A 134842-nucleotide genomic window follows, 5' to 3' on the forward strand; every position below is an offset into this window, starting at 1 on the left:
TTCTGAACTCTTTCCTTCATATCTCCGAAACGACTTGACCGACTTTTGCCAAAAACTAATCAGCACGTCGCCTTTTCAATAGGATCGAATGCTTCTTGAATATTTCAAATCAGTTGATCCAATTGAGTATGGACAAAAAATTGTATCCATACATGCGCGCACATACACACACATGCATACATCCATTTTGTCTAAGGTTTGCCAAAAAGTTCAGAAACCTCTGAAACGTGAAGACATGCAAAAATTTTCTTGTTCGACTTTTGAACGATTACAATACAGGATGTTAATAAATTTTGCAAATAATGAAACTGATTCCTTGCTATCGTTTTCCACTTTTTTTGGGTAATTCCTATGCAAGAAAACATAATATTGTTTTCGAACATAAATAAAAATTCGGTCAATAAACAGACGCCTACTACACTGCTTTTCCGACGCCCACAGTTTTTCCATAAGCTGATATCTTTATATTTATGAAAGCTCTTCTGCAAAAAATGAATTATTGTGAATTGATATACTCTGCTCATGGGCTTATTTTTTATCTTAATGCGTACTAGAACATTTAATATTATGTGTCTATAGATTTCTGCATTTTGAGTGTCAGTCATATATTCCCAAGAGTAATTCTTTGCACGCTCATGTGTTCTATATACATGTAAAAATGTACATAGAAAATCCCTTTTCAAATCCCCTTAAGAAAACGCCTCAGATCTTATTCCATATGTTCTTATGAAAAGTTTCGATAGAAGAAGGATTCGGCGAAAAATTGAATGTCTTCGCTTCGTTGAAGACAGAAATATCAGAGAAAAAGTCACGTCTCGGTGTACATAAGTTATAGATTTTTTTGACAACTGAATATTAGAAGATATGTTGCACGGGGATATTTTTATCAAGTTTAAACATGCAGGTTTTATGAAAGACAAATATTGAAATTTATCAGATAATAACGCATATATGAAACACTTATAAAATCATAAAAAAAACTAGTTGATATTGGTATTTTGCCTTGAGGCAAGTTACATGAACTTCCCGAAGAATATTAAATTATTCCCGAAATGTGTAAATAATCGACTTAAATCATGATAGATAATTAATTTATGAGTAGTTAAAAGTATTCGAAGTGGATTTATTATTGAAAATCGAATACGTCAACCCGGTCGGAGTATTTTTTAAAAGCAAATTTTCAAAAATCAATAATTTTAATAATTGAGCCAGTTTTTTGTAGGACTTTAATTGTTTAGTATGTTCATTAAGACCAAGCATTTATCGTTATACCAGGTAAATCATCTAATTTTTAATTTTAACAAATGTCAAAAGAACTACTCATTTTCTCAAATTTTGATGAATTTTTAAAATTTAACTACTTGTCGTAAGGACGTAATAATTCAGTAAGTTCTATAAGACCATAATATATATCGCCAAAAAAAGTTCCATAAAAATAGGCCTAATTTTTTTTTCAACTGTTAGTTACAAGAAAACGGCTTGATAGATTTTCACCTAAAGCTGATCAGTATCATTCCCATCCAATATCTTTCGAACTTGTTTTTATTTTTTGAAATCGATTCAGGATAATGAGCTTAAATGTGAACGAAAAGTTTTACACTTTTTTCCAAGTTACAAAGAAACGGATCGACCGATGGTCGCACAAAACTAAGAAACGATAGTCCTCATCCAAATACATCGAATGGTTTTTAAATATTCGAAATTGATCGAGCCGTTTTTGAGTCAACGTCTACGAAAGATCATAAATACACAGTCACACATTAAATACACGACGCGCTGATTAGTTTTTGTCAAAGGCAGGTCCAGCCGTTTCGAAGATACGGGGCAAAGAGTGCAGAAAATAATTGCTTTTGAAAAAAAAATTATTTCAAATTTGATTTTCTAGATTTTTTTTGTATATCGAAAATAATTCAGATTTTAATTTTGATTCTGGCTAAACTTCTAAAGCTCACTTATATACTTCAAATAAATAATTTCAACTTTACAATTCAATTTATATAATTCTTATAAATATTAGACAATGTTACAATATTTATAATAATCTATATGAAAACATTTAATTTTCCTCGATTATTTCGTTACAGTACAGGAAGGTACGGGAGGATCCAGTACGGGAAGTTCAGGCAATTAGCTTTAAAGCACGGTGCCATACACCACTAGTTTTCTTTTTAAATTTAATTAATCCTAAATCAAATTTTGAAAACAAAAAAACAATATTTTAAAATTTTCAGAATTGGCAGTTTTCCATTCCATTTCCAACGAAAGGAATTAAAAGTTCATAGGCCATCCAAGAAATCATAGTGGAGAAAAAACGAAGGAAAGCCAACAAATCTATTTTTGCTAATTCATCGAGCATCAACCGAAAAATAAAACAAGTTAAATAAGACTATTAGATCTTTTTCTCAAAAAATGTATTTCAACTGAAAACGTTAAATTTTAAGAGCTCAATTTTATTATTATAGAATAATGGAGACTGTATCAGACGGATTTACAGATAGGCGGCAGGATTTCCTTCGAATCCTCGCCTAAGAAACCTAAAAAATTATATGAGAACATTTTATATGCGTATTTGAAAACGTATAAAAATCTGATTTTACATATGACTAAAATACATGGTTCCCAGAACAGAAAAAATAGAACTGTATAGAGCGTATTGTTCATAAAAAAACGCCGATATGTAATTCCCTTGCGTAACGTAATGCTTTTCCATTTTATGGGAATATTTTTATGTTCGATTTTGCGAGTTTTTTCGAGTTTCATATTTATTGAGCTATTTATTGATAGACGGAGATTTTTTGCGAAATTTAAGCAGATGCATGGACTTGTATATTTTTATACCAGACAAATATACAGATAAAAATATACATAAAAAGACAAATTATCCACAAGATGGGAATTTATTAAATATTATTGAAGTAAAACTTTTTTGGCGCGACTAGGGTGTAAATCCGTACAAATGCAACGGAAATGCGTTACGCTCAAACTCTGTCATTCGCTCTCGATGAAATCATTTCAATACGGGTCGATTGTGATTATTCGTCGTGTATGTGAATAGAGATCTGTCGTAGTATGCGTACCGGCATGAACTTTGTATGCGTACCGATATCAACAAAGAAATCGGCATAGACAAATAAACATTTTAACCTTTTTCACTCGCAAATTGCAGCATTTATATGTATTTTGCCGCCGGAGCGGTAAGTTTATTCATTAGAGATTATTTCTATATTATTCGTAGTTTCTATAAATCTTTGAAGTTATTCAAATGGAAAATATTTTTATAGGCGAGACAGATATTACAGCTGCTCAAAGAATGAGATTGTATCGTCAGCAAAAAAGTAAAAAAAAAAATACAAGCAGTCAATGAATATATGTTAATTTTATTACATGAAGTTCTTCAAACACAATTACATGATGAGTGAAGTTGCGAAAACAATATTTCTTTAGGCGTTGTTTAACATAATCCAATGTGTGAACGAATATTATAGAAGTTATTGTTCAGCAATTACTTCATTTCTCTAATGAAGGTTCATTTCTAAATGCTAATTACAATGACAAACCGATCATGTCATATTTGAAGTATGACTTTAATTACATTATTGTTTTTAAATATTATACTTATGTTTAATGCTATTATAAATATATAATTTATAATTTATCATTATATAAATGTGTATAATGGTTGGCACTAATAAATGTGTGCATCACGAGTGTTATTATATTACTAATAAGCATTATTAAAAATTGTTATGTGATGTATTTATTTTTACTTAAATGCCATCTTGTACAGTAGCTAATAAGTTTTACTTCAATCTAGTGTGAACCTTATGCGCACTCTTTTTTTTTATTATATGTAAGCTTATGTTTAATATTTGGAGAAGACACTTCATTGCAACTTTTGCTGATAACAAATTGATATTTGAGTGATGATTTTTTCGACAGCTTTTGCAAATAACTCATAGAACCATCAAACTTAACCCGCCCTAATGTATTTATATATGCGTATATGCGTATATGCGTAATAATCATAGATACATAAGTTTAAATTGTAATAATAAAAAGGGTGTTCTGTGGTGTAATGGTTAAGCTCATGGACTCGTGTGGATGGGATCGTGAATTCGAATCCTGCTCTAAGCAACTTGGTTTCGTGCAGTAGTAATGTTTGCTTTCACTTGAAACTATAGATCAAAAATATGTTTCTAATAGAAAATAACATATGTTCGGGCTCTTGGGAAATATATAATACTATACTTTCCTGAATCGAGTTGGAGTTTAACTCTGCTTACTGACCTGCCCTAGAGTAGCACTACCCATTTTTTTTTTTTTTTTTTTTTTTTTTTTTTTATTTGACTTCGTTATATAACATTTGGTCATATACAAACATAATGAATATACATTAAGGATAAATACATAACATCTTATTACTAAATTAAATTATATAACTAATTTAGATTTTACAATAAATTCATATAATATTTTATAATTTCTTTCATTTCTTATTATGCAAATCCATGCAATTGGTTTTATTATACTTTTGTCGTCATAATATTTGTCCAGCATTTCTTCTCGTTGTTTTATATACCTGCTACATTTCATAATAATATGTTCTATATTTCCGTCTTCTTCTCCACATTCACAGATAGCTGAAGACCTAATACCAATTTTATATAAGTGACTTGGAAAATTGCCATGGTTTAATCTGATTCTACTTAACGTAGTTACAAATTTTCTATCTTCATTTTTAAGACTTTTAAACCAAGTTTTTTTTCTAATTTTATTCTCTATAGTCTTATATGTTTTTCCCTTTACCGTGTCATCCCAAATTTTTTGCCATTCCTCTTCCACATTTCTTTTACTTATGTTTTCGACATCACTTTTCAGCATAATGTCCATTTTTTCTCCTTGTTTCGTTGCTATTTTTGCTAATTTATCCACCTTTTCATTTCCCTCTATTCCATTATGTCCTCTGATCCACGTAATTTTTATCTCATTTCCTATCAATTTTATATTTTCTAACTCGCTTCGAATTTCTGTATAAATTGCTTCCTCAAAAAGATTTTTTTTGTTTATGCTTATTAATTTTTCTACACAACTTTTACAATCGGTATATACAATTGCTCTTCTTATGTTCAAGTTTTTAATATATTTTACCGCTTCTCCTATAGCTACTAATTCCGCAGTATATACTGAAACAAAATCTGGTAGTTTTATCAATTTTTGAAATTCTTTATTCTCATGGATCATGGCACACCCTACTTCATTATTTACTTTAGAGCCATCTGTGTAGATTTCCTCATATCCTCTACTGTTTATAATATTTGTCTCTTCATTATTAATATTGACAAAAAATTGTTTACCTTCATCAAACCATAATTTTTTAAGATTAACGTTGTTTTCATATATCTTATAGACATTAGTTTTCTTCATGAAATTCAAACTGTCTACCATAATATTTTGCTTATTATCCCAAAATTTATTATTCTCCATTAATTTTTCCAATTCTTCTAATCCACTAATAATATTTGGCTCTCTTCTTAATATCTTCTTATAAATATATTTATGGATTAAATATTTCCATCTTAGTTTTAGAGGTAATTCTCCACTTTCAACTAACATTGCATTTATTGGCGTGGATTTCATTGCGCCAATACATATTCTGATACATCTATATTGTACTTTATCCAACACCTTTACATGTGGACTACTGTGATAAGCAATGCTACCATAATCTAAAATTGGTCTAATCAAAGTTTTATATAGCTCTAAACTCGTTTGTGGATGAGCACCCCACCATGTTTTGTTCACCACTCTTAATAGGTTTATCCTTTTTTCTATTTTCTTTTTAATATCTTGTATACATTCTTTAAATTTCAATTTTTGATCCAACTTGACTCCTAAAAATTTATTACTATTTTTAACCGCTATTGAATGCTCTTCCGTACTAATATGAGTTGGTAAATCATTCAACCTATGTCTTGTGAATACCCCTATCGAGCTTTTCTCATCCGAAAGTTCCAAGCCTTTATCCCTCAACCATCCATGAAGTTTTTTAATATTTTCCTTCATAATATTAAACGCTAGATTTAAATCCCTTTGTTCTACATAAATGAGTATGTCATCGGCATATTGTATAATATTAGTACCTCTTACCCAAATATTATCTATATCTCTTACATATATAGCATACAATAATGGGCTAAGTATACCTCCTTGTGGTAGTCCTTTATTCACTACTCTTTCACCAATTATTTTGTTATCTTTCTTCACTATTATATTCCTTTCATATATATTAAATGTTAAGGCTGACACCAATCGGAATGGTAATCCTATTTTAATTAATTCTTGGAACATTATACTTGGAACGACATTATCATATGCCCCTTTAATATCGCAAAAGAGTGCCACCACATAATTATTTCTTGAAAATGCCAAATTAATATCAACCATTAATTTACATAAATTATCCTTCGTACTCAGCCCTCTTCTGAATCCGTATTGACTTTTAGATAATATTTTATTTTTCTCTACAAACCACTCCAATCTTCTTTTTATCATTAAATCTTTGGTTTTAGCAACACACGATGCTAGTGATATAGGTCTGTAATTATCTGTATTATCTGCATTTCCATTTGTCTTTTTAAAGAGAATTATATTATATTTATTCCAGTCTCTAACTATTTGTGTATCCAACCAGTACTTATTGATTAATCTTAATAGCACTTCCTTACCTATATTTGGTAATTCAGATAACATAACGTAATGAATATTATCTATTCCTGGTGCAGTGTCTTTTCTCCTATTCATTGCGACGTCCATCTCCCATATATTAAACGGTTTCATGACTTCTTTGATATAGTTTTTATCTTTCAAGTATTGCAATCTCATACAACTATCCTTTACTCCCATTGGGGCTATTTTATTCAATAACATATCTATCCAATTGTTGTCGCATCTTTTATTTTCTTTTTCAGTATCTTCTCCAATATTTTTCAATCTTTTAATCATACTATATATTTGCTTGGTTGGTGTGTTTGGGTTCAGAGTTTTAATGTAGTTATCCCAGCTTTCTTTTTTCTTTTGCTTTAACTTTGCTCTTACCTCATTTTTAACAAGATTACATTGTAAATAGTTTTCTAAGTTCATATTTTTCCTATATTTTTTTTCTGCTTCTCTCCTTTTTTTAATTAAGGTGTTACATTCTTCATCCCACCAAATTTGTTTTATTATCCTTTTTTTTCCTATTCCTTCAGTTTTTGGGATACTTTTCATTGCTGCTTCATTAACAATATCCACAAAAGTGTCATAATTTATTTCTTTTTTTGAAATCTTAATTGTTTCAATTTTCTCTTCAATTTCTTTTCTATATTGCTCCCAATTAGCCTTACTACACCTCCATTTTCTATTAGATGTAGTTTCATCAAAGATCTTTTTTTCATTTAATTCCATTATTATTGGATAATGATCTGAGCCTAGATCATCATTATACATATCCCATACTATTTTATGTGCTATGTCTGAAGAGCAGATAGTAATATCAACTATTGATTTACATATTCTATTACTAATTACTTTATTATTATCGTTTAATATAAAAAGTTGGTTCTCCTCTATCGCTTCCAGTAGTCTACGTCCTTTTGTATCTTCATAGTCACAACCCCAAGCTTGACTATGGACATTAAAATCTCCTCCAATTATACAGGGTTTTTTAATTCCATTCAGTAACCTATTCCATTGCCCTTCTGAAATATTAGCCTTTGGTGAAACATATAATGATACACATACTATTTTCTTACTTCCTAATAATATTTCTGCAGCACACATTTGACATAAATCCATATTAATGTATTCCCTATTAATTTTATATTCTTTAAACTTCATATTTTTATTAATCAATATAGCAGTTCCTCCTTTTCCATCTAATCTGTCTTCTCTAATTATAATAAAATTTTTAAACTTGTATTCCTGAGTTATTTTAAACCAAGTCTCAGATATCAAAATAACATCAATGTTTTCTTCATAAATAAAATTTTCTAAACTTTCTCTATTTGACGGTAAAGATCTTGCATTCCATTGCATAATTTTAATATTTTTATTTTTAAATTTTTTCATATTTAAAATATTAGTTTTATTTTTTTCCATAATAACTCTACTTGCCATAATTGTTTTGTTGTTGAATTTATTATATTTTAAACTATTATTCCGTACCTGTATCTTCAATAACATTGCCTATTTTATTAGTTTCCATCACTGCTTTTTCAGTACACAATGATTCTATTTCTTCTTCCAGGGCTGTCCATATATTCTGTGTGTTTATCTCTGTTTTAAAACTTAATCTTAGCCTTATTTTGTTAAAAATTTCTTTGAATTGTTGCTTCATCTTCTTTTTTTTTTCTTTTTCATCTTCATTTTTATTTGGGTTATTTTCTTCACTATTGTATTTCGTTACTTCCTTTCTCCTTTCCTTGTATTCTTCTGCATTTATTCTTTTTTGTCTTCCTTCAATTCTTAATGTCGTGTGCTTAGGTTTTCTAATTTTCAATATATTTTCTTCATTAATTTCTACTTCTTTTTCTTTAATATGATTTAACATTTCAAACTTGTTATTATTAAATCTGTTTAATTGATTATCTGATTGTTTAATTAATGAAGGAAATACATTTTGATAATCTCTGTTATAAAATTTGGTCTGTACTATATCTGCATATGTTCTCTTACGCAATATTTGCTTAGCTTCACTTATAGAAATATTCTGATATGCTTTCAACTCCTTTAATTTTTTATTATATAAATACGTTTGACAATTTCTATCATTCGCTTGATGATTATTTCGGCATAAAGCACATATTTCTATTTGGCTCACACATTCTTTTACATCATGTTCATCCGAACATTTTCTACATCTTTGCCTGCCCTGGCACTGAAGACGAATATGGCCGAACCTCCAGCATTTGTGGCACTGTATAACATTTTCAATAAAAGGTTGAACCTCGCAAGCTACTGAATGAATAAATACATTTTCTGGAAGATAACTGCCCCTGAACCAAATCTTCACTCTTTGTGTTTTATAACTGCTATTATATGCCTTTTTATTTTTAATACACTTCACTTTAATAATTTCAACATCCGTTTTAATGCAACTCATGATTTCATCTTCTTCAATCTCTGGGTCTACATTAAATATAATACCTATTCTCGTAGTTTTATGCTTCGGAATATAAGTTTTAATATTATACTCGTCCAGTAATTTCTGTTTCACCACTGTATTAGCACTCTTCCAATCATTAAAACATATTTTTATTTTATTTATACCTATAGCTGCAACATTACTTATCTTATTACTAACACTTGACACTTTTGTATGTAAAATTCTTCCTAACGCCATTGGATGTAGTCTACCCAAATTTTTATCTTTTGATTCTGCATATATAACAAATGGACCTTCGCTCCTTTCATCATAATAGAAAAACTCCTCTTCATAGGTTTTTTTATTTAAATTACTATCCATTTCTTCATTTACTTCACTTGCCCAATCGATATTTACATCGTTTTCATTAATTCCATCATTATTAGTTTTCTCTAAATGTGTTTTGTTAACTTGTACTTCAATTTCACCTTTTTTCCTTATCACACTTAACTTTTCGCGATTCTTATCAAATATTTTATTACTTAACAATCTTCTTTTCTTTCTAAAATCTATTACTCCCTTTTTAATACTTTTCTTATTACTTTTTTTATATTCACAATTTTTAACTAAATTAATTTCACTAACTTTTGTTTCATTAATATTATTATCCAAATCATTTATTTCATAATCACTAATGTCATCCATTTCGTATTCAAACTCTTCTATTGACGTAATTCTGTTATCAACTGGATTCAATTCACAATCCTCAAAATCATGATGACCACTGTCATCGTCGTCACTTTCCTGGCCGTACTGGCCAGACTCCATTGTTCACTTACTGACTCACTCGCTCTTATCAGATTATGTAAATTTATTTACCGATGTGTATCGCACGAATGCTCGATGCAGACTAACCCATTATTTATTATATAAAATTTATTCTCCTATAAACTCGACAAAACATGTTTTTAATCATTTCCAGCATGTGGTAGGTATTGATAATGGTCGATACGCTTTAATAACAATCTTCATAAAGTTTCGTTCTACCTATCAATCAATTGATCTTGGTTGGCGTGTTATAAAAATAATACAAGATGCGGATCGTGAAAAAAATTCAATGGCAATCAATCACAAACTCGCGTGCATAATATTTTGGAAATTTAATTGTGTATATGGATTCTCTCACATCAACAACATTGTTGTTCACTGATATCTTACATTCATAATTCATCATGGAGCTACAGGAATTGGTAATGACTTAATTTGCTTTTGTATCGAATTACTTTAAGTTGATTCAGTGTACATATTATTTTGTTATTAGACAACTGTATAATGAATGGTGGAAGTCTAAATGCAACGCATGTTTTGTTGATATTAACTCTTTCCACTCGCGAATTCCGGAATTTATATGTATTTGGCCGCCGCCGGCATCCGAATCGAAAGGGTTCTATAATTTTTGTAATTGAGATTGAATTTTTTAAAAATATTTTTAACAATAATCAGAACTTGAAGAGTTCTAGGAGCTGCTTTGGTGACTTACTAAACAACATTGATTTATAGATGGCAAGTTGCCATTGGCAACCCAAATGGTTGGTTGTCCTATCTCTGTTTGATGAATTTATTATTTTCAATATTATTATTTTTAATACTGATGGCTTTTTTAAGTACATGGCACTGTGCCTTAAGGCAAATTGCTAAAACTTTGGAAAATTTTGAAAATTCTAACAAAAATAGTTTTTTAAGAATTTATTGATAATCCTGTAATCTTTTACAAAAATGTAATTTTTTGAGTACTGTGTATTTTTTTAAATTATGCACCAATTGCAGGATGAGCTATTTTCACTCGGAAACACATTGCTATCTATATTTTCAAGCGAAAATCGATGTCACTACTACTTGATATCAGACTGTCCGAGGCGAGTATCGAAACAGGAACTTTTAAATGAACTTTACTAATCCAGGGGGAGTCCCATATGTTTGAATTTGGTATAAATAATTTGCAAATATTAATATTATACCATGAGGTTTTATGTATATATATTACATTGCGCTTATGGGTTTCTTAAATTATTTGATTGGAAGTATTATATAAGATATTTAAATGTTTTATCTTACAATTAGTAACTACAAATGCAGCTACCGTGATCAATTAATCATTAAACTAATGGTGTATGGCATCCTGCCTTAAGGCAAATTGCTGGAACTACTCGTACTGTAATACAATATTCGAAGAATATTAAATATTTTCAAATATATTATTATAAATACTGTAACTTTCACTATTCGTATTTTATAGACCAAATGTACAAGTATATAAATTGGACGATGATGTTCATATAAGTTTACATGAAAAGTAAATGAACAAAATTTAATTAAGAATTTTGTCCAATAACTCTAAGAATCATATAAACTGGATTGCAAAGTTAAAATTATTTATTCCAAGAAGTTAAAATTAAAATCCAAATTATATTCAACATTCAAAAAAAAAAAATTGTTTGTAAATTACATTTTTTTTGAAATTACGAAGTATTTTTTTTTTGTTTTTTCCAAGAACAATCGTTTTGTCAACAAAAACGCTATTTTTTACATATACCTACGGAAAGTTAAAAAAAATAATTTATTATCATGTAATTTTAATAAATCATGTATGTATAAGTCAATGACCATTGAAAACGTGTATTTTGTGAAGAATTAACCATATGTACTTTGTACAAATGAAATATCGATTGTATTGGATTGTATTATGTGTCGTTTTGTTTAATGAAGTAAAGAATTGTTAGAACTCATTAGTTTTTCATTAGTACCTGCAATTCAGCTTTTACACATTTTCATTATATCAGGTTTATGGAGTTAGTGTCAACAAATTTGTTTTAAATTTGAGATCTAGCAAATAAATTTAAATCTGCGTAAAATAATAAATAAGACAATTAAAGGCGTGAATAAAACAGACAATTTACATTTTGTGAAAATAATTATTAAATAATAAAATTTTAAGCCATAACCCAAAAATTTGTCTTCTTGCTAAATTATACATACTTCATTTTCTCAGAAACTATGACAAGGCGAGACAATTTGTCGTCATTTTCTCTATGATGTTAGAAATATATTTTGAACTATAACAATATGAATATAATGTTGGAAAAATATTGCTAATATATATATATATATATATATATATATATATATATATATATTGTAGCTTCAATTTCAAATGCTATCGAGCACTTTGTTACAAATTTTTAGAGCTTGATAAATTCCTTATTCAACCTAATTTTTATTATATCACGATTACCTTGCGATGCAAATTGTTTTCAAAATTGACTTATAGTGGCTGCGTTTATCTCAATTTTTAAATATTGAGCAGTTAGACAAGTTTTCTGTCATATGTAGCATTTTTTTCACTTCATTGGTACTTATAGTTTTTCGTATAATTATTACTAAACAAGTAAATTTGCAATGAGTGCTTTTAAAAATTATATAATGTAATATAAATAACAAATAATATCTCCAAATTTTTCATTGATATTATATCAATTTTTGCTTCAGATTGCGTATATTTTAGATCTATATGAAGTGAAAATTAGGGAAGACTATTAGGAATCCTGCTTCAATATATATCTCATCAGTACGAGATCAAACATTTATATATATTTTCACATCACAACAGCTCATAGAACATATATAATTCAGATAGAGAAGCAAAAAAATATATCATTGGAAGACCTATTTGGTTATAAGTTCAATTTTATGTTAGGTTTATAATTATCTAAAATTTTTGTAAAATGTTTTTGATAACTAATATGGTAGTAATGATACTAACGATAAGTAAAAATATTTTTAAGTTTTTTCAATACAATCGATTTATATGTGTCGTTCAACGTCATGTAATGAAGATAATAATACTAGTAAAACTTTCAAATCAAATTAAGCAAAGATTAATCACTCAATTGCCAAAATTAGTCATGTTTTTGATATAAGTGCATAATATTATCTTATTATATTATGTTATCTTATTTTTTCAACACATGTTATGAATGTATGTAGAATTATTCACGATAAAATCGAGTTATCACATAACATGTGCGAATCATGAAAAATATACTGGATGAAATTTAATATCGGCCCAATAAAGCGACGTCGCATCAAGAATTCTATATATTGAATTGCGCAGAACCAGAACAATGGCTATATTACTTATGTAAACAATAATATATATATATATATATATATATATATATATATATCATAGAGAATATTTATTTGATCTTTGATACATACACGTAGGACGCTTGCTTGCTTCAGTTTCAATTCTTATTTTGTTTCCGAATTATACTTTCTATATAGATGCACTTTTCCGCCTGTAATGCGCATTTAATGCGATGTGTTTTACTAACAAAATTTTATAATCAATTTGTACTAATTGTAACAAAATTCATCACTAAATTATATAACATTTTCAAAATAACAAGATACTATTATTACTACTATTTCATGAAAAAAAAAATCTACTCAGGCGTAGCATTGCTGAATACATGTGTTTTATAACCCATAAAAAAAATAAAAACAGATACTGATACTTTGCTTGGCTTATACTTAAATTTTACTAACGCGTTATAAATTAGTAACCGGTTGTGGATAATTTTAAAAAAACTAAAAAAAATTGAAAATTTTGAAAAAAATATTTTTTTAAAATGTAGAAGCTTTTTTTAATGTTATTGATAATCATGCAATTTTTTGAAATTTTTTGAAATGACTTAAACATTGAACATTGAATTATTACTATAAAACAAATATTAAACATTGGGCATTGCATTGTTAGTTTCGTCTAGATATTTTACAGTTATATATGTTTTCCATGTAAATAATTGAATTTGTAAATAGATTACTCATTGTTGTGTTCGTTGGTCTCATGACTACATTGTTTCAATTCGCCTTTGAACAATGTATTGCAGTTTAAGGCATTTTACTAATTAGTTTTATCGCCGTATTTACTTTTTTAACATTTATTATCTAACAAGTATTTAGTATCTAACAAGTTTAATGGTAAGTTTTCTTTGTTATACTTATGTTTTACGAAACCTACACATATGTATTATACAAATGTTTTATTGTATATATATATATATATATATAAATATAATATAGTCATGTGGATAATCTTGTTACAGTGTTGTTTCACATGAATCATTTAGTCAGTATCAGAAACTTTTATGAAACTCGATAAAGATAAATAGTTACGACGAGATAGGAATAAAATGCACGTGGATATATATATATATATATATATATATATATATATATATAAATATACATATATATATATATAAATATACATATATATATATATATACATATATATATATATATATATATATATATATATATATTAAACGTTAAATATGAACAACACTAAGAATATATTATATTCTAATATTGTCTAGGCTCATAGGTGAATTGAAATTTCTAGTAGATGACAGATCACATTTGTCAAACTGTTTTCAATGTCAAACAATAACATGTCATTTTTTGCAATTTTTTCATTTATTTCTACATTCTTACTATATTTTTATAATCATTTACTTCCTTAAAATTTCCTTAACAAACTTCAGAAAGATTTATCAAAATCAGATTAATCGTTTAAGAGTAAATAAATTAAGTAATGTGTATTATTTCCATACTTTTTATTACACTTTTTTCTCAAAAACAGCTGCACTGATTTCAAAAATTTATAATGTCAAATTGAAAAAGGTCTGGTCTACAATACCGTGATTATAGACCAGATATTGTGTTAAGGTATTGTCATATTATTATATCATAGGTAAAAAAGAATTATAAATTTATAATACTCGCATACAGGGCATAAGTATTCATCCAAAAAAAACAGATTTTGCACATATTTTTCTGTGGTCATTGTTATTTTCTACATATGGTATATAGATAGTATTCTGCAGCAATCTTAAGATAACTATACATACTTACACCAAAATTGGCATTATTTAGATATAACACATATTTCATTTTATTCTATTGTTTATGTATACTTAAGTTTAAGCATAAATACCATACAACACCTGCAAATGCTATCAGAACCATTTATGAGAAAAAAATACATTTTTAAAAACATTGACGCAAAAGATATTTTGGTTTCTCCCAAATTATATTAGATGACGTGGGCGTCACAATGCAAAACGCGCTCATGCAGAAATGAAAATGTCTCAAGAATTATTGAATTTAACCGTGAAAAAATAAAACTGACAAAAGGTGGATGGGTAATAAATATTTTTTCCCATGGCTCCGTAGTAAGAACTTGGTCTTGCAATATCTGATAATTAGATGTTCATATGTCTAATGGTCATTATTGACCGCAAAATGGATTTGTTTCTACATTTTTAATTGTATTCTAAAAAACGCTGGATGTGTCTTTACAAACATTTAATCAAATTTTCACATCAATACAAATCGAATGTTTTTTTTTTTGACTTATTCAAATCGGTTGATCTGTGTTCCCAAAATCGTCGATGAAAATTTGTGTCCGAATGCGCACACACAAGTTTTCTAAGGCATGTAAAAATGTTTAGAAACCTTATGCAAAAATTTTATGTAAAAAATCATTTTTGTTTAAAACACTTAAACTACGAAAAGTTAATGATAGATATACGTATAATATTTTATCCAATATATATCACTATTAGATCAAATCTGATAATAATAGTGTCAGAAAGAAAATGATCAGCCACTGGTTGCTGTTCAAAGAAGTTCAGAATTTTCAGTAAAACTGTTTTATCAAAAACATTGTTTTTTTTATTTAACTGATGGATGGAGTTTTAATTAACTTCTCATAGAGTGAGAAAAAAATCAAAAATTAAATTTGTCTTATATCTTTGAGTTTCAGAGATTTCTGAACATTTTGACATAGGGATCGTTCAAGTATTACGTAAGCAGATTTATTACAATTATTTACCTCCCCCATTCTCCTTGTCAGCAAAAGTAAGCAAAACTTTTACCCCCTACCCCCATGCTTACGTAAACATTTTGCAATTAATGTATTGTTTTTTTAAATATTGTAATTATTAGGTTGCCATTCGGTAAAAAAATAAAAATACTACCTATGACGTAATCATCATCTAGTCTCCCCTGCCCCCATGTCACCTAAAATAAGCAAACCAATAACCCCCCCGCCCTCCTTAGTAAATATGGATGTATGTGTGTTTGGATACAAATTTTTGTCAATGATTTTGGGAACACGGTCTAACCGATTCGAGTGATTCAAAAAACATTCGATTCGTATTGATAAGGAGACGTGTAGATTAGTTTTTGGCAAAGGTCTAGCCGTTTCGAAGATACGGGGCAATAAGCGCCAAAAATGTATCAAAGATTTATAGAATCTTTAATTATAGAAATTATAAGAAAATTATAGAAATAATATAGAAATTATTTCAATAAACTTAAGTTTCGTACACGGCACAAATTTTTCATTTGTTTTATTATTTCCCATTATGATTATTTACGGCGGGAGATAGGGTAAAATATTCTTCTGATTCAGGCATTTTTTTTTATTAAATCAAGATTTGTACTACGATGTAACCTTAAAATCTAATGACATTCCGATTCCCTCGATGACGTACGTATTCAATGAAAGAACTTTATTCACTCGACACGACGACTAATAACAATCGACCCGTAGAAATGATTTCATCGATAACGAATGACGAACAGTTCGGGCGTAACGCAACTTCCGTTGCATTTTCACAGATTTACTTCCTAGACGCGCCTAAAGAAGATTTACTTCAAAAAATATAGTCTTCCTATTATATTATAGTCCCCATAGTTCACTTGGTAAAAAAATGTTACTTGATATTTCGCTCTCATTGTTAGACTATATCTCATTCTATACACCCATGCGACCTTTTTATGCTTATTATTTTTTCTGCTTAAAGATAATGTGACATTTAATTCGAAGCATATGACATTGTGAGCGAACATTACCATATATACATATAAATGAAATGATTTTAAGTACTGCGCCATATCGCCTACATGAAAAATCTCGGCATGAATAATAAAAGGAAATCTGCAGAATTTCGGAGCCGAGCGACATTTGCCTCATTATGGCGATTATTCTTGTCGTATGTCTTTACGACTTAGGAAATTACGTACTTACTTAATATTACATATGCAGAATGACATACAAGTAGGTACGATTACGAGCGTGACATTGTTCTACTCAAAGGAAAATCTGTTTTATAGAATCATTATTCATTACAGCATGTCGTAATTTTCATTTTACGTTTTATGTTCTTTTTCTAAAGAATCCCTATGCATGCTATTTAAAACTGGCAACGTAATTAAATGTTGATTAGATATTTTCATTTTTTAATATTTTACTACTTTTTTAGACGATTTTTACGATTTTTTTTAACGATATATATCATGGTCTTATCGATCATACTAAAATATTACGACTCTACTGCAAGTAATCTAAGGTTAAAAATTTGTCAAAGTTGAAAAAATTACCAGTCAAAATTAGAACTTACATTGATGTTTTATCAAAAAATCCTGAACCGATTTCAAAAATGTAAAAGCTATTTTATGTAAAGTGTAAAAAATTTTTTCCACGATTTAGCTCACCATACTGAATCGAATTTGAACATTCAAAAATCGTTCGTAAGATGTTGCTTGGTTATCGTGCTGATTAGTTTTTGGAAAAGATTGGTCGGGCCATTTTCTTGTAATTAACGGTTTAAATGTTATTTTATGCTTTTTTTATGAAACTTTTTTTGGCGGTAGATATCATGGTCTTAGAGACCATACTAACATATTACGGCCTACGACAAGTCGTTCGATTTAAAACAGTCATCAAATTTTTTTTTTATTTGCATAGTTTTATTGTCAATCAAAATAACATACATTTTTGAAGACAATTTGCTGTAATGTTAATGCATTTAAGAGATTATCTCCTATGAGATCTCTTTTTTGTTTTTTGGCATTTTATTTAAGATCGTAAGGCCATTTTTTCTTCAATCTTCGTGTGGGATATTCCTCGCTTAATTCTTTTAAATGTATGTTTGGGTGACCTGGTAGTTTTTCGTGGTATTTTTTGCTCCTTTCTTTTATCATTTTATTAATAGTTTTTATTTTTAGGTCATTATGTAGGGTGTCGTTTGTAACATACCAGGGTGCGTTCACAATGCATCTTAAAATTTTCGATTGCGCTACTTGTATTTTTTTATATTTGAATTGCTTGCGCACGCCCATAGCTCAATGCCGTAAGTCCAGATTGGGATAATTATTGTTTTATATAGAAGGAGTTTGTTTTCATAGCACATATTTGAACTCCAAACATCTCTTTGAACTTTTTCTCCATCTATTTTCTTTTCATTTTGATGTGAGTTGACCAGCTTAACTTTCTATCGAGATGAATCCCAAGGTATTTTCATCAAAATTAGCAGCGTTTTTTATGTTTGTTAAAATTGGTCTTAATAAACCTACTATTTCATTATAATGATGGGGAAACTAGTCCAATTATAAAAATTTATTGAATTTTGAATATTTGCTTTTGAAAAATATTCCGAGTTGTATTAGTTGTTTAATAATGTGTAATAAATCCACTCGTAATACTTACAAATCACTCATATATTAATTTATTTATTATTGATTAAGTCGATTATTTGCACATTTCGGGAAGTTCATGTAACTTGCCTTAAGGCAAAATACCACTTACAATTAGTTACCTATAGAGTTTAAGTTTTAGTTTTCGATCTAAAACATTGAAAGTAGGTCATTTATCTTGATTGCGACCTACCCCTACCTTTTGACACCGGCGTACTATATAATACACTCGAATCTACTGAAAATTAACAAATTACCGAGTCTAAATGGCATAAGGATGAAGGAGGCCCCGTTAACGACTTTTGACAACTCAATTTGCATATCTGCGTATAAGTTACGCAATTCAGGGACGACATCGGCAAGGACATGGCTCTCTATCATGACAATATGTTAACGCATGAATACCCTAAAGCTTCAGACCTCATCTAGAATTTCATTAACCTAAACCTTGAGGGTTAGATATTTTTTTTAAAGTCTTAAAGATTAAAGCATGTTTTGCAAAATTTCAAAAATGCTAATAACTATTTTGTTCTGAACAATTTAACTTCATTGTTATTGTAAATTTTTCGTACTATTAACTTGCCGAATGAGAAGCTCGTTTTCCACACAGGATCATATTTGCCAATTTTATGTTTTCTCGAAGCTTTAAGGGGGTTGTTCGGTTTTTATTTATTTTTTTGTCGGTTTTGAGATTTTTTGATATTATGAAAGCTAAAAACCTTAGAATTATTTTAAAAATTTTTTTGTGTACGAAGTTATAGATATATATATCTCTATATATATGATCCTCTGAAACCGTTTTTTTTCATCGCTCCGTGAGCTATTGTATGCCAGCTGCTCTCCTTTTTATTATAATACATTATGCACATGACATTTTTAATGTGTCAGCATCTTTGAACACCATGGTATATTTAGTACATTAAATTAAATGGTGTATTTAGTACATTATATTAAAAACTTTAAATACGTTTTTCTCAAATTGACTTTTTTCAATGCGGTGCCACAAATTAAAAAAAAACTACAAGTTGGATCGACTTGCATTTTTTTTAATTTGTTCACCACTGCAATGCCTAGTTCCCCTACCACAAACAACGTGATAACATTACGCAAAAAAAATTTGCGAAGCTTCTCGCCCCAAAAAAGGCCTTTTTTAAATAGCTGCCATTTTTTTCTTTCTTGCTTTTTTTCTTTCATTTTGGGGGACTGGATTCAAACTTCTTCTTCAACATAGTTTCTTTTTTTTTATTTCGGGCGATGCGCAACGGATTTATCTGTGGCACCGCAAAAGAGATCGATTTTGCAAGGCCGACTTTGGCGCCCCCTGGTTAAAAAAAGGCGGCGCAAAAAAAAGAAAAACTAGCTGTAAGTGGAATTCTGTCATGAGGCAATTATGGCATCGTGCCTTAAGGCAAATTGCTGGAACTTCCCGTACCGTAACGAAATGTTCGAGGAATACTGAATGTTTTCAAATATAAATATAATATATAATTTATAAGAATTATATAAACTGAATTGCAAATTTGAAATTATTTGTAAAGTATATTAGAACTATAATCAGAATTAAAAATAAAATCTGAATTATTTTCGATATACAAAAAATTAAAAAAAAAAAAAAAAAGTTGGGACAAAATTTTTTTTCCAAAATCAATTATTTTGTTAAGTCAAGCAGAAATTTCGTTGAATCATTTAAATCGGACGCTTAGTTCTCTCAAAAACTGCCATTTTTTACAAATTTAGCTCCGTATCTTCGAAACGGCAGGGCCTGCCTTTGCCAAAAACTAATAAACACTTCTTCCAATCATTCTATCTTTCTGCACTCTTTGCTTCGTATCTCCGAAACGGCTGGACCTGCCTTTGTTAAAAACTAATCAGCTCTTTTCCCTATCGACAGGAATCGAATGTTTTTTGAACCATTCAAATCGGTTGATCCGTGCGCCCGAAAACGTGACTGGAAATTTGTATCCATGCATACATACACACACACACATCCATTTTTTCTGAGGTATGTAAAAATGTTCAGAAACCTTCAAAACGTCGAGAAATGTAAAAAATTTCAATTCCGAATTTCGGCCCATTACAATAACTTACCCTACGGTAAGTTAAAAATTCGTAATATGTCACTATGATAAATACATTTCGAGAAAAACAAAAACAAATACCTTGCATTTTTTGTAAAAAAAAAACGAACAACCCCATTAACTTGTTCTGAATCGTTTTAAAACAAATTCTGATTACTTTATCAGATGTGTGTGGCAAAATTTGACCTTTAGTCTTCACAGCTACAGCAATTTCAAAAATTGTATCGGCATGTTTCCAGACAAAATGGGCCTAGAGTAGGTATTTGTACGATTTATATGCCATTTCATGTTAGTACAAAATAATGAGTTTGGTTATTAAATTTGTTAGTTTCTGATTTCTCAATTATTGTTGGGATAACAATTTACACAATTTATGCATGTATGTGGATTCATGTTTTAATCCAGAGAAGCGCAGAATATGTATGAGGAGCCAATTTGAATAATGTTTCAATTACTAGATGCATGAACTTCAGAGAGCTTTTACAAGAACCGATCTTTGTACTGCTGCTTTTGTGAATGTTTAATTATTTTCGTGAATGTAATTAGGAAAAGATTTTCTGCGAATTTTATTTTTTCTGATATTTATTATTTAGAAATTATAAATATTAATTTGTTTACTGCTGAATGTGTTTGCTGTTTTTCATCAATGAATATTACTTTAATTTTTTACTTTTTAATGGGCTTTTAGTTCTTCATCCAAATAATAGTCGAAATAAGAAGAATCAAATTTTGAAATTAAGCTTCTTATCGATATTTTTCGTGATTAATTTATCAGTTTCCTTTTGCCATTGAAAATGAACATATTATTTTATTAATAATGGATATTATTTGAGAAAAATGTTGAAATATATAACTATAAAATCTGAATGTTACGTTTCAAATATTTATTGCCTTCCAAAAAATCCTCAAAAAAATCGTTTTTTTGCCATGATATGTAACACTAGTTTTCCTGCGAGTTGCATTAGATAGTACATTATTTTAAACCAGAATAAACTAACAATAAATATTATTGATGAATAAAAGTTGATTACATATAAAAATATCTATAAAATAGTTCTTATATTCCCGAGAACTATATATAATAAAACGTTATCACTTGGCTTCATATTAGGAAATTGCTTTTCCAAGGAAATTGTGGGTAAAACTGTAATGATACAGTCATATATAAAGTTATTTCGAAAACAAAGGCGTAGTTTTCTTGAAAATATCGTCAAGGTAAATTTCCCCATTAGGGAAAATGTGAGGGCGGAGTTCGTGCCGCACGGTTAATTATAATCGTAGCAAAGAGCGAAGGCGTTTCGTAAATTATGAATCATGAATTAAATTATAAAAAACGACGTTATTTGTAACAAACTCTTTTAAAATATAGAAAAACAGAGAAAATAAGGTATTCAGAGGTAATTATAGATTGGAAAGTCAACACTTTCTACTCAAATAATTTTCAAACAAGAATAACCAATTATTTTACATTGATCAATTACATCAATAACAAATATATTACAAGTACAAATATTTCACTTCTGATTTTTGGGGAATAGTTTCTAATTAAAAATCGAGTGGTTAGATATTAATTTTGAAATGTGAACAAACAGCACTCTTTTTTGCACTAATTCATTAAATAATATTAATTTTACAAACGTTTCGAAACTAGGTTTGTCTCATCATCAGTGTATTATAATTTAATATCTAAAATATGAATGTATCACTATGTGTTCACTGCTCCAACTTGTTCCGCTTACTGGGTGAACCTGCCAAACGAATTGTAGGCGACTGAAACATCTGTACAAGGTCAACTTGGTGAGTCATGAAATATCAAATAGGAATGAACAGGAATAGGGATAGGAGATAAAATAATATTTTTTTTGTAGGAAACGGTTTGTTTTAACAAATTGTAAATCGTTGTGAGTGTGTGAAAGTTAGGTTATGAAAATTTGGAAATTTAGGAATTATTATTATTATTAATATTATTAATATTTTGTTTTTTGTCTCTGATAAATTAATATATATATATATATATATATATATATATCTTATATATAAAAATGGAGCTCTCGATCAAATGATTCGGTAAAACTCGAAAACGGCTAAACCGATTTGGCCAGTCTTAGTCTTGAAAAATTCGTGCCAATCCAGAGATGGTCGGAAAGGTGAGATAATATTTCAAAATCTCGTAGAAACTTTATATTTTTTATTTGACATTTTTTTGTAGAAGCGTAAATTAAATAAAACAATGAACGGTTGACTAATCCGTGAAACGTCAAACGTTTTTGACAGATGATGTTCAATTACGTTTAATAGGATGTTTTAGGTGAATATTATTCAATTTTGATCAAATTGTAGTAAGTAGTTTTGTTTGTAGTTATATACAAAAACGTTGTTAAACGGGCCGCAAGTGTTGATAGAAAATCAAAATATCAACTTTTTTGAAATGTTAATATGAAAATGCACTTTTTGGCATATTTTTCTCAAACACGGTGCTCTGAAAGATCTCATCTGTATAATTATATACTCATTGGTATTTATAAAACATTTTCTAGGTTAAATTTTTTTTTTTTATATTATTTTAATTCAGAACCTTTATTTGGTATCGATCAAAGGGACATTTTCTCGAATAACATTTTCCCAGTTATAATTTCCCAGAATTTATCGAAAAGTAGAATGTTATATATGAAGGTCCGGGGGTTAAAAAGGTTCACCACCGATGTGTCAAAAACCAGTGAAGTTAAGCATTGTTTAACAACATTATTTTAAAGTAGAGGGAAAAAGATGTATAATCAGCTATAACCTTGATTCTCATGACTTTGCTATCAGGGAATAAACGGTAACCTTTGAAAATCCATAATAAAAGTATTTTCTTCCGTTGGTAGTTTATTAGCATTAGTTGAAAATGTAATTATTTTGTAAAATACCTTCAAAATTAAAATAAGACATCAAACCTGTTTGCCACCAGGCCTTTCCAAGTTACTCCGCCTATAGGGTAAAAAGCTCTAGATAACAAATTTTTGAAATACATCAAAAAGCACATTTCTACAATGATGAAGTAGCTGGCAGTTTTACTGAATGTCAGATAGTTATTCGTTTGAAATGTGCTATTTGTTGTGATATAATTGGTTTGGTTTTCATAATATAGTTTATATTTAGTCAAAGTCAAATTGAACCTTCGTGCCTCGCCCTGCTCTACAAATATACTTTTTATTAAATTTACTTTAATTCATCGCATGTTACTTGAAACTTTTCAAAAAAGCAGGCAAAGAAGAAATACTTAATTCATTTTCTATCTCTTCTCGCAGAAATTTGAAAATTTTGTATAAGCTCAGTAAGTATTATTTACAATTATACACAAAATCCAGAATCCAAAAAGAATCTGAAAAACATGAAACGCAATCAAAAAGTCAAAAGACCAAAAAAGACTTGGAATGGATTATACCATGTTTTCTATAGAAAGTGTATAAAACTTCCAGTTTGATTGTATTGACAAAATATAGACAAACTAATGGGGTTTATAATACCTTATTGTATATAGCATTCAAACAACACATCCTTATACACTTAAAGTATTAATATTTTTAATTCTCCAGAAATGGTTTAGAATATACCTCACTTAGCAAAACAACGTTTGTCGGCTCAGCTAGTATATATATATATATATATATATATATATATATATATTTTTAATTTCTAATAACGATGGCAACAAATACAAATTCAAATTAGTAAAAGATAACTAGCAATGTCATATCATTTCAATGAAAATATTTGAAAAGCTAGGTTTTCTGTATAACCATGTGTCTACATTTTAAATAAGACATAATATGTTCTATAAATGTTATTACTCATATAAAATATAAGGAGTACAAATGTAATAATACGATTATCTTTCTACTTTTCAGCACTCTGGTCCCTTGGAAACTGTTCCGACAAGAGCTTCACGCTGTCCACCCTATATCGTCCGGATTAGAGGCACTCGCGCTCAAATCCACGATAGATCTCACTTGTAACGACTTTATTTCCAATTTCGAATTCGACGTCTTTACGAGGTAAATTTCATATATACAACCGTAGAAAATAATTTCGAAAAGCTTTCAAATATAATGGAAAAACTTGTGAAATTGCTTATGATCTAAATGCTTATGATGATATGTTGATTGCTTATATGTGTGTGTGTGAGGCTGTACTGTATGTATCAACATTGATTCATCATACTAGAAACGTTATTTATAAATTTATTTTAATTTAGCATTAAATTTTTCTCAATAAAATATTCATGGCAGTTACATCGAATAACTAGTGTTGTCTATGGAATCATGCCTCAAGGCAATTTGCTGGAACTAAATGTTTTCGGATATATTATTATTAATACTGTAAATTTCATTATTCGTATTTCATAGACAAAATATAAGAGCTTATAAATTGGACGACTACGTTTACATATGTATAACACAAACGTAAATAAACAAAAGTTAATCAATAGGATTTAAATTGAAGGACATTGTCAAAAGACAAAGGTAAAATTATTTATTTGAATTATATAAGTGAGCTTTAGAACTTCAGACCAGTGGTCAGGAAACCCGGGTAAATTACCCCAAATGGGATAAAAATGAAATTTTTGCAGGTAAAAAGTATGTATTTTTAATTGTTATTTACCGTAATTGCTACGCAGTTTCCGTATGGCTGTAATCTTTTTTTGTCATGAGGGTAGTTTCAACTTAGACAAAAATATTTTGGGGTAATAATTAAAAAAGTTTCCAGACCTCTGCTTTAGACATTTAAATCTGTTTTTTTTTTTCAAAAGCAATTGTTTTGTCGAAACAATCAGAAAGTTTGTTGCATAATTCAAATCGGATGCTTAGTTCTCTCAGAAACTGCTATTTTTTGCACATTTATCTCGGTACTTCCAAAACGGCTGGACCTGCTTTTGCCAAAAACTAATCACCACTTCTTCCCATCATTACGAATTGAATATTTTTTTAATCATTCAAATCAGATGCTTCGTTCTCTCAAAAACTCCATTTCTATTTTTTGTACTCTTTATTTTGTATCTCCGAAACGGCTAAACCAACTTCTGGCAAAAACTAATCAGCACGTCTTCTTATCAATAGGATTCGAATGGTTTTTGAATAATTCAAATCAATCGACTGGTGCTCCCAAAAATGTAGACGAAAAATTGTATTCATACATACATATATACAACATACACCCATACACTAACACACACACACCAGTTTTCAATTCAAGGTATGCCAAAATGTTCAGAAACCTCTGAAACATGAAGATATGTAAAAATGTTCATTTTCGATTTTTGGCCCACTACTGTAACTTACACTACGGAAAGTTAAAAATGCAAGAATTTACAAAAATCTTCAATACCATGACTTTGTTTTACAATTGAATTTTGCCATCTTCAGTGGAAGTGGTACAAGTCGTATAATTTATTATACGACTTGTACCATAAGATTTTGAATACACGTAGAATGTTCTACCCAACACCACAAAGTCTTAATGTAAGCTTTAAATTATACGAATACCTGACAGTTTTCACATTGTTTCCCGTACAAATTTAATGTTCCTAGATATAATTCCGTATGCATATTAAGCTCAATATTTTACATTTTATGGCCATAAACTTGACGAACCAAAAATATGTTCATAATTACAATTTACTTAACTAAATCTGTATCTATATTTGTTGATATTATTTCTTTTTAACTCCCGTAGGGTAAGTTATTGCAATCGTCCAAAAATCGAAATTGAAATTTTTTACATTTTTTCACGTTTTGAAGGTTTCTGAACGTTTTGGCATGCCTTAGAAAAAATGGATGTGTATGTATGTATGTATGGATACAATTTCTCGTTTACGTTTTAGAACGCACGGATCAACCGATTCGAATGGTTTAAAAAACATTCGATTCTTATTGATATGGAGATGTGCTTATTAGTTTTTGCCAAAGGCAGGTCCAGCCGTTTCGGAGATACGGAGCAAAGAGTGCAGAAAATACAAATCGAGTTTTTGAGAGAACGGAGCATCCGATTTGAATGATCTCAAAAACATTTAATTCGTAATGACGGAGAGAAGTGGTTTATGGCAAAGGCAGGTCCAGCGGTTTTGGAGATACAGAGCTAAACGTGCAAAAAGTTACAGTTTTTGAGAGAACTAAGCGTGTGATTTGAATGATTCAAGAAACTTCTGCTTGTTTTAACAAAATAATTGATCTTGGAAAAAAATCTGTTTTAATTAAAAAAAATTTTTTTCTAATTTTTTTTGTATATCGAAAATAATTCAGATTTTAATTTTAATTTGGACTAAAGTTCTAATAATAAATTCAACTTTTCAATTCAGTTTATATAATTCTTATAAATATTAGACAATGTCCTTCATTTTAAATTCGATTGATTAAGTTTTGTTGTTTATTTAATTTTCTGTAAACCTATTTAAGTTACAATATTTTAAAAAATAAGCTACAGTAGAACTCCAATTATCCGAACTTTGACTATCCGAATCGCCGATTATCCGAATCACTTTCAGAAAAAAAATGTCCAAAAAAAAGTCTAAGTGCGCTATTATTCTTCCACCAGCAAAGCCAGTGTAGGCACATTGTTTGTTTTGATTTGACGGAGATGTTTACAAAACAATGATTTTTATTTCTAAACTTGTACATTTTTTTTTTTAACTCGTTTAAGTACAGTTTATTTATATTTAAAACATGTGAAAATGTCATGTTTCTTTCATTTAATTCAATAAAAAAATAGTGCAATATCAAAACGTTACTTTTTTTCTCTCCAATGGCAATTTTTAAAAAAAACTCCGATTATTCGAATATTTGATTATACGAATGGGTCCCGGTCCCCATTAATTCGGATAATTGGAGTTCTACTGTATTTGAAGACATTTCATATTTCTCGAATATTTAATTACGGTACGGTAAGTTCCAACAATTTGCTTTAACGCACGATGCCATTCACCATTAGTTCATTTTCTTTTAATCGATCTAATCGGTTGAACCGTGCACCCAAAAACGTGGCCGAAAAATTGTATCCACACATGCATATAAATACACACACACATACACACATTCACATATTGAATGTGCACACACATTTTTTATATATCTTTCTATGTTTCAAAGGTTTCTTTCGATGGATGCGTTAGTGTGTGCATGCGTGCGCGCGGGTTTTTGGATACAAATTCTCGTCGACGATTTCGCGTACACGGATCAACTGATTTGAATCATTCAAAAAACATTCGATTCGTATTGATAAGGAGAATTGCTGATTAGTTTTTGGCGAAGGCAGGTCTAGCCGTTCCGAAGATATTGTGAAAAAAGTACCAAAAGCGGTAATTCAGTTTTTACGAGAAACGAGCGTCCGATTTTAATAATTTAAAAAACAGTTTACTTGTATTGACAAGATGAAGAACTGATTGAACTTTTGGAAAGGCAGGTCCAGCAGTTATGGACTCTAAATAAAAAATAAGTTAAAAAATGTTATTTGGCGGTCAAAAATATTTATTATTAGACTTATGCACATCAAATTATCAGATATTTTATAGAGATTTTTATAATGTGTACACATTTTGTGTAATTTTTCTTAGGTTCCGTACCAAGATTTTTAATTACGGTACGGGAAGTTCCAGCAATTGGCCTTAAGCACGATGCCATGCATCCCACTAGTTTATTTAATTTGCTTATGATTGAAATTGGTTTGAAACAATATTTAAGATAAATGGCCTATTAATAATGAATAAATAAACGTTGGTTAACAATTTTGAATCTGTAATATTAAGTGCGAGTGCTAATATATTTATGTGAATATATATATAATGCAACCAAGTTCATATTAATGGACAAATAAATTTGTAATTAATTTATATAAAAGGTATAAAATTATTACACATTAATGTTTCCATAGCTTAAACTTTACCATAATAAGCAACATTATATGATCATAGGGGAATTGGATTAAAAATTTTGTTCGTAAAAACTGATTGCGAATAAGTGTCCTATATCTAAAATCATGTTACATTATTATTAATTCGCGTTTTGTTTTCCCAAATTATTACAAGACACCATCACAAAAAAAAATTATTTTCATTGCTATGTTAATATTAGTCTATAACTTTTCACTAAAAATAATTGCTAACTTGAAACATTATGAATAAAAATGTACCTTTATATCAAGTATTACTTATGTATGACGGATCGTGTAAGAGCTTTTTAATGTATTTCAACGTATTTACTTTTATTGTAATATTTCTAAACGAACGCCAATTATCTCAAGAGCATTTTTTAACATCACGTAATTGAAAGCAAGCAAGATATTGCCTGGTTGCTATTTGAAATAATTGTATTCTGCATTCTGAAACCATACAAGAAACAAGAAAAACAAATAGGAGAAATGTGAACAAAATGATATGAATGGACAAAATGACACAGTGACATTATTTCAAGTTTTATTAACGTTTCCGCGACACGAAGGAAGCTATAATCAGAATCCTGTCAGATGTTGAGCGTCATTGTCGCAGTCTTGTTTAAGTAGTAATTCAAACGTGTATCGCGCCTTCAAAAGTTTACTTTGAAATATACTAGTACTAGTTGTTTTTTCAATGATTGTTTGATTGAATTTTGAAGGACCAAATTTGTTATAGACACTTTAATTTGTAACTTTATGTATTTATTTTATGTTAATTACAAGTTATTGATATTGATTGACTTCATTTTTTTATATAATTTTGGATTGATTATTCCCTGTTTATATCAACATAAGTCGCACCCTTTGATATGGCGCAAACACTAGTATTTGTGATTTTGACGAATTTTATTATAATAATCAGCTATTTGATGAATTTTATTATCTTTCCGTAGGGTGAGTTATTGTATTCGTCCAAAAATCGAAAATGAAAATGTTTGCATATTTTTACGTTTTAGAGGTTTCTGAACAATTTGCATACCTTGGAAAAAAATTGATGTATGTGGGCATGTGTGTATGTCTGTGTATGATAAGGAAGAGACGTGTTGATAAGTTTTCGACAAAGATAGGTCCAGCCGTTTCGAAGATACGGGGCAAAAAGAACTAAAAATGGTAATTCAGTTTCTAAGAGAACGGAGCGTCCGATTAGAATAATTCAAAAAACATTTTATTTGTATTGGCAAAATAAAGTTCCGTTTAAATTTTTGCGATTTCAGAGATCAAGTAAAAAAAGTAAAAAAAAAACTGCTTGGCGGTCAAAAAAGATCATTGGACATATCACATCAAATTATCATATTTTAATAATAAGTATGATATTTGTTCATATTTATATGGGCTTTGTACCAATGTTTATCCGTTAGACTGCGATGCAGCGCCTACGCGCTTCGATATTTCTTCTCTAAAACAGCCACGCAGCACGTTTTCAAAAAAATTAAAGATTTTATAAAAATTTTAGTTTTGGGTGCGGAAAGTTCCAGCAATTTGCTTTAAGGCACGATGTCATGCACCACTAGTTTCAGATTTTATATGTTTTGAGAATGATTTGTATTTTATTTTAATTTTAGTAAAAATTCCAAAGCTCTATTATACACATTTATATAATGATTAATTATAAATTATATATTTATAATTGCATTAAAAACATTACATGATCATACTTCAAATATGACATGATCGGTTTGTCATTGTAATTAGCATTTAGAAATGAACCTTCATTAGAGAAATGAAGTAGTTGCTAATTAATAAATTCTGTAATATTCGTTCAGACTGTGGATTATGTTAAACAACGCCTAAACAATTATTGTTTTCGCAACTTCACTCATTATGTAATTGTGTTTGAAGAACTTCATGTTATTAAAATTAGCATACCTTCATTGACTGCTTGTATTTTTTTACTTTTTTGCTGGCGATATAATCTCATTCTTTGAACAGCTGTAGTATCTATCTTGCCTAAAAATATTTTTCATTTTAATAACTACAACGATTTATAGAAACTACGAATAATATAGAAATAATTTCTAATCACTAAACTTAAGTTTAGTACACGACACAAATGTTTAATTTGTTTTATTATTTTTAAGGAACAGAAAATATTCTTCTGATTCAGACATTTTTCATTAAATCAAGATTTGTACTACGATGTAACTTTAAAATTTTTATTTATGTCGATTGCCTTATTGATATCGGTATGCATACAACGACAGGTTCACATACACGACGACTAATCACAATCGACCCGTTTTGGAATGATTTCATCGAGAGCGAACGACGTATAGTTCGGGCGTAATGCTATTTCCGTTGCATTTGTACGGATTTACACCCTAGTCACGCCGAAAGAAGTTTTACTTCAATAATGAAAGTTATCTCATTTATAATAATCTATGTGAAAACATTTGAAATTCCATCTATATAGGTAGTGCGGAAAAGGAACTTATGGGCTTTTGAACACCGTGTTACAGGAGTACCGTCGCAATCTACGCTCTGCGTTATCGGCGGGTTGTCTATATATTTATAGTTATGTTTTCAATCTAACTACAGTTATGACTATATATTTATAATTATGTTAAACACAATTACGTGATGAGTGTAGTTGCGAATATTTGTTTAGGCGTTGTTTAACATAATCCACTGTGTGAGCGAATTATTATAGAAGTTATTAATCAGCAATTACTTTATTTCTTTAACGAAGGTTCATTTCATAATGCTAATTACAATGACAAACCGATCATATCATATTTGAAGCATATTTTTAATGATATTATAAATATATAATTTATAATTTATCATTATGTGTATAATGGTTAACACTAATAGATATGTATTTCATGAGTGTTACCACATTACTAATAAACATTATTCAAAATTGTTATATGATGTATTTATTTACACTAGATATATACCACGCCAGTCAAAATGACTGGTTGGGCACTTTCAATTCAAAATTCTCATTATATGTAAAATTTGTTTTGTGAAATGAAGTTATGACTTTTTAAGTTATAAGTATAGAAATCATTTCGTGCATTCAAAGTTACTTTATATATATTAGTAACAAAAATAAATTGTGTTACTACTACTTGTACCAGCACCAGTCAAAATGACTGGTGCAAGTTTCTATAGAAAATGTTTGATAAAGGAACCGAAATAACAATAGCCATAGATCGTATGCGTTTATCGCCTACTCTCTTATCGACGACAATATATATTATTTATTCTTCATCCTTTTTTACATTGTATTGCTTGCTGAAGTATTACTACATTTTTACCAACAAAACAATTGTTTCGAGCTTTGTTCAACACGCTAAATAAAATTTTATTCAAAGTGATTTTCAAGTATAATTATTTCTTCTTTTTGTACACTGCTACAAGTAAGTAACATTTGCGTGGACACAAATTTTCAAAAATATATTCTTGAGTAAAAAAAAACTCTATACGAGAAAACTGCCATGGTTTCGACCTATTTTTATAGCGACTGTCAGTCTTCGAAAAAAGAATGGAAACAATGTTTTTATAGCTTATTTGGAAAATACAATCAGCGGATTTCTGAAATGTTTGGACCTAGGATTTGAAATATATGATAGTGGCGGTGAATTTTTAGATAAACAAATCAATCAACAAGGCAGTGCTATTATCGGCTGTAGAAATGGGAAAACTTCTTGATAAAGACAATACAGATGGATCAAGTACGTTAGTAAATGGATAGATATTACAAACAAACGTATGAGACGATGTGAGCCACTTTCCTCCAATTCTGAAGACGAATTTGGAAGTAATGCACCAAATCAGGAAACTAAAATGAGTTTGGACGAAACTATTTGGACAAGAGTTGTAGTAAAGTGAAATAGGTTTTGCAGGTAGATTAGAAGTTCAAAGAGCTTACAAACATATACTCAGGCCAAATTTATAGAAAAAGCCCGGGTTTGGAACAAATTATAGAAAATAGCAAAAATTGCTTCAAAGCGGGAGCTCATATTACTTTGGTTGAATAACATTTTCCAACGAAGGCCAGAAGCATATTTGGCCCGTAAATGCCAAAGAAACTTTATAAATTTGCATAAAATTCTGACTGACATCTGATGTAGAAACAAAATATATGGTAAATGGTTTCCTGTATTTAGGGAAAGACGAAAAATCAACCCCTCTAAGCGAATTTGTAGTAATGAAACTTCTTGAAACATATACCATGAAGGGTATAAATGCAATAACCGATATTATTTTTCAATTATTCATATGACATTGAAATTAAAATCTAAAAACACGTCGTTAGCTGTAATTTTACGCCCAAACAAGTGGGTGCTGCCGGACACTTTTATTGAGTATTGCGCTAAAATACTGTAAAAACTATTAAAAATTAATATATCTTGTTATTTGACAATATCTATAAATTTATTTAACAGCTGTAGTTAGATTTGTTTAACTTAAAAACACAATAAGTATGTTTTCTTAGAGACCAGTCATATGTCATATTTTACAGTAGCAAATAAGTTTTACTTCAATCGCGTGAACCTTACGCGCACTCTTTTATCATCGTCTAACTACAGTTAATATTTATAAAATCTGTTATGCCATATTTCTATTTTCCAGGTTATTTCAACCGTGGGGCACGCTGCTGCGCAACTGGCAGATCCTGGCCGTCACGCACCCGGGCTACGTAGCGTTCCTGACATACGACGAAGTCAAAGCGCGCCTGCAGAAATACATCACCAAAGCGGGAAGCTACGTGTTCAGGTGAGTGAGGTGGAATGTTTTAGGAAATACCGAAACTTTACCGAGCATAACAAGTTTTCTTCTCTAAGAGTTAGAAGAGAGATTTCGTTTGCTTGGGGAAATAGGAAAATTTTGGAGCAAATGTTTTAATATAAAGTTTGTAAATATAAAAGGGTGTAATTTTGTTATATTAGGTAATCTTTTTGATAAAATGTTTGATCTTGATAGGATATTACTAAGATGTGTTTAGTATCATATTTTGTATCCAAATTTCCAGACTTGACTAGTTTTTCGTAACAAAAATTTAGTATGGAGAAATTAAGAGAAACTTTTATATATTCGCTATGTTCGCGTGATTTTTTTTTTTGTAATCAGTGTTTCTAAATTAAGCATTTTTTGATGAACTTACGCAATTCTTAAAATGCCCATAGTGTGTTTGTATTTTGTGTCCGCAGTTTTTTGTCCACGTTTTCGGGCATGCGGATCAACCGATTTGAATGGTTCAAAAACATTCGGTTCCTTTTGATAGGGAGATGTGTTGATTAGTTTTTGGCAAAGGTAGGTCCAGTCGTTACAGAGTAAAGAGTGCAAAAAATAGAAATCGAGTTTCTGAGAGGACGGAGTATCCGATTTAAATTATCCAAAAAACATTAAATTCGTAATGATGGGAAAAAATTTTGATTAGTTTCTGGCAAAGCCAGGTCCACCCATAATAATAAAATATTAATTTTACTGATGATTAGTTAATTTTTCTTGGACTTTTTTTTTGCGATAGTTGTGATATGATGTGCATGTGGGTTTAGATTACTTTAACTAATGTAAGATAATCAAAATATATATTATCTGTCTAAATTAAATCCAGTTTGAACAAATTAACCCTAACATCATTTTATAGCATTTTTTTCACGAAAATGAATCAAATGGTTTAAAATAAATCTTCAAATGACACGCTGTTTCTTTTCTAACTTTATGTTAAGTTTTTCTCCCAATGATAATAACAATATTATTGAAATAATATATGAAAATATTCAAATGCTGCTCTGCGCTTTTCTAACTTTAAATATACTTTACCAAATGTTGAATTGTATATTTCCTGGTAACCAACTTTATCTCTTTGAGTTTTAAATTTTTTTTTTTTTTTTTTTTTTTTTTTTTTTTTTTATTAAATTTACATGTAACAATCAGAATAAATCAAGTAATTCTATGAGCTGCAGTGAGGACATAATCTAAACAAATCAATAATGTAAAGTAAAGGGGGGGGGAAAAATAATAATAATAATAATAATAATAAATAACTAACTATAATAATAATAACAAATAGATAGAAATAATAATCATAAAAATTATAAAAAGAAAAATAATAATAATAATAATAATAAATAAATAATAATAATGATAATAATTATAAATATAATAATAGAATAGTAAACTGTTCCATTGATCAGTTAACTAATTAGTTAATTAAATAAATTAATATAAATCATATGGAAATTTCCTCTTCAGTCTTCTAGAATTAGGGATCTCAAGTAGTGCTGAAACTATGTGGTTTGGGTGTGATTCCAGTTTTAAGTGATGGTGAAGGCTATTGCTGCTAATTACATCCACAATATATAGAATGTTAAGATCATTGTGGATAGTTTGATTGCTGATGAACCAGGGGGCATCAGCGATTTGTCTCAAAATCCTTGATTGGGCACGTTGCATGAGAACTATATTGGACTTACTAGCACAACCCCAAAGTTCAATGCCATAAGTCCAAATAGGCTTGAGTTTTAAATGTAATGACAAGATAAATTCAGGATGTACCTTTCAAATTATATTTGATGTTTGGAAAATACAAGATCTACTATGTAACAAATGAAAAAATCAATCAAATCAATTTTTAGAAATTATAGTGATTATAATTATAGTGAAATTATATAAAATATTATAGTGATAATAAACTTACGATTTTGCAATATTAATCAACTAGCATATTCCTATTTTGTATGAGGTTGATATTTTCATTTATTTATCTATTTGAACATTCTTAATAATAACTTATATCAATTTGGTGGCTATTAAGTCTAGTGAAATTCGAACTGCCAAAAACCCTTTATCGGTTGCAATAGTCATGCCAAGAACAAGAATATGGGCCCGATTCTGCCGCACAACAGACAAATGTTATGACCAGGCCATTTTACGCTCCTACTTCCATTCATTATGCTACTGAATCATACTGAATACTGTCAAAATGTCATGTATCTGCTGTGCATTCAGGCGTTTTACACAGAAACTACAACGTCACTCGTATGTTATGAAGCTGAGTCAGAAAGACCTTTTTATCTATCATCGTTTTTTGACATTTGTATAGTTTCTAGGTTAGGTTTTCTATTTGATAACCTGAGAAAAACGTATGACGTGCAGCAACCACATGGCTTTTGTCAATATGTAGTATGGAAAGTTAACATGGCTTCATAACATGGCCTTACCATAACATTGGTCTGTTATGCGGCATAATCGGTCCCTATGTTTTGTTTATCGATATAGTTGCGATTTCAATTGTATTTGCTTCCTGTTAACATAGAATTTGATATCACGTATTATTAAGATTTTAGTTGTGATATTATGGTATTACAACAAGTTTAATTGCATTTTCGTGGCGCAATATTTCCTTATTATTAATTTCAATGCATCCTCGCCTCGTTTGCTAAGGGTTCTATATAACTCCGCGTACTAACCTCACAAAGATGATCGCTATTCAAACACGTTTGTGTATGGATTCTCGGGTTTAATATAATACTATCAACAATTTAGTTTTGATTCATTGAATCCACTTCACCACATTGTTATTAACATATCTACGTTAACTCGAGCCATATTATACCGCAAATATATACGTGTTCCAGTTTGAAATTAATTAAATTGCGATTCTGCCAAACAATAACAAACACCAACGAATAAAATTATAATGATTCATATGCCCGGAAGGCGAGGAAACAAATATTTTATGCGAAATAATATAAAGTTTCCTACGCACATTCTGCATTTGAGAATAACATGTGGAGAGTTTGAACCTTTTCAGCGAAATTTAATAATATTATATTATATAGCTATCCATTTCGTTCCAGTAACACGATTTTGCACGTGGGTGTCGGAAAACTTTTAATCAGCTCGATCTATGTTTAATTGGATATATGGGGATACGTGCATTATCTTGTAATATCATACCATGGTAACATCAGTATATACGAGCTTATATAAGCATTTTATATTCTCGGTTTTATATAACAAAATTCGTATTTTTGTAAAATCAAATTTAATAGTAACCAACTTTTTAAAAAGATATTTTTATGTTTTTGAATTATTTCATGAAGATCTGTTTTTTTAATATTTGTAATTATATACAGTTGAAGTGATTTTTCGATTATTAATCATTTCTTGATCAAGTCTTTCATATCTTATTTCATTCAATAAAAAAATATTTATTAACTTTTCGTGGGGTAAGTTATAGTTCTTGAGCCGAAAATCGAAAATAAAAATTTTGCATATCTTTACGTTTCAAAGGTTTCTGAACATTTTACATACCTTAAAAAATTGAAGTATGTGTGTGTCCAGCTGTCTTCGTTAAAAGAAGCAAAATTACAAATTTCACATTTTGTAATTCACATATAGTTGCCAAAATGATACATATGCGAGAGCGAGACATGAGAACCAATCGCATTGACTCGTTTCGAATGTCGACATCTTTGGCCAATGACGCATCAGTAAGCTGTAACGCACTTCCGTTGCATTTTCTCTTATTTACACCCTAGTCACGCCTAAAGAAGTTTTGCTTCAAAAAGAATTTAGTTTAATACATACAAAAATACATTTTGTAAAGCCGTGTTGAAGCTTCATCATTAGTATGAATAAAAATTGGTAGCGATATTACCAATCCACAAGATTTTTTTTGAGACAACAAATATCTTTTTAAAGAATTTAGGTTTTATAATCAGTTTATAATATTTTTGCATTTTGAGAATAGAAGCTTTAGTAATAATAACTGGTACCACCACACTTATAAATATAATTCTGAATTGTAGAATGGTTTCAAACTTCTGGATGATAAGCATGTAAGATTAGATCAGTTTTGGTCTCAGAATACAAGTAATGTTAAAATGCTATTCTAACTACTAGTAAAAATATATGATTATGATATTTTAAGCAACTATAAAAAAAAAAAACAAATAAAAAACTATTACAACGTATTCAGTAAAATTCACAGTTAACTCCTAATTAGATTGTTTTTTTACTTTTTGTAAATAGTAAAAAATTTTGCCCCATAGGTGGGGCAGAATAGACAGCCAAGGGAGGCCAACAATACTTAGGTCGTATTGTTGGCCTCCCAACAATACAATTGAAGAACTAATGAGCTCTTACAATTATTTACAACACTTCATTAAACAAAACGACACATAATTAGGAAGCCATTAGAATCGAGATATTATTTGTACTTTCATATAAGTAAACAATAAAATTCAATTGTTCACCAAATACACGTTTTCAGTGGTCACTAGTAACTTCCCCATAATTAACTTCCCCTAGAGTTAGTTATTGTAATCAACTAAAAATCGAAATTGAAGATTTTTACATTTCTCATAAAACTATTCATAATAATATATTTGAAAATATTTAATATTCATCGAATATTTTATTACAGTACGGAAAGTTCCAGCAGTTTGCCTTAAGGCACGATGCCATACACCAGTAACTACATAAAACCAGTAAATAAGTAAAACCTCATGAAATGTTAATATTTGTAAACTATTTATACCAAATAAAACCTCATGGGCTTCCCTCGTGGATTAGTGAAGTTTAATCAGAAGTTCCTAGTTCGGTACTCGCCTCGGACAACCTGATATCAAGTAGTAGTGACATCGATTTTCACTTGAAAATATAAATAGCGATATGTTTCTAAGTGAAAATAGCTCATCTCAGCATTGGTGCATAATTAAAAAAATAAATAACATTAAAGTAATTAATTTCGATTAGTTACGTTCATTTCAATGATCCTTAAAGCGTTTTTTTCGTTTGTTCACCATTTCGTGAAATTTTTAATAATGTACCCATGCGACAATAGGTCATGACAGTACTTACGTACAGTCATGACCTATGCCTAAATTCTAACGTACTGATAAATATTTATTATTTACTAAAGGAGTATCGGATAACTTAACGGACATAACGCTACTAAACAATACATCTAATCTTTGCTGGAACAGGTTCTCCTCTCCTGGCAAAACACACATACCACTATACACAAAGGGGGTCCAGTTTTTAATGATCTTTTCAACCCTCGACTTGGACCTTATATTGCAGGAACCCTAGTAGAAGTAGGTGGGGGAGTCCATTTGCACTGAGGGTTGTGCAACCCTTTGACGACAATACCAATTGTCGTCACAATATCACTTATATTAAGGGGGGCGATACATGTAATCGCCTTAATTTTTACCATTTTTTGAGGACTTTTTAAACTGGGAAGGAATGACTGAATCTTTTTGAACTTTTTTAGGGTTATTTATTATATATTAAAATACACAAAAAAAATTTTTTTTAATTTTTTTTTTTAAATGGCTGCCGTAAAAATAAATCTGCCAAGACCCTCTCGGAAAACGCCATCAATTTGCGGGCGTGTTCTCACTTTTCGTACGGTGATTTGAAATTAAAAAAATTAGTTTGTACGTGTTCATAAAACATATATCTTCTAGTTAAACCAAAAAAAAAATAAAAAAAGTCACAAAATCGTAAATTGGCACACCTCAGAAAAAAAAGTTCGATTTTTCACCTTTTTTTCAATGTTTTTTTTGGTAAAAAGGTTAATTTTTGAAAATTTTTTTGGAATGTTTGAGGTTTAACTAGAAGCTATTACTGTAAAGTAGATGTGTGCAAAATTTCATTGGAATCGGTTGAGAACTTTTTGAGTTATCTCGCCCGCAAATTTCAAAAATGTCGTTTTGAGAAAAACGCGTTTAAAGTTTTGATACAGAAACAGATAAGAGTACAATAGCACTAAAGCGTCGAGTTGAGGCGTGGCACTTAAATGAGTTTTTATTGTATAAATAATGATAATTTTGTTTTGAATATTTACAGGCATATTTTTGAGATGTTATTGTAACGATTTATGAAAAAAAAAATCGATTTTTTTTTTCTTGTTACATGTATCGCCCCCCTTAATTAGCAGCTTTATATACTATATACATTAACATAAAAGAAATAAAACGATTAATTATTAGTTTAATTCATGTATTGCTGAATTAACAATCTGATAATGAGAAATTCTTCCATAAACTCGGCTTTCACAATTCTTACTATCGTTACTCTGTATCATCTTGGTCATCAAATTTGTCATTTTCGTAGGTAAATTCTTCCTCCACATCATATTCTTCGAAGTCATCTACTTCACCATCAGTACTATCCCGATCTTCATACAAAGTTCTATCTTCTTCATTGTCAGTATATTCACTTTCCGTTTCGCTGCTACTTCCAGATGAAAAGTAGCTGTCGACGTACTTTTTCAGCTTTTCCTCCTCCTGAAGAGCTTTGGTAGTTTCGGTTGATGACGAGGAGGTTGAGGTTGATGATTTCGAAGATTTTGATGATTTAGAAGACTTTGATGATGAGGTTGATTGATGTGGTGACGTTAGGGCGCTATTATCTACATTCTGGAGATAAAAGTTTTATGAGAATTTTCGCTAATTTAACTCTTATTTATTTGATATAAAGTATTATGTAGGCGTAGAGAGGTAGTATAAAAGTGAAGTACTTAGAAGTAAGACCTACTTAAAGTACAGTAAAGTTTGATACCTTTTTTTTTAATTACAATATCTTTTACAATTCCTAAATAATATAACATATATTAACATAAATAAAATAAATATAAATAAAAATTAAGGAAAGGATAGTAATAAGTTTGATATCCTCTACCCATCTTTGGTAGAGATCACAGTATGTATACCTGTACATTTATCGAATCGTACAAAATTTACTAGAAGCTTACTTTATGCAAAATATTATTTGTAAGAGTGAACTTTGTTAACTAATGATGTTCTGAAAGAAACAAATTGAAGATGAAAACAGTTGTAGTTTTTACTTGAGGCCGGTGATCGTTAAATAGTTTAAAAACATAGATTTTTTTTGAATTTTGAAAAATATGCATAAATTTTTTTAAAGTTTAGTTAAAAATATTAAACAATCCACATAGTTCTTATTATAAACTATGCAGACAGAAAGGTTTTTGTTTAAAAGAATATTTTCAAAATCGGTTCACGATTTTTTTGCAAAATGCTGACCAAAATTAACAAGAAAACGGTTCGAATGATCATTATGTAAAACTAATCTATTTAGGCCGAATTGATCGAAATTATTTTTTTCAAATTGTCATCTAACTCAGTTTTTTCTGACTTTCCGACGAAAAATACGACTTGCTAATTTTGTTTTTCTCGACGTTTCAAGTTATTCCGAATCGTTAGAGACCAAAATTTGAAAAAAAACGTGCGTGTATGTGATCCCCGGTGTCTGATCTTTTTCGTATCGTAAATATGGATGTATGTGTGTATGTGCGGATACCAATTTTTGTCGATTTTGAGAATACGAATCAACCGATTTGAATAATTTAAAAAACATTCGATTAGTACAGATAAGGAGACGTGCTGATTAGTTTTTCTTTTTAGCATATGCAGGTCTAGCCGTTTCAAAGATACAGGGCAAAAGGTGCCAAAAACGGTAACTCCGTTTTTAAGAGAACGGAGCGTCCGATTTTAACAATAAAAAAAATTTACTTGTATTGACAAGATAAAAAAAAACTGGTAAAATTTTTGGGAAGGCAGGTCTAGCGGTTTCGGAGATCTAGTGAAAAAAGTATAAAAAAGGCATTTGTCGGTTAAAAATCATCTTTAGACATATGCACATCAAATAACCAGATATTTTATGGAGATTTTAATAATATGTATCAAATTTGTTTACATTTCTATGAGTTCCGTAACATCGTTCGTCCGTTTGACGACGACGCGGCGCTTACACGCTTCTATATTTCATCTCTATGCAGATAAAGTAGCGCGATTGCTTTTAAAAAAAGTTCAAAATTCCAAAATATTACAAAATTTCCAAAATATTACAAAATTTCCAAAATATTACAAAATAAAATAAAAATCCAAAAGTTTTTTTTGCAAAAATTTAAAATTCGTCAAAAATCTAATTTTTTCAAAGTTTAACAATCAATTTTTTTAAAGGTTTAAAAGAAAATCTAATCCTTTTAAAAAAATGGTAAGAGAAGTTCCAGCAATTTGCCTTAGTGCAGGATGCCATGTACCACTAGTTGAAAACATTGTTTTGACGATTTCTTTCAAACTCATGTGACGTTACAATTTATGGTCTTATCCTAAAATAGTCTTACAAAAAAATTTACAGAAATAACAGAATTAGCAGAAATTCTTTAAAGTTTATAATAATGGTCAAAATTTTAAACAGTAATCGTTAAGACATTATCATCATTTGAGTAATTTATCAATGGGCACATTACGACAGTGGTTTCCAACCTTTTTGTGGAACCCCTTATTTTAGCTTTCAGTTAGATATCTTTTATTAAGTTATTGCTGTCTCAAAAGATGGATTGAATATTTTCCTACTGCTCAATTGAGCAGCAAGATCTGTAAGATCAATAATTTTCCTATAAATTACCTCCGATTTGCTTTCTAATTTTCTTCTTCTTTCTCGCAATTTCTCCTGTTGTCTCTCGTATCGATATTCATAATCTGCGCTTTCACTATACCCTGGTGAATCGAGTCCTGATTCCATGTACCGGAGTGTGGCTTCACTCTGGTAATGTAAAAATATTAAATTCACTAGAGAAATAAAAATAAAATCAACTATATGGGTATTATTCTATAAATAAGAGAAATATTATAGTTACGTCGAGAGCAAGAATATATCAGGCAGAACATCTGACAAACACATGAAGAATATGCCATATCGATATTTTTAGAAAATGCAGCTCACCTGGAAAATACTCATATGATGCAAACTTGTCACAACCTACGTAATTCTGTCGATAAAGCTTAGAAAATACTAAAATACTTATGAAATAAATGGCTTTTATGTTAAATTTCATGCAAGGTATTTGTTTGAGCTATAGATTTTTAAATTTAAAACATGATTTTATTTTGATGTTATCTAGCTATCACACACGTTTTTCTACTATATTTTATAAGTTAAGTTTATATATTTTCTAAAATTAATAAAGAAAAAATTGTTAATAAAATGTGATGGAATGGGCGTTGATAGTGCCCAAACAACTTTAAGCTATTTATTGTGGCGGTAATAAGGACTTAAGACATTAGACACAAACAACATATCACAAAGTCTTTTAGCTCTCCAAGGAAAGTCAGCAATTGATTTAATGATTTTTTTTTATTTTGTTAAAATTGATCATTATTAAAACATAATAAAATAGTGCCCTGAGTGTAAGTTTATATACCTACTTTCGGAAAATCAAAAACTTGAAATATGTGATTTTTTTAATACAAATTATACATTACTGCAATTAAAATATAAAGTTTTTATACTTATAATACTGCATAAAATGTTATTCAATACGATTCTAAAATTGTGAAGCCTATATTTCCAAAATCGACTGATTGGCATTATTGAAATAAGTCATATTTAAACGTTGAATATTGTCCATTTAGTTCGTTGTATCGCATCATATTAATTTTTAACTTTTGTTTGATTTTATCATATTTCTCACATATTTAACTTTTTGTAGTTTAAGTTATAGTAATGTTTAATCGTTAAACTGCGACACAATTTTCGGTAACTATTTTTCAAAAATTAAAAAAAAAAATATATAACTTCCCGTAGGGCAAGTTATAGTAATCGCAAAAAAATCGAAAATGAAAATTTTTATATATCTACGTTTCAAAGGTTTCTGAATATTTTGGCATCCCACGGCACGCGTGCGTGCGTGCGTGCGTGCGTGCGTGCGTGCGTGCGTGCGTGCGTGCGTGTGTGCGTGTGTGCGTGTGTGTATATGTGTTCGGATACAAATTATCGTCGACGATTTCGGGAACACGGATGGAGCGATTTGAATAACTCAAAAAACATTCGATTCGTTTTGATAAGGAGACGTGCTGATTAGTTTTTGGCGAAGGCAGGTCTAGCCGTTCCGAAGATATGGGGCAAAAAGTGCCAAAAACGGTAACTCAGTTTTTAAGAGAACGGAGCGTTCAATTCAAAAAGCATTTTACTTGTATTAACAAGATGAAGAACTGATCAAATTTTTATGAAGGCAGGTCTAGCGGTTTTGGAGATCTAGTAGAAAAAGTAAAAAAAAATGCCATCTGGCGGTCAAAAATGATCATTAGACATATGCACATCAAATTATCAGATATTTTATAGATTTTAACAACAAGTATAGATTTTGTTTACATTCCTATGGGTTTCCTAGCAATGCTTATCCGTTAGACGGCGGCGCGGCGCTTACCCGCTTCGATATTTCGTCTCTATGCAGTTAAAGCAGTACGATTGCTTTAAAAAAAAGTTCAGAATTTCCAAAATATTTCAAAATACACTTTTCTTCAAAAAGTCTTTTTTTTTCAAAAAAAAGTAAATTTTTATCAAAAACTTGTAGTTTTTCAAAAATTTAATTTTTCAGAGTAATTTTTTTTCAAAAATTTTAATCTTTAAAAAGAAAAAAAATCTTTTTGGTCGGGAAGTTCCAGCAATTTGCCTTAAGGCACGATGCCAAGCGCCCCACTGTTTAAATTTTAAATTACGGTACATGAAGTTTTTGTAATTTGTCTAAACGATGATAAGGCAACACTAGTTTCAAAATTGTTCCATACAAATCATACCCAGATGGTAACAAATATGAAATTGAAAAATTATTCAAATTTGTGCAGTCGTTCGGACCGGTGAGTCGGTGGTATAGATTTTGAATATATGTACATATTATATATATATATATATATATATATATATATATATATATATATATGCTGTTTGTATAAAGCGTAGGACGTACTGTGTAATAGTAATTTTCAGTTGAATATGTATAGCAGCTGCAGTGAAAATTGTACGTAGGCGATACTAATATAGTAGTTCATTTTGAATATGTGTACTTGTTATGTACTACATTCATATTACATGCAATAAATTGCATATTATGTAGGATTAAAGTATTATGTAGTGTCATATGGCATCTACTCCATGAATGAAAACAATTTGATCAAATAATAGTAAGGGATTTTTGATGGAGTAATAGTCCTATTTTATAGTCACACAGTTCTGGATTTAAATTTACGTTTCGGACAACATGACGTCAAGCAGTAGTGATATCCATGTTTACTTTAAAATATCAATACAATCACAATATGAACATAAGATTTTCTAGAAAAATAACTAAGTTGAATCTAACTATAAGCGTTGTAACTACTTTTTTTCTTAGCCAAGAAAAAGGCATATGCTTTTATTAACGTCTTTACTGAATTTAAAATTAAAATTCACAGTTTATCCCACTTCTCCTTTTCTAGTTTCCGAAACATTATCGTTATGGTGCTCAGCAAAGTTCAATTAATTTCTAATCCCCTAAGATAACGTTTCATAAAAGTTTGTTAATTTTGGCGAAATTCACCTTTAACATTTAGCTGTTAAGTTCATCATGTGCTCCACGATGTGAATAATACATAAACAAATTCCGACAAACTCGCGACAAACTTTTTAATTAATGTTGTATCTTCATCGATATCTGTTGACCTTATACATTGAACTGTATTATTAATAATTTTCCCAAAGTTGGCATATTGTTTCAACATTATCTAGAATGTATCAAGGAAACTCAAACTTATGCAGATATAGGTTAAATATTTTGTTTTAGTACTTTATAGATTTAAATTACTTAGTTTCATGTTAAGTTTCTTAAAACCATGTTAATTAAGAACAAAAAAAATGGATACACATGGTGTTTAGAAAAATTGTCGATGTCTAGAGACTATATTCCATATTGTGGTCTTGCAAAACTAGTCATCAAATGTTTTTCAAATTTTTGAAATAGGTAAATTTGTTTTTGAGAAAACGCCGACAAAATGTCAAATTTTGGCTTACACTTCATTTCGTACTTTTTCCACTTTGATGTAAAATTCAGAATAACTTGTAACATCAAGAAGGCAAAAATTAGTAAGTCGAATTTTCTGTCGAAAACACAAACTTCACCTTCAGGAAGTAAATGCAAGAATTAGTTGGTTTGTAGTAAATATGTAATTCCTAAATTATTTTTGCTGCTTTTGATGGTAAATCAAATCTATGAACTATGTTTTCAACTTTTCAAAAAAGTCTTTTTCTTTCAAAAATTTTAAAATTCTCAAAATTCATTTTTTTTTCAGTTTTAAAAAAAGTTGGAATTTTTTTTGAAAAATCTAATTCTTGGTACGTGAAGTTCCAGAAATTTGCCTTAAGGCACGATGGCATACACCACTAGTTAAGTTTTTTTTTTTGCTATCTCAAAGCATTCTTATCTTACATGTATTTGATTCAAAGTATGCGGCGTCTCCACCGTACCATATATTTCGTAGCCGTAGCCGCCTGATAAATTTGATAAGTTTCACAAATGTTATCTTTTTACATTCAATTATTGTTTATCATACATATTTGACACGATGAATAAAATGTTATATTTATTTTTTATTCAGGACAAATTATTGATTATTTATACAATAGAATATAAGTTATAAACTCATTGTCATTATGACTTATATAAGAAACCTTAATCTTGCTTGGGTATTTATATATCTTTAAAATTCATTTTAATACAATTTTTTTAATTCAATTTATTTTGAAACCTGTTAGATAAAACAAAGAAACGAGATTTTTAACAATACAGAAAAGGTTAATATTATAGTTTGACTATGATAGATACTCCCAGCGGAAAAATCTATTAGGAATATAATATAAAACATAAACAAAAAGTTATAATATATAAGTAAAGAAATATGTAAATAAATTGTGATCATTTTAATATTTTTTCTTGACATTAATTAACGTTTAGTTGTTTGTTAACGTATTTTTGAAGGAGTTTATTCCAAAGTTCAAGAATTATAAAGGCTATTTTCAAGTGATTTTATAAGCGCATTTCATGCCGGGTCTTATCTCAGTGGTAATTTTAAGAATTTTACTCTGAATTAAAAAAGAATCAAGGAATATTTAAGTTTACTGTAGACTGTACACATTTTTGAGTATAGGACACCTTTTTAGTTTCACTAGACAATATAAAAATTGCTGCTAAAACTTATTTCTACGGGTAAGTTACAGTAATCGCAAAAAAACGAAAATGAAATTTTTTATATATCTTTACGTTTCAAAACCTTTTGAATATTTTGGCATACTTTAGAAAAAATGGATGTATGTATGTGTGTGTGTTTGCACGTGTGTGTGTGTTTGCACGTGTGTGTGTGTTTGCACGTGTGTGTATGCGGATACAAATTTTTGTCGACGATTTTGGAAACACGGATCAACCGATTTGGATAATTCAAAAAACATTGGATTTGTATTAATAAAGAGATGTGCTAATTACTTTTTGACATATGCAGGTCTAACCGTTTTAGACATATACACATCAAATTATCAGATATTTGATAGAGCGTACACATTTTGTGTCAATTTTTTTGGTTTCCGTATCAAGATTTTTAATTTTAAAATTTATATGGTTCAAAAAAATCTTCTCGACATTCTCGACAGTATGGAATAACCGATTTGTATGATCATTCGCTTCGCATTTGATCACGAGGCGTTTTTGCAAAAGGCTATTTTTGGTTTCGGAAGTATGAAGCGCAAAGGGTGTAAAGGTATCAAAAAACTTAAATTTTCGAGATTTTTCATCATTTTTTTAAAAAACTAATTTTTGAAAAATTAAAAAAAATATCAAATGTTAAAAAAAATCGATTTCTTACTTTCTTATAAACATATACTTAAGTCGTTTGTAAAATACGCTCGTCGCCCAATTAAGAAGGCACTTATAAAATTACGCAATGTATTTATAATAAATAAAATCTATTTGAATATATTCTAAACAATTATTGATTATTTTAGTTTCTCGATTGTTTAATTACGTTAGGGGAAGTTCCACCAAGTACCCTTAAGGAACAATGAAGTGCGCCCCACTAGTTATAATATTTTTTACATAATTAAAATCGTTATTATGTTCTAAAAATTCTATAATGACTTACCTTATCTTCGCCGCTGAAGGCAGTCTTTTGCGAGCAGACTTCACTTGACCCTCCGGAGCATACTTGGAACATAAGGTCTCTAGCCCTCCTCCGACCTTCCCGAATTTGTTCTATTCGCGATAGCTCTATGGAATGTGTGTCACTTCCAGAATTTAATCTTTCCCGGGTTACCGAACGATGTAGCACAGTCGCAGCATCTTCATCTAGGGAACTTATAGAATCGGGAGTTGCCGAACCATGAAAACTTCCTAGAAGTAGAGTATTTCTTTTATAATTATTATACAAAAATTTTTACATCTGTCCTGGAAGACATTGAGATTGAGGTAGATTAATGTGGAAGAAATTTCCTTTCTAACCTCGACGTTTCAAGCCATTCTGAATTCAAGCCAAGCCAAATTTGGAAATAGTATATATGTGTGTGAACAGATTTCAAAAATTTAAAAGCCATTCGATGCACCTCGATGACGACTATTGTTTTTCAGTTTTGTGCGACGATCGGCCAAGACGTTTCTTTATAAATAGCAGAAAACTAAAAAAAATTCTGTCTACGTTTTAGTCCGCAATTCTGAATCGATTTTGAAAATTCAAAAACCATTCGGAAGATATTGGTTGGGAAAGATACTGATTAGTTTCTGATACAGATAGGCCTCCCGTGATGATTTTTTTCGACGATTTTTATTTTTTTTTTTGACGGTAGATACCATAGCCTTATAGATCATACTAAAATATTAAGGCTCTACGACAACTCGTTTAACTTTAGAAATTCGAAAGTTTGCAAAAATTGGTATCGTTTTTTGACATTTGTCAAAATTAGACTTTTCATCGACGTTTACTCAAAAACGCCTGGACCAATTTCAGAAATTTAAAAGCCATTTAATGTATCTCAATAAAGACTATCGTTTGTCAGTTTTGTGCGACGATCTGCCAAGCCTTTTCTTTGTAATTTGAAAAAAAGTATTAAAATTTTCGTCCACATTTAAGCTCATACTTCCGAATCTATTTTGAAAAATCAAAAACTGTTCAAAAGATATTAGTTGTGAATGATACTGATTAGTTTTTGAAGAAAATCTACCGAGCCGTTTTCTTGTAATTAACTGTTAAAAAAAATGTAAGCCGATTTTTATGGAACTGTTTTTGGCGATATATATCATGGTCTTATAGAACTTACTGGAATATTACGGCCTTACGACAAGTAGTTTAATTTTAAAAAATCATCAAAGTTTGAGAAAATGAGTAGCTTTTTTGGCGTTTGTTAAAATTAAAATTAGACGATTTACTTGGCATGACGATAAAGTACTTGGTTGGAACATACTAAACCATTAAAGTCCTACGGAAACTGGGTCAAGTATGAAAATTATTGATTTTTGAAAATTTGCTTTTAACTCCGAGTTCACGTGTTTGTTCGTTTTCAATTGTGTGTTAAAAATCCACTCGGAATATTTTTAATCACTATTAATTAATTTATTTTTTATTGATTAAGTCGATTAATTACACATATCGGGAAGTTTACCAATACCAACTAATTATTTTCCAGTTTGGAAAGCAATAACACTTATTGGTTTCATGTCATGTAATTAAAATTGATTGACTGAATATGATTACCTATAGAATAAGTATTCGAATATTTGGCAGAGTGGATCGACTCAGATGTTTTTTGATGATGATCTCTGGAAATATCATCCGATTGTGACGCAGGATGATTTGCGATTATCTGACGTAAACATTTCATTCTTTTCAAAAGCTCTTCCAATTTTCCATCTGTAAATATATCAATCATTCATTTTTAGTTCTCTATGTAAGAGTACCAGCAGAATTACTTTTTGCAACCCAATAATTTCGGCTGTTCCAATAGAACAATTATTTGAAATAAGAGGTTTCAATAGTAAATCGAATAATTCATGTGAAATAAGCAAAGCATTACATATTTATGTGATAAGTTGACAATCAAAGAAAAACAATAAGTTAAATTTAAAAATGTCAATATATTGATTACAAAATATTAAATAAATCTCATTTTTTTATTTGGCTAATGCCCTATAACCATAGTCTGATCAAGGAGCTTTTAACATTTTCTTCAATATTTTCACTTCAATTTTATTAAATTATTAGTACTAAGTAATTATCTGAATTTTTTAAATAAACGATTATTAATGAATTTAAAGGATTTTGGCGATATTTTATTATAATTTACCTCCATAGCAGTCTTTTGACATCGAACTCTGCGTTTCAGAAGTGCTTCGTTCACTCTGATTAATAATTTCATTGAAATTTGTCAATTTTGATGAAATAGCATCCAACTTTTTTCTCAATACGATGTCCTGTCTCTCGCAACCGTTACTTTTCGTATTTTGGCGCTTTTCATCTGAAGAACAATAGGAATTATTACTTAGCAGTTCATAAAAACATTGTATATTATTATTTTAGCATAGTTTTTAGTTTTATATTACATAGTTATTTCATTAAAAGTAAAAAACCACATATAAGTGGCATTTTGCCAAGGCACGTTGCATGAACTTTCCGATTTGTGTAATATATAATCGGCTTGATTAATAAGAATCCAGTTTTCAGCGACTTTTAAAATTGTGACTATTTATTTTAAAAAAATCCAAAGCGCTATTCTATTCCAGTTCGTGTTCTAAAAGTCGTCATATTTTTACATAAAGTCTTGATTAACAAAAATAAATTGTAACAAAAAAAAAAAAAAAAAAAAAAAAAATTTTTTTACATAAAAAAATCAACACTATTATTTATTGATCCGATTCTATTCATTTAAACACAGTATGAAGCTCTTTGGAGAACAATAATAAATTCAAGTTTAATTTATAAAAATTAGGCGGTAAAACCTTTACCTCAAATCAGTCTGTTAAAAAGCACTTTTCGGTTTTTTGCCAATAACGATAAAAAAATTTATGATTTTGGAATTATGCTAATACCAGAAATATGACAACAGATGTTCGAAAACTGCCAATATATAATTTATTGTAATAAAATGTCTAAAAAACTAAGTTACTTTCCCAACTTTCCAATACTTCGTCAGTCTTACTAATAATTAACTACTCCAATACATTCGAGACAATTCTATAAGTTCGTACATATTTTCATTCGCACATTTTATTTCATATATCACCTACATGAAACTTATTATTTATTAAAGAAAAACTTTCACTTAGAGCGATGATCCGAGTTTATTAAGCGATTGGCATCGGGATATTATTAATTCACTATGTCTACGATCTTGTTACATCATATTCTTTTACCTCAGATTTGAAATGCTGTCCAATTATATCGGAGGCGCATTTTCTATCAGCAAAGTTTTTCGAAAAGTTTTAATACTAGTTCGCACAGTGAAACTTTCGAGACTTTTGGCAATGTACAGACAAGCATTTGTAATTAATTGTAGCGTTGTTTTTCTAATTTAGTTAATCTTGGGTGCATTTTGGATTTTATTAGGCTTTTATTACTTTTAAATATGGGATGTTGGTTACACAGGTCTACAAGAAAAGTTGTAGGTATTTGGTGTGCGACATATGATTTCTAATGTAGTTTTCATCGCTAAAACTACTCTAAAGCCGAAAAAAAATCGGGGGCCAAACTACAAAAAATTGAGAAATTATCTAGAATACTGTTTAACACCATGAAGCTGTACTACAACTCGGTATACTCATAAAGTGATTCAAAAGTCAAATCTTTGATACAGTCATTCGTGTGCGTGGTGATTAATTCAAATCTTACGATTTCTGTTCTTTTCTGGCCCTTTTTAAATTGAATCACTATTATAGACCAAGAGCCCGTGGGCGGATGACAGTATGTATGTTACGACACCTGAGATTTTGTGCATCGATTCCTCTATAACTATCATACATGAGATGGGGACTGACTAAGCCCAAACTGGCGGACACAGCTACTGCGCAGCTGGTAAAGGGACCTTTTTTTCGACCATATCCGAACCATTTTACGACGGTTGCCGTTTCGAAAATTTGAAAATATAATATTATTACTATCGTAAAATAACAATGGCAGACGATTATCGCGCGGATAACATGGTGGCAGACGATTTTGAAAATGCAGAAAAAAAATTTTTTTGAATGTATTTTATGATGTCTGCCATTTACATATTTTATTCCTTATAGTATCAAAACCTTATATTTATCACGGCAGACGTGTACCTGGCGTACCAACATCAGCAGAGTTAAAAAAACTCAGCTACCATCTGGCCTGATAGTATGCATAAATCTCCATGTTTTAAACGGATAAAAGCAATTTTTTCATAATGATAATAGAAATTAATATTTTTTAGTCTATATGTGACATTCAATAATGTTGATGAGCAGAAAAAAACATTTTTTTACGCTAAATTCATAAAGATTAAAGTATACAAACGATAACAACAATTATTGTAATCATTATTCAATTTCTTTATTTATTTTAGTCTAATTTCAAAATGTATAAAAATAAAGTTATACATTATTATATGTATATATATATATACATATATAAATATATATATATATATATATATATATATATATATTCTTTATTTGTCATCATTTCGGAGCCATATCTCTCTTTTGATGATTCCTCATCATCCGCTGAATTAGATTCTATAAAATAATAAGTCATTTGTAAAATAAAAATTATTTGAAAATCCAACTGAAGATGTTTGATAAAGACGAGATTCTCCGACCATACTTTAATGCGCCCTACAATGTTGGTTGCTTGTTATAGACATTATTCCTAATATAGTTATAGTGGCTCTTAATAATTGTTGATAAAGTACGGGATTGAACTTGCACCAAAATTTAGAATTTTTCTGCTAAATTCTTTATTGACGTTGTAAGCTTTATAGTTATTAATGAATAGTTTGTACCTTCCAACAACCACGTCATTAGGTCTTTTTGCATTATATATTTGGCAAATAATTTAGGTGGTTTTCTATTAAATTTTCTTCTTTGCTAAACCGTGTGTAGCAAACCCTTGTTGAAGATCGATATTTTTTATTAAAATTTTGTTAATTTATTTAAATTTTTGAGACTGCCAATTGTACAAGGTTGATAATCAAAAATGTCCAATCGCGTATTATTGAAGATTTTGGTTGTACTTCACATGAAGAACCTGACACAAACGCGCGTAACATCGCTGAGCATATCGTTCCAATATTTTAGGACCTTCGATACTGCAAAATATCAGTATAATATTGGTAATATGATTTGGTAATACGAGATAACTAACAAATATAGTGATTCAAATATTTGGATGCTAAATGGGGTTGAAAATAACCAGAGATATATTAACATTACGAAGTTGTTTGCCAAAAGTTCAATTTGTTGTTATGCTTTTACTGGTTGTGATTTCAATCCAGCCTTCTCTAACAAAGAAAAAAAAGACCTTACAATTCTCTAAAAAAAATCGATCTTCAACAAACGTTTGCTACACTTGGTGAAGAAAATTTAACAAAGAACCCCCATACAAGATCTTTTTAATACTTTTCAGCTTTTATATTAAAATTATTTTTTAATTTTTTTAAGTATGGTCGGAGAATCTCGTCTTTATCAAACAACTTTAGTTGGATTTTGAAATAATTTTTATTTTACAATTGACTTATTATTTTATAGAATCTGATTCAGCGGATGATGAGAAATCATCAAAAGAGAGATATGGCTCCGAGATGATGACAAATAAAGTATATATATATATATATATATATATATATATATATATATATATATAGTAATGTATAACTTTATTTTTATACAACATTTTGAAATTAGACTAAAATAAATAAAGAAATTGAATAATGATTACAATAATTGTTATTATCGTTTGTATACTTTAATCTTTATGAATTTAGCGTAAAAAATTGTTTTTTTCCGCTCATCAACATTATTGAATGTCACATATAGACTAAAAAATATTAATTTCTATTATCATTATGAAAAAATTGCTTTTATCCGTTTAAAACATGGAGATTTATGCATACTATCAGGCCAGATGGTAGCTGAGTTTTTTAACTCTGCTGATGTTGGTACGCCAGGTACACGTCTGCCGTGATAAATATAAGGTTTTGATACTATAAGGAATAAAATATGTAAATGGCAGACATCATAAAATACATTCAAAAAAAATTTTTTTCTGCATTTTCAAAATCGTCTGCCACCATGTTATCCGCGCGATAATCGTCTGCCATTGTTATTTTACGATAGTAATAATATTATATTTTCAAATTTTCGAAACGGCAACCGTCGTAAAATGGTTCGGATATGGTCGAAAAAAAGGTCCCTTTACCAGCTGCGCAGTAGCTGTGTCCGCCAGTTTGGGCTTAGTCAGTCCCCATCTCATGTATGATAGTTATAGAGGAATCGATGCACAAAATCTCAGGTGTCGTAAAATACATACTGTCATCCGCCCACGGGCTCTTGGACTATTAGGTTTCATTTAAATGATCAATTAAGATTTTTTTTATAGAAGTAGTTTGTGAATTACTTATTTATCCTATTGTGTTTTGCACTGTCGTTGAGGTTCACAAATAAATAAAATACATTTTTAGTACACGAACTGGATTGAAATGGGTTTTTGAGTTTACTATAAATAGACACACTAATTCGCTAAAACTTGATTTTCATTAATTATGCCAAATATTTACTACAAATATCATTACAGTACCCTGGCACAATCATACCCTGGCTTCCCTCCGATTTATTTTACATGTATGTTCATGTAGGCAAAATGCTTCTATACGTGATTCTTAATTTTTAATTGAATAAGTATGATATAAAACTGAAAGCTATGATAAAATACTAGTGAACTATGTTTTATTAACTACTAAGAATTAATTCCTATTGTTTAAAAAATTTATTACAAATTTAACTTTTAAAATTTGAAAATACTAGCATTTATTTTCCTAAACTTATATAAAACCTGAAACAAACTTACTCAAGACCTAAAATTATTCACTTTAAAAAAAATCGAGAAATATTATTTTGGCCTTAAATCAAATGATAATAAACATTAAATAAACATTGTTCTCAGAAGCAAGGCACAGCTGACTTTTTACCTTCTTTTTTAATATAATGAATGCTATTTCTACATGAAAACATATTTTTGATATGATTGCTATCTGATATATTTCATAGTGTGGTTTTGTAATTATATACAATCAATTCAGATGAAATTTGAATTAAAAAAACATCACTATTGTGAAATTTGAAACAGTTTACATATAGGGGAGACTGGATACTGTTTGCCACCTTTTTATGATCAGAAATAATTTTGTTAATTTGACAGTAAGCTATGGGAAAAAATCAATGAAATGGTAATTTGAACATTTGAAGTACTGAAATATTGTCCTAAAATTTGATGGATTATTCATAAAATCAGATCATACAAGAAAAGGGCAAGTGGCACAAGCGTTTACAACTCCAGGTCGATTGTGACAGGAATAAAAATGAGTTGAAACATTAGCTATATAGCCAAATGGTTTATAACGACTTTCATCTTAAGTAATGAATATAACAATATAGATCAGAATATAATTTCTTAATAAAGAATCTTTGTAAAATTTTTACATTCTCTTATTGAATTGTCCTTTCTCTTCCTTTTTCGTATTTTGTTTTAGTTAAATTAGATTTTTCTTCATCTGTTTAAATTTTATCCAAAAAGGACAAGAAATACATGTTACAACCGTATCCCAAAATTTGTCACAACCGTACTCAAGCTACACTTTTGAAAACAAATCATCATTACGACTGAGCTAATTTATCTAAGCAAAATCTAACATCATCTGACATCAGGCAACTTTGATGTCAAATTTTCACTTGAGGTCATAGATCTCAAATGTAACCTCAAGTGAATATCGTTCTTCGTGGACATAGTTGCATCATACAATCATATACACACTATTAGACATAAGAGCTAATATATAAAGACCCCACACATAGAAGGATGAACCGATGAGTTGCTTCTCATAGCAATACCTTAGGTCATAAGTCATACACAAAAACAGCTTATAGAACATTAATAAAAAGTAAGAGTTCTGATTGCTGTGGAAACAATTAAAAAAAATGTTAGTGTAGGACGCTAACTCAATGTAATAATGGAAACTTGTTCGAACAAACATACTACCTCTTCCCTGTGAACCTTATCAGATTATCAGTATAGTGACGACTGCCACTACCTGGGCACTAACCATACCTTGTCACAACTGTACCCAGTCTACCTTACTTATAATATTATCTGCAGTATTATGAGAATTACCTTCTCTTACCTTAAGTATGTATTTCTTTGCTTCAACTTATTATCTACATCGCTTCATTTACAATCAAATTTTCTCTCACCTGTAATATTTATATATCGATTCTTGTTGCCGACATCACCAGCATCACCTTGTTTGGACCAATTCTGTAGCTTCATCATAAAATCTTTGGCAGTATCACATAATCTGGTAGCGTCTTTCAACAAACCGCCTGAGGTGTTGAGGGCATGCGACTGCCACCTGAGCTGAGCATTCAATTCTTCTGTTTTTCTAAGCCTTTCTTTTTCGTCCATTCTACAAAAAGATTTGAAAAATGTTTTGTATTCTTAGTCGAATCTTATGTGGGTAAAGGGTTAAGGTGTCTAGTCCTTCGAATAAGAAATATTTTATAGGTAATGTAGTTTCTGTTGTCGTATATAATTCTATATATTCTACCATATTTGAAAGTTTTCCGCGGTGTAATGGTAAAGAACGTGGGCTAGAACAATTTTGCCAGCTCGATGCCGCTACTGCAGTATGCTTGATATTAGGCAATCCCAAAGTGGATATTAGGTGAAAGCTTCTAGTTGGTAGATCAAATCTCTAACTACTACACAAAGGAAAAATCCGTATAATGGTTTATAAAAGCTTATTTTAACAATTTATAAGTTGTGAATATGGCCCAATTTAAAATTGAATAACAAATGTTGCTGAATTAGTTTCGAGTTTCATCCCAACATCGGCCAGCTCGATGTCAAGCAGTATATCAAATTTTTATTTGAGAATATAGAAAATAAATACCATCTCAAATGGAAATTGCCTATATTTATTAGATATACATATTTAATATATAAGTAGACTACATATAACTAAGAAGATTGGTCGAACGCGGGGTTGCACTCTAGAAAAAATACTTATTTAGAATGAACTATAGCATACACAAGTAGAATACAGTAGTTCTGTGTGCTGTTAAAAATGGTAATGATAATACTACGATTTTCAGCAAATTTGAGACCAAGATTGGAAAAAGTATATGTGTGTGAGAGAGCATCTCTACGTTGTTTCGTAGATAGCTACTGATTACAGTTTACTCCCATACTTGATAAAATACTTTTTTTAACTTCCCGTAGGGTAAATTATAGTAATGGGCCGAAAATCGAAAATGAAAATTTTTAATATCTTTACGTTTTGAAGGTTTCTGAACATTTTGGCATGTGTGTGTGTGTGTTTTGTATGTCCGCAATTTTTTATCGATGCAGGGATCAATATTTGGAAGGTTCAAAAAACATTAGATTCCTATTGATAGGGAGATGTGCTGAGTTTTTGGCAAAGGCAGGTCCAGCCGTTTCGGAGATACGGATCAAAGAGTGCAGAAAATAGAAAATTTTGAGAGAATGGAGTTTCCGATTTGAATGATTCAAAAAACATTCAATTTGTAACGATTGGGAGAGATGGTGATTAGTTTTAGGCAAAGGCAGGTTCAGCCAGTTTTTGAGAGAATTAAGCATTCCATTTGAATGATTCAAAAAATTTTCTGTTTGTGACAAAACAATTGCTTTAGGAAAAAAAATTTTTCAATTTCGATATACAAAAAAAAATTGTATATCGAATAAAATTCAAATTTTTATTTTAATTTTGGCTAAAGTTCTAAAGCTCACTTACGTGTTACAGTATTAATAATAATCTATTTGAAAACATTTAATTTTCCTCGAATATTTCGTTACGGTACGGGAAGTTCCAGCAATTTGCCTTAAGGCACGATGCCATGCACCACTAGTTAAACTCGAAATGGTTGAAATGAAATGTGTTGAACAAATTAATTTAACTTATACAATTACAGATATTAAAAGTTTTTAACCAGTTTTAAACAGTTCAACATTTTATTTTAATAGCTATTTATAATTTTTGTTGGTAAAGCCGATTATTGTGGGAGAATCAATCAATGAAGTGAAATATTTATTTTGATACAAGATTATTAATTATTATTTTATTAATTATTATTATACTAATATTTTCAATTACCTAATAGTTTCAATAATATTCAATTCTTCCTCTGTAAGCACTTTTTCCTGTGATTCCCAATCAACAATTGATAATGACGCAGGTATACCTACCAAAAAAAAACAATAGGCTTAAATTCAACTAATTAAAGTAATAATTTTGTTTTCATAATTATGTATTTTGATTTATAAATTTAATTACAAACACAGTTTTTATTTAGATTTTCGTTTTACTCTAGTCATTCACTAGCGTTTATTAAAACTTTTACAGTTTTTTATTCAAATGTGAGAATTGCTAAATTGAAAATTTGCTGATAATTGAGGCAAAAAATATATACTAAAATAAGGAACTTTTAAAGCTAGGGCAGTAAAATTTTCTAGTTTGCTCTTCTTCCAACAACCTCTCTGTCTAACTATTCGATTTATTATATGTATTTATTTTAATTAAATATTTTTGATTATAGTTATTTACTTGATTTAGCAGTACTGCACCGATTAGAAGACGTATTTTCATCGCCTTCGCCCACATGTCCTGATACAGTTTGTTCTAAATTCAATTCTTCTACAGATTCGATTCTGGAATTCTGACTTATTTTAGAAATATTTCTTGATGACCTATTTATAGAGAGACTGTCTACTGATCCATTACATTGATCTTCTGACATCATAACTCTGGAATTGGGAGAGTACGGACCTAATGACCTACGTAAAAGGTCACCTGATGTATTAGGCTTTTTTGAATCAGCTACTGGTTGTGGCTTCTTTTTGCAATGCATCCAAGAAAAACGGTTTTTGGATAATGTAGGCCGATCTGTAAGATAAATTTGACATTAAAATTTATATATTGAATATTAGAATTAGGTACATACAACAGTCTTTTAGGAATTTTGGATAATAATTATAATAATTATTTAACTATTTTCAATTTCTAAGTTTAGAGTCTCTTATATTCGTTGGTTTTTTTATTCCGTAATTTAGTATCATTAAATGTTTTACTAAATACACGTGATATCTTACTATACCCCTTCCTCCCCCACGTGATATTTCGTGAATTTTTGTCAAAAACACTCTTCTCCTAAAAACTTCACGTGATTATTGGACGCCCCCTAATGTTATTTTGACACATGTCCTATTTGGAAATTAGTTTACAGCCGTTGAAAATAACAATAATTTATAGGTTTTACTGGGTATGCCTTGATTGTTTCGTTAATATCAAAAACATGATTTATAAAAATATTATAGGTACATCGAGAATACCAAGTTTTCAACACTTTGAGACATGTTTTCTACTTTCTTCACCTGAGAACATAACATAATTATGTAATCCCAGAATATACCCAACAATCTAAGTCTATTTATAACAGAACATATCTAGAAATTGTACATTTTAGAAATTAAAAAACATATTTAGAAATTGTTCTCAACAATTTTGTTTCTGATTTACACATAAATTTGTTTTTAATAAGTAATAAGAAATTAGACGTAAAATCTAATTTTAACTGACCTAAGTGCTTAACAATTTTCTCCAGCGTATCAACATGTATCTTATTATTTCTTCTCAAATCCACCACTTCCAAAACTCTGTTTTTCTGGATAAGATTTGTAGCTCTTTGTCCAATTTCATCGGTAATACCACAATATTGGGCGTCTAGAGCTTTTACCCATAAATCGTCTCGCAGAGCTTCACAAACTTGAGACAATCCACAGTCGCCCATATTCTTATTCCCATTTAATGTGAGCCTTCTTAGACCTTTAGAAAATAATAGATAGATAAATACTTGAATGAAATGTGTAAGATGACGCAGCAAAAATGAATACATATATGAATATAAAATTTGTCTTTTAAAATCTTCACCAAAATGCTTATAATGTAGGCTGAAAAATTTTTAGCAATGATACAGCTTTATTTAAATTAAATTGAATTTGATCTATAGAAAACTTTATTATTTTTGTTTTATCATAGTTTTATATTATGGTACTAATTTCATATATTTCAAATATTTTCTACATATTTATTGCCATTGACTTTACAAGAGAGCAGAACGTTTAAACACGTTTTCATAAAATTCTTAATATGAATCTTATGTTGGCAACTAAGTAATTGCGGATTTTTCTTAGAAAATCAAAGACATTTTTTCCTGTATCCAAATAACTTTATTTTGTATTGTTCTGTTCATTTTGATCATTGATTTTTTGTCACCTTTCAAGTTTCATCATCATCATACTTTTATAGCACCTTCGGTATATTATATCTATTTTGTCTTTTTTATATAAATTTTGTATCTTGCTATCTATTAGGTTGGCAACTAAGTAATTGCAGATTTTTGTTAGAATTTATTTTTCATGGAACTAAATAACTTTATTTTGTGTATTGTCCATTTTGATCATTTACTTTTTGTCGTCTTCCAAGCTGTATCATCATCTCACTTTCATAACACTTCTGATTTTTATTAGCAAAAAACTGAATTTGGTACATTTGGATAACATTATAATCATTCAATTGTTTACCATTCAAGGACTTCTCTAAAGATCGAAACAAAGGTCAGGACTGTATTGTGGATGTGGGAAAACATCCCAACCAAGCTTCAACAATTTTTGCCAAGTTGCCAAAAAAATGCGATACCAATAAGGGAATAAATTACAATTTCGATTTGTCAATTCAACTCGTTTTTTTATCAACAAAATTGTTTAATTTTATTAGTTGTTTAGTGTAGGCATCAAATTAATCATTTGGTTGGTAAAAATAATTTGAAGTAGACAATTGCTTTTTAACCAACTTCGACTGGACGACCAGAGCGTTTATCATCTTCAAGTGAAAAATTACTAGGAAGATATTTGGCAAACCATTTTTTACACTATCGTTTTTTTAAGGCTTCGTCACCATAAATAGCTCACAACTTTTTGTGAGCTTACATGCTTTTGCAAAAATGACAAAGGAAAATATGACAAAAAATTTCGATTCTATTTTTTGTCTTTAATGAACGCCAAATGAAATCTGGGCAATGGATCAAAAAACTGTTTTTTGAGAATATTTAGAGAATTTTCTTCATAGACTTCTATTGAAATTTGACACACCAATCTTTTGACACTGCCGTTTTTTAAAGGTTTTGACACCATAAACAACTCACAACATTTTGTGAGCTTAAGATTCCTTTTGCAGAAATAAAAAAGCAAAGTATGACAAAAAATTTTAATATTATTTTCTTCCTTCGATGAACGCCAAATGAAATCTGGGTAATGGATCAAAAAACTATTTTTTGAAAGAATTTGTTTCGCAGACTTCTACCTGGCATACTACCACTTTTAAAAAAATTTGCCAAACTCAAAAAGTGGTAAAAATGATCCTTTTTTTCAAATATCCATCATTTTGTCAATTTTATTTTCAGCATCTGAACTGCCTGCTTCCCATTAACATAACTTGAAATACGTACTTTCATAGTTTCCAAACTAATATTAACAAAAATATATGGTATTATAGGGCATTTTAATTTACCGACCTAGATAATGCTCTGGCATAAATATTCACATCAATTCATTCATTAGGACTATTTTACCATTCATGGTTTCTGCTAGTCTGTCATCACCAGGATCTGCTTCACTATCTAGAACTTTTCTCCATTTTTCTGAATAGCGATATACTTTCTGGTATCTAAGTAAGCTTGCAACTGACGATCCACCTTCCGACGTTAAATTGCAATCTTTAAAATTAGAAATTAGTTTTTAATTTCGAAAAAATATACGGAATAGTAAAAGGATAATATCCAATATAGATCAAGAAAATTTAAAACGTTGAGTTTTTAGGGAAATGTGAGCACTTGTACTAGATAAAAATATTTTAGTAAATCTGAATTGACCTTCATGTATGGTCGTAGCTCTTTCATTTTAGCGTCCATTTTTCTGATAATATGAAATTAAAATTTTGAAGTTTCATTATAATCTAATAATAAAGTCATGTCCCCAATCTTAACATTTATATATAATTTTGTTGTTTTAATGTTTTTTTTTTAATAAACATTTTAGATATACATATTTATAATTTCGAAACTTTTCAGAATCTAATAAAGAAAAATATGAAAAAATAGAGTAAAACTTATCAATTAGGCTCTAAACTCTTATCAATAGAAATCGAATGTTTTTTAATCATTCAAATTGGTTGATTCGTGTTCTCGAAATCGTTGATGAAAAATTGAATCAGCACATAAATACACGCACAAGCGTGCACGCACACACACATACATACATCCATTTTCTCTAAGGAATGCCAAAATGTTCAGAAACAAAGAAAAATAAAAATTTTCATTTTCGATTTTTTTTATATCACATAACTTGTAACATTTTTTAATTAAAAGCGAATTCTATATTTCCAAAATTAAAAATTGGAAAATTTATTGTCAAAATGTTAAAAGCTTCTAAATTCTTAATTTGTCGATTAACTACATATTTCGAGAAGTTCATATAATTTACTTCAAGTAAAAATTCTGCTTACACCTTCAGTAGTTCTCTCCAATTTGATGTCACAATTATATTTTATTTATTGCGAATATCCTGCAATTTTTATTAACTGTTTTATAAAGAATCAAAATAATTTTTATTACTTCAAAACCTAACATATTTTGAATCAATCAAAGTATTTTCAGTTATCATTTCAATCAGCTATCGATCAATCAACCAATTGATAAATCATATTTACCGGCAACGCTCAACGTCAAAATATTCCAGGCATGTCTTATGCACTGACAGAGCATTTCGCATCCGTCATCCCCAATATTACAACCCTGAAGACTCAGGTGCCGGATCGAACTATTTCCGGATATCCCGCGGGTTAACCGGAACACCTCTTGCGCCCGGAGGGGTATGCCCTCGATTGCCAAACACGTCAGTCTCGAAGTTCCGCTCAGGCAACGGCTCAGGGATGATGTGAAACTGTCTAAGACAAAGCTGGAAAACGTAATTAGATTTTCAAATTAAGTTTCTGACCTATAAACTGGAAATATAAATAAAAAATTGAGCATTTTTCGAATATTGAAACATAATTTATCTACGACTAATCACATAAGGGGACGTCCATTGATCACATATTCGATTTTTTAAAGAATTTTTGGACCCTCCTCCTCCTTGGTGATACGTGGTGATATTCAAAATTACTCCCCTTCCCCACCAAACATAACGTGTATTTTTAGTTACGAGCAAAAATTGTAACATTTTAATTTTTTTTTGAAATGTTTGGGTTTTTTTTTAAAAAATTCAGGTAAAAAATAAATACACGTGATATCTTACTATACCCCTCCCTCCAATCGGATTCGCCATTTTTATATTTTGTCGACGTTTCAAGTTATTCTGAATCGAATGACACTAATTTCGGAAAAAGTATGTGTGGGTGTTTGTATGTGAGCCGATTTTTGACCTTTCATGAACGTTTTCTCAGAAACGGCTGAGCCAATTTCGGTGATTTAAAAGCCACTCGATGTATCTCGATGAGGACTTACTCCAGTCAATGAAGCGTTTTGGGTCTGAATTTTCTGAATGTATATTTTTGGCGATATTTGCAAAAAAATGCCAAAAAGATATGAATTTTTATGACCCAGTAACTAAAAGTATTTGTTTTTTTTTGGAAAACTTTATAAAACACTTTTTTTTTATAATTAGTTCTTTTATCGATATCCGGCGTAATTTTGAAAAAATAAAAATACACCCTTGAGAAGGGGTATCAACCCTCCGGGGGGAGGTGGCGGAGTGCAAATTGTTTTCACTTTTACCCTTATATAAGGGTAAAATTAACCTATTTCAAAAATTTCATGCAAATTATAGCACAGTAAAAAAAATTCAATCTAAATTCAAATTTAATTAAACTATTTAAATATAAATAAAATTATAAATATATCTCTTTTTAAAATTAATAAATTTAATGGAAATCAATGTAAAAATAATAATTATTATTCTCGAACCCTTCCAGAAGAACATGAATATAACCTTATTCTTCTTATTCCATGTTGACTATAAGCAAATAAATATAATGTATATCTTGCTCTTATGAATTAAATTATTATAAATAATACTATTAATATTATTGATCAACTTATTATAGAATAATTTATTGTTAAAAGATACATTTTCGATGATTTTAGTGATACTTAGTATTGGATAGAATACTTGGTCTTGATAAACATACTGAAACATGATTGTCCTACGTTTTTGACGATAGATATCATGGTCTTATAGAACATAACAAAATATTACGACCCTACAGCAGGTTCTTGTATTACGAGAATTCATTAAAGTTTAAAAAACCGAGTAGCCTTTATTTTTGCTAAAATAATGCCTTTTATCCATAGATAAACAAGTAAATCCTTTTATCATAGAAAATCAAGTATAATGCTTTTCATCAACGTTTTCACAAAAGTGACTGAGCCGATTGCAAAAATTTTAAAGCCAGTCAGTGAAACTTGATGAACACTCGTATTGGTTTGTTTTTTTGATACTATCAAACGTTGTTTTTTAAATTGCAGTAAGGTGCAAAATTATTCAGCTTCGTTTTAGCCGAAAATTCTGACTCGATTTTGAATATTTAAATACTATTTGAAAAATATCATCTGGGAATTGTGGGGATTGGTTTTGGACCAAGTTTGGCCAGACCGTTTTTTCGAAATGGTATTGTATAGAATACTTGGTCTTAATGAACATACTCAAACATTGTCTTACGAAAACTGGTTCAATTAAAAAAAAATACACGTGGTAATTTGCACATAATAATTATAAGTAAAATGATAATTATTGTAACAAGTAAAATGTATATATAGTATGTCACATTTCCAACACAGAACATTTATTTAAATTTTTATTCTTAACACATGAAATAAATTTTGGTGAATATTTATCAGGTTTATCTGTAATATAAATTAAAAATACACGTTTGATGAATGTTCATATATTTCCAAATCTTTTTGTTAAATTGTGTAGAAGAAGTTGACACTACTATTTTATTGCAAATAAGAATGGATATTTTTATTTTACTATTTCTTTTTTTACTAACCTCGTAAGTATAGCTGATTTCCTAGAACTCTTTTTTATTTTTGATTCGTTGTCGATAGTTTCATCCAGAGCGTAAGCTGGATTCTTCATTCGCACTGCTATATAATGCAGAGATTTATCTTTGCCAAGGGCTTTTAGTACGGGACCCCATTCCGAGTAGGACAGCTGGTCTACGAAGCAGTCTAATACCTTGAAATTGGTATAATATAGTTATATACTGACACTAATAATAAATACTGCAAAAAAAATTTTGGACCTACAATGTAAATTTTCCATAAACTCTTGGGATCTTCTCTACCATCATCTATACTTTGTTTTATTTAAAAATAAGTTAGGGCCAATGTAAAAATAAAATCAAATCATAGAATAGGAGAGACAAAATAAGGCAGTTTTGGAGATGAGATGGAATGCTTTACCGGCGTTAAATTCAGTGTAAATAATTTTTATTTTAATTAGAACACGGATTTTTTTAAATTTTTAATACTGAAGATCCTAAATAACGTGACATCCATCCCATATCCCCGATATGTACAAAAAATTATAATTAAAAAAATTTGTTTTGTTCTTAAATGATGTTCTTGAAAATCAAGGGAAATGCTTTATTAACTTCTCGAAGGTGAAGTTTGAGTTTTCATAAAAAAATCCGATTTGCTAATTTTATGTTTTCTCGATGTTTTAAGCCATTCTGAATCGAATGTGTGTGTGTGAACAGATTTTTTACCTTAAATCGACGTTTTCTTAAAAATTCGATTTCAAAAATTTAAAAGCCATTCGATGTATCTCAATGAGGTCTATCGTTTATCGGTTTGCGCTACGATCGGCCGAACCGTTTCTTTGTAAATCGCAGAATAGTGAAAAAATTTTCGTCCACGTTTTAGCTCGCAATTGTGAATCGATTTTGAAAATTCAAAAACCGTTCGAAAGATATTGATTGGGAATCGTGCTGATTGTTATTGATAAAGATCGCCCGGGACGTTTTCTTGTAATAAAGTGTTAAAAAAAATTTTTGTCGTTTTTCATGATTTATTTTTTGACGGTAGATATCATAGTCTTATAGATCATACTAAAATAATACGGCTCTATGGAAACTTGTTTAATTCTAATAATTCGTCAAAGTTTGCAAAAATTAGTATCGTTTTTTTTTGGCATTTGTCAAAATTAGACATTTGATCGACGTTTTCTCAAAAACGCTGAACCGATTTCAGAAATTTAAAAGCCATTTGATGTATCTCAATGAGGACTATCGTTTATCAGTTTTGTGTGACGATCTGCCGAGCCGTTTCTTCGTAATTTGAAGAAGTGTTAAAATTTTCGTCCACATTTAAGCTCATACTACAGAATCGATTTAAAAAAAGCAAATACTGTTCGAAAGATATTAGTTGGGAATGATACTGTTGAAAAAAAAATTAAGCCGTTGTTTATGGAGCTTTTTTGGCGATATATATCATGGTCCTATAGAACTTAACGATATATTACGGCCTTACGACAAATAGTTTAATTTTAAAACTTTATCAAAGTTTGAGAAAATGAGTAGTTTTTTTGATGTTTGTTAAAAATTAAAGTTAGACGATTTACTTGGTATAACGATAGAGTACTTGGTCTTCATGAACATACTAAACCATTAATGTTCTATGGAAACTGGTTCAATTATAAAAATTATTGATTTCTGAAAATTTGCTTTTAGAAAATACTCCCGAGTTAACGTGTTCGTTCGTTTTAAATTATGTGCAATTAATCTACTCGGGATATCACTCATAAATTAATTGATTTTTCATTTAAGCCTCAAGGCAAAATACCAATACCAATACCAACTAGTTATCCTATATTTTATATGAATTTAAGACAAGTCAAGGAAGAATTTTATTCGTAGCAAAATACATTTACTAGCTCCGTTTTTATTGGCTGTGGGCGATGATGGTGCTACGATATGGCAAACGTGAGTCAGTTTGCAGTCAAGTTTTGTACGTGACTATTGACTACAAAATACCCTACCTGCCACCATATCTTGCAATTTTCTGTACCATATATTTTTATAATTTTAAGCTCCAAAACTGAAAACATCGCATTGAAAGAGATGAAATCATTTTGTTTAAATATAACATTCTCTCCCCACAGGTAAAGAAATGTGTATTTATAATTCCCAACGTTTAAAATGCCAAAGACGTATCTCTTCAAAAGAGATTTCGATCGTAATAGAATTTTCTGAAAGGCGAATCTTTATCAAGAAAGTGAGACCGTATGAAAGACGTTCTGTGAAATTAAAATTAAAAGATGCTATAACCATTTTATCTGGAATAAAAGGCATTAATTTACTTCTTCATTATATTCATTTAAGTGGCCTGTTATTTATATTGCATTTTATGGCGGGTAATTAAGTCTCTTAAATGTTAATAAAAATCTATACAGCAAATTGTTTTTCTACAACATTACATACGGGAAGTATGCATCATTTGTTTGATTAACGATGTTTTCAAACTGGATGTTGCGGAAATATAATAAAGTTGTTGCTCGTTTGTTGGTTGTATAGAAGGTTAATGGATGCCATCTTATCTAAGATTTTGCACCTAGATAGTATAATTTTTCTTACTTCATTTTATTCTGATTTAATTTTAGGATTATAATCCTAATCTTGAAAAAAAAATCAAAAGTATATTGCTATGATTATGGAATCCTATCAGTTCGTTTGTTAGTCTCTACTAACATTTTTAACTTTCCGTAGGGCAAATTATAGTAATAGCAAAAAAATCGAAAGTGATTTTTTTATATATATTTACGTTTCAGAGATCCTATCAGTTCGTTTGTTAGTCTCTACTAACATTTTTAACTTTCCGTAGGGCAAATTATAGTAATAGCAAAAAAATCGAAAGTGATTTTTTTATATATATTTACGTTTCAGAGATTTCTGAACATTTGGGCATACCTTAGAAAAAATGGATGTGTGGGTGGATACAATGTTTTGTCGACGATTTCGGGAACACGGATTAACCGATTTGAAAAATTAAAAAAAAAAGATTTTTATAGATAAAAAGACGTGCTGATTAGTTTTTGGAAAAGACAGGTCTAGTCATTTCGAAGATAAGGGCATAAAGTGCAAAAAACGACAACTCAGCTTTTAAGAGAAGGGTCCGATTTTAATAATTCAAAAAACATTTTATTTGTATTGACGAATTGAAAAACTGATGAATTTTTGGAACGACAGGTATAGCGGTTTCGGAGATCCAATAAAAAAAGTGGGGTTCCGTACCAATATTTATACGTTAGACAGCGATGCGGCGCTTAGGCGCTTTGATATTTTTTGTCAAAACATCTACGCAACACGATTGATTTGAGAAAACGTTCAAAATTTTCAGAAAAACTCAAAGTATATTTAAATTTTAAATATAAAAAAATCAAATTTTTCGAATTTTTTTTTTTTCAAAATTCTCAAATATCTCATTTTTTTAAGTTTTCAGATTATTTTAAAGGTTCTTTAAATATTTTGATTTTTGGTACGAAAAGTTCAGCATTTTGCCTTAAGGCACGATATCATACACCAGTAGTTTTTTACAAAATTGAAGAAATATGGCACTCAAAAATAGATTTTGATTTCATAAAAGTGTAAAATTTTTAAGATAAATATCACTTTCCTGATATTATCTATTTTCAGTCATTGCCTGAAATATTATTAAAAACTAACATAAAATGTACAATTGTATATTATTTTGATTGCAAATAAAAAAAGTACAATATTCCTTTAACTTCCTTAAGGAGAAATTTCTGTTTTCACCAGTAAATTGAAGTTACCAATTTTGAAGTCATTCTGAATCGTTTAACAACAAAATTGTCTTTCTTTACGTTTCAAAGGTTTCTAAACATTTGAGAGAACGGAGCGTCCGATTTGAATATTTCAAAATAATTTTACTTGAAGTGACAAGATGAAGAACTGATTAAATTTTTGAGAAGGCAGGTCTGGCGGTTTCGGAGATTTAGTGAAAAAAGTAAAAAAAATGCCATTTTGAGGTCAAAATTGATCATTAGACATATGCATATCAAATTATCAGATATTTTATGGAGATTTTATTAATGTGTATCAATTTTGTTTACGTTTCTATGAGTTTCGTAATATCGTTTGTCCTTTAGATGGCGACGCGGCGCTTACGCGCTTTTATATGCCGTCTCTATGCTGCTAAAGCAGTGCGATTGCTTTGAAAAACAGTTCAATATTTTAAAATGAAGAAAACATTTTTTTTCAAAATATATTTTTTTCCAACAGTCAATTTTATTAAAAAAATGAATTTCTCAAAAAACTAATTTTTTCAATATTTCAAAAAAAAAAACTTAAAAAATATTTGATACGGGAAATTCCAGCAATTTGCTTCAAGGCACGATGCCATACACCACTAATTTTTTTTTAATAAATTAAAAAATATCAATTACCTCTTTATTATAATGTTTGCTCTGCACATTATGAGTCGGGACCACGTTCATAGAATTACACAACACCGAATAATAATTATGAAAATAATTTCTGTACGATAAAAATTCATCTTCGTTTTCATCTTCGATACTTCCTTCACGTTTATTTCTCAATTCCATTTCGAATGTAATTAATCTACATTTTTTAGTGAATTAATTCAAAGTCAATATATCCTACTTTTTTTTAGATGCGAACAAAATTGAAAATGTCAATTTTGACGTTGAAGCGTCGACTTTTCGTTTACTCGATTTATAGATTGTATTAAAAAACATTCGAAGTTATTAAATTACAAATAATCGATGTAGCGATATCGGATGTCATTTTCTTTATGGATTTTGTGATACGCGTTTTAACTCACAAATATTTTCTTGAGACGGAAAAATGAAACCTAGGTTAAATATGAAAGTATATTGCTATTTTTTTTTCAAGTTTTCGCACAAATTTTCATTATACTTTCGTATAATGAATTATAATGAACACACATTCCTAAATGTATAAAAATCCACTACAATAAAATAATTTCAATGCTTACCTTCATCATGAAGGAAAATATTAGGTTGTCAAATATCTCCCTTCCGCCTTTTTGTATTATAAACCAATAGCATTTAATATGGTATACATGGCGTGATGATATGATAAATAATACTAGTGGTGTATGGCATCGTGCCTTAAGGCAAATTGCTGGAACTTCCCGTACCATAATCAAATATTCGAAGAATTAAATTTAGTTAAAAAAAATTGCACTTGGATAGGATAGTGCTGGCGGGGCACCAAGGTCCAATTTGAGTTCAAGTAATTATACTGTCTAAAAACCCAATAAACTACATCACAACACATAACACTTATCAAGCGAATAACTATCGTACTATATTCAGTGGAATTCTCAATTAATTCCTATTATAGAAACGTGTTTTTTTACTATTTTTTTAAATTTGTCATTTGTTTCTATTAACCCCATAGGCGGGGTAAATTAAGACATCTAAGCACCAAACAGATCCAATGTCTTAAAAGTAGTCAATGAAATAATAGGTACAATATTCAACCAAAGCAAAATAGAAATTTTATGGGAACATTTTTTTTTACAAAGATAACACTATATATAACCTCGATCTGTATTCTGTCAGATATATTCATCAGCATAGTTGGAATATTTATTAAATTAATTTATTTCTTGTAAAATCGCTTTTAAACTGAATTTACATTTTATTCACTTTCTTTTATTGTTTACGTTTTTGTCAGGGTAAAGGTTGGGTTGGTCCTTCTTATCCCATCCACATGTAAGCTATTACAGAGGATATATAAAAATATTTGTTGAATCCGACTTAAACTTAATAATACATCTTATAAAACAATAAAATAACGTATACTTAAAAACTATATTAAGCTCTAAACAACAGTGCTCACAATTAAAAAACCTAACAACGAAAATAAATATTTTTGTTATAGATTTTCAAATATGACTGTTTATCTTCTGATAGCGCCGTTTCTTGTATTGAGGCTATAATAGCTGATCTTTTTACCTCTACTTTCAAATATTCTTGTTAAAAAAATTCTTACTTGTTTTTGCGTTATTGGTGGTAGACCTTTTAACCCGCGGCCAATAGTACTTTCGTTGTTTTCGATTTAAAAATAAACACACTAGGAGATATTTCGTAAGGAAGAAACGAGATATTTCCTTATGTTGGGTGATACCCACAAGATACCTTTGGATCATTTATCACAAGAGTTATATTATACATGTCTACCACATATTTTATTTTTTATACTATAAGATGCTATTTTCTCCTTTAAATTTTGTATGCGTTTTTTGGTCCAAAAGCAATATCACTACACAAGAATTTTGTCATTTTTTTTGTCATAATCATCACCTTAAAGATGTTTCATGTTTAAGCACATTGCTTATATTTCGTACAATATTGCCATCTAAATTATGGTCATCGTTCTTTATTTTGTTATTTAGATATCCTAACAATCATCAACTTAAACTATTACAGACTCCGATTCTGTCGCACAACAGACCAATGTTATGGCAAGGCCTTGTTGCGTTTCAACTTACATGCATTATTGTACTGAATCGTACTGAATACTGTCAAATGTCATTTGCTGTGCATTCAGGCGTTTTACGCATAAACTGCAACGTCACTTGTGTGTTACGAAGCTGGATCAAAAAGACCCTTATCTGAGATCGTTTTTTTTTTTGACATTTGTGCGATTTTTAAGTTAGGTTTCCTATCTGACATGATTATATAATAGGAAATAGAAAATCAACTATCTACTTTTCACAATGATCAGTTACAAATTATGATGCTGGCTTTTCACTGAAAGCCACTTTTTACTTTGCATCTCTAAACACCACTGAAAATATTATTTTAATATGAATATTGCCTTATCCTTCATAAAAGATAACTATACATCAAAAATAGTGACCCAAGCAAGGCTTTCATATTCGTTGGAAGCAAGGAGAACAATAATTTATATATTTCAACTAGCAAACCCGACAAACTCCGTTTTGCCACCAGATGGTTTCGTGAGCAAGATGAAGAAATTTTTGGTTTGTTTTATATTTGAAAAGGAAAAATTTGATTTTATTACACAACAGTAATGAATTTATTTCGATTACAAAAATGAAGTGTTTTTTAGTTGAACTTCTCTAAGTAAATGAAAGTGAATCCGCAAATTATCCGTTTCATTGAAGTGCTCTTTGGTAAACCACATTTTTTGTTTTTTGGTCTGACGTTAACACCAAACAAAGCGGATGGTTTCCCAACTCGTGAACAGGCAACATATAACTGTCCATGTGAAAAACAATGATTTTCTAAATAATCTATTTGAAATTTATCCCGCAAACACTAAGCGATTGGCCTTGCGACATGTTAATTGTCATTGCGAACGCAAGGCGAACTGGAAATTGAAATCGTTTGAAGTCAAACGGAAGACCAGTCGGAGTCATTGGTATGTCACCAAATCGCCAGCGGTTTTGCGTGTACATCATTATTCTTTGCGGCAAGAATTGCTCGTTGACTTAACCAAGCACAATTCTGATAATTCTCACTAATGTCATTACTCGAATTTTTATTTAAGGTGCGTAAAGTTCCAGCAATTTGCATTAAGGCACGATGCCATGCACCACTAATTTTCTTAAACCTTAATACTAAGCTATAAAACTTGCGGAGCCCGAGACCTTTCCAACTAATGCAAAATTGTCGAAATCGGTTCGTGCGTTATGGAGTTATATCGTCAGGAAGGAAAACCCGACTTATTTTTATATATATGTATATAATAAAGATATAAAAATATTATTTTATACACGTTTTCTGAAAGCACTTCATTATTATGATTCCGTATATATGCAATAATTTTAATAATTTGATTAATATATTTTCTATTAATTTCAGGTTATCCTGCACGAGGCTAGGACAATGGGCAATTGGCTATGTAACGGCAGAAGGAGATATATTGCAAACGATACCTCAAAACAAATCACTTTGTCAAGCTCTGCTCGATGGATTTCGGGAAGGATTGTAAGTAACTTTACTTATTTGTTTTTGAAATTATATATTGTTTTCCTATAATATTTCTATATTTGATATAAAGGCATTCAGTTGCCTTTGGAATCTGTCTTCTGAACTGAATAACTCTTGTATCTTTGATCTTTATAACATTTTATTGAAATCCATTATTACTGTAATCTGTAAATTTATTTGTGAGCACTGTTGTTTATGGTAAGACTCGTGATACACACATTTATTAGTGTCAACCATTATACAGATTTATATTACGATAAATTATAAATTATATATTTATGATAGGATTAAAAATATGTATAATATTTTAAAAAATAATGTAATTAAAGTCATCCTTCAAATATGACATCATCGGTTTGTCATTGTAATTAGCGTTTAGGACTTGAACGTTCATAAGAGAAATATAGTAATTGCTGATTAATATTCGTTCACACAGTGGACAGCTGTAATATAACAATCTTATGTAATTTCATTAATAGTCCAGTCATTTGGTCATTTTGCCGGTACAGTACTCCGGGAATTCTGAAAATTGGTAATCTTATAGATTTCGAGGTGCTCTTTACGGAAATCAACTTTGCCACCTCAAATTTGAACGGCAAGTTGCCGCCATATTGAAAAAATGACGTCAAAAAACAGCTTTTTTAAAATATCTCCTTTCTGGCTCATTCTACAATAAAAGTATTTATGTACGAATTAAACTAAATAAAATTTCCTACAATTCTTTAGAAAACCGTTTTCTTGTAAAATTGATAGTTTGAGAGTACGGCCGCCTCAAAGTCTTTGCTGCTCTCGCCGTAGTATCAAATCTGTCCATACATGACAGCACTTCGAACTTGACCACATTCCTTCTAATAAATAAATATTTTCAATGTTAAATTAAGCGAATAAGATCTAGAAATAAATTAATTCAAATATTTTTCTGTTTTTTGGTGATTTTTTAACGCTTCAAGCTACTTGAAGCTATAAGGTGCTACTTAAGCTATAAGTATACCTATAGCTACTTTACCATTGAAGTGTTAAAAAATTAGCAAAAAAACGAAAAATATTTAAATTATTTTATTTCTAGATCTTATTTGCTCAATTTAACATTGAAAATATTTATTATTAGAGAGAATGTGGTCAAGTTCGAAGTGCTGTCATATATGGAGAGATTTGATACTACGGCGAGAGCAGCAAAGACTTTGAGGCGGCCGTACTCTCAAACTATCAATTTTACAAAAAAACGGTTTTCTAAGGAATTATAGGAAATTTTCTCTAGTTTAATTCGTACATAGATACTTTTATCGCAGAATCAGCCAGAAAGAAGATATTTTAAAAAAGCTGTTTTTTGACGCCATTTTTCCAATATGGCGGCAACTTGCCGTTCAAATTTGAGGTGGCAAAATTGATTTTCGTAAAGAGCACCTCGAAATCTATGAGATTACCAATTTTCAGAATTCCCGGAGTACTGTACCGGCAACAGCCTTTTTTTGCACCAAATGACTGGACTATAACACTAGCAATAAATAATCTGAATAGATGTCCATTATGAAGCATATCTGTATATAAATGATACACAGCTACACATGCTATTGTTGTTTGATTTCTTGTTTAGAGTAATAAATCTGAATATCAATTTATTCTGCATCATTTATAAAAACATGCAACTTTGTAATACTTCATAGCCATCACAATCGAAAAACATGTAGACTTCCTCTAAACCTCCAAAAGTGCCTGAGATATAATTCTGAAAAATATATTTTAGGCATGATAGAATAAAGCTTTAATATTCTATAAAACTGTAGAGAATTATTATGTTAAACAACGCTTAAATAAATGTTGTTTACACTATTGCATTTATCATGTAATTGTATTTGAAGAACTTCATGTAATTAAAATTAGCATACATTCATTGACTGCTTTTTTTACTTCTTTGCTATCGATACTTTCTATTTTAATAACTTCGATTATTTATAGAAACTACGAATAATATAGAAATTATTCCAATGAACTTACGTTTCTTACACGGCACAAATGTTTCATTTGTTTATTTCCACTACGTATACGCATACAATCAAACCTTTTCACGGGGTACGACGACCAATCACAATCGACCCGTATAGAAATGATATCATCGAGAGCGAATGACGAATCATCGGCACTCGACTCGAGCGTACCGCTTTTTCATTGCATTTTTACAGATTTACACCCTAAAGAAGTTTTACTTCAAAAAAAGTTTGATCTATTTATTTTGATCTCCAAATCAGAATATCAATATCAGAAGAACTGAAGCTTTGAGTTCTTGTTGGCGTTTTCAATTATTTTCCTTGTTTCAAATAATTGATAAAATGTTATTGCTTATTTTTTACAAAGAGAAACGACTGCAAAATATAATTGTGTCAGTGACATTTATTTATTTACCGTTCTGACTATAAAAACAGGTGTATTAATTTCATAAGTTTTGTTGTTTCCAACTTGTTATAAAAGCGTAGAAGGAAACGTTTCCTTTTCATTTTTATTTAGTGTATATCTTGTTATTTTTGTATAAGATATCTTGTTATTTCTTCAGGTATAATATATCGTATGTTGTTTTTATATTTTATTCAATTTGTTTTTGCCTTTGAGTCTATTTGATATAGGTATGCAATAAAACATGATAAACAATTTAATGGAAAATGTTATAAGACTTCGGATATTTCTTCTCTTATTAGGTTCTTCATGATTTGATATTTTTATTAAAATAATAAATACAGAGACGAGAAAAATAATTACTTTAGACAGAAAATGCAGAATAATATCCTTCAGCTAGAATGTTGTTTGTTGTAAAGTGATTGCCAATTATTTGTTATGATAATCATTTTTTAAATATAGGGTAGAGCGGGGCTAAAACACCCATACCAGCGATATCTCAAAAAGTTAATATACATTTGAAATTTAATACATTTTTAATAGTTACAAGTAAAGATTATTTTTAACAATATTTGAAAGTAGAGGGAAAAAATGTATAACAATTTTTTTTAAAAAAAATTACTCTAATACAATAAAAAATAAGTGTTAAAGTTGGGCAACCCTTGATGAAATTAATTTTTTTGTGTAAATTTGAGCTTTTCACAAGCACCGGAAAGTTGGAAACTAAATTTGTTACTTATGCAACGATTTTTGCGAAAAAAAATTGCCTAAGCAATTTTAAGAAATATTTAGTACATAGTTTCAAATGCATAATTTTTTTCATTTTTTTATGATTATTAATATTAGAATACTAAATTGTTTTATTATTTTCTAGTTATTTGTATCCTGATGGAAGAGCAGTAAATCCAGATCTAAGTTGGGCTGTTCAATCTCCTTCAGAAGATCATATAGCTGTTACACAAGAACAATATGAACTTTATTGTGAAATGGGTAATTATTTCATAAATAAATAACTAAACAGTAATTCTGTGCTGAAAATATTTATCCAAAAAACATTCAACTTATGATCATTGTTATTTCCATAACACTTATTGATAGTGATGTTAGTTTAGTTCGAAAGCAAGTTACAAGCACATTCTAAGTGTAACTTTATTCTACATATCGGTTTCTTATAAAGTTACAATCCCACTTGAAGACATTTAGGAACATATTTGTATTACAACATATTTGATACCTATTTTTTTTTTAATTTTTGTTTATGATTTGACTTTGTATACACTCCATAGTTTTTGCCTATCCTTTTCTCAGTTTTTGCACTGCAGAATGACGTGCTCAGCATCCGCCATAGTCACTCCACTAGAACCTATTTAACACTGGACATACCTAAGGGTCCAGTCCAGTCCAGTCCAGTCCATTTTAAACTCTGAATGAAAAGCATGTCATCATTTTATTGTTTTTGTATATTTGACTTCATTTTTTTATTTGATAATTTCGATTAATGCCTTGTCGTATATTCTCTTACTATATTAAGAAGTATACTACTGATGATTCACCCAGAAAGTTTTCTTCTATTTTATAGTGTCATACGGGGTGTTTTTTTATTTGCTTGCATATTTCTGCAAATACTTATGATTTTGCTTGCACATTTCTGCAAGACAATTGCTTAAAATAATCTGTAAATCATTTACAGAATATATGAAAGTTTTAGATAGGACGGTAGCGTTTTAGCGTTTGTGATGATACCAAAATTGAATTTTTTAAAGTGTCTTTTTACCCAGGTGAAAGTCGAAGCAAACAATATAGTATACACACGATATTTTTTTGTTATTGCACGAGATGACAATTAAGTTCATCATATCTAAATAATCATGATCTAAATAAATTCATCATATAAGAATTGAAAATATCGTTTATTGGTAATATGGCAACATTAATAATATATGCATGTATTAATGTCAACCATTGTACTACTATTTTAAAATTACTTACTATCTTTCTTCAAATGTGTTAAGTTGGTTTAAGATAACTGACGCTCAGACAAATTCTGTTAGCAAATTGTCTAAATTGCTTTGAGAAATCTAGACATCAATAGTGGTACCAAATAGATAATCATTCTTCTACAAAATCAATCGATGTTAAAGATTCATTCGAGTGAAACTTGATATTGAAATGTCAGCAAATGGTATCTCATTGAAAATAGTATTTAGAAGACTTTAATCTTTATTAGAGATATCAAGTGGTTGCTAATGAATAAGTTATTTATTACTTCATTTAGTTTTTATAGTCATATAGAGTAACACAGTAATGACTAAATATCAATTCGTTCATTATTTATTCAAATGTTCAATAAGTTGTATTACTTTATTCTGAAGATCAGGCGTTTCAAGACATTGTATGTTTTGATATTTGAATAACAGTAAATATCATCAAAACCTATTTGTTGTTGAAAGTTTTTTGTACTGTTGTTCCTATTCAACTCAATTCAATTTCACGAATGACGAATCCCTTTCGTTGCATTTTCTCTAATTTACTCCCTAAAGATATTTTGCCTCAAAAGTATAAATGCTGTTTGTAAAGTTCCAACAGCATTTTCATTGGTAATTGATTACCATGTTTATGATCAATATGAGACCATGCACAATTAAAGAAGCAAAGAGAGTGTTAGGATCCAATTGGTGATAAGATGCATTTACTACAACTTTATCTATAAACTCTTAATGAAATATAAAAACCATGCAATCAAATTTGGATATAGCAAACATTGAATAAGAATTTGAATAACATTCATTGCTGATAGTTGATCAATTGAAGAACAGCTTGTAAGAAGTTGATAGTAATTAGTATATTATAGCTGTTGTATGGATAAAATGTGTAGATAATAAATTCTAGATAGAAAAGAAATAATGAGAAATATTGATTTTGTATTAATAATTCCATGTTTTCCTCTTTCAGGGAGCACGTTCCAACTGTGCAAAATATGTGCTGAAAATGATAAGGACATCAAAATCGAGCCTTGTGGACACCTTCTTTGTACGCCTTGTCTTACATCCTGGCAAGTTGTAAGTAATCGAAATTATATAAACCTACAACTTTTCTGCATTTCTGGCTAGATGAAGAGGATTATTTCCGAATTGTCAACTATGTGGATAAGCAAGCTTTAGCTTCTTTAAATTTGTCCTTGAAGAGGATGCTTCTAATACTGCCTAATTGATATTCAGAAGACTTTTTTTATTATCAAACCAACCTTCTAAAATCTGGCTAATGTCAATGATTTTGAGATTGATAGAAAAACTAAAAGACAAAATTTACAAACATGCTTTACGCAAAAATGTAGTGGACCAAGTAGTGTAGATTTTTATACTTTATCAATTACATGATAGCCTGAAAACCAAATATATTTAATTATTCTTTATTAATCTTTTCCTTCTCTTCCAGGATTCCGATGGCCAAGGTTGTCCATTCTGCAGGGCCGAAATCAAAGGCACAGAGCAAATAGTTGTGGATGCTTTTGATCCAAGGCGACAGCATCAGAGAAATTCTAATTCTAATTCAACTTCAAATAATTGTTCGAAGACCTTGGTTCAAACGCAATCTAATAATTCCAACAACAGTTGTGAAGATGCATTTGATGATGCGGAGGTAAAGAAACAACCACATGTTGTTTGATGAAAATTTTAGTTTGTTTTGTCCGTTTATTGTATCATCAGAAAGATATCATACTGGGTTCAAATTTTGGTAATAAATCACGTATTCATTTATTTACTTTCAAAGATTAATAAAATGAATGGGAATGACTTTTACTTATTGACATACACCAATTTTTCTATTTTACTATGCTTTTTTGAAATATAAAAATATAAAAAAAGAAATCGAGTTAAAAGGTAACACCAGGAGTTTTTGTCAAATTAAATTTTATTGCTTCATATAAATTTTAGTTTTATTTTAAAGTTTTATTTAAACTTGGAGTTTGCATATATAAAATTGTTTTACATATATGCATCGTGGTACCATCCAAATCAATATCAGCAAAATTATCCCTTTCGAGGGATAAATAAAAAGCAAAATGTGATTCATGTGTGTTACCACATTCTGGTTTTGGGTGTAGGTGGTTGGTACTCCAAACTTTCTAAAATATTTTCTGTGAGCTTTTTTAAACCACCGGGATACAAGTTAATGTAGTCATCTATAGAAGGTTTTTTATGGTAAGTATCATCATTGTCACTAGTGACACGTTTTCCTTAGCAAGACTTTATTGTGCTTTTTTTTGTTTGGTTCCTGTTTTTGTGACTTTACATGCTAGGTCTTTAGGGCTCTTTGGCAAATTTTGTTTCAAGGGAGTAACCTTCTTTTTATTCACTACCTTTTTATTTTGCACCTCAGACAAAGCTATTTTTGGTTTTAGCTTTGGGATCCAGTAGACCCAAGGTGTAAGAAAATGGTTATACATTTTAACTCATTTATGAAAACTGGAGTTGTGGTACTTGATTACGTTTAAAATTTCTTGCTTGATCTAAGTTCATAAATTTGACTCTAAATAATATACCTTTGACGTTAAGTAGACCCTATGTGTACAAAAAACATTTTAGCATTTTAACTCATTTGTCGCAAGTTCTTATTTGAAAACTAGACTTGTGGTACTTCAATTTGTTTAAATTTTTTTGTGTAACTGAAGTTTATGAATTCGACTCTTAATATAGCTGTGAGGTCCAGTAGACCCAAGGTGTACAAAAAGGGTTAAACATTTTAACTCATTTATCTGAAAACTAGACTTGTGGTACTTCATTACTTTTATATTTTCTTGAAGTTCATGAATTTGACTCTAAATATAGCTTTGAGATCCCAGTAGACCCCAGGTGTTCGAAAAGGATTAAAAATTTTAACTCATTTATAGCAAATTCTTAATGATAACTTGAATTTTGTTTAAAATACAACGTGGAAATTTCAAAAATACATTTAGTAAAATTTATAATAAAGCAATATAATTGAATTTGATGAAAACTTCTAGTACCTACTACCTATTAATTACCTATTACCTATAAAGTACCTATTAATTCTACCTATTAACTTAATTTCTTTCTTTAAATTTTTATATTTGCAAAAAGCATAGTAAAAAATTTTATGAAGATAAATATCACGTTCAAAATTTTTTGCAAGATTGGAGTTCACGAATTTAATTATAAAATTGGTAAAAAAAACATATTTAATTCATAGACAAATTTTACTACCTGCATAGGAAATTTTAGTATTATGCCAGACATTTTTACTCAGTTTGATAACATATTATAAGTAGGGAATATGCATGACATTTTAATAAAAATTCGTCTTATATTACATTAAGTTCTTTCATCATCCATTAGAAGTTTTTTGCATTTGATTATTGGCATGATTTTGCATGCTCATCGAGTACACTTTTTGCATCTGCAATTATTGCATCATGTTTTGTGCATGTTTGATGAGCACTTAAATTTTATTTTTTAGCAAACTTAGAAATTAAAATTTTTAATTGTTATAATCATGCATATTCTTTACTGTTTTTGCTTCATTAAGTTTTTATTATTACTAATTATCACATGTTTTCGAATAAACAGAACATTTGAACATACTTGCATCATTAATTGGAATTGTATTTATAATTGTAGTTTTAAGGAAAAACATCGATTGAACTAACAAATGAAAACGTATTTTTTGTTTGTTTTTATCTATAATATTTATTAGTTATTTTGAATATTGTGAAAATGGCAATATAGATGAGAGTAACGAGGTATGGAATATATCATATTGAGTTTAGACATAAATTGAACCGGGGAAAAATTAAACCGGTGCATTTTTTCAATATAAAAAAATCATACTCTAATTTTTCTGAATTGATTCACAAAAATTCATTTCCATTATCTTTTTTTTATTCATTTCCTATCCAAAACCGTTAAAAAATGTACATAAAAATAAATGTATATAATTTATTTGCTTAATATATTTTTTAACTTTTATTGAAGTTCAATTTTGTATTAGAACAGTATTTTATTTTTAAGTTAATTACACGTGCTTCCTCATATTTTAAATAAGCGGACGTAAGTCGTTATTTAATTAGATAATAAATATTATTTATTTTAATTACTTATTATATCCAATTATTAAAAAATTAATTCATTACTACATGCTTACAATATTACCTTATTAATACACATGTATAATTTCAATAAATCAAATTTACTTGTAAAAGATTCCGATGGATAAAAAAGTAAAGGATATTTTATTTATATATTTACGTATAGACTGCGAATAATTAGGTATAATAAATATTTGTGCAGATTTTAAATTATATAAATATAATATCTTTGTAAAATAACGTATTGGCAATCAGCAAAACAAAATTTTTTAACCATGTTCCTCTAATAGTTTATAATAAATTGTTTTCGATATTATTATTCTAGTACAGAAATTTTTCAAAATTTGCTTTGCCAAAATTATAAAACAAATATTTAAATTTTGTAGTTTGAAGAAAAAAACTGAATTTTTTGAAATTAACATGTGATTTATGAAGCATGTACATAGGTATGTCTGCATTTGTTATTAATACAACTTTTTGCTAATAAGAAAGTTTGAATATATTGCATTTGTTACAAAAATTGTGCAATATCCTCAAACTTATATATTATTAGCAATTATAGCATGAAAACTATATATTTTGTTTATTATTAGGACCCTATGGAATGTGCATTTTGCCAATATTGTATATTTATATATATATATATATATATTTATATATATATATATATATATATATATTTATTTATATTTATATTTATATATACAGGGTGTCCCAGAACTCAACGCCAAGCCAAACGAGATGATAGTATGCCCTGAAAAAAATTACCTCACGTTTTTCGGAAATTATGAGCTTTTAAGTGAAACCTTGAGCTTTGGTGAAATTGACTATTTTACGGTGGTTCATTTTTAATAATTTTGTTCGTTTAAACTTTGAAATCGTAACCGTGAATAACATCTCTAAGACTACAGTAAAAAATAATAATGCAATTGCCTCAAGTTTTCAAGAATTAAGACTTTTTGTTCGACTATGAAATTAAATTTTTGATATTAGTCGACTTTAAGAGGCCATCCTTTAGGATAAATGTACTAAAATGCGTTGGCAAGTGTCATCAAAAGTTGGCGCATTTAATCAGGATTGTAAAAAGGTAAAATACTTGATCATTTTATTATTAAAAAATTTCAAGTAAAAAATAAAAATCTAAAAATAACGAATTTCGCTCACATTCAGTTCAAATGTTTCTCTCTTGAACTGATCGTGACTAAAATGCACTAGCAAAAATCATGTTATTTTAAGGTGTTTATATTTTACTCAAAAAATTCCAATAATAAAATTATCAAGTATTTTACCACTTTGCATTCCTAATTAAATACGCCAACTTTTGATGAAACTTGCCAACACACTTTAGTACATTTTTTTTTTAAAAGAAGAGCCTGTCAAACTCGACCGATTTTAAAAATTTTAATTTCTTATTTCAACTAAAAGGGATGATTCTTGAAAACTTAGGGCAATTGTATTATTATTTTTTACTGTGTCCCTAGAAATGATATTCACAGTTAAAGTTCCAAAGTTTATATATAATTTATCTAATTTATTAAAATACAAAACAAAATCATTAAAATTTAATCTGTAGTAATTAATAAAATATTAAAACTCAATATTAAGTTCATTTTGTCAAAATTTTGCAAAAAATATAAATTCATATAATCAATTATTTGGGAATATAAATTATACACAATATATTTATCTTTTTCAGTAAAATTCACTGAAGTAATCTAATTTCATATAATTGTAAACAAATAACATGTAGTTTAATTCATTAATTGCAAAATTAAAATATTTAAATTTTATTGCAAAATATTAAAATATATTAAATTAAAAAAATCTGTTTTAACAGTTTCTGAAGGAGACAATTTTTGTCCTCAAAACGTATAAATAATTATAAATGAAAAATTAAACAATTTTTAGTAAAACAGGCTTTTCGTTCGAAAAAATTTAATTGTTTATTAATAAAAAAGAATTCCTTAACAAAAAAACTTGTCTTTAAATTAAATTTGTTGAAATTTTAATACTATGCATAATTAATGTTAAAATCAAGTTTTTGCAAAATTTTTAATTTTATACGATCATTATTTTTAGAAAGACATTATTCATATTATTAACATTATTTAGTACAAAAAATGACAAAATTGTGAAAAAAATCAAAACTTAATCCAATTTATTATTTGCAAAAGGATTGAATTAAAACAAATAATTTGTTTTAACGGTTTCTGAAGAAGGAAATATTCTACATCTCCGAAACGTAGAAAAAAATACAAAAAAATCTAATAAATATTTCTTTGCACACCAGAGCCCTTAATTATGTAATTTATAAATATTACATATATTATGTAATAAAATAAATATAATTCATTAACAGAAAAAATCTTCAAATTTAACTTAATGTCATTTCCAAAATCAATTAATTATTTAGGTAAAAAAATTAAAATATATATTTCTTATCAAAGTACTTTCAAAAAAACATTTTCTAGTAAAATAAATTACTATAAATTATAAACAAATAACACTTTAACAAAATGTGTATCACCACGACAATAGATAGTATGGCACTAGTATTATTTTTTGAATCTATTTTTCCTCCTTCAATTTTTCTTCATAACATTGCAAAGAACAAAAATGCAAACAAACCTCCAACTTCTTATAAATCCCTGAATTTTGACAATTTTGACATTCATTATACTTTTCCAAACCATTAAACTCAAAAGGTTGCAAAATCTCATCATCCATCAACTCCGAAATATTTTTCTGGTGCTCCAAAACATTTTTACTCAAATTCTTGGGCTTCAACTCCTTGGCCAACTTGGTAATAAATTTATTATAAGAGTTTGGTTCATTTTGGTAAAACTTGGACTTCATAAAAGCTGATCTATGATTGAAGACAATTGATAGTAAATTGCGTTCAGGTACTTTTGGCGGTAATACAGAAATTGGTTCATCGTCAACTGGTTTTGCATGCTTGTTCTGGTCAAAAAATTGTACTGCCATGTCAAAAGATTTTTTTAAATGTAGACCATGTATAAGAGCAGCTGCAGTGTACAGGTGATCGTAAACAACAAAACCAAATCTGGAATTTTTGTTGGTTTTTATACAAGCCTCCAGAACTTCACCGAAACTTTGGAAGATGTTCCTCAGGCCTTTTTCGGTGTGTTCTCGTGGTATATTGGCGATGAAGAGTTTTATTTTTTCCTCGGTTTTGTATTTGTGGACGTCCCCGATGTTGCCACTTGGTCATGGTTCGAAAGAGTTGGCTTGGGAGTAGTAGTGCTCCGATATTGGGTCGAAGAAGTCCGAAGGACACTCGGGTTGGTTGTGAATTCTTTCCATTTTTTCCATTTTTAGAGGGGAATGGAATTGGTGGTTTAGTCTTTTGGACCGCGGCACCGATATGCATCAAATGTTGATAAAGTTTTTTCAATTTTTTTCGTAATATTTTACTGCAAAACCCGATACGACTTGCCGGCGCAAGCAACGGAAAATTGTCATAATTACACCAAAGCTCAAGTTTGCACTTAAAAGCTCATATTAATAACTGGCCAAAATTAGATAATTTCCAACTAACGTCAGATTTTTTTTTAAGACAATTCGTTTATTATGGTTAATACCAATACCCCATTTTATTTTTGATGTTAAGTTCTGGGACAGTCTGTATATTAGTATTTCATGTTCATATAGGCATACAAGATTGCACCTAATTCCAATTATATGCTACAAACATACCTTAAAGGGCCGTTTTTTAAATAATCGAATAACTGGCCACATTTATTTAATATTCTATTCAATATGATATATTTAAACAGAAAACGTACAGCTAATGACCAGATATTTGTAATATATTTATAAATATATTATCGGTTTTTAATGCCAAAATGATTTTGCGTAAAAATTTAATTCGTCAATTAATGTCATCGATTTGAAAACGGCTGCTGAAAATGAGGACCTAAAAATGTAAAATGTCAAGGTTATTCGGCTATTGAAAAAACGGCTTTACTATATTTTTCCTAAAAAAATTAATTTAAGTCGAATTATTCAACAATTTAAAAATGTATAATTATTTTCTAGAAGAAATGTTTTTGTTTTACTATTTTGTTCATGTAGATTTATAACCAAAAATTTATAATCAATTATTTATTTTGAAATATCTTGGTATTATCCATAGTATTAATAACATATAAATATTTTAGTTTTTTAACACGCTATTTTTCAGTGATGAAAATAGCCTTCGTATATAAGGTTAATACCAGAAATGCGTAAAATTACGAATAATTGCAATATCCATTGAGTAATTTAAAAATTATTTATATTGTTGTAGTTAATAAATTGAGAACAGGAAAACAATAAACTATTATACGATAAATTACAAATTGAAATTTATTTTCGAAATTTTATAGATTGCCGATTTGCATGTTTTGACAAAAAGTTGAGTTTTTGTTACGCTTAGTACATAAATATCATGTTCATTGGCAAAGAATAATTTGCTCACACTTATGATTTAAATTGTGTATGAAACATTTAAAGTATAATGCATTTTCTTTAGTAATTTCTTATTACAAAGTTTGATTTATTTTGAAGCAAATTATTCTCTAACATTTGCTCAGTTGTGTGTAAACTCCATTTTGAACTAGAACTGTAATTCGACTTCTGTCTACTCATTTTGTTTTAAAGTACTTCTGCATTATTATTGAGTTATTTTTTTAATAGTTCAAAATGGCAATTTACCATACCTGATCAATCACTAACCCTGAATGGTTTTATAATAATTTTAATAAGCAGTGGCACCAAATTCATTTTATTCAAGTGCAGCTTTCTAGTGTTTTGTTCTGTCTTGATAGTGCAACAAATCGTAGAAAATGATTTCGTAGGCTTTGGTAAGTTTTCGTTTTATTTTCTGTATATCATTATTTGAAAGGGCCGTTTTTTCAATAGACCGAAAACTAAGTTATATATCTACTAATAATAATATATAAATGTTACATTTATTTTTAAAATGTGGAAATCATTAGATGGTTAACAAAATTGTAAAATCTTTGATGATCTTCAACTTCATTTTGTACTAGCAAGGGAACTTCAGGTTTAGTCCAAACAAACTTATCATCATGGTAAGTTTCATCAAAATCTAAGATGAGTAAATCTGGTGTTCTCCTTGTAAGCCTTTTGATGTTATCAATTGATCATCAGCTTCAGCACTAACAAGGAGAACCTCAGGTTTAGTCGTCTGAAATTTCGATGAAACCATGCATGATGATAGAGTTAATGGTCCAAACAAACCCTTCATGATGGTGAGTTAAATCAGAATCCAAGATGAATAAATCTGATGTTCTCCTTGTAAGGCACTTGATGATGCCAAATGATCATTAGCTTCATTTTGTACTAAGAAGGAGAATCTCAGGTTTAGTCGCCTGGGATTTTGATGAAACTATGCATGGTGATAGAGTTTATAGTCCAAATATGGTATGTCATATCATGGTAAGTTTTATCAAAATCCAAGATGTGTAAATCTGATGTTCTCCTTGTAACCCAATTGATGACATCAAATGATCATCAGCTTCATTCTGTACTAACAAGGAGAACCTCTGGTTTAGTCATTTGGTAAACTTACCATGATTATGGGTTTGTTTGGACCATCGATATTCTATCACCATGCACAGTTTCACCATTCATGATATCATAAAGTGACTTACAAGGAGACCATTAGATTTACTCTCCTTGGATCTTGATGAAACTTATCATGATGATTGGTTTGTTTGGAACATCAACTCTTTAAGTCATTCGGGATTTTGATGAAACATGGCAATAAGGTTGATGGTCCAAGCAAACCCAGCATCATGGTAAGTTTTATCAGAATCCAATGTGAGTAAGTCTGATGTTCTCCATTTTATACTAACCAGGAGAACCTCGGATTTAGTTGTCTGGGATTTCGATGAAACCATACATGGTGTCTAGAGTTGATGGTCCAAACAAACTTATCATCGTGGAAAATTTCATCAAAATCCAAGATGAGTAAATCTGATGTTCTCCTTGTTGGAGAAATCTGACAACAATGCCTATTGAGTGGAAGTGGCGCGGAAGTTTACTTATTCAAGTTTGTATGTGAATCATATACATATTGCAGATATTTTTATAGGTTTTTCTCTCTTGATTTTTTCTGCCAAGACACGAAATCTTATCTAAATCTGCAATGAAGGAACTTACTCATTAGTAATTATAGTAGAACATAATAACGATTTAATGATCTTGAAAACCACCTTTAGGAAAATAAGTACAAGGAAGTGCAAATATAAAGTTATTTATCGTGAAGAAATTACTAAGTTTACGATAAAGTAACCAACTATTTTTGTTTTTCACGGAATAATAATATCGTCAATTCCATAAAAGTTGACTTATTTTGCTTGACATTTTATATTCACTCAATAGGCAACTGTTTATTTTTTGCTCCGAGCAGATTAAAAATTTTATTTTTTAATAACATAATATCCTTTAGATATTTGTATTGCATATATTTTTATCAGATGATTTCTACATAAAAATCATTATTGTTGTCTTCTGCCTGTTTTATATAGATTTTTGGTTCATCCTTAAACACTGCAATTGCATGCTGATGTTGTAATGATATTTTGAATATTTTGTATTTTTTTCTATAACATATACTACTTTGAACAGAATTATTTACATTTTTTTAAATTACAGAGAAAATGCAAGTTATCTCTGTAAAATGAAGATTAAAGAAATATCATTACATGTATCTTGTATGTTCATGATTATATGTCTATGAATTCTTGAAAAAACGGCCCTAGTATATTTTCTTCTTTTCTTTATTGGAAGACTGAAGTTTTTGTCTTAAAATATTCAAATACGAAACGCAGCTTCTAATCTTTTAGTTGATAAAACAATTCACAATTTTTGTTAACGAATGATCAAACTCGTTTTTTATGCTCAAATTTTATTTAATATTGATATAGTAAAATTCCTTGAAAATATAAACCTACTATTTTACAACAGGTAGAGAAAATCAAAGCTCTTTTAACAGATAACAGATAACAGATTTGTAAATTGGGTATATTGTTTTACAAACCATAAACTATGACTACAAATACTAAAACTGATACATTTTCTCTCAAAATTTTAAATTATCAACAATAAGATGAACAACAGACGAAGCAAGTAAATTGTTTTTCTCACTCCGAATTCTCTTTTAATAGTTTTATTTTCACCAGCGAAATTGTTCGACAAGTTTTTATTAAGTTGGTCCATTATTTTGATCAATTTGTCTTTCTTTATAAAGAACCATGAAACATGTATTTTATATTTTATTCAAGCATGTTTTATTGCGCTGTTGAATAAATTATTTTCAACCAAAAACAGGTTTGATAAACTATCTGACAATTGGCAAAATCCAACCGACCAATTGCATTTCATTGTGGTCTCATGGTTGATCATAAATTGCTTTGTGAAGGGCAACTTACATGATTGATTATAAAGTAGTATATTCTAGATGTAGATTTGTTCCTAATGAATATACCGAAATAATTCTATTTTTTTCTCAAGGATTCCGGAGACTTCAACTTCTCTACAAGCACTCTGCACGCCCTCAGTGGTAAACTGAAGCTCTCCCGTAGTCCACCAATGTCACCAAGACCTAGCCGAAGGTCTTTAACACCCAGCAGTTCCACAATCGTCCAAAACCATTCACAAGTTTCTTCCTCAGTAACAAGTACCTCAAACTCTGAAATATCATCACAGGATTCGACATCGTCATCAGCAACTAGTAGCAACTCCGTTTCCAATTCGCGCCAAAATGCAGATATATTTTTGTATCCTGAAGAAGTTTTGACCCAAGAGCCCGAGGGAGTTGTATATAACGGTTACAATATGCCTCGAATAGCGAGCTCGAAGAAAATGGGGAATCAAGAAATTTCAAGTAAAAATTTGAGACAAGTTTGTCAACATTCGGCAGTTCAGGATAATGTTGTGAGGCAGGATCCTACAGCGCCTCCTCTGCCGCCACGGAAAAGTGCAGCTGAAATTTCTCTTCCTGCAGTGAAAGAACTGAAAAATTCGAACAAATCGAATATTACGTCTAGTTTAACGAATTTGAATGATGCAGGTCAATCTGCTGTACAGAATATGCTGCAGTTGCCGCCTAAAACATTGACGGGCAGTAAAAGTTCAGAAAATTTATCGAATCTTGATCCTTTGACGAAGACTAAACAAGCGTCTTTGGATTCTGAACAAGATATCAAATCCAATGTGAAATTGTTCTCTTTTGATGTCCCCAAAACTATTGCTCCACCTGTTCCTGTAACGGAGAGTAAAATAGAGAAATGTTTTATATCATCATCAAACGAAGTTATTGTTGGACCTGCTGAAACTATTATAGGGCTTATAGACACGCGAACTCCTAATCAAATAAAATTATTTAATGGTAAATCTGAAGAAACCAATGGTCAACAAAGTGCAAACAACTCACAAACCACAAATTTGTACCACATAAAAACCAGTTCTTCAAATTCTCACATCAGACACCAGTCCTTACCCATGGTGGCAGTCTTAACTCAGGCAACTTCAAATACACCTTCAAAATCTCAAACTGTATCAGAAAAATTAGCGTACGAGAACGTTAATGTGCAATTAAAATTTAAACAAAATCCATTATGCATGGCCAGTTGTAGTAAAGATGAGGACATGATGAATGTGCCATATGAAAATATTAATTTAGAATACATAGCAAAATTAGTTTCCGAAGGTTATTCGAAAGAAAACGTTATTAGGGCTTTAGGTATATCAAGGAATAACATTGAAATGGCTTGTGATATTTTGCACGAGTTTGCCTCCAAAAATAGTTGTTCACATTGAAGTCAAACTGTTACTCTACCCATATTTAATATTTATGCAGAATCAAATATATGAGAAATTGTTGGGTATTTTACGATTCAGTTTGTTTATATTGAGTTAGAAATTCATTGATGTCGTCGAACTGTATAGTAGTCATACTACATTCAGTAGGATCTTTTGTTTGGGTTTGTTTTTGTTATAGAAATTAAGGGACCGATTCTGCCTCACAACAATCCAATGTTATGGCAAGGCCATGTTACGCTCAAACTTCCATACGTTATGCTACTAAATCATACTGAATACTGTCAAAATGGCGTGTGTTTGCTGTGCATTCAGGCATTTTACACATAAACTGCAACGTCACTCGTATGTTATGAAGCTGGTTCAGAAAGACCCTGTTATCTAACATCATTTTTTTGACATTTGTGCGGTATCTAGAGTAAGTTTTCTATCTGACATCCTGAAAAAGACGCCTGACTGCACAACAACCACATGGTTTTTGTCAATATTTAGTATGGAAATTTCTTCATAACATCGCCTTGCCATATCATTGGTCTGTTATGCGGCAGAATCGGCCCATAATTTTGGTAAATCATTGTTAATTATTTGCGTTAAAGTTCATTGTTGTAATTTATTCAAGTAAATTTTTTGCAGTTTCTCAATGCAAGTTTAAAATGCTGCTATATACAAGGTGCCCCAGAACTCAACGTCAACGTCACGGATCAACCGATTTAAATGGTTCAGAAAACATTCGACTCTTGTTGATAGGGAGATGTGCTGGTTAGTTTTTGGCAAAGGCAGGTCTAGTCGTTTCTGAGATAGCAAAATCGATTTTTTGAGAGGACGTATAATCGGATTTGAATGATCCAAAAAACATTCAATTCGTAATGATGGGGAGAATTGGTGATTAGTTCTTGGCAGAGGCAAGTCCAGTTATTTCGGAGATACAGAGCTAAATATATAAAAAATGGAAGTTTTCGGGAGAACTGAGCATCCGATTTGAATGATTAAAATAACTTTCTGCTTGTGATGACAAAGCAATTGCTTTTGGGAAAAGATTTTTTTTTTCATTTTTTCAAAATTCTAATTTTTTTTAATAGCGAAAATAATTCGGATTTTAATTTTAATTCTATCTAAAGTTCTAAAGCTCTCTTATATACTTCAAATAAATAATTTTAACTTTGCAATTCAGTTTATATAATTCTTATATCAGACAATATCCTTCATTTTCAATCCGATTGATTAAGTTTTATTTATTTAATATTCTGTAAACATATATAAGTTACAGTATATATAATAATCTATTTAAAAATATTTACTATTTTTCAAATATTTCATAACAGTACGGGAAGTTCCAACAAATTGCCTTAAGACACAATTGCCTTAAGACACAATGCCATACACCACTAGTTTTTTCTAATTTTGCTCAGGACAGTTACGGTCAATACTATTACCCTGTTGAGTTCTGGAGTGCCCTGTATATAAGTATTTAAATATGGGTAAAAGGCTTATTAAATACTATTGTTTATCCTTGATGTATGTTGTTATTAGTTTTGTAAAATTAATATTTTTATACAAATGAAAAGCTTTTTTGACTACGTTGATTACAGAAATGCTACATATCAGAAATGGAAAGCTCTTATAATTTTATTATTGAGATGCTTGAAATTAATAATAAATTTGGCAATAGTTTTGCTTGAATACAAGAAATAAAGTTAAATTGATTTGTTTCAGCAAAATATATAATTATTTGCATATTCCAAGGTGAACCTAATGGCGAGTTGTATATTCTAAATTTATGTTTCAAATATTAGGATTTATATAAATTGTAAATATATGAGCTAGCTGTATTATAAATTATTCAGTACTAAGAAATTTATTTTTTGATATCTTAACTTTTTTATATTCATTTCTATGCACGAATTGACTTCGAAAAATCTGTAAAGCAAATTAGGAAATCAAAAGTGATTGTTAGCTTTTTGATATTCGACAGATAAATAATAAAAGCCCAGTGCACGCGACGCCAGTATTTCTTGTAACAGGATATCTGTCTAGTTTTCTGGTAAGGTGAGCAAGAATCTTGCGTCAGATTTTCACTTCTTTTATGATTAATAATAATTCTGTGCATTTTTAAATAGATTATTATAAATATAGGCATAAAATGCACTAAAATTTATAAGTGTACAAATAGAGCGTTGTATGAAATGTAAACAATAAACATATACGTATGTATCGTATCCGATTAGGATGAATCCACAAGATGAATTAATCTCATATTTTTCTAAAAATTAAATAAAATAATAATAACTTTTACCTAACTTTTCACAACTTTTTAAATATTTTCATAACAATGTTAATTATCCGATAAAGATACTGATTTTAAAAATACTTAATTGTTATGTTAAGGTGCAGCATTTCAATATCTTTTTATTATTATTATTTCATTTCTTTTTTAGAAATATGAGACTAAATCATCCCGTGGATTCATCCTAATCGGATACAATACATATATGTTTATTGTTTACATTTCATACAATGCTCTGTTTATACACTTAGTTTTAGTGCATTTTAGGCCTATATTTATAACAAACTATTTGAAAATGCACAAAATTATTATTAATCATAAAATAAGTGAAAATCTGACGCAAAATTCTTGCTCACCTTACCAGAAAACTGTTACAAGAAATACTGGCGTCGTGTGCACCGGGCTTTATATTGGAAAAAGTTGATAATATATTTTCAAAGATGTACTAATATCTTACAATTAGATAGCTGGTAACTGTAAGCAACTGCCAATTTATGATAGGATAAGACAGTAGTCGAAGAATTTGTTTGTTCCTAATATATCTTGGAAACCTCAGATTTTCTTTCGCATATAAATATAAGACCAATGGTGAAGAGTAATTCAAGCATGTTATAAATAAAAAACAATAATTGCAATAAATTCATCCTGAATCAATAGAATATGTAATTTGAATATATGTACTATTTGTATACTATATACGATCACTATAATATGACAAAAATTAATTAATCTAATTATTTTGTATTTTTCATAGACACTTGTTTAATTCAGTTCAGAAGATTTATTACCGAATTGACTGTCGGTAATATTTACAATTAAGTTCTATGCAATACATATTGTGTATAAAAATGTATATAATAATAAACTGCAATTCTAATTACTGTAAATATAAATATACAATGATAAATTCATATATTTTACTAAAAGGTAGTAGAGCTTAAAAACTAGCGAGCATGGAATCTGTATTTTAAAATAATTTTATTATATATTTTCAGAGCAAATGAATACTAGTTCTAGATATGTGTGTTCCTAATCAACAAACTCTTGTATAATAATGCTGTTTGAATGATGATACATGTTTTGTCTAGATTATTTATTTTAAATATATGATTATGAATATTCATATGTATTTGATTTCTCTACAAATAAGAATATTGATTTTTTTAATTTTTATTATTAACTTCCCAAAGGGTAAGTTCTAGTAATCGCAAAAAAATCGAAAATGAAAATGAAAATTTGCATATATCTTCAGAGGTTTCTGAACATTTTGGCATACCTTACAAAAAATGGATGTATGTGTGCATGTGTGTGCGGATACAAATTTTCGTCGACGATTTTGCGAACATAGATCAACCGATTTGAATAATTCAAATAACATTCGATTCCTAAAAAAAACTTGCTGATTAGTTTTTGGCAAAGCAAGTCTAGCCGTTTTGGAGATACGGAATAAAAAGTGCCAAAAATGATATTTCAGTTCTTGAAATAACGGAGCGTCGGATTTTTTTAATAATCCAAAAAACATTCAATTCGTAATGACGGGGAGAAGTGGTGATTAGTTTTTGGCAAAGACAGGTCCAGCCGTTTCGGAGATACCGACCTAAATGTGCAAAAAATGGCAGTTTTTTGGAGAATGATAGAATGAATGAATCCGATTGGAATGATTCAAAAAAATTTCTGCTTGTGTTGACGAAACGATTGCTTTTGGAACCTTTTTTTTTTAATTTCCCAAATATTTTTTTTTGAATATCGAAAATAAATTGGAATTGAATTTTTTTCTAGCTGAAGTTGTAAGACTCACTAATATACTTAAAATAAATTATTTTAACTTTGCAATTCAGTTGATATGATTTTTATAAATATTAGACAGAACTTCATTTTAATTTCGATTGATTCGAATTGATTGTTTATTTAGTTTTCTGTAAACATATATGTCACAGAATTTATAATAATCTATTTGAAAACAAATTAAACATAAATATTTCTGGAATGTTTCATTACGGTACGGGAAGTTCCAACAATTTGCCTTATGGCACAATGCCATTCACCACTAGGTTAGATCTTAGATTGGAAGTCTCATTTTTAATGTAATTATGCAATTTATTTTGATATAGAACATACTAAAGTATGAAAGCATAACAGAGAGTTCAAGAAAATTACCAGCAGAAAAGTAAGTAAATAGACATATTATATATATATTTGTACATATTGCTCTCTAACTCTTATTATTTTGTTTTAGGGTTCAATGTTGATGGCTTCAGTTTGTTTATAAAAACTGAGAGAAAGAGTTCCAGAAATGATGGGCACTGCTTTCGCTAATACTGTGCGGATAAAACTATATACCCTTAAGGCACTCAGGCACAGTAACCTGGTCCAACTAATTTCCATAATATTTGAATTTTAAGAGCGTCAGCCCAGATGGATATATCAAGTCAGCAACGAATAGAGCTACTGAATGCTAAAATATTTATTTATTTTGGATCTGTAACATTAGATAGATATCAGTCGTGCAAGACTGACTCTCACTCGTCACTCCTAAGTAAGTATAGTTTCATACCTTAATTTAGCCGATTGGAGGTTTTACAGTATCCATTCACTGATTAAATGACAATTTGGTCAAAGGTAATATGAAATTAATTTCAAATATCGTGAAGGTACTTGCCGTTGATCACTAAGGATTGAACCAGCCATAATAATTATAATTTTAACTAACAACAGAGATATATTTTTTGCAATATACTTTTAATACTTAATATATTTTTAATACTTATATACTTGCGTTGAATAGCTATGAAATGATTCTGACATATATTTTAATCGATTTTTTATTTAATGATAACTATATAAAATAACATTGCAAAAAATTAAAAAAGGTAATGGATTAAAATTAAAATACTTTTTATTGCCCACGTAAATATATGAAAAATATTGAAATCTTAAATTTTTCATACATTAAAATATATTAGTCACAAGCTTATACGGCGAATGAAACTAATCAATAATAATAATTATTTTATTCGGCGCGTTGGATTTTTTATTATGACGAATGAATATACTTATATACAAGATATAAATAAATTTTGATTTTTAATAAATATTTCCATACTTATATACAGAATTTGTCGGGACGCGCGCTAACGACGAGCCTTTATGCTTGCTCGTCGCTCTTGCAAAGCGACTTTATATGGGTGTTCTTGTACCGGCAGCGCGCGTATTAGCTTAAGTTTTTCCAACTTTTCTCTCAAAGTTCCACTTAGATTTAAATAAATTTTTGAATAAAAGAAGAAAAATGTACAGGCTTTCGTATGATGCTAATATAAAAGTAGTCAAAAAAGCCGCATTGGTAGAAAATGGAAAATGAAAAATCATTTTCACCTTTTCACGCACTAACAAATAATTATTTCACATTATTTGTTATGAACAACATAGACAAGATCAGTACAAATAGAATGACGTTAACAGTTTTTTGATATCTCTCATATTTCCGACAAAAAGTGAGTTTGAAAAAAGGGGCCACTTTCACATGTTTTCACTGATATCTCGGCCAAATGATGAGCTACGGATTTGAAATTTGGTATTTCGAATTTGCTAGAAAATACCTATAAAATGGCATCAAAATTATTTAAATACCAGGGTGGGGCCAATTCTGTATGGAAACACGCCCAGACCCTTTCAATTAAACTTATATTATATTTTTTTACCATTATTGCGTCAGTGAATATTTTATGAGTGATTCTATATAAGTAATACAACATTTTAAATCAGTTGATGGTAGTAACTATTTACATAAAAAATTAGTATAAATAAAATGACACATCCAGTTACATAATTCAAGTTCCAATAATTTCAAGATATTGATTATTGCTTTTTTGATCATCGGTATAATACATTTTTTCTCTTGGCTTAATTTTTAATTTTTTTTTAGAATATTTAGGCTGTTTCATCTGTATTCGATATTTGACATGGTTCCATGGCCGATCTGCAAAAATAAGTAATAATGCATCAATAATCAATAACGAGTTAAAAGTCGATGATGTATGATGAATGTATATATAAAATGTATATCAATATTTATATAACATTTATATAACATAAATTTTAATTAGTGGGGTGGGTGGCATCGTGCCTTAAGGCAAATTGCTGGAACTTCCCGTACCGTAACGAAATGTTCGAGGAATATTGAATGTTTTCAAATATTGTAACATTGTCTAATATTTATAAGAATTATATAAACTAAATTGCAGAGTTGAAATAATTTGTTTAAAGTATATTAGAACTATAGTCAGAATTAAAAATAAAATCTGAATTATTATTTTCGATATACAAAAAATTAAAAAAAAAAAAAAAAATTGAGACAACATTTTTTTTCTCCAAAATCAATTATTTTGTTAAGACAAGCAGAAAGTTCGAAAAACGGCCATTTTTTGTACATTTAGCTCTGTATCTCCGAAATGGCTGGGCCTACCTTCGCGAAAAAGTAATAACCCCTTCTCCCAATCATTACGAATTGAATGTTTTTTAGATCATTCAAATCGGATGCTCCGTTCTCTCAAAAACTCGATTTCTATTTTCTGCAGTCTTTGCTCGTTATCTCCGTACCTGCTGGACCTGCATCTACCAAGAACTAATCAGCACATCTCCTTATCAATAGGAATCGAATGTTTTTGTAAACCATTCAAATCGGTTGATCCGTACGCCCGAAAACGTGGGCGAAAATTTGTATCCATACATACATACATACACACACACACACATCCATTTTTTCTGAAGTATGCCAAAATGTTCAGAAACCTTCAAAACGTCGAGAAATGTAAAAATTTTCAATTCCGATTTTCGGCCCATTACAATAACTTACCCTACGGGAAGTTAAAAAAACATTGTTCAAAAAAGACCATTTTTACATAAATCTCAAATGAAATTTTGCTTAAGTTTTCAATTTTTTTTACAAGTTTTAATTTTCGATAGGAAAGTTCTAGCAATTTGCCTTAAGGCACAATGCTATGCACGCATAGACCTTATACCGCATTGACTGCTAGTCCTCGTATGTTTTCCATTGAATATGGTGTATAAAGATAGAAAACACTGATATCACTTGCTTAACGAGCGTTGCCGACAATCGTGGAACCCTCCCGATTTATTAAATGTCATATTCACCACAAGTTCTAGCTTAATATAGGATGATGCTAAAATCCGCTGTTAGGCAAGATGGCTATTTTTGTGTAATTATTGAATTCACCACTTACAGATATGAATAGGAAATCGTTTCGCATTGCGTAAACGTAGAAGAAGTTGCGCTCTTGAATACTCCGCTACCAATTCGAGTAGAGCTGGCATGCAAGGGTCCACCAAACTCTTTTCTGAGAGCTAACAGACCTCCAGGGTCGGGGTATAAAAAGCACTGATTTGCAGATTTACAACTAGTGCTTTTTTTCAGCAATTCTAATCGTCGCAAAGTCTGAAATTATGAAAAACAAATTTTATTTCAAGTTTGAAGTAATATATGGACAAATGGAAAATTTGATCAGTATATGATTTTGTACCTCGGATGCAGGAGTGTCTCGTAAATATATGTCTGGTGTCGACATAAGTTGTCCTAGAGGTGTGCCCAAGCGAATTGCAAGCAAGCCTCCACGATTCATAAAACCTAAATTCAATTTGACTGATTATCACAGTATTTGTAATCTAGCATTTAAAAATAATTTAACATTTTGAATATTAAAATAAATTACATAATGTTATTGTAATTATAGTTAGAACGAATATTTCTATTTACCTTCATATAACCGTTTTTCATAAATATTTTCATCGTTGAAGAAAACTTTCCCCTGCTGTGGCGTCAATCGCATCAGTTTTAGCCAAATATTTTGCAAATATCCGTTTATTTTTCCCTCCATAAACATAAATATATAACCATCATATCTGCAAAAAAGACTAATCATTTTTTTGTATAAAAGAATAATCAAATTGCACATTCATCAACAAACAACTTATATGTAATGGATATGTTCTCGCTGATCAACCTAGTGGTTGATCCAGTGGAGATGTTCTATACCCGTATCATGAAAATATTGTCAAGTATTCCAATAGTGATGCAATATGTTGCAGCAATGTCAGGAATGGCTTTTTGTAGTAAAAATTAATATCACTACGGCTTGCTATCAAACTGTCTGAGATGGTAATGGAAGAAACCTTGTGGTTACAATACCAAATGTCCAAGGGTTCTCAGGCGCCGCATGTCATTTGTTCCTTGTCGCTCCCTTTCCTTTATTTTTTTACCTGTTTTTACAGTTTGTCATTGAAATTATATGAAAAACTAGTAAACCCGACGAACTCCGTTTCGCCACCAGATGGTTTCGTGAGAAAGATGAAGAAATTTTTTGTTTGTTTTATATTTGAAAAGGAAAAATTTGATTTTATTACACAACAGTAATGAATTTATTTCGATTACATAAATGAAGTGTTTTTTAGTTGAACTTCTCTAAGTAAATGAAAGTGAATCCGCAAATTATCCGTTTCATTGAAGTGCTCTTTGGTAAACCACATTTTTTGTTTTTTAGTCTGACGTTAACACAAACAAAGCAGATGGTTTACCAACTCGTGAACAGGCAACGTAAAACTGCCCATGTAAAAAACAATGATTTTCTAAATAATATATTTGAAATTTATCCCGCAAACACTTAAGCGATTGGCCTTGCGACTTGTTATTGCTAACGCAGGGCGAACTGGAAATTGCAATCGTTTGAAGTCAAACGGAAGACCAGTCGGAATCATTGGTATGTCACCAAATCGCCAGCAATTTTTGATTGAATGGTGAAATTCAGTGCGCGTACATCATTATTCTTTGCGGCAAGAATTGTTCGTTGACTTAACCAAGCATAATTCTGATTATTCTCACTAATGTCATTACTCGAATTTTTAATTACGATGCGTGAAGTTCCAGCAATTTTCATTAAGGCACGATGCCATGCACCACTAACTTGCGCAGCCCGAGACCTTTCCAACGAATGCAAAATTGTCGATCGGTTCGTGCGTTCTGGAGTTATATCGTCAGGAAGGAAAACCCGACTTATTTGTATATATATGTAGATATATATATATATATATATATATATATATAATAAGGAATGCCAACCGTTCTCCAGAATCTATAATAAATCCTGTGATAACATTATTATTTCGTTGAATTTCGCTTGAGGCCGTTTCGATCGCTCCAGTAATGGCTGGCACTCGTTTTTCATACGAACCTCGTGCTGAATTCAAAACGTGGTCAGCAAGTTCTATCTGGAAATTTAAAAAATAAATTATTTAAAAAAACAGCTCAATTGATACTAGTTCAATTATGTATCTATTAATATGTTTTATCATCATGCATGTGAGTAATTTATATTTTTAGTTAAATACTTGTTGAACGATTTTGAAACATGTCTGATATATGTAACAACGTCTGATTCAAATGAATAAATTAGTTTTGTAAAATTTTATTCTCTTCAAAATTTTTGCTACTAATGCATAAAAAAATTATATTTCAAATGCACAAAGGTGTTAAAGGGGCCTAATCATGATTCATTTCAATTCTTTGATTGTTATAAAAAATATTATAATTGTTATAAGAAATTGTTATAAAAAAAATCTCAGGAAATATAAATAGAAGAAACAAATTCCAACATACATAAAAAAATGAAAAATAACCTCAATTTTTTGTACAGCAAAATCTTCTTTGGCTTCAGACGAATCTTCTACTAACGAAATTCGCGATTCTATTTTCATTGGTTCGGCTTGAACACCATATTGACCTGCATATATGTATAATTATATTGTGGAAATTGTGACTCATCATTTTATTTAGCAGTTCTTGATTTAACATCAATTACATTGTAAAATGTATATGCATTTTGGTGTAAAGAGTAATTTATAAAACAATAATTATTATTTCTAGATATACGGTAAATATTAGTACAGGATATTAAAAAATTGTAGACGTAAATACAGGACAACGTCTGTCGGGTCATCTAGTATATATATATATATATATATATATATATATTATATATATATATATTCACATCAAAATGCATATACATTTTACAATATAATTGATGTTAAATCTAGAACTGCTTTAAATAAAATGATGAGTTTTAATTCCCACACTATATTGAAAATTAAAGTCTTAAAATGTATAACAAATTAAAAAAAATAATATATAGTATCCTGGTAAAAGTACTCAATATTACCTTAGATTTTTTCAACCAAAATAATTGCTCCAATAATGTTGCTTATAATTTTTCTAATCTTTTATCATATTTTAACTGAATTTTAGTAATTGACAAAAAATCACGAAATATCACGTGGGGGAGGGAGGTAGTAAGATATCACGTGTATTTATTTTTAACTGATTTAAAAAAAAACACAAACTTTTTCAAAAAAACTAAAAATTTTACAGATTTATCACGTAACTAAAAATATACGTGATGTTTGATTGGTGAGGGGGGGTAATTTTGAATATCACCATGTATCACCAAGGAAGAGGGGGGGTCCAAAAATCCTTAAAAACTCGCTCATGTGATTAATGGACGCCTCCTATGTATAAATATATTTAACTTAAATAAACAAATTAATTATCTATTTTCGAGTTTTTAATAAGTTGTTTGATTCAAGTCTTTGGTCAGATGATATATATCCGAAGAAGTTGTCTTTGACAGAAGATAGAAACAATTGGAGTATTCAAAAGATTCGGGCGCACATGTTTGCAGGCAGTCCTAATGAAACAACATCGGGTAATAGTTTCAGCTATTTCATAAAATAGTACTCTTAGGATTGTTAGATAATTATTATTAGATATGTACTCATGTTTCTTTTCTGATCAACCCAGATAGATGGGCAGGTTTGAAAGAGCAAAATGCATCTATTTTTAACTTCCCGAAGGAGAAGTTTATGTTTTCATAAAAAAATCCGACTCGCTAATTTTATGTTTTCTCGACGTTTAAAGCCATTCTGAATCGAATGAAACCAAATTTAGAAAAAGTATTTGTGTGTGTGAACAGATTTTTTGCCGTAAATCGACGTTTTCTCGAAAACGGATGGACCGATTTCAAAAATTTAAAAGCCGATCGATGTATCTCGATGAGGACTAGCGTTTCTGAGTTTTGTGCGACGATCGGCCGGACCGTTTCTTTGTAAATTTCAGAAAAGTGAAAAAAATTTCGTCCACGTTTTAGCCCGCAATTTTGAATCGATTTTGAAAATTCAAAAACTATTCGATAGATATTGGTTGGGAATCGTGCTGATTAGTTTTTGGTGAAGATCGGCCGGGCCCTTTTCTTGTAATAAAGTTAAAAAAAAAATTGTCAATTTTTATGTTTTGTTTTTGACGGTAGATACCATAGTCTCGTAGATCATACTAAAATATTACGGCCCTACGACAAGCCATTTAATTTTTAAAATTCTTCAAAGTTTGCAAAAATTAGTATCGTTTTTTTGGCATTTCTCAAAACGCCTGACCCGATTTCAGAAATTTAAAAGCCATTTGATGGATCGCAATGAGGACTATCGTATGTCAGTTTTGTGAGACGGTCTGCCGAGTCGTTTCTTTGTGATTTGAAAAAACGTGTTAAACTTTTCGTCCACATTTAACCTCAAACTACCAAACCGATTTTAAAAAATCAAAAACTGTTCGAAAGATGTTAGTTGGGAATGATACTGATTAGTTTTAGGTAAAAATCTACCAAGCCGTTTTCTTGTAAATAACTGTTGAAAAAAAAAATTAAAGCCGATTTTTATGGAACTTTTTTTGGCGATATATATCATGGTCTAATTAAAAATAGACAATTTACTTGGTGTTGAGATGTTTTTTTATGTTTTATCTACGAAGGCTGCAATCACTCTAGCAGTGGAAGATCTTTTTTTGGCGCCGCCGGAGATTGCGTGTCATTTCAAAAATATTTAATATTTTATTTCAAAAATTTTATTGTGTATTCTCAAAGCATGTATAAATATACCCTTAATAGATGGATTCACTAGTTTTTTGTCTTTTTAATTCCCATAAATGACCTTTTTCAGACTGTCAGACTAGGTGTGCACCTTAAATGTAAGTGGCAATTTGCCTGAAGGCAAATTGCATGAAGTTCCTGATATGTGCAGATTTGAAATTTTGAAATATAATATGAACTTTACAAAAAAAAAAAGTTTAAGTTTAAGCAAATCTTGCAAAAATCCAAAATTGAGCTAAAAAATTAAAAAACAGGTGCAGCATTTGGTTCTGTTTACTTTATAACTTAAGGGTAAAATAATTTTGGGTCAAGCAATAATAAATTAAATTATTTTAGATCTGCTATGTGGAATGAAGGGATATGAAGAGTTTTTCCAGGTGAACTATGTGAGGGCTGTAATAAATTGGCAGAGCAATTTAGGATGTTGGGGGTCCTTATACAAATCGTATAGCTTTACAGAGGAAACGTTATAGGAGGAAATCTGGTCCAATGACTGACGGATGTGTAAATTATATCACAGGACTTGCAACTGCAGCTCTGGCTGTATACATAGATTTAATAATTTTAGAAATGTATTCATAATTTATACTATTCATTTGTACATATTCATAGTTTTGTGGTATTTTTTTATGTGTAATTTATACCTGTAATTTTTTTTCGTTTTTGAATTTTTCTTGGAAAAAAACATGAAATATAAACTTGTTTTTATGGATTTCTAAATTTCATTTTTAGTTTGAAAATACACGGACCACTTGTATAAAATCATGTACTACTGTCATCATATGCCTCTGACTTTTGGACTTTGAATTGAGTGAAAAACAATTGACTTTTTTTAACAAAATTGAAGTGATTGAAAAATGTAGATGTTTTGACACGTTTTGATTTGAGAGAAAAAGTGGATCATTGACCAAAAAAAATCGAAAAAAATATAGGAATAAAAATTTCGTAAAATTTTTTTTGCCAAAAAAAATTCGATAAAATGTTTTGAAAAAAAAATTTTGAAAAAAAAATTGAAGAAAATTATTATTGGTGAAAAAAAAAATTAGAAAAAAAAATTAAAATGTGGATGTTTTGATTTGAATGAAATCAATGAGTTCCTTGATTAGTTTTAATTAATTTATGCATCAAAACGTGTAATTAATTTAGTAGATCAATTTGATGTAATAAATTTATCGTGAAACGTTAATTAAGAGCCAAAAAAATGAATGTGTTGGAAGTGCCTAGGTGTACCTTGAATAGCTTATTTAGTGTCTCTTTCATGATGCCCTGTGTTGTGTAGAGACTTTACTATGACAATTGCAATATGTCGAATAGACATGTAAAATATAAAGTTATGTAGTGGTTTTAAGGTAGTGATTTTGTGTCGAGTACTTGAGGTTTCTGGCAGATGCTCCAGAGGTGCCGTTTTATTTTCTCAAATTTTCAAAGATATCTATCCACGGATTTTTAAACAAAGTTTTGTCTGTTTTATTTTTATGAAATATGTTCATAATTCATAAATGAAATAATTGAATATAATTAGTATAAATAATTTCTTAGTTTTAACATTATATTATTAATAATATGAACTATTGTTGAATAATACGAATTTGTTGTTATTATTGCGAATTTGAATAATTCTTCTATCATATACGTTTTTGCATGTGAGAGAGGGATGTTAGAAATATTTTGTACGTTTTATTTAATTAGTAATTAATATTTTTATTTCATTTGTTTAATTTTAATTAAATAAATTTATGTGTGTGTTAAAATGAGCAAATGTTGTTTTATTTATTAATTTTATATATATGTAATTGATAAAAACAATCCAGATAATAGAAATGGAAAGAAAACTAAACTTAACTGATGTATGTTGATACTAAAAACTATGTTACCAGTCTATATAAATATATGTACTATGCTCTATGTTTTTTTTCTGTTGTAAATATTTTAAAATAAATCAACAGTCTGTGCCATGATCACGGTTATTTTTATATAAATCTCAATGATGGCGTGATATATGAAATAATTCAATATAAGTACTACAAATAAATGAAATGAGGACAAAGTATATGCGTAGTAATTCTGCCAGTTATTATTAAACATAATGAGATGGCGCCAAACAAAAATGCATTCGACATTGATGTATACCGCACGCTTCGAAATACTGCATGGGTAACTATGAAATAACGACATAAAGGCTGTTTCATTGCACTTAGTATTATATTGAGTGTCAACTCAACTTTAGGGCTTGCGGTGGGTGGAGCACAGTCATTTGGGGCATGCAACTTTTTTTTGTGGGGCATACGAACAACGGTACGGATCTGAATAACATTTTCCTAGCTGTACTGCACGTCGTGTGCTATTGATAATCTGAAAATTTCAAGCTAGCAAGTTAGCAACGGTAAACGTACCTAACACGAAATTTTCAGTAGAATTGAACGCACGGTAACCGTTGCATGGTAACCGTTACCGTGCGAGCAACGGTAACTATGGATGCACGTCGTGTGCTATTGATAAACAAAAAAGTTAAAGCTAGCAACGATTACCATGGCAACGGTAATAGTAACACAAAATTTTCAGTAGAATTGAACGCACGGTAACCGCTGTCATGGTAACCGTTACCGCGCGAGCAACGGTAACTATGAATGCACGTCGTGTGCTATTGATAAACTGAAAATTTAAAGCTAGCAACGGTTACCATGGCAACCATGCCATAGCAACGGTAATCGTACCTAACACAAAATTTTCAGTAGAATTGGTAACCGTTGCATGGTAACCGTTACCGTGCGAGCAACGGTAACTATGGATGCACGTCGTGTGCTATTCATAAACAAAAAATTTCAAGCTAGCAACGGTTACCATGCCAACGGTAATCGTAACACAAAATTTTCGCAAAAGTTGCATGGTAACCGTTACCGTGCGGGCAACGGTAACTATGGATGCACGGATATTGATGAACTGAAAATTTAAAGCTAGCAACGGTTACCATGGCAACCATGCCATAGCAACGGTATCTAACACAAAATTTTCAGTAGAATTGAACGCTGCAGAATTCAGTAACCGCTGCCATGGTAACCGTTACCGTGCGAGCAACGGTAACTATGGATGCACGTCATGTGCTATTGATAAACAAAAAATTTCAAGCTAGCAACCGTTACCATGGCAACCATGCCATAGCAACGGTAATCGAACCTAACACAAAATTCAGTAAAATTGAACGCTGCCATGGTAACCGTTGCCGTGCGAGCAACGAAATATCACGTGGGGGAGGGATGGGTATAGTAAGATATCACGTGTATTTATTTTTTAACTGTTTTTTTTTTAATCAAACATTTTCAAAAAAAAAATTACTTCATCAAAAATTTTACAGTTTTTTCACATAACTAAAAATACACGTGATGCTTGATGGGAGGGGAGGGATAATTTTGAATAACACCATGTATCAGCAAGGGGGTCCAAAAATCCCTAAAAACTCGATAACGTGATTAATGGACGCCCCCTAATAAGAGGAGTATATTTACAATTTATTAATGGACATTTACATACATCATTACAGAAGAATTTTATATATAAGATATTCAAGATATTTAGAGATATCTATAAATGAATTATATATATATATATATATATATATATATATATATATATCTTTTAATTAAATGTTTAATACCCATTGCATAAGATGTTAAACATACGAAGATATTCCCATACCGGGAATCGAACCCGAGCCTCCTGGGTGAGAGCCAGGTATCCTAGCCACTAGACCATATGGGATATATGAATGCACTATATATATCTTTTTTTACTGCGAGAAACTTTTAATTAAATGTTTAATACCAATTGCATAAAATGTTAAATATACGAAGTTATTCCCATACCGGGAATCGAACCCGAGCCTCCTGGTTGAAAGCCAGGTATCCTAGCCACTAAACCATATGGGATATATGAATACGCTATATCTTTTTTTGCTGCGAGGAACTTTTGATTAAATGTTTAATACCAATTGCATATATATATTAAAATATATATATATATATATATATATATATATATATATATATATATATATATATATATATATATATATATATATATATATATATATATCTTATATATAAAATTCTTCTGTAACAATGTAAGTTTCATTAATCCTCCTAAACTATAATTCGGATTTTCACGAATCTTCCTGAAGTTTGGGAAATTTTCTAGAATGTTTTGATTCATAGAAATATAGTTCGATTGTAGAAATAAATGAAAAAAACTACAAAAAACCGCTTATCATTGTTTGACCTTTAAAATATTTAAGGCATGGTTTGACATTAAAAACAAATGACAACTGTCATTTTTCAAACATTTCTATTCACTTATAGGCTAAGGCAATATTAAAATATAATAATTCATGATTAAAATAAAGAAAATGTAATGTCTACATTATATTGTCGAAAAGCAGCTGAGATGTGCCATAATTAAATAATATAAGATGCAAATAATATAACATGCGTCTGACAGTCTGCGCATGCGACTGACGCGCGCGGCGTATCGTGTTCTCAACGTACGCGTGGTTTGCTTTTGCTTGCAATAATTTTGTTTGCGCACTTTGCGAACAGAATCGCCGTACGAATTCGTCCAAAGGAGACGAGCCATAAGTGATTGCGCTCAAAAATATTCAATTTGCAGTCGTTTTGCCTTACTATACTATGTCACAATACAAAAAAAATTAATCATTCAAAAAATTATTTAGAAGTTTCATTGTGTTAAAAATTCATATGGTTGGCATTGGGTACGGAATATTTACTCAATGGAGCGCTTTGAACTTTTTTTTACTGTTTTCCAATTCGTTTGTAATTTTGGAATTAGGCTCATCTTACTCTCAAGCTCAAAAGTAAAAACAATTTAGACTCCTTTGCACTACCCGGGGGGATGCCATTTCTTTTCAGTGGTGAAATAACGTTGGGTATGGATAAAAGAACTAATTAAAAGAGAAAAATGTTCAATAATGTTTTTCAAAAAAGCAAATACTTTTCAAGTTAGTGGCTACTGAAAATTTGTTTCTTTTTGCGTTTTTTATCGTTTTTTGCTAATATCTTCAAAAATATACATTTTAACGAAAATTATGTAATGAACAAAATTATATCAATAAAAATCCTAATAAATCGCTATTTTACAGTATTCTAGGAACAATATTAAGTTAATTATGAAAATGGGTTTTTATAGTTCTCAAAATAAGCTTTAAAAGAAGTACTTCTGCGTGTAAAATGAGTGAGCTATCATGCAATTAAAAGACGCATACAATGTTTTTTTTTCATTTAAATCAAATAGTTTATGAGTGCCATTTCCACCAAAATTAAAAATAATCGTTTTCCATCTAGAATTAACTTGGTTTGAGAGATCTTGATGGATTCTAGAAAATACCATAACATTAGTACAAACGATTTTCAAAAAACTCATGATTTCATAAAAAAATCCATTTAAAAAAACCAATTTCTCATTATAATATCTCTGAAAGAATACGTATAAAAGTATATATATGAAAATTCATGGTATTTTTCAGACTAATTATTGCTTTTTATTATTTTTTGTTACACAAATATTGATAGAGTTATGATTGTTTAAAGAGTGCGCGGCAGTCCAACCGGAGTGTCTTTCGAGCCCTTTAACCCTTCGCCGTTTCAAAATAAGAGAAGTTACGGTAAAATTTATGATAGAGAAAGTTGTAGCTCATTTAATCACCTTTAAAATAGTATATTACAAGTTATGATAAAATCAGAATTAAAAGAGTTACAATCCAATTAATGCGGGAAATGCAAATTATTTTCACTTCTGAACGTTAGATTAAGATTAGCTGAGCATACGCTTTTTTCCTCTCCATTTACTGCAATAATTTTGTTGATAGTAGGTTGAATAGAGCACATGTGAGCAAAATTTGACAAATTAATTCACTTCAAATATGAACTTAAGTAATAATGTATATTGAATTATTAGTGTGAAAAATGCAATTTAGATATTAAAATACTAAAAGCCAGTTAAAATATGGTACGAAATTATAAAAATTGTAGGCAACATTATTGAAGCAATTATTTTGGGTAGAAAAATCCAAGGTGATATTGTACCTTGACCGCATGCTATATATTAATTCTTTCTGAATTTGTTATTCTTTTCAAAAGATTTCAATTTTCAACACGTGTATCTATGCTATGACAATAAATACATGGTGATAAATTTGGAAAATCAATGTTTTAGCTGTGAATAAATAAAAAATCATTCATTTAAACATCCACATTTACAGGTATGTCTAAAAATATTGTATAACCATTAAATTCAATAAAATAAATTGAGCTATTGGAAATAAATTTATTCTATAAACCACAGTGTATAATTTTTAATATATAATTTTATTGAACATATTTTAATATTTGTTAAAGGGATAATTAAAGTGTTAACTGTGGGAATTGAGAATCATCATTTTATTTCAAGCAGTTCTACATTCACTCATTTATTGATGTAAATAGTAATTCGAAAAACAATAATTATTAATTTTAACTGAACGGTGAATATTAGTACAGGATATTGAAAAAATGCAGAGTTGGGTACAGGACAACGTCTGTCGGGTCATCTACTATATATATATATATATATATATATATATATATATATATATTGACGACTTGAGTCGTCACCCGTGCATCGGAGCACAGAAATGTACGGCGTGATGTACTTTACAAATTCATAAAAATCTCAGTCAAAAATTTATATATTGTTCAACTTAAAATGACAAGGATTGGTTTTTTAGTGCATTGTAAACATTTATAATATGAAATAATTAGGATTGTGCATTGTGAACATTTATTAATATGAAATAATTAGGATTAATTCAATTACATAGTCCACTGAAGATGACACAAAACAATGTGTCGAAACGTATGGAATAAATAAAAAGTTTTTAAAGTCATACAATTTTTTTAATTGATGTATTGCCCTGAAAACTGAATATCATATATATATATATATATATATATATATATATATATATATATATATATATATATATATATATAGAACTATAATAAAGCGTTATCACTTGGCTTCATATTAGGAAATTGCTTTTTCCAGGAAATTGTGCGTAAAACTGTAATGATACGTATATAAAGTTATTTCGAAAACAAAGGCGTAGTTTTCTTGAAAATATCGTCAAGGTAAATTTCCCCATTTGGGAAAATGTGAGGGCGGAGTTCGTGCCGCACGGTTAATTATAATCGTAGCAAAGAGCGAAGGCGTTTCGTAAATTATGAATCATGAATTAAATTATAAAAAACGACGTTATTTGTAACTGGTAATTATAGCTTGGAAAGTCAACACTTTCTACTCAAATAATTTTCAAACAAGAATAACCAATTCTTTTACTTTGATCGAGTACAAATGTTTCACTTCTGATTCTCGGGGAATAGTTTATAATTAAAAATGAAAACTAGTGGTGCATACACGTGTAAATTATGCTATAAATCACAAAGGCAGGCGATGATTTTTTGTGTGATACATTTGGAAAGTCAATGTTTTAGTAGTGAATAAACAAAAAATCATTCATTTTTACATTCACACCTACAGGTATGACTAAAAAATTGTATAACCCTTAACATTAAAATGAATTGAGCTATTGGAAATATATTTGTACTATAAATTGCAGTGTTTAATTTTTATTATATAATTTTATTGAACATATTTTAATATTTGTTGAAGGGATAATTAAAGTGTTAACTGTGGGAATTGAGAATAATCATTTTATTTGAATCAGTACTACATTTAACATCACTCATATATTAGTGTAAATAGTAACTCGAAAAACAATAATGATTATTTTTAACTGAACGGTATAAATATTAGTATAGGATATTAAAAAAACGTAGAGGTGGGTACACGACAACGTCTGTCGGGTCATCTAGTATATATATATATATATATATATATATTATATTGTTTTAATTCTTAAACTAGAAGCGACACTTTGCTCCTTAATTTTTTTTAAATATTTCAATTTACGTTTCGCTGATATGGGATGATCCCATCTCTAACAAACAAAAAAACATCCTAGCCCTATGCCATTAACAAATTTAAATTATTATTATTAATTCTCACTGTTATAAGCGGTAACACTTCCGATCAGATCAAAAGCTAGAGTCCAATCAGAAAGTTGAACAAAAATCCTGTTAAATGGTTCGCCTTGAGCAATAGTTTTCTAAAAACAAACAAACAAGTTAAAAGTGAAATTAGTAAAATTTGAGAGCACTTTCTAATCTATGAACAAATGTAAACATAAAATTAATTAACTTCCCGTAGGGTAAGTTATAGTAATCGCAAAAAACGGAAATGAAAATTTTTGCATATCTTCAAGTTTTGAAGGTTACTGAACATTTTGGCATTCCTTAGAAAAAATGTATGGGTACAATTTTTTGTTCACGATTTCGAGCGCACGAATCAACCGATTAGAATGATTTAAAAAACATTCGATTCCTATCGATTAGAAGACGTCTTGATTAGTTTTCGGCGAAGACAGGTCCAGCCGTTTCGAAGATACGGAGCAAAAAAGTGCCAAAAACGTTATTCAGTTTTTAAGAGAACGGGGTACCCGATATGAATAATTCAAAATACATATTACTTGTATTGACGAAATGAAATTTTGATTAAATTTTTGGTAAAGCAGGCCTAGCGGTTTCGGAGATACAGAGGAAAAAGTAAAAGAAAATGATATTTGGCGGTCAAAAATGATCATTAGACATGTTCACATCACACTTTCAGATATTTGATAAAATTTTTAATTAGAGTGGGGTGCATGGCATCGTGCCTTAAGTCAAATCGCTGGAACTTCCCGTACCTTAAATAAAAATCTTGGTACAGAACCCAAAAAAATTACATAAAATGTGTACACATTATGAAAATCTCTATAAAATATCTGATAATTTGATGTGCATAAGTCCAATAAACATTGTTGACCGCCAAATGACATTTTTTAACCTATTTTCATTGAGAATCCATAAACGCTGGACCTGCCTTCCCAAAATTTAATCAGTTATTCATTATGTCAATACAAGTGAAATGTTTTTTGAATGATTAAAATCGGACGCTCCGTTCTCTTAAAAACTGAGTTACCGTTTTTGGAACTTTTTGCCCCATATCTTCGGAACGGCTAGACCTGCCTTCGCCAAAAACTAATCAGCACTTGTCCTTATTAATAGGAATCGAATGTTTTTTGAATTATTTAAATCGGTTGATCGGTGTTCCCGAAATCGTTGACGAAAATTTGTATCCGCACACACACACAGATACATTCATTTTTTCTAAGGTATGCCAAAATATTCAGAAACCTTTGAAACGTAAAGATATATAAAATTTTTGATTTTTTTGCGATTACTATAACCCTACGGGAAGTTAAAAATGAATACTAATTTTGCTACAAATTTGATGGGTTCCGTACCAAGATTGTTAATTTTTAAAGTTTACTTATATTATATACTCAAGCATATTTCAAAATTATCACAAATTTTTTTTTCAAAAACTTCAAAAATATACAAAGTTTTATACTTCAAATATAAATATTTAATAATATAAATATTTCAAATTTGTTGTTCTAATCGCAAGAAACATATCCTCAGATGGATTTATTCGGACCCTCTTGCTAATGCAAACTTTCTCTAGTGCTTTGAGCGATAAGATTTATGAACGATAAAATATATAGTGATTATAATTATCTATTTGAAAATGCTTAAAACAATTGGTATTAATCATTGATCAATATTCATTGATTACTGTTTTTTCTCGAATATTTATTTCTGGTACGGAAAGTTCCAGCAATTTGCCTTAAGGCTCGATGCCATGCACCACTAGTTTATTACTAACAAACTATGCCATGCGTAGTTTATTACTAACATTATTTTGGGCATTTTTTCGATTACCTGCAGTTTTTTCCTAAGATGAGCTAATATAGTAGCATGGAGACCTAAACTCATGCAAGAATTCATTAGGTGCCCGTGCTCTTGCAATGGTGATGTACAAACCCGTTTTTCATAAATTCGGCGAATTACCAAATCTTTGATATTACCAGTCTCATTTTCTTTGCGAAAATCTATATCATACCTGTGGATGGTAAAATATATATTATGTAATTAATTTACACACCTAATGTGAAATATTTAGGAGTTCTATGGTCGAATTTTGGCTAAATTGTTCAATTTTATTTAACGTGTCCGCAATTTTGAAGTACATATAAAATTGATATCTGAAAGCTTGTATAGTATCAAAGATGGAAAAAATAGTGGCCGAGTAGGGTGCCAATGATTAATCATTCGCTCTCGATGATATCACTTCTATACCGGTCGATTGTGATTAGTCGTCGTGTCGCGTGAGAGGGTTCTTTGATTGTATGCGTATGAAAATAATAAAACAAATGAAAAATCTGTACCGTGTAAGAAACGTAAGTTTATTCAAATAATTTGTATTATTCGTGGTTACTATATATTTTTAGAAATTATTTTATAGGCAAGACACACCAAAGAAAGCCGCTCAAAGAATGAGACTGTATGTGAGCCAGCAAAAAAAAAACAAGTAGTCAATGAATGTATGCTAATTTTAATTACATGAAGTTCTTCAAACACAATTACATGATGAGTGAAATTCTGAGAACAATATTTTATTTAGGCCTTGTTGAACATAATATTTTTCTGCATTTTTCTAGATATTCAAGAATATTAAAGCTTTATTCTATCATGCCGAAAATATTTCTTTCACAATTATATCTCAGGCACTTTTGGAAGTTTAGAGAAAGTCTACATGTTTTTCGTTTATGATGGCTGTTAAGTATTACAAAGTTGCATATTTTTATAAATAATGAAGAATAAATTAATATTCAGATTTATTAGTCTAAACAAGAAATCAAGCACAACAATAGTTAGTGTAGCTGTGTATTATTTATATACAGATATGAGATATACTTCATAATGGACACATATGCAGTTTATTTATAGGAAGTGTTAATGAAATTATTTAAGATTATTATAAGTTAACTGTGTGAACGAATATTATAGAATCTATTAATCAGCAATTACTTCATTTCTCTAATAAATTACAATGACAAACCGATCATATCATATTTGAAGTACGACTTGGATTACATTATTGTTTTCAAACATTATAAAAAAAGACAAAGCTTGACACCTTAGAGAGTTCCATCTTTTTTGAACAAAAAATTTTTAGAAATTGTCTAATACATTCTCATCAACCACAAGTTAAATATTTATGTTTTAAAAAACAAACGAATATCATAACGATTTCCTCAGATTTCATAACTGTTCTAATGTTGATATGCAACAAAAAATCGAAGAAAACAGTTGACTATTATTTTAACCTGTATACACAAAATATCCTGGTATACTACGTTTCATCTTTGCCAGACTAACATTCCAGACATATTTAAAAATAAAATACCAATTAGAACACTGCATTGTACAGAAATTTAATCCCATATCAATTGTTTTAATATTTTTTTCACAAAAAAAACTTATTTTTGCTCCTATTTAATTTGTTTTATTTACCACGTTGGTTCAAAAAAATCGATCTCTTTATTCTGCATTTTTGTGGCCTAAAAGGCACTACAAATATAATATTAAAAGGTTACTTATTGTAGATTGATTATAAGTAAGTTTTCTCCCGTTAATATATTTGAATGCAATTTTCCAAAAGTTGTGTTTTTGCAACTGGTTGACATAATGTATCATAAAGTAATCGATCAATTGACTAAAGAGTTATATCAAAATTTGTGAAAAACATGTCACTATTGTTTGGCATGGGTTTATTAGATTTTGTCCATTTCTATGATTTTGACAGCTATTCTTGTTCTCGAAAGCGCTGAAAAAATTTTTGTTTGTTTGTTGATCATGTCTTGAAATTTTTGAACTTCTCGCATGGTAAGTTATAGTAATCGCAAAAAATCGAAGATGAAAATTTTTAAATATCTTTACGTTTCGAAAGCTTCTGAACATTCCAGCATACGTTAGAAAAAATGGATGTATGTGTGTGTATGTATGAGCGGATACAATTTTTCGTCGAGGATTTCGGTAACATGGTGCAACCGATTTCAATTATTCTAAAATTATTCGATTGCTATTGATAAGGAGATGTGCTGATTAGTTTTTATCAAAGGCAGGTGTAGCCGTTTCGAAGATACGGGAAAAAAAGCCAAAAATGGTAATTCAGTTTTTGAGAGAACGAAGCGACCGATTTGAATCATTCAAAAACATTTTATTTGTATTGACTAAACGAAGTATTGTTCAAATTTTTGACAAGGCAGGTCCAGCGGTTATGGAGTTTCGATAAAAAAAATGAAAAATGCCATTTGGTGGTTAAAAATGATCATTAGACATTTGCACATCAATTTATCAGATATTTAGAGTCTTTAATAATGTATACAGTACACATTTTGCGTTAATTTTTTTCGGTTCCGTACTAAGTAACAAATATCCTCGACATTTTCGACGGTATGGATTAACCGATTTGTATGGTTGAAAAATCATTCGGTTCGTACTCGATCGTGAAGCGTTTTTGCAAAAATTTTGCCTTTTCGGAAGGATAGAGCGCAAAGGGTGTAAAAAACGGTTATGCAGTTTTTGAGAGAATGGATTATTCGATTACATCAATTTAAAAAACATTTTGCTGGAGTAGACGGTGTGCAAAAAATTCATTTGCAGAAAATTTAGAAATTTTGCAAATTTTTAAACAAAAGTTCAAATTTTCGAATTTTTTCATTTTCAAAAAAAACTAATTTTGAAGAATTTCAAAAATATCAAAAAAAAAAAACGATTTCTTACAAAAATTTGAGAATATTTCGACTTTTTCAAAAATATCAAATATTAAAAATTAAATTTCTTTCATTCTTAAAAAATTTAGAAAAAACGATTTTAAAAACAACTCCAAAAAATTTTAAATAAATATCAAAATTTTGAACAAATTTGTAAATTATCAAAAAATTTCTATATTATCAAAAAAATCAAATTTAAAACAAAGAACAAAGTTTTTGTAAATTTACACATAAGTTGTTTATAAAATACGGTATTCGCCCAATTTAGTAAGCACTTATAAATTTACAGTATGTACTTATAATAAACTAGCAAACCCGACGAGCTCCGTTTCGTCACCAGATGGTTTCGTGAAAAAGATGAAGACATGTTTTGTTTGTTTTATATTTGAAAAGGAAAAATTTGATTTTATTACACAACAGTAATGAATTTATGTCGATTACAAAAATGAAGTGTTTTTTAGTTGAACTTCTCTAAGTAAATGAAAGTGAATCCACAAATGTTTCATTGAAGTGCTCTTTGGTAAACCTCATTTTTTGTTTTTTTGTCTGACGTTAACACAAACAAAGCGGATGGTTTCCCAACTCGTAAACACGCAACGTATAACTGCCCATGTAAAAAACAATAATTTTCTAAATTTATCCTGCAAACACTAAGCGATTGGCCTTGTGACTTGTTAATTGTCTTTGCGATCGCAAAGCGAACTGGGAATTGCAATCGTTTGAAGTCAAACGGAAGACCAGTCGGAATCATTGGTATGTCACCAAATCGCCAGCAATTTTTGATTGTGTAACAATGCATTTCGTGCGGGTTTAATAAATAATCAAAGTACAAGGCCAGCGCACGAATGCGGAAGTACACATATATCACGTCCTATACTAAATAAATAGAGTAGTTATCGTCCAGCAAAGGCAGTGATGTCTTAGGAGAAAGTCGAGAGTCTGTCTTAGCACGAATCTATGCTAGTTTGTGATGTGAAGTTATTAAAGATTAAATAAAATTATAGTCAAAATTAGATTCAGTGTTTGTATTCTACTTTGCGTAAAGACTCTTTCAGCCTATACCAATATAAAGTGCTTACGGTTCTGAGGAGACTCATACCAGTGTTGTTATTTTATTATAATTATAAGCTCTGCCCACGACACCAGAAAAAGGTTGGACTGATCTAGCACCCCATTGGAGAGTGGATCAATCTACATTTGGAACCCAACCCAATCCAATCAACATCCCACAACACAACATCTCATATCATTTCAATCATTATTCTTTGCGGCAAGAATTGCTCGTTGACTTAACAAAGCATAATTCTGATAATTCTTAATGTCATTACTCGAATTTTTAATTACGGTGCGTGAAGTTTCAGCAATTTTCATTAAGGCACTATGCCATGCACCACAATTTTCTTAACTATAAACCTTGCGGAGCCCGAGACCTTTCCAACGAATGAAAAATTTTCGAAATCGGTTCGTGCCTTTTGGAGTTATATCGTCAGGAAGAAAAACCCGACTTATTTTTATATATATGTAGATAATCTATTTGAAATTATTTAAAACAATTATTGATTATTTTCATTACTCAAATTTTTAATTACGGTGCGTGAAGTTCCAGCAATTTGCAGTCAGGCACGACGCCATGCACACCAATTTTCTTAGCTATAAACCTTGCGGAGCCCGAGACCTTTCCAACGAATGCAAAATTGTCGAGTTATATCGTCAGGAAGGAAAACCCGACTTATTTTTATATATATGTAGATAATCTATTTGAAATTATTTAAAATAATTATTTATTACTTTCATTCTTTGAATGTTTAATTACGGTACGGGAAGTTCCAGCAATTTGCCTTAAGGCACGATGCCATGCACCCCACTAGTTTAATTTTCAAATTCCTCGTGTCAAACGATAGCCAAAGCCATTTTGGTTTTTTCTTTTTTTTTTGTTTCAGGCGACTTTTATGAGCTAAATTGTGTCAACCGCTTTCGCATACATTTTTCGTGAGGAACATTTCGAAGTCAAATTACGGTCAAATGAGAATGAATATAAAACTATATAAATAAACAAGTTAAATGCAAATAACCATACATTGATTGCATTATTCTTTTCCCTATGATTCATTCTCAAAAACCAGCATCAAAAACGAGGTCACAAGGTAGAAGGCCCCCTTATAGTAAAAGTAAACCTGTAACTTCTCGTCATTGTCATTAATCAATTTCATTTTCTTCGTATTTGCTAGTGATCTAATAAAGACAGATGTGAATTATATCAACTTAATAATAAAATATTTTTTTAATTTCACCTTACATTATCTTCAACTCCAGGGACGCTACAACCGCTGCAGGTTTCAATTCTAGTTCCAGCTCCTCGAAGGAGTTCTGATAAGTCGAATTTAGCACTGGCCAATAGGACTGGTTTTGGACAAGGTCGACGTAGTTCCTGAATCTTGCCAAGTAATTCTGGTGTGATCGGAGTCGACAAATAACGATCGACAGGATGCTTTCCAAAAATCAGAGGAAAACGATCCTCGGGCGAAGGTATGCGAATTCCGTACAACTAGTGGTGAAATAAAGGATATATATTGTTTCTTTAATACCATAGATAAGGAAAATTAATATATTTCATGGGTAAGTATATTGTGAAAAAAGAAACTTTATCGTCACTTGATGTTTTACATAACAGGTGTATGTTTTAATTAAAAACTAGTTGGGCGCATGGCATCGTGCCTTAAGGCAAATTGCTGGAACTTTCCGTACCGTAATTATACATTCGAGAAATGTAAATAATCAATAATTGCTTTGAATAATTTCAAACAGATTATTTATTATAAATACAAACTGTAAACAATGTATATAAGTGTTTTTTAATTTAGTCGACGAGAGTATTTTACAAACAACTTTTGTGTGTTTTTACAAGAAATTTGTTCATATTTTATTAAATTTGATTTTTTGATAATTTAGGTTTTTTTCAAAATTTTCACATTTTTTTAGAAGTTTGAATTTTTTTGGAATTTTTAAAAAAAAACAACATTTTTTTGATTTTTTGAGAATTCAAAATTTTTTGAAAATATTCGATTTTTTTGAAAATCTCGAAGTATTCTCAAATTTTTGTAAGAAATCGTTTTTTTAATTTTGATATTTATTTAATTTTTTTTTAAATCTAGCTTTCTTTTGAAAATGACAAATTTTGAAAATTTGAACTTTTTGTAAATTTTCAAAATTACGAAATTTTCTGTATAAGGATTTTTTTGCATACCATCTACTCAAGCAAACTGTTTTTTAAATTAATTTAATCGGATGATCCGTTCTCTCAAAAACTGCATAACCGTTTTTACACCCTTTGCGCTCCATACCTCCGAAGCGGCAAAATTGCTTTTTGCAAAAACACCTCGAGATCAAGTAAGAATGATTTTCCAATTATACAAATCGGTTATTTCATACTGTGGAGAATGGCGAGGACATTTGTTTGAATCATATAAATGAACTTCAAAATTAAAAATCTTAGTACGGAACCCAATAAAGTTGACACATATTGTGTACACATTATTAAAATCTCTATCAAATATCTAATAATTTGATATGCATATGTCAAATGAGCATTTTTGACTGCCAAATGGCATTATTTTAATTTATTTTTATTGAGAGTCTACAACTGCTGGACCCGCCTTTCCAAAAATTTGAACAATTGAACAAATAAAATGTTTTTTGAATTATTCAAATCGGACGCTTGATTCTCTCAAGAACTGAATTACCATTTTTGGTTGTTTTTGCGCCGTATCTTCCACGTCTCCTTATCAATACAAATCGAATGTTTTTTAAATTATTCAAATCGTGTTCCCGAATCGTCGACGAAAATTTGTATCCGCACACGCACACACACATACACATACATCAATTTTTTCTAAGGTATGCCAAAATGTTCAGAAACCATTGAAACGTAAAGATATATGAAAATTTTCATTTTCATTTTTTTTATGATTACTATAACTTACCCGACAGGAAGTTAAAAAAAAACTTTATCGCGCGTATTATTTTATAACACTTAATGTTGCACATAACAGGTGTAATTGTTTTATTTAGAAACCATATGTTTGTTATGAATTTTGATAAATAATTTTCTATAGTACAAGTTTTATGCGAAGTTTTTAAGAACTTTTTATATGCGAAGTTTTTAAGAAAATTTATATATTTTTACGTTTCAGGACCTTCTGAACCTTTTGGCATTCCTTATGTGTGGGTGTGTGTATGTGGATGTATGTGTGTATGTTTGGATACATATTTTTGTTCACGATTTCGAGAGCACGTTTCATCCGATTTGAATGATGCAAAAATCATTCGATTTGTAATGATGGGGAGACGTGCTGATTAATTTTCGGCAAAAGCAGATCCAGCCGTCTCAAAGATACGGGGTAAAAAGTAACAAGAATGGCAATTTTGAGAAAACGGAGTTTCTGATTTGAATAATTTGAAAAACATATCACTTGTATTGATATAATGAAAAATTGGTTGAATTTTTGGAAAAACAGGTCTAGCGGTTTCGAATAAAAAAAAAGTTTAAAAGATGCATTTGGCGGTCAAATGTGATCATTAGACATATGCACATCAAATTATCATATATTTTATAGAGATTTTAATAATAATTACAAATTTTGTTTACATTTCTAAGGCCACAATTTGCAATGTTTGTATAGTTTAACCATTTGAAAAAAAATCAAACTTCTCAAAAAATTTTAGAACGTTTAAAAATTTTAAATTACGGTATGGGTTGTTCCAGCAATTTGCCTGAAGGCACGATCCCATGCACCGCATATTTTGTTTTGCAATAATATCGCCATGACAATTTTTAATGAAACAATCAATAATTAATATAAATCTTATGTTAAAATAATAAATATTTGTTACTCTATTACTCTATTATAAAACATTAATTATTTTTATCATTTTTGTTTCTATTTGAATGTTGTGATCTTATGTAAAATTGAATTAGAAATATTTTATTTACCTCCACTATGAGTGGTACTGATTGCAAATGTTCTATGAGAGGCATTTCATTGACTCTGTGCATCAATAAAGTTCTGGTATGTTGAAAATCAATTTCTGGACAAACTGCAAACGCTAATGTCGTATATTCTTTGCTCAGGTACTTGAAACTTGCATAAATGTGACTAATTCTATAATGAGAATAATATAAATGAATTACAATATATAAAAAATAATCGTTATTAAAGTAAAACTTTTTTAGGCGCGACTAGGGTGTAAATCCGAGCCAATGATTCGTCATTCGATCTTGATGATATCATTTCTATACGGTTCGATTGTGATTTGTCGTCGTGTATGTGAATAGAGATCTTTCGTTGTATGCGTACCGGCATCAACGTTGTATGCGTACCGATATCAACAAGGAAATCGACATAGATAAATGAACGTTTTAAAGTTATATCGTTTATTGATTAGAAATTATTTCTATATTTTTCGTAGTTTTTATAAATCTTTGAAGTAATTAAAATGGAAAATTTTTTTTAGCCAAAACAGATATTACAACTGTTCAAAGAATGAGATTATATCGCCAGCCAAAAAGTAAAAAAAATACAAGCAGTCAATGCATGTATGCTAATTTTAAGTGAAGTTCTTCAAACATGAGTGAAGTTGCGAAAACAATATTTGTTTAGGCGTTGGTTAACACACACACACACACACATATATATATATATATATATATATATATATATAACAACACTGTGTGAACGAATATTTTAGAATTTATTAATCAGCAATTACTTCATTTCTCTAATGAAGGTTCACTTCTAAGTGCTAATTACAATGACAAAACGATCACGTCATATTTGATGTATGACTTTAATTGCATTATTGTTTTCAAATATTATACACATTATTAATGCTATTATAAATATATAATTTATAATTTATCATTATATAAATGTGTATAATGGTTGACACTAATAAATGTGTGCATCACGAGTGTTACCATATTACTAATAAACATTCAAAATTGTTATATGATGTACTTATTTTTACTTAAATGTCATCTTGTATAGTAGCAAATAAGTTTTATTTTAATCGCGTGTGAACCTTACGCGCACTCTTTTTTTATCTAGTAACTTTAATTGTTGTTATCACTTTTCTATTTAATTAGCATATTATTTAAGAATAAAGTGCTTAGATATATAAAATTCCATTACATTTTTATTTAAAACAATTCAGTCAGTATTTTTTAATGCAATCTTTTACACATATTGAGTGTATGAGGTTTGATTGTTACCTGGTTTCTTGTAGTTGTTTAACCGGAATGTTGGACAAGTCTCTAATTTCCACAATAATAGGCTTGAACATTTTTCTTTGATTAAATGTCATTACATGATCTGTTGACAACATAACAGCTGCATATCGTAATCCAAATGAACCTCCAGATTCACGCCTAACAATCAATCTGTTTTCTGAAAATTTTGAATAAAAATCCGTTTATATTATAGGGTATAGGAGATAAAAATCATTATTTAAACAAAAGTTTGCTTTTCACTAATGCTGTTCAGTGAGCATTACAACCCGTGAATAACTCAAGACTTGGCTTAAAAATCATAAACGATGGGTGTCCTTATATCTATATAGGAATATTTAAGATAGTATCAAATAAATCAAAAATATCCAATTCTTTGATAAATTTTCAAATTTGTATAGAATATTCAGATTTCTCTACTAATCTCAAACTTTAAATATATTAACTATGTCTAATTATTATTTTCAATTAACTGAGTTTTCTTAATACCTAATCTTCAGAAATTTTGCTCCAGTTCACAAGATGCACAAAAAAATATACAAACCTTCAAAGAGAGGAGCAGCATCTAACTTCAAAGTGATGGTGCCACTAAATTTTTTTGCTTTGCCTTTTTCTTTGCCCTGTTTTCCCTTCTTTGGCTTCTTTGGTTTCTTTGGCTTTTTACCGACCATCTTCATAACCTTAGCTATTTCATCACCAATGGCATTTTGTAAACAACAATCGCATCGTCCAGCAAACATTATTTCATCCAGTATCGCCTTTCTGTGCCTTTCAGCTAAAAGATAAAACAAAAACTAGTTGTTATTGGTATTTTGACATATGGCAAGTTACATGAACTTCCCGATATATGTAAATAATCGATTTAATCAATAAAAAATAAATTAATTTATGTGTGATTAAAAATATTCTGTTTGGATTTATTACACATAATTGAAAACGAATGAACACGTTAACTCTGACTATTTTCTACAAACAAATTTTTAAAAATCAACAATTTTTATAATTCAACCAATTTCTGAAGAACTTTAATGGTTTAGTATGTTCATTAAGACCAAGTACTCTACCGTTATTCCAACTAAATCGTCTAATTTTATTTTATTTTATTTTAACAAACGTCAAAAAAACTACTCATTTTCTCAAACTTTGAAAAATTTTTAAAATTAAACTACTTGTCGTAAGACCGTAATATTTCAGTAAGTTCTATAGGAACATGATATATATCGCCATAAAAATCGGCTTAATTTTTTGTCAACAGTTAATTACAAGAAAACGACTCGGTAGATTTTCACTTAAAACTAATCAGTATCATTCCCAACTAATATCTTTCGAACAGTTTTGGATTTTTTAAAATCGATTCGGTAGTATGAGCTTAAATGTGGTCGAGATGTTTAACACTTTTTTCCAAATTACAAAGAAACGGCTCAGCAGATCGTAGCGCAAAACTGACAAACGATAGTCCTCATTGGGATACATTGAATGGCTTTTAAATTTTTGAAATTGGTCCAGCAGTTTTTGAGAAAACGTCGATTTGCGGCAGAAAATCTATTCACACACATACACACACATACTTTTTCCAAATTTGGTCTCATTCGATTCAGAATGGCTTGAAACATCGAGAAAACATAAAACAAACTTCTCCTTCAAGAATTTAACTAAAAATTCAGGTTTTAGAATTAAAATTAAAAAAAAACAAATAAGCAATCACTAAAAATTAAATTATACACTTACTTAAAATTATTTAAGGGTATAACTGATAATACTAATATAATAAATAAATACATAAATTTCTGAAATCATTTTACAAGACTGGTAGTTCTTCGTGTTTTTATTGTGAGAAAGTACTACTAATGAAGATGAATTGAAATCAAAATTATATTAGGTAGAAGTAAAAAGTAGACTCTGTCAATTCTTAAATAGTTAAAAAATGTATAAATGTATAATAAAATATTTTAACAGTTTCTGAAGAAGATGACAGTCCACACACCTTCAAAATGTAGAAATAATCATCAAAAAAAAATTAAATAGCTTATGTTTTCTAAAAAAATTAGGCTTCTAAAAGGTGTATTTCATATAAATTATAACCTACTATATCTAAAACTTTTTAATATTTTTTACAATACCTGGTTGAATATCTAATACATCCACAGCATCATCTAAGTTCAGCTGCTTGTTAACCCAATCCAGAACTATATCCTTAAAAAAAGTTTTCAGAAAATCTAAGCTTGACGGAATCTCTTTGAAAAATCTAGCTTTGAAAACATTATCTTTAATGCTTTCGTTGTACTTGTACATATAAAACTGTTTGTCTTCATCGTACAGAGCTCTGAAATAAATATAAAAAAATAGATGTAAAAGCTATATAATCCATTACCAAAAGAAACATGATAAATAAAAAGAAAAACATAAAACAACTAGTTGTGAGTAGCATTTGCCTTAAGCCACAGATGCCTTAAGTTCTAATTATGAACTTAATCAATAAGAATTGAAAATCAGTTATTTAGGTAAAATGTCAACTGTTTGTTTTTAATATTTTTGTTATTAACTTTTCGTGGGGCAAGTTGTTGTAATCGTCCAAAAATCGAAATGAAAACTTTTTGCATATCTTTTTACGTTTCAGAGGTAACTGAACATTTTGGCATACCTTAAAAAATGTATGTATGTGTTTTAACGCCTTACTCAACTCTGGTCTAATGAAAGAATATTATTATATTGTATTCATACAGGATAGCAATAATAAACCCTCATCCGTTATTATAGAATTCCGAAATATTAAATAATCCCTCTCACTGTCATGCATCTTGACCCTAAATCTATCATCATACCATTAATCCATCATCAATATATCATCAATATACCATCAATACCACGTACCATGGAATCACCGGTCAATACCTGATTTGTCGAAAATGTAATGGCATGTCGCTTGAACCCAAAAAACAAACCAATCAGAGAAATAACAAAAAATTGTCAAATCTTGATAATTTAGTATTAAATCAAATATCATCTAACTAACATCAGTATTCATACAAACTTAAACTAAGCAACAAGTATTATCTCAACTGTGTAACATATCATATATAAATTTTAATATCGTATTATTTCATTTAAATATACAATAATTAAACATTTATTATCATCTTTTAACCGGTCTGATATAGCCATTATCTAAATATATCTGGTCCTTCGACAATATAAATAAAGTGCAAGTGTATTTAATAGAGTTCGGCAGCATCTCGGTGGATCACTAACTTCTATACATTTTTGCAATCTAACTTGTAACAACAAGGTGTGTGTGTATGTAAGTTTGGAAATAATATTTCATCAACGATTTCGGGCGTATCGATCAACCGATTTGATTCATTTAAAACCATTCGATTCCTATTGATAAGGAGACGTGCTGATTAGTTTTTGGGCGGCAGAAAAGGCCAAAAATGGAAAATCAATTTTTGAGAGAACGGAGCATCTAATTTAGTAATTTAAAAAACATTTTACTTGTAAAAAAAAAAATTGATTAAATTTTTGGGAAAGCAGGTCTAGCGATTTCGGAGATCCAATAATTTTTTTTTAATAAATGCCATTTGAGGACAAAAATGTTCATTAGACATATCCACATCAAATTATCACATGTTTTATAGATATTTTAATAATAAGAACAAATTTTAAATTGAAAACTATAAATTAGGTGTATGGCAACGTGTGTTAAGGCAAATTCATTAATTTAAAAATTATATAAACTGAATTGCAAAGTTAAAATCATGTATTTAAAGTCTATAAACGAGCTTTAGGACTTTAGCTAGAATTTAAATTAACATCCAAATTATTTTCGATATCAAAAAAATTGAAAACTAAAAGAATAATAAAATTCTTTTCTCAAAAGCGTTTCGTTTCGTCAACACAAGCAGAATGTTTTTTGAATCATTCAAATCGGATGCTTAGTTCTCTTAAAAACTGCCATTCTTACACATTTTGCTCCTTATCTCCTAAGCGGCTGGACTTGCCTTTGCCAAAAACTAATCACCACTTCTACCCATCATTACGATGATGAATACGAATTGAATGCTTATTTAAAACATTTAAATTGGATGCTCCGTTCTCTCAAAATCTCGATTTCAATTTTCTGCAGGTTTGCTCCGTATCTTCGAAACGGCCTTATCTGCCTTTGCCAAAAACTATTCAGCACATCTCGCTATCAACAGGAGTCGAATGCTTTCTGAATTATTCAAATCGGCTGATTGGTGCTCCCGAAATCGTGGACAAAATTTGTGGACACACAAAACACACACACGCATCCATTTTTTTAAGGTATGCCTAAATGTTCAGAAACCTCCAAAACGTGAAGATATGCAAAAATATTCATTTTCGATTTTCGACCAATTACTATCACTTACTCTACGGAAAGTTAACAATAATTAAAAGTTATCTATATTTTTAAAATATGGCAATAGTTATTCAACTTGTTACGACAATATTGCATATTGAAAATTAATTCTTATTGTGTTCTTACCTTTCTCCAACTTTCGATTTAGCAGTACTAATGGTGAATTCAATTTTGTGATCTCCAAATTTCACTATATCCTCGGCCCTCATGCAGAAGTAATGTGTTACCGAAACAGGAACCCATGAATTTTTACCATCAATGACATTCTTGACTATTTTATCGCCATCAGAGGAGAATACTTTAGATACTTCTTTCCAGCAAATGATGTCTATTTCATATGAATCAATTTTTTAGGTGCTATTGAATATGAGATATGAATGTATGCTAATGGTTGTTGGACATTGAACAGTTGGAAGTCCGTTGGCTCTTCTTCAATTTCTTCTGATATAGGTGACGGTGACGGAGCAGGGGTTTCAACTATAGGGCTTGGTGTCCTTGATTTTTTGGATTTTGCAGATCCTGTATACACCATAAAAATAATGTAAAAATTTATTATAACAATTATTTATGATAAACATATAAAAAATAATTCGATAGGATACAAATCAAAGTTATCATTTTTTATGATAAAAATGTACTTTTTGTATTTTTAATATAGGGCTGGGCTTAAAGGTCTGCGAGTTAAAAGGTCTACTATCGATATTTTCTTATGACGTTGGTATCAGGAGATAAACGGCTATGTTTGAAAATCCATAACAAAAGTAATTTCTTTTGTTGTTAGTTTTTTCGGTCGTGAGCGCTATTGTTTAGTTTACGCAACTTAATATAATTTTAAAATCATTTTATAGGCTGCATTGTTAATTAACTTCCCGTAGGGTAAGTTATAATAATTGAATAAAGTCGTAAATAAAAAATTTCATATATCTTAATATATCAAAGGTTTTTGAACATTTTGGCATACATTAGAAAAAATGCATGGATGTATGTGTGTGTGTGCGGATACAAATTTTCATCGATTATTTCGGGAACACCGTTCAACCGATTTGAACAATTCAACAAAAAAACATTCGGTATGTATTGATAAGGGGGCGTGCTGATTAGTTTTTGACAAAGGCAGGTCTAGCCGTTCCGAAGATACCGGGCAAAAAGTGCCAAAAACGGTAACTCGGTTTTTAAGAGAACGGAGCATCCGATTTGAATAATTCAAAAAAGATTTTAATTTTATTGACAAGTTTAAGAACTGATTAAATTTTTGGGAAGGCAGGTCCAGCGGTTATAGACTCTCAATAAAAATAAGTTAAAAAAATTTCATTTTGCGGTCAAAAAAGTTCATCAAATTATCAGATATTTTAATAATGTGTACACATTTTGTGTAAATTTTTTGGGTTCCGTACCAAGATTTTTGATTAGGTTACGGGAAGTTCCAGCAATTTGCCTTAAGGCAAGATGCCAATTTTAAGTTAGGTTCAACAGTTTTTTATATAACCTATGGAAAAGCTTATACATGTGTGGGGCAAAAAGGGCCAACTGAACCTTTACATGGCAAAGTTGTAAAAAATAAAAAATAGTAAATAAAAAATAGTAAATAAAAAATAGTAAATAAAAAAGTAAATTAAATAAAAAAGCAATATTACAAGATAGAAATTAAATAAATAATTATTTCAACTGTCCTAACAAATATTTCTGACAAAATGCTAGATCAAGGTTATTAACAGTTATCTCTGTAAAAAATGCACCCATAAAATATATATTTTGCATTGATTAAATAATGAAGCTATTATTATGTAATATTGCTTTAAAATTAAAATAAGACATTGAACCTTTTTGTCCTGTAGCCGTCCCAATTTACCCCGCCTATGGGGAAATAAGAACCAGATTAGAAATTTTTGAAACACAGCAAAAAACACATTTCTACAATAATGAATGTGCTGGGAGTTTTACTGAACATAGTCAGATAGTTGTTTGTTTGTTATATGTTTTTTTGTTGTGATATATTTGGTTTGATTTTCACAATATATTTGCTCAAAGTCAAATTAAACCTTGGTGCCCCGCCCTTAATTGACTTATGGAAAAAATTCCCCTTAAATTACAAAATTGCTTTATCATCTTGTCATATCACAAATATAAGTAAGTAAGATATATAGTATTTAAATTCCAATATAAAATTCAATTCATTTTTGGATATTGGCTCATAGATTTATTACCTACAAAATGGAATATTAGAAATATCTGCCTTTATATTAATTAAGAAATATTTGAGGAAAAATTGAATAAATTGGTGCAAATTGCTGCATTCCAAATGGTAATTACAAACAAATCATCAAACAAATTATATTACTGACTAATCACACTATCCTATTTATTACATAAATATTCATATTCATTAAATTTTCAAATCAAAATCGAACTAAAATACAAAAAAATCATTTAGTAATTTACTGTACCTTTTGCTTTCTTAGGTTTTTTAGTCTTTACCACTTTTTCTTCTGGACAAATAGAAACTAAAAATGTTATCGATATTTTCATCACGATTATCGTATAAAATTTGACACATAAAAATAATATTATATTAAACGCATTTGTTTTGAATTGTCTATGTTAATTACAATATTTGTAAAGTATTTTTTGGATTTAAGTTGTTTTTCAAATAGTTTGATCATAATCTTTTTATCTGATATCTTATCCGATTGGTATCCAGAATGGTTTTCTAATAATCATTGCGATTTTATTTATCATGAATAATAATTATATAATTGCTCATCAATATTGATCAATTAAGAACAACTACCTCATGATGATTATGAGAAATTTATAAGCTTATACAGAGGTTGATAATTAAATTGGAGACAAGATATATTTTGATGTACCATATTAAAATCCAGGGATGTGTTAGTAGAAGTAACTAAAAAAATGTCTAATATTAGAAATCAAATCTTAAATTTGAAATATTTAAAATTTGTCAAGATTCAAATAAGCACCATAAGCAACCAAATAGGATGAATTATTCCATTTGTATAAAACATTATTATACCTTATAGACACTTTTTACATCGTATTCTATAGTTTTCCAACCTACAACATTATTTTCTAATATATTAATTTTTATACATTTTTATTAACTGCGACTACCAGTTTCTTACCGAAAGAGAAGTTTGTGTTTTCGTCAGCAAATGAAAATTTGTTAATTTTGTCTTTTTTCCCGACATTTCAAGTTATTCTGAACAGTTAGGCACAAAAATTGTAAAAAGTATAGTAAGTGTATGTTAGCCAAAATTAGACGTTTCGAAGTTTTTTTTGAAGTACAACTGCTTTAGGCGCGACATGGGTGTAAATCGACATGGTGTAATCGCTTGCTTGATTCGCGCCTACGACGCTAGTAAGCGCAGCTATCGCAATTATTCGATCTAGTCTGCGAGCAAAACAAAAAATACATCAAATGTCAAATCTTATGTCAAAAACAAAACAAAATGTGTCGACTTTCACTTGAGTTTTATATTTAGCTCCTAGACAATATACTAATGAATTTAGCTCGTAGTCTCTAAACATTTTTTGAAGTAAAACTTCTTTAGGCGCGACATGGGTTAGCAGTATAATTCGTGAGTTAATAAAAATGTCAGGATCGGAAGAATATTTTATCCCGTCCCCCGTAAATAATTGTAGTGCAAATGATCGCAAATAAATAATGAAACTAAGGAAAAATCTGCATAATGATAGCTTTGTGTATGTATGTTTTGTGTGTGATCGACTTTGGCTTCAAAGTGACTTAGAAATATCAAATGATGCTCAAAAACAAATTCTTAATAATGTTTTTTGAACATTGATTTAAATAATCAGGTTGGATGTCAAACCTGTCGAAAGATATTAAATTCGGGTAAAATTCCCACTTTGTGTAAGTTTAACGGGTTTGTATTTCCACCTATACCAAATTATCTACCTAAACTAGATACTGTATCTGAAAGGTTAATTTCACCTAGGTTGTGTTTCATGCAAATTAGACGATTGCGACATGCAAATGGACAATTTGAAATGTTTGGCCAAATTATAAATGTGCCTGTTGACATTAATAATATGGTTAATTTATTACCTCGTAATATTGATGATGATCATTGCATTAACGTTCACATAAAAAAGCAAATGATTCATAGATCAAGCTATGTGCAGGGCTTGATAAATAAAACAAATATAAAAGTATGGCTTCAATTTGTTAGGCAAGACGGATATTACAGCTGTTCAAGGAATGAGATTATATCGTCAGCGAAAAAGTAAAAAAATGCAAACAGTACATGAATGTATGTTAATTTTAAATACATGAAGTTCTTCAAACACAATTGTTACAGGATGAGTTAATTTGCAAAAACAATATTTGTTTAGGCGTTGTTTAACATAATCCACTGTGTGAATGAATGTTATAGAATTTATTAATCAGCAATTACTTTAAAACGATCATGTCATATTTCAAGTTCGACTTTGATTACATTATTGTTTGTAAATATTATACATATTTTTAATGTAATCATAAATATATAATTTATAATTTATCATTATATAAATGTGTATAATGATTGACGACACTAATAAATGTGTGCATCACGAGTGTTACCATATTACTAATAAACATTATTCAAAATTTTTATATGATGTATTTATTTTTACTCAACTTAAATTTGCTACTTTATACAGTAGCAAATAAGTTTTACTTCAATCGCGTGTGATCCTTACGCGCACTCTTTTTTTTATTAAACAGCTGCAACAATTTCATAATTTTAAAATCCATTTAAAAGCGCCTTATCGCTTACAATTAGTTTTCAGAGACGATTGACCGAACCATTTCTTTAAAATTACCAAAAATTGGACATTTTTCGGTTACTTCTTTACAAAAAATCCAGATTTGAAATTTCAAAAACTGTTAAAAATTTATTGGTTAGGAATTCCCTAGCTTTTAGTTAAGATCGAGGCCGTCTTTTCGTAACTCATGATTAGAAACTTTTCATGATCTTAATACATTCTGGCCCTACGAAAAGTGCTTCAATTAAAAAAAGAGTGCGCGTAAGGATCACACGCGATTGAAGTAAAACTTTTAATATTGTATGAGTAGGCAATTAAGATAAAAATAAAAAAACATCATATTTGAATTTTAAAAATCATCTTTTAATAATCATATAACATCAATAATAATAAGATCTCCTGAGCATCGGCACAGCTGTCCTACTGATATTAAGAGTTTGAATATGATGTGAAGCTTTCTTCCTAATTTTGTTACCTATCTTACCGGGAAATTCAAACCATAAACGTAGAAGTTCATCATTATCGCCACGTTCTATGTACACTAATTTTCCCACACAACCATTAGCTAAGCCATCACTTACATCAATATTAGTTGTTATTATGTAAAATTTATTTAGAACTAAAATTATTTCATACGGCAAAGCCCCGGTATCAATAACCGATTTTTTTGAAACTGCTGACGAATGTATGATTGTTGATCTGTCGCATGGCAACCTACATAAATATCCGTGGCAGTAGATATTATTTTGTCTTCAACGAGATTCAATATAAATTTATTATATTCCATGGCACATTTATTCTCTAAGAAAAGTCTTATTCCATGAGGACATAATACAGCAACCTCTTCTTTTGTAAAAAAAACGTGATTCAATTAATGCAAGTTCATATAGGGTTTAGCGGGTTTAGCGCTCGACTTACGCATGACATGACGAGAGTGGTTACTAGCGACATCAGCGCTTACGGCGTCGTAGTGTTCAACTACACGTTGGCATTTTCGTTGCATTTGTACGGATTTACACCCGTGTCGCGCCTAAAAATTTTTACACCCATATCGCGCCTAAAGAAGTTTTACTTCAAAAATTAATAATTTAGAATTGTGAAAAGTTGCTAAATTTCAATTTTTATTGTTCTAGTCGATTATTTACACAAATCGGGAAGTTTATGCAAATTTTCACCTTTATAATATAATTTATGTTCTATAATCCATTACAAACAATAATTGAGATAGCTGCATCTATTTTGTATCAAATTTACTTATCATACAATTTTATGATAATTCTCTGTTGAATAGTGCAAAATGAATTTAGTTAATAATAAAAAGCAAACTTATAAAATTATGTACTTGACATAATTATTTTACAAAAAAAATCTTTTTTTCTCTATACTTCCGTATCGGACTTTAATACTAACTTTAATGCAAGTTTTTCTGGAAATAAGTAAGCTCGGTGTGAAAAAATATATATTAAAATTTCCCAACAAGAAATTATATAATTATTATTTAATATTGTGAAGCAATGGTATTTTTAAAAATAAACAAAAATAAACTAAACTTTACTATATTAATAAGAGGATTATTATTAATAGATATAATATCGTCTGCAAATATTATGCAAAACTACATAATTACATATTACTGCCCTGTATAATTTTAAATTATTAATATTTTAAACAAATAATGTATAAAAAATGAATGTATAATTATATCTATTTTCTTTTGATATAAATGTGTTACAATATTATTCCAATTATACGAAGGCTTTATAAACTGAGGTGAAACTTCACATTTTCTTCGATATGAATATTGGTACAATTTGGTTTGGAAAGGCCCTGAAGTATGAATGAGAAAATTAATATTAATTTATTGAATTGTGACCAGCAATCAGAATTTGGTCTATATATTGTAACTAGTGATGCATGGCATCGTGCCTTGAGATAAATTGCTAAAACTTCCCGTACTTTAATGAAATTCCTAGGATTTTAAATATATTGTTATGAATACTGTAACTTTCATTATTCGTATTTTATAGACAAAATATAAGAGCTTATAAATTGGGCGGCGACGTCTATATATGTTTACCTAAAATGTATATGAACAAAACTAGATTAGGCAGGGTTAGAATAAAGAAACTTGTCTCATATTTTTTAAAAATTATATAAACTGAATTGCAAAGTTAAAATTAAATATTTTAGATATATAAGAGAGGTTTAAAATTCTGAAGAATAGAATTAAGATTAAAATTCGAATCTTCATTAAAATTCGAATTTTTCATATATAAAAACATAAATTTAAACAGAAAAAATAAAATAAGGCGATGAAATATTTATAAACTAAAATTTAATCAGTGTACGCATAAATTTGTTTCCGCACATCTGTGTTGTGAGCTTTTGCATATAGATCTATGCAAAAATTGAATATTATTTCTAAAATATTAATGTATTGTCTAGCGGCTAGACTCTAGCCCAAAGATTTAGTGAAGTGGTTAAATAATATTTTATCAAATTTGTTATGTTTGCACATAATAAATAATTTAATAGTATAGTTAATTAATCAATAGTATAGTTAATTAATTAATAGTAGAGTTAATAGAAAAAAAATTCTCGTACACAAAATCACCCATAGTTTTTCCACGTCTGTTCTCAAAGGATTCAGAATGATTTAAATGTCGATAATCTAATCCCAATGCATCGCATATTCCAAACAATTTTGATATTTTAGATTGAATTCATTCTACTTCATAATTCTAAAAATTATTTAAGTCTGGTCGTCAACGCTAATCACCAGTCGAACAAAATAAAAACGATGTAGATTTTAAGTCCCAAAATTAGGTCCAAATTTATATTTGGAATAATTTGTATTTATATTTTTTATAAAAATTGTTAAAACAATTAAATCTATTTTTATAAACAACTTGCTCTAAATGACAGTTTAGAGGTTAGGCTATTAAATCTGTCTACATAAACAATGTCTTCAAAACAAATATAAATATAAATATAAATATAAATATAACTAGCTGTAAGTGGAATTCTGTCTTAAGGCAATTAGGGCATCGCGCCTTAAGGCAAATTGCTGGAACTTCCCGTACCAACAATTATTTTTTTTAAAAACGATTAACATTTTTGAAAAAAATTTACTTCGAAAAAAATTTACTTCGAAAAAAATAAGATTTTTGAGAAACTATAAATTGGACAAAAAATTACTTTTATTTGAAAAAAAATTTTTTTTTAAAAAAAAAAATTTTTTTTTAATTTTTTTTAAAAAAAAATTTTTTTTTAAATTTTTTTTCTGAAAAAAAATGTTTTCTTTATTTTGACATATTTTGGAAGATCTGAACTTGTTTTTCAAAGCAATCGTACTGCTTTAACTGCATAGAGACAAAATATAAAGCGCGTAAGCGCGGCGTCGCTGTCTAACGGGTAAACATTGATACGGAACCCATAGGAAAATAAACAAAATTTATACTTATTGTTAAAATCTCTATAAAATATCTGAAAATTTGATGTGCATATGTCTAATGATCATTTTTGACCGCCAAATGGCATTTTTTTTTACTTTTTTCGTTAGATCTCCGAAACCGCTAGACCTGCCTTTATGAAAATTTGATTAGTTCTTTACCTTGTCAATACAAGTAAAATGTTTTTTGAATTATTAAAATCGGACGCTCCGTTCTCTTAAAAACTGAGTTACCGTTTTTGGCACTTTTTGCCCCGTATCTCCGGAACGGCTAGACCTGCCTTCGCCAAAAACTAATCAGCACGTCTCCTTATCAATACGAATCGAATGTTTTTTGAATTATTCAAATCGGTTGATCCGTGTTCCCGAAATCGTCGACGAAAATTTGTATCCGCACATACATACACACACGCACACACACACACACACACACACACACACACACACATACCATTTTTTCTAAGGTATGCCCTCTGAAACGTAAAGATATATAAAAATTTTCATAAAAATTTTCATTTTCGATTTTTTTGCGATTACTATAACTTACCCTACGGGAAGTTAAATATA

The 134842-nt window shown here is 29.5% G+C and overlaps 1 protein-coding gene and 1 non-coding gene across 2 annotated transcripts; one reads left to right on the plus strand and one right to left on the minus strand.

Moving 5' to 3' along the window:
* Positions 1-24495: 24495 nt before the first annotated feature.
* On the plus strand, positions 24496-90288 carry LOC113389283 (phosphatidylinositol 3-kinase 2-like). The gene is made up of 8 exons (XM_026626334.1): positions 24496-24521; positions 24699-24845; positions 33352-33495; positions 72816-72941; positions 76207-76322; positions 78285-78391; positions 78768-78971; positions 88981-90288. The coding sequence occupies exons 1-8, from the start codon at positions 24496-24498 to the stop codon at positions 90286-90288; spliced, it is 2178 nt and encodes a 725-aa protein (XP_026482119.1).
* A 15951-nt stretch (positions 90289-106239) lies between these two features.
* On the minus strand, positions 106240-106311 carry Trnae-cuc. The gene has a single exon. It is a non-coding gene; the product is annotated as a tRNA-Glu (tRNA).
* Positions 106312-134842: the final 28531 nt, after the last annotated feature.

This window comes from Ctenocephalides felis, unplaced genomic scaffold (assembly GCF_003426905.1).
Source record: "Ctenocephalides felis isolate EL2017-DRISC unplaced genomic scaffold, ASM342690v1 CF-g0.4_SCAFFOLD_03573, whole genome shotgun sequence".
NCBI classification, from domain to species: domain Eukaryota; kingdom Metazoa; phylum Arthropoda; class Insecta; order Siphonaptera; family Pulicidae; genus Ctenocephalides; species Ctenocephalides felis.

Coding starts and splice junctions, on each gene's coding strand:
- LOC113389283 (XM_026626334.1), top strand. CDS start 24,496: ATGGCAACAAATACAAATTCAAATTA. Junction 72,942..76,206: donor GATGGATTTCGGGAAGGATT/GTAAGTAACTTT, acceptor ATTATTTTCTAG/TTATTTGTATCCTGATGGAA. Junction 78,972..88,980: donor ATGCATTTGATGATGCGGAG/GTAAAGAAACAA, acceptor TTTTTTCTCAAG/GATTCCGGAGACTTCAACTT.